This window comes from Salvelinus namaycush, chromosome 29, assembly GCF_016432855.1.
Source record: "Salvelinus namaycush isolate Seneca chromosome 29, SaNama_1.0, whole genome shotgun sequence".
NCBI lineage: Eukaryota > Metazoa > Chordata > Actinopteri > Salmoniformes > Salmonidae > Salvelinus > Salvelinus namaycush.
The window spans coordinates 25,950,780-26,094,958 of NC_052335.1; the positions used below are offsets into that span (position 1 = coordinate 25,950,780).

General features: G+C 42.6%; 9 protein-coding genes, 1 long non-coding RNA gene and 1 pseudogene across 11 annotated transcripts; 3 read left to right on the top strand and 8 right to left on the bottom strand.

Annotated features, from left to right (window-relative positions):
* The first annotated feature begins 3,219 nt into the window (after nucleotides 1-3,219).
* LOC120023889 (cannabinoid receptor type 1A-like) lies at nucleotides 3,220-4,626 on the top strand. Of its 2 annotated transcripts, XM_038967993.1 has the most exons (2): nucleotides 3,220-3,281; nucleotides 3,384-4,626. In XM_038967993.1, exons 1-2 carry the CDS (start codon nucleotides 3,220-3,222, stop codon nucleotides 4,624-4,626), a joined length of 1,305 nt encoding a protein of 434 aa, XP_038823921.1. The 2 variants fall into 2 exon arrangements, with proteins under 2 accessions (XP_038823921.1, XP_038823920.1); XM_038967992.1 differs by having other exon boundaries at nucleotides 3,220-4,626.
* Nucleotides 4,627-24,642: 20,016 nt separating this feature from the next.
* Nucleotides 24,643-27,524, top strand: LOC120024201 (akirin-2-like). Its single transcript, XM_038968387.1, has 5 exons — nucleotides 24,643-25,162; nucleotides 25,857-26,000; nucleotides 26,221-26,370; nucleotides 26,460-26,531; nucleotides 26,663-27,524. The coding sequence occupies exons 1-5, from the start codon at nucleotides 24,985-24,987 to the stop codon at nucleotides 26,671-26,673; spliced, it is 555 nt and encodes a 184-aa protein (XP_038824315.1). The 5' UTR covers nucleotides 24,643-24,984; the 3' UTR covers nucleotides 26,674-27,524.
* Nucleotides 27,299-39,745, bottom strand: LOC120024200 (annotated as a pseudogene).
* Nucleotides 35,123-38,412, bottom strand: LOC120024202. The gene is made up of 6 exons (XR_005472812.1): nucleotides 38,013-38,412; nucleotides 37,013-37,141; nucleotides 36,115-36,363; nucleotides 35,890-36,010; nucleotides 35,698-35,791; nucleotides 35,123-35,587 (listed from the first exon to the last, which is right to left on the bottom strand). It is a non-coding gene; the product is annotated as an uncharacterized LOC120024202 (long non-coding RNA).
* An 8,919-nt stretch (nucleotides 39,746-48,664) lies between the features above and the next one.
* Nucleotides 48,665-52,902, bottom strand: LOC120024223 (cilia- and flagella-associated protein 206-like). The gene is made up of 12 exons (XM_038968417.1): nucleotides 52,795-52,902; nucleotides 52,604-52,687; nucleotides 52,410-52,500; nucleotides 52,072-52,260; nucleotides 51,716-51,874; nucleotides 51,393-51,607; nucleotides 51,142-51,261; nucleotides 50,703-50,898; nucleotides 50,343-50,483; nucleotides 49,980-50,173; nucleotides 49,037-49,180; nucleotides 48,665-48,892 (listed from the first exon to the last, which is right to left on the bottom strand). Exons 1-12 carry the CDS (start codon nucleotides 52,900-52,902, stop codon nucleotides 48,665-48,667), a joined length of 1,869 nt encoding a protein of 622 aa, XP_038824345.1.
* A 2,057-nt stretch (nucleotides 52,903-54,959) lies between these two features.
* Nucleotides 54,960-57,007, bottom strand: LOC120024561 (actin-85C-like). Its single transcript, XM_038968845.1, has 7 exons — nucleotides 56,885-57,007; nucleotides 56,639-56,767; nucleotides 56,310-56,502; nucleotides 55,980-56,104; nucleotides 55,651-55,841; nucleotides 55,276-55,409; nucleotides 54,960-55,192 (listed from the first exon to the last, which is right to left on the bottom strand). The coding sequence occupies exons 1-7, from the start codon at nucleotides 57,005-57,007 to the stop codon at nucleotides 54,960-54,962; spliced, it is 1,128 nt and encodes a 375-aa protein (XP_038824773.1).
* Nucleotides 57,008-66,595: 9,588 nt separating this feature from the next.
* On the bottom strand, nucleotides 66,596-69,288 carry LOC120024495 (uncharacterized protein C6orf163-like). The gene is made up of 2 exons (XM_038968755.1): nucleotides 68,398-69,288; nucleotides 66,596-67,323 (listed from the first exon to the last, which is right to left on the bottom strand). The coding sequence occupies exons 1-2, from the start codon at nucleotides 68,595-68,597 to the stop codon at nucleotides 66,927-66,929; spliced, it is 597 nt and encodes a 198-aa protein (XP_038824683.1). The 5' UTR covers nucleotides 68,598-69,288; the 3' UTR covers nucleotides 66,596-66,926.
* A 62-nt stretch (nucleotides 69,289-69,350) lies between these two features.
* LOC120024536 (small integral membrane protein 8-like) lies at nucleotides 69,351-70,251 on the bottom strand. Its single transcript, XM_038968813.1, has 2 exons — nucleotides 69,999-70,251; nucleotides 69,351-69,885 (listed from the first exon to the last, which is right to left on the bottom strand). Exons 1-2 carry the CDS (start codon nucleotides 70,107-70,109, stop codon nucleotides 69,751-69,753), a joined length of 246 nt encoding a protein of 81 aa, XP_038824741.1. The 5' UTR covers nucleotides 70,110-70,251; the 3' UTR covers nucleotides 69,351-69,750.
* Nucleotides 70,252-72,073: 1,822 nt separating this feature from the next.
* Nucleotides 72,074-75,806, top strand: LOC120024224 (gap junction beta-7 protein-like). Its single transcript, XM_038968419.1, has 2 exons — nucleotides 72,074-72,749; nucleotides 75,604-75,806. The coding sequence occupies exons 1-2, from the start codon at nucleotides 72,074-72,076 to the stop codon at nucleotides 75,804-75,806; spliced, it is 879 nt and encodes a 292-aa protein (XP_038824347.1).
* A 2,376-nt stretch (nucleotides 75,807-78,182) lies between these two features.
* On the bottom strand, nucleotides 78,183-104,855 carry LOC120024225 (zinc finger protein 292-like). Its single transcript, XM_038968420.1, has 9 exons — nucleotides 104,694-104,855; nucleotides 84,423-84,577; nucleotides 83,979-84,057; nucleotides 83,572-83,707; nucleotides 83,193-83,395; nucleotides 82,745-82,881; nucleotides 82,379-82,520; nucleotides 80,545-82,189; nucleotides 78,183-78,232 (listed from the first exon to the last, which is right to left on the bottom strand). Exons 1-9 carry the CDS (start codon nucleotides 104,853-104,855, stop codon nucleotides 78,183-78,185), a joined length of 2,709 nt encoding a protein of 902 aa, XP_038824348.1.
* An 813-nt stretch (nucleotides 104,856-105,668) lies between these two features.
* On the bottom strand, nucleotides 105,669-106,814 carry LOC120024226 (5-hydroxytryptamine receptor 1E-like). Its single transcript, XM_038968421.1, has one exon. It carries the CDS (start codon nucleotides 106,812-106,814, stop codon nucleotides 105,669-105,671), a length of 1,146 nt encoding a protein of 381 aa, XP_038824349.1.
* Between the last annotated feature and the right edge of the window lie 37,365 nt (nucleotides 106,815-144,179).

Here is a 144,179-nt window from a genome sequence, read left to right on the forward strand (position 1 = left end):
TTTAGACAAGGTTTGTCTATGTTGAAACTTGGTTAACATGATGACATAATCCTGTGGTTGATCTTTTTTCAAATCCAATGTATTTTCCATGTAGATTTCACATCACAATACGTTGACAAATTATGTTTAAACAAGGTTGATTCAACCAGTTTGTGCCCAGTGCCCTCTTAGATATCTGCCCTTTGAGGTCAATATCTACAGTAATTGATCATAAGACTGACAATGAGCTATCCCAAAGGCATTGTCCTTTCATCTTCTCTGGCCTATATAATCCTTAATCAATAACATTACAGTGAGGGGAAAAACATACATGTAGCATTCTGGAAAGAAACAGATGCCTAAAGAAAAACACAGGCTAATGATACAAACTGATAATTTGACATAACATACTGTGCTGTTGAGGACTATACAATACATGGTACTTCTGAGGTGATTCATCAAAATAATTAATCCAGAAGATGTCTAGGCTGCTCTTCCTTGCCCCACTCTGCATATGTCACATAATTTACATTCAGTGTGTGCCACTGACAGGAAAACACCTAACAGATCACTCATTGGTGGGATTCAAATGAGCTAGTTTAAAGCAATATTTTAATTGGAAAAATATAGATAAGTAGCCTAATGAACAATAAGTTCAAGCAAGTTAAATTTAAAGAATATTATAGAATGTAATGTTTCATTATAACACATCAACGACATTGAAATCATGAGAAATTGACATATTGCCTTATACAAGCCTATCCGTATGTGAACCAGTTTTAGCCATAATGCACTGAACCTGTTAAAGTACCTGTATGTGCAGCTATCGTTTTGTCCAAGTGCAAAATTCGTTTATTGTGTATGCATGTTCCCTTGTTCTTACACTTGAAGGCTGCTTTGGGGTTGGCTATATAAATCTATGGAGAGCGCGTTTCGCAGCACGTGATGTGGCTTTCTAAAATGATGCTTCATAAATATGCACACACGGAGAGAGACTTCAGACATCGCAGCAGCCGCAACTTAGGTCCACTGCGGGAGGCGCACATGAAAGAGCAGATGCCATTCTGAGCGCCCATCAATAAACCTTATAAACCAATAAATAACTAGATAGTTAGACAAATATATTTTCTATATAATTGTAAATGTTTTTACCGTTCCTTGTTTTAATGATTACATGTATAGTTCTTTTGTCAGGTATTGCGAGTCAAGGTTGGATTAATGGTTGGATACAGTTTGGGTGGAGGGACCTGTGCGAGCAATGTGAAGGTAAAGACTTTTTATTAGGTTATTATAAACTCTTTGTGTCCTAATCAGTGCCTGACTGCGGCAGGAGCCCACTGGAGCTGAGGACTGTGGCACTTCAAATGTTCTACTGCTTGAGTTCATGCACATTTTAGAATATTAGCTCAAAAGTATTTCAGAGTTCCTGCACCTACATATAAACGGTGCCGGCACTCGAAATGAGTTTTTCATTCATTTCACCGTACAAAAACGAGAGGCTATTGTAGGCTATAGCAATGGCATCGAATTGTAGATCTATAATTGAAGAAAAATAACACGTTAATTAATGTAAAAAATAAAGGCGAAACCTAATGAACACATAATACATGCTGGTCTCATAGAATAGACGTAACATAGTGAAAGTAAAACCCGAGAACCTCAAATTAGTATGATATGTTACATTTGGTATGTTTACATAAGACAGAAGGTTACTTAATTCCAAAACGAAAGGAGTGTGGTTGGTCAGGGTGGATGGGTGTCCTATAACACGAACGTCTAGTAACTTGAAGGTTGCGCGTTTGAATATCATCATGAACAACTAACATTTCAGCAACTTTTCTACTACTTACTACTTTTTAGCTACTTTGCAACTACTTAGCATGTTAGCTAACCCTTCCCATATCCTTAACCTTTTAACCTAACTCCTAACCTTAAGATAAATAAATGTTTATTCACTTTTAGATAACAGTATAACACCCCATTAGCTTCGGTATGATTGCACCTGTGCACCATCCTGTGGCTACTGCTAAACATGAGAATGACAGTAAAGGGAATGTAAAGGGAATGTATAACAGGAGCTGCATTTAGTGATCTCCGACAGAGTTAGCTTGGCCAAACGTGAACAAAATAGACTGTCTCTTCTTGCACATGAGTTATCTGATATGAATGGAATTGTTCTCTCTGTGTGACATGCAGGGCAACAGCTAAGTAACAGTGAACTCCCTTTGACCATTCCTAATGGTTAACCTAAAAAAATGGAATAAAAAGCGTTGCCCCTCATGCACCCCAAAACTCTGAGGGGGACCAAGTATGTAAGGATGGCTGGAGGTGGTCCGGGAGTTGGAGAATTTCCTGAAGCAGTTTTCCTGTCATATAGAGCCATAATCATTATGCTTAATTCTATGTAAGAAATATGAACATTTGTACATTTTTTAAACAGGACAAATCTGAGGGTCCATGTGCCACTGCTGATCATCATTAGACAATTCACATTTTATAGAATTAAATATACAGGTAACTGCCAAAATAAAGGAAACACCAACATAAAGCGTCTTAATAGGGCATTGGGCTGCCACGAACCGCCAGAAGAGCTTCAATGCGCCTTGGCATAGATTCTAGTGTCTCGAACTCTATTGGAGGGATGCAACAATTCTTCCATGAGAAATTCCATCTTTTGGTGTTTTGTTAATGGTGGTGGAAAAAGCTGTCTCAAGCGTCGCCACAGAATCTCCCATAAGTGTTCATTGGGTTGAGATCTGGTAAGAGAGACACGCACACTCACACTTCTAGTCATGGTAACTAAAATAATGGGCAACTGGGCATTTTTATACATGACCCTAAGCATGATGGGATGTTAATTGCTTAATTAGCTCAGGAACTACACCTGTGTGGAAGCACCTGCTTTCAGTATACTTTGTTTCACTCATTTACTCATGTTTCCTTTATTTTGGCAGTTACCAGTTAGAAGTTTGTAATTAAAACACCTAGATGATTTTGCTCATGTGAGAAAAAGCCCAATCTAAATTATAGTTTAATTTTGGCAAAAGAATATAGGATTAAATGCCATTTTGAAACGACAGCTCTTTAACAGTTTAACTGTCATAAAAGAGCACAATTCTTGCTGTGCTTTCCAATTTCTCCTGTTCAATGTTAAGGCATAAACACAAACATTTCTCTTATCATTTCATAGGTTAATCAGAGATCATCTTAAACCCCAGTGTTCACCTCTCAGGCCCAGTCATGAAGTCTGTGCTGGATGGTGTGGCAGACACCACCTTCCGGACTATAACCTCTGGACTGCTGTACCTTGGCTCCAATGATGCCAGCTATGATGACGCCACCATCAACACTGACTTCACTAAGGGTGGATTGTCCGTCCAGAAGCCTTTACCCGCTTTCCGCAGTAACTCTTTCCCAGACAAGGTGCCTGGAGATGAAGAACTCATCCTAAAAGGCATTCCATTCTTCCCTACCAATGCCACAGACCTGTTTGGCAACAGTAGCGGCTTTGGTGATGAGGGAACCGGAATCCAGTGTGCGGAAAACTTCGTGGACATGGAATGCTTCATGATCCTGACTCCTAGCCAGCAGTTGGCTGTGACGGTGATGTCCCTCACTCTGGGAACCTTCACCGTGCTTGAGAACCTTATCGTGCTGTGTGTGATCCTCCAATCCCGCACACTGCGCTGCCGCCCCTCCTACCACTTCATAGGAAGCCTGGCTGTAGCCGACCTGCTTGGCAGCGTCATCTTCGTCTACAGCTTCCTGGACTTCCATGTGTTCCACAGAAAGGACAGCCCCAATGTGTTCCTCTTCAAGTTAGGTGGGGTCATCGCTTCATTCACAGCCTCTGTGGGAAGCCTGTTTCTCACTGCTATAGACCGCTACATCTCCATCCACAGACCCCTGGCCTACAGGCGCATCGTCACGCGGACCAAGGCTGTCATCGCCTTCTGCGTGATGTGGACTATCTCCATTGTCTTCGCAGTGCTCCCTCTGCTGGGATGGAACTGCAAGCAGCTCAACTCGGTCTGCTCAGACCTTTTCCCGCTAATCGATGAGAAGTATCTGATCTTCTGGATCGGGGTGACCAGCGTGCTGGTCCTCTTCATCATCTACGCTTACATGTACATCCTGTGGAAGGCCCACCACCACGCTGTGCGCATGCTGAGCCGCACCTCCCAGAAGAGCCTGGTGGTGTACTCAGCAGACGGAACGAAGGTGCAGACCATGCGCCCTGAGCAGACACGCATGGATATCCGGCTCGCCAAGACCCTGGTCCTCATCCTGGTGGTGCTGGTCATCTGCTGGGGCCCTGTGCTGGCCATCATGGTCTATGACCTGTTCTGGAAGATGGATGATGATATTAAGACAGTGTTTGCATTCGCCAGCATGCTCTGTCTGCTCAACTCAACAGTCAACCCAATCATTTACGCCCTGAGGAGCAAGGACCTGCGACACGCCTTCCTCAGCTCATGCCAGGCGTGCCGGGGCAGTGCCCAGCAGCTGGACAATAGCCTGGAGTCTGACTGCCAGAGCAGGCACATCGCTGCCAACAGGGCTGCAGAGAGCTGTGTGAAGACCACTGTGAAAATAGCCAAAGTGACTATGTCTGTCTCCACTGAGACATCTGCAGAAGCTGTTTAGCTGGTCAACATCATGCCACAGCGATATTGTGCAACTCATCTGTTTCAGAGGAAACTTTCTCACAAGGTGGTGGACCTTCCACAGGATGTAATAAATTACACAAATAGCTAAACGGTTCATTACTTCATTGTTTTATGTTTATGAGGTGTGCTAGTATAATGTTCTAGTGCCTAAGTGCCAAACTGATTTTTAAAGGTGATGAAGAGAGTGGATGGACTCAAAATGTGTTTGACCTATCCAAGACTGTCGTAAGTCTACTGCTGATCATAGACTTAATGATGATCAAACTGTAGATAGTACTGATGGTGAATTCATGAAGGCTTAGTATATTTTTGTACTGTGAATTCAGGTTCTGAAACAATGATATCTTAATTCATGGGATAAGGGGCTACTGAAGTTTTAGATTAGAAGTATGTGTTATCAAGATGTCAATATGTGTACCATAAAGAAGACAAATCTTTGAGGCTTTGAGCAGCCAGAAGAGGCATTGACTTTGTCCAGGCATCATGTACAAATATACAGTATGTTTTGTGAATAGTTTACATTTATTTACATATGGGTATAACTTTAATGTGTTTATTTAAGACATGTACGATTCATAAAGCAACAGAGTTGCTCATGTATTTTCTTGTTGTACCTGTCTGAGTTTATTATTTAATACAGAAATAACCGAGGCTTAGGATAAATAAAGCCTGACCTGACTTTGTGTAGACAGCTCTATTGACTGTTGGGAGTCATCTTTCATACAGAAGCTGGATGAATCTGAAAACCACAGTGTTCAATTTTATGACATCTATTTGTCATTTGAAGCCATAATAAGCTAATCTGCAAGATGTGTTTAATAAGCCAAAAATCTACAATGGAATTCTCTGTAATGTAGGTACTGACAGATTGATACGTAACTCCTCCCAACAAAAAAATCATATTTATTCTGCCTTTCACTTCTTCCTCTCTACTCTTGGCTATAGTAGTATTTTTTCAATAAAAATGAATGTACACCAAACAATTGTACAGTGTTACATACAATGCAGTTCCGAAAAGTGGTGGCCACACTACCATAATAATCATGCCATAGATTAAATTCAGATGACTTCTAAGTGGTTTTCATTCAATTCAGTACATTTGTGAATAACCTTACAACTTGATAAAAACAATGTCAACCTGTCAATCTTATCAAATTGTTTCAGTGTTACCGTCAAGAAATATAATTTAGCACTATTGATGCGGATTCTTTTGATATTTGAGGAGACAACAGCTACCCTAGAGCAGGCCTAGAGCTCAGCTTTTGGATTAACTAAAAAATAAGATAACCTGTTAGTTTTTTGGTTTTCTGAGTACATTTTTTATCAAAAGCAAGCCTTTCATTATAACTGACAACATGTTAGAATGGAAGTTATACTGTGTATGCATTGTATGGAAATGAGCCTTTTACAAGTGTTGATGAAAATGTAATTTTCAATTAGATTATATAGGAATTTTAATCTAGAACTATGACTCAGTTAGCACAATTGTTCTTTAGACATTTATCTTGGTGTTAAAATACTACTGACAGCTGTTTACCAGTGTGCTTTGCAGCCTCTTGTATTGTTGAGTGTTGAAGATCAAATGTCAACTGTCAAGTGGCTTCTGTACAGTGGTGGCATCTGAGGATTGTCTGTGGAAAAAAATAATCTGCAGGATTCTTTTTCTTCCGTATTGCAATGTAATGTTTCCAAGCTTTTGAATAAAGTCACAGCTGGTTATGATGTCTGCTGACCATGTTCATTTTTATTTGATGAATAGTTGTAAGTACAGTGTGTTCAGCTTACAAAAGGCAAGAAAATCACAATAGAACAAATGTGATATACTCATAAACTGTAGTAGCGGACACCTAGGTCATGTTTGAATAACATGCTTCCTTCCTCCCTCCCTCCTTTGAAGTAATCTTTGATAACATGGTGTTAAATCTAACACAAAGAAGTGTAAGCAATACACCCATATAGCTTCTACACCAATCAAGTCAGATGTGTTATTACTCCATCTTAAAATGGCTGGAAGGAGACACCAAATCTTTTTTTTCCAGGAATGGAAGGGAAGCAGTGATTCCTGAAGCTGATTCTCGCCCTCTTCTGGACGAAATACAACACTGCCCTCACATTCACACAGGATGGGAATTTCCCAACAATTCTTCATTGTCCACATTATAGGCCTTTTTGGAAGATGGTTTATCAGAACAATCCTGCAGGGTGAATGAATAATGATACTATGGCCAAATCCAAATACAGGGCCTGGGGTTTGTATGTATAATGCATCTCAGATTAAAAGTTCTGATCTAGGATAAGGTCCCACTGTCCATGTAATCTCATTCATTGTGATCTAAAAAGTCAAAACTGATCCTTAATCAGCACTCCTACTCTGAGACTCTTGATATATATAGGGCCCTCTACATGGGACTTTGAACCAGTGCTATTAGCACTGCTATACCTTGTCTGTTTTTAGAACAGTTCAGACTTACAGCTGAACAGAGACATATGACAGAGGCAATGTTATGACTATGATTTAATAGGATGTCAGTTCAGTTATATCTGAACATGGACCCATGGCAAATAACATCTAAGTAGAGAAGGAAGTACACCTCAAACACAATGGGGCCAGTCCTAAACTAAAAAGAAAGTATGTAGCCTACTACTGACATTCATGGGAATGTCCTACATAAGAGAGAAACATTCAAGGAATATTGAACTATTGTCCAATCATTTGAAACGGCTGTGGGATGAGCTGTTGAATGAGCTGTAATAGCCTAATATATCTCCTGGAAACTTCATGATGCTTTTTCCTGCTGGTAAATGAATCACATTGCAGGACAGGGCTTTTTCCTGCTGGTAAATGAATCACATTGCAGGACAGGGCTTTTTTCTGCTGGTAAATGAATCACATTGCAGGACAGGGCCAGGTTTCCCAAAGGCACCTTAAGGCTTAGTTCATCGTTAGACCCTTGGTAGCAACATCGTTAAATATCTGAGCGGTTTCCAAAAACCATCGTTATTAAGGTTGCACTTAATAACGATAAACGCTCGTAATCTAACGCCTGCCTCAGACCAATAGTAGAACAGTTAAGACCGCGAATAACATCAGAACAAAAATTGACTACAAGTCAAATCAAATGTTAATAGTCACGTGCGCCGAAAACAACAGGTGTAGTAGACCTTACAGGTCCTAAACGATATCATAACCACCATCGATAAAAAACAGTACTGTGAAGCCGTCTTCATCGACCTGGCCAAAGATTGACTCTGTCAATCACTGTATTCTTATCGGCAGAGTCAACAGCCTTGGTTTCTCTAATGACTGCCTCGACTGGTTCACTAACTAATTCTCAGATAGAGTTCAGTGTGTCAAATCGGAGGGCCTGTTGTCCGGACCTCTGGCAGTCTCTATGGAGGTGCCACAGGGTTCAATTGTCGGGCCGACTCTGTTCTCTGTATATATCAATGATGTCGCTCTTGCTGCGGGTGATTCCTTGATCCACCTCTACGCAAACGACACCATTCTGTATACATCTGGCCCTTCCTTTGACACTGTGTTAACAACCCTCCAAACGAGCTTCAATGCCATACAACACTCCTTCCGTGGCCTCCAACTGGTCTTAAACACTAGTACAACTAAATGCATATTCTTCAACCGATCGGTGCACGCACCCGCCGGCCCGCCTAGCATCACTACTCTGGACGGGTCTGACTTAGAATATGTGGACAACTATAAATACCTACAGTTGAATTCAAAAGTTTACATACACCTCAGCCAAATACATTTAAATTCAGTTTTGCACAATTCCTGACATTTAATCCTCGTAAAAATTCCCTGTTTTAGGTCAGCTGGATCACCACTTTATTTTAAGAATGTGAAATGTCAGAATAATAGTAGAGAGAATGATTATTTCAGCTTTTAATTCTTTCATCACATTCCCAGTGGGTCAGAAGTTTACATACACTCAATTAGCATTTGGTAGCATTGCCTTTAAATTGTTTAACTTGGGTCAAACGTTTCGGGTAGTCTTCCACAAGCTTCCCACAATAAGTTGGGTGGATTTTGGCCCATTCCTCCTGACAGAGCTGGTGTAACTCAGTCAGGTTTGTAGGCCTCCTTGCTCGCTCACACTTTTTTCGTTCTGCCACAAATTTTCTATGGGATTGAGGTCAGGGCTGGCCACTGTTTCACCGGACCTGTGGACATTTCTCCAAAAAGTACGATCTTTGTCCCCATGTGCAGTTGCAAACCGTAGTATGTCTTTTTTATGGCGGTTTTGGAGCAGTGGCTTCTTCCTTGCTGAGCGGCCTTTCAGGTTATGTCGATATAGGACTCGTTTTACTGTGGATATAGATATTTTTGTACCTGTTTCCTCCAGCATCTTCACAAGGTTCTTTGCTGTTGTTCTGGGATTGATTTGCACTTTTCGCACCAAAGTACGTTCATCTCTAGGAGACAGAACGCGTCTCCTTCCTGAGCGGTATGACGGCTGCGTGGTCTCATGTTTATACTTGCGTACTATTGTTTGTACAGATGAACGTGGTACCTTCAGGCGTTTGGAAATTGCTCCCAAGGATGAACCAGACTTGTGAAGGTCTACAATTGAGTTTGAAGGTAGGCCTTGAAATACATCCACAGGTACACATCCAATTGACTCAGATGATGTCAATTAGCCTATCAGAAGCTTCTAATGCCATGACATCATTTTCTGGAATTTTCCAAGCTGTTTGAAGGCACAGTCAACTTAGTGTATGTAAACTTCTGACCCACTGGAACTGTGATACAGTAAAATATAAGTGAAATAATCTGTCTGTAAACAATTGTTGGAAAAATTACTTGTTTCATGCACAAAGTAGATGTCCTAACCGACTTGCCAAAACTATAGTTAGGTAACAAGATATTTGGGGAGTGGTTGAAAAACAAGTTTTAATGACTCCAACCTAAGTGTATGTAAACTTCCGACTTCAACTGTAGGTGTCTGGCTAGACTGTAAACTCTCCATCCAGACTCATATTAAGTCTCCCCAATGCAAAATTAAATCTAGAATCGGCTTCCTATTTCGCAACAAAGCCTCCTTCACTCATGCTGCCAAACATACCCTCGTAAAACTGACTATCCTACCGATCCTTGACTTTGGCGATGTCATTTACAAAATAGCCTCCATCACCCTACTCAGCAAATTGGATGCAGTCTATCACATTGCCATCCGTTTTGTCACCAAAGCCCCATATACTACCCACCATTGCGACCTGTATGCTCTCGTTGGCTGGTACTCGCTACATATTCGTCGCCAAACCCACTGGCTCCAGGTCATCTATAAATCTTTGCTAGGTAAAGCTCCGCCTTATCTCAGCTCACTGGTCACCATAGCAACACCCACCTGTAGCACATGCTCCAGCAGGTATATTTCACTGGTCATCCCCAAAGCCAATTCCTCTTTGGCTGCTTTTCCTTCCAGTTCTCTGCTGCCAATGACTGGAACGAATTGCAAAAATCACTGAAGTTGGAGACTTACAGTGGGGCAAAAAAGTATTTAGTCAGCCACCAATTGTGCAAGTTCTCCCACTTAAAAAGATGAGAGAGGCCTGTAATTTTCATCATAGGTACACTTCAACTATGACAGACAAAATGAGGAAAAAAATCCAGAAAATCACATTGTAGGATTTTTTATGAATTTATTTGCAAATTTTGGTGGAAAATAAGTATTTGGTCAATAACAAAAGTTTATCTCAATACTTTGTTATATACCCTTTGTTGGCAATGACAGAGGTCAAACGTTTTCTGTAAGTCTTCACAAGGTTTTCACACACTGTTGCTGGTATTTTGGCCCATTCCTCCATGCAGATCTCCTCTAGAGCAGTGATGTTGTGGGGCTGTTGCTGGGCAACACGGACTTTCAACTCCCTCCAAAGATTTTCTATGGGGTTGAGATCTGGAGACTGGCTAGGCCACTCCAGGACCTTGAAATGCTTCTTACGAAGCATTCGTTGCCCGGGCGGTGTGTTTGGGATCATTGTCATGCTGAAAGACCCAGCCACGTTTCATCTTCAATGCCCTTGCTGATGGAAGGAGGTTTTCACTCAAAATCTCACGATACATGGCCCCATTCATTCTTTCCTTTACACAGATCAGTCGTCCTGGTCCCTTTGCAGAAAAACAGCCCCAAAGCATGATGTTTCCACCCCCATGCTTCACAGTAGGTATGGTGTTCTTTGGATGCAACTCAGCATTCTTTGTCCTCCAAACACGACGAGTTGAGTTTTTACCAAAAAGTTATATTTTTGGTTTCATCTGACCATATGACATTCTCCCAATCTTCTTCTGGATCATCCAAATGCTCTCTAGCAAACTTCAGACGGGCCTGGACATGTACTGGCTTAAGCAGGGGGACACATCTGGCACTGCAGGATTTGAGTCCCTGGCGGCGTAGTGTGTTACTGATGGTAGGCTTTGTTACTTTGGTCCCAGCTCTCTGCAGGTCATTCACTAGGTCCCCCCGTGTGGTTCTGGGATTTTTGCTCACCGTTCTTGTGATCATTTTGACCCCACGGGGTGAGATCTTGCGTGGAGCCCCAGATCGAGGGAGATTATCAGTGGTCTTGTATGTCTTCCATTTCCTAATAATTGCTCCCACAGTTGATTTCTTCAAACCAAGCTGCTTACCTATTGCAGATTCAGTCTTCCCAGCCTGGTGCAGGTCTACAATTTTGTTTCTGGTGTCCTTTGACAGCTCTTTGGTCTTGGCCATAGTGGAGTTTGGAGTGTGACTGTTTGAGGTTGTGGACAGGTGTCTTTTATACTGATAACAAGTTCAAACAGGTGCCATTAATACAGGTAACGAGTGGAGGACAGAGGAGCCTCTTAAAGAAGAAGTTACAGGTCTGTGAGAGCCAGAAATCTTGCTTGTTTGTAGGTGACCAAATACTTATTTTCCACCATAATTTGCAAATAAATTCATAAAAAATCCTACAATGTGATTTTCTGGATTTTTTTTTCTCATTTTGTCTGTCATAGTTGAAGTGTACCTATGATGAAAATTACAGGCCTCTCTCATCTTTTTAAGTGGGAGAACTTGCACAATTGGTGGCTGACTAAATACTTTTTTGCCCCACTGTATATTATGATGACATTTTGTGATGTCTTGGTCTTCAGAAGGGAAAAAATTCGGACGTTCGTGCACACATATTTTTTTCTTGAGGCAAGCCGAAATTCGGAGCCGAAGTCCAGTCCCCTTCCTCGGTCATTGGTCAACAGTAGGGATTCTTCAACTTAGTATTTGTTGTCGTTCAAAGATAGATACAGTAAAGAGGTCAATCGAGCCTTTATGCCCCTCAAACTCAACTCTGGACCTCGAAACCAGTTCCGCTGCATTGTTTAATTGTTCCCCTCTAATACGGGACTGATTTAGACCTGGGACACAAGGTGTATGCAATTCATTATCAGGTAAAACAGAAAACCAGCAGGCTCTGGAACTTGTAGAGTAAAGAGTTGAGTACCCCTGCTCTATGCTATGCTAAGCAGATTATACGAATGGGAGTTCTTAAAAATTTATTTGTGGAATATCTTTCCTTCTTAATGCATTTGAGCCAATCAGATGTGTTGTGACAAGGTGGGTGGGTATACAGAAGATAGCGCTATTTGGTAAAAGACCAAGTCCATATTATGGCAAGAACAGCTCAAATAAGCAAAGAGAAACGACAGTCCATCATTACTTTAAGACATGAAGGTCAGTCAAAACGGAAAATTTCAAGAACTTTTAAAGTTTCTTCAAATACAGTTGCAAAAACCATCAAGCGCTACGATAAAACTGGCTCTCATGAGAACCACCACAGGAATGGAAGACCCAGAGTTACCTCTGATGCAGAGGATAGGTTCATTAGAGTTACCAGCCTAAGAATTTGCAGCTCAAATAAATGCTTCACAGAGTTCAAGTAACAGACACATCTCAACATCAACTGTTCAGAGGAGACTGCATGAATCAAGCCTTCATGGTTGAATTGCTGCAAACAAACCACTACTAAAGGACCCAAATAAGAAAAAGAGACTTGCTTGGGCCAAGAAACACGAGCAATGGACAATAGACCGGTGGAAATTTGTCCTTTGGTCTGGAGTCCAAATTGGAGATTTTTGGTTCCAACCGCTGTGTCTTTGTGAGACGCAGGGTGGGTGAACGGATGATCTCGGGATGTGTATTTCCCACCGTAAAGCATGAGGAGGAGGTGTTACAGTGTGGGGGTGCTTTGCTGGTGACACTATCTGTGATTTATTTAGAATTCAAGGCACACTTAACCATCATGGCTACCACAGCATTCAGCAGCGATACGCCATCTGGTTTGGGCTTAGTTGGACTATCATTTGTTTTTCAATAGGACAATGACCCAACACACCTCCAGGCTGTGTAAGGGCTATTTGACCAAGAAGCCTAGTTACTTTACCCTGCCTTCATGTACATACACAATATATACTAAAGTATATGGACACCCATTCAAATTAATGGATTTGGCTATTTCAGCCACATCCATTGCCGACAAGTGTATAAAATTGAGCAGAACCATGCAATCTCCATAGACAAACATTGATAGTAGAATGGCCTGTACTGAAGAGCTCAGTGACTTTCAACGTGGCACCCTCATGGGATGCCACCCTTCCAACAAGTCAGTTTGTTAAATTTCTGCCCTGCTAGAGCTGCCCCAGTCAACTGTAAGGCCTGTAAAGTGGAAACGTCTAGGAGCAACAACGGCTGAGCCGCAAAGTGGTAGGTCACACAAGCTCACAGAACGGGACCGCTGAGTGCTGAAGCACGTAGCGCTTAATAATTGTCTGTACTCAGTTGCAACACTCACTACCGAGTTCCAAACTGCCTCTAGAAGCAACATCAGCACAAGAACTGTTCGTCGGGAGCTTCATGAAATAGGTTTCCATGGCCAAACAGCCGCACACAAGCCTAAGATCACCATTCGCAATGCCAAGCGTCGGCTGGAGTGGTGTAAAGGTTCTCTGGAGTGATGAATCACTCTTCACCATCTGGCAGTCCGACGTCGAATCTGGGTTTGGTGGATGCCAGGAGAACGCTACCTGCCCCAACTCATAGTGCCAAATGTAAAGTTTGGTGGAGGAGGAATAATGGTCTGGGGCTATTTTTCATGGTTTGGGCTAGGCCCCTTAGTTCCAGTGAGGATAAATCTTAACGCTACAGCATACAATGACATTCTAGATGATTCTGTGCTTCCAACTTTGTGACAAGAGTTTGGGGAAGGCCCTTTTCTGTTTCAGCATGACAATGCCCCTGTGCACAAAGTGAGATCAATACAGAAATGGTTTGTCGAGATCGGTGTGGAAGAACTTGACTGGCCTGCACAGAGTCCTGACCTCAACCCCGTCGAACACCTTTGGGATGAATTGGAACGTCGACTGCGAGCCAGGCCTAATTGCTCAACATCAGTGCCCAACCTCACTAATGCTCTTGTGGCTGAATAGAAGCATTTCCCCGCAGCAATGTTCCAAAATCTAGTGGAAAGTCTTCCCAGAAGAGTGAAGGCTGTTGTAGCTGTTTTGCTCATGAAGATGCTTTCTCAGGTGACATGCAATAGTTTCAGAAGTGAGGAAGAAGCAAGCGAGAGGGCTCACTCTCGCCAAACTGTCCAGAATAATCCCAATGCGTCTCTATGGGCATAATATGCAGACCTAAAATTGTCGCCAGCCTTCCCGCTTTTTGGACAAAGACTCCCATTATTAGGGCGGAGACATGAGTATCTCGTCATTATATACAGATCTATGGTTTCAGCCTCTTGCGAATTGGATAGGAAAGTTAGCGGGTGCACAGTGCACTGTTAGAATGCTGGACTCCCCTAAAGTAAATTGATGTTTCGCCAAAATTATATAATTACTCCTGTCTAAATAAAATCCTTCAAAATAATTCACCAGGGATCATTAGCTTTTTTTTTCATAGCTGTGGATTGTTTCAAATCCCAAGTGTGTTGGCCTATGCCTATTTGGGAGCAGTGGTGGAACTAGAGTTTTATACATGGGGTGGCCAAGGCTACTTCAGGGGGTCCATAGACCATGACAGAAAATGAGTGTGTAACCCTAACCTGGCATCTAAGGAGCATGAATGAATCCTATGATTGCTGATTAGAGGTAGAAGTGATAATTGACTTAACCCAGAGTTCTTCAATGTGGCAGATAGTGTGGTCCAAAAAGGTTACTTCACTGGAATTCTTTTTTTTTTTTTTTTTTTTTAAATAAATTTTATCCCATTTTCTCCCCAATTTTCGTGGTATCCAATCGCTAGTAATTACTATCTTGTCTCATCGCTACAACTCCCGTACGGGCTCGGGAGAGACGAAGGTCGAAAGCCATGCGTCCTCCGAAGCACAACCCAACCAAGCTTCTTAACACAGCGCGCCTCCAACCCGGAAGCCAGCCGCACCAATGTGTCGGAGGAAACACCGTGTACCTGGCCCCCTTGGTTAGCGCGCACTGCGCCCGGCCCGCCACAGGAGTCGCTGGAGCGCGATGAGACAAGGATATCCCTGCCGGCCAAACCCTCCCTAACCCGGACGACGCTATGCCAATTGTGCGTCGCCCCACGGACCTCCCGGTCGCGGCCGGCTGCGACAGAGCCTGGGCGCAAACCCAGAGACTCTGGTGGCGCAGTTAGCACTGCGATGCAGTGCTCTAGACCACTGCGCCCTAGACCACTGCGACCACTGCGCCACCTCACTAGAATTCTTTAACATACTATGAATAGTCAGTGTCTCTACCTCAGAACTGCAGCTCAATTTCTTTCTCACACACACACACACACACACACACACACACACACACACACACACACACACACACACACACACACACACACACACACACACACACACACACACACACACACACACACACACACACACACACACACACACACTGTACTCACATACTGGAGAGACTTGGGTCACTGTTTTCATGAATATATAATCTGGGTCTATAAGTGTTGAACATCAAAATATTTTCAGAAAATAAAGCTCAAGCACCAAGGAGATAAGATAGCATTTGTGTGTTACATAAATTCCATAGTTCATTTACAAAAAAAATGTTTTAAAAAAAACACTGCAATTTGACATACCAGGTATCCATCAGAAATGGACTTGAAAATTAAAATAATTTTGGTGCTCATCAATATTGCAAAATTACAGTATCATATTTAATGCTCATATATATTATGTTTACTAATAGCAAATAACCGTTTTGGAATTGGGCTAATCAAGACCAAATTAAATCTGACATGATACCCTTTGGATTTATCATTTTAGAATGTAGGGGGACTAGTTAGTACACAGTGCAGGTTTTAATCATGACCAGAGGGACAAATTATCCTAGGTAGATTTAAAACAGCATAATTCTGCGGTTCTGGTGAGAACTGGCTAAATGTTTCACAAACTTATCCATGTTGAGGGAGCATGCCCTCCTTGACTCAACACTGAGAATTCCGAGGTGACTTAACCTGTCATCAACCATTGTTGTCCTAAGGTAGGTTTTAATCAGTTTTAATGCTGAGAAGCTTCTCTCGCAAGAAGCACTGCTGACTGGTGTAACAACAGAAATCTTACAAAGTCGAAATAGCCCATGGAAGACCTCTTTATAAGGTTCTAGAAACACAACAAAGTCAAGGAGAGTAGACGGTCTGTCCCTTCCACTTTTCTCTCTCCTATCAAGAAGCCGCTTGGTTTGATGAACCTCATGTTTGAGGTCCTCTAAATCTGACTCAAAGGTCTGAGCAAAGGCAAACAGAAGCTCCTCATTCAAGAATTTTATACTCTTTGGGTTGAGAGACTGGACCCCTTGCATTATCTCGCAATTATTCTTTGAAAAACATCTCTGCAGCTCAGCTGTGAGACTGTCAAGCACCTGATAAAAGAGAGCTCATTGGAAGCTCTTACCATCACTTTGGTCACTATTTTTCTGTCCTACAGTGCTCATCATCAATGAGTTGTAAAATCTTAAGCTTGTTTTAGGCTGTATTTTACACACTGTTTGTATACTTATTTTGCAGTGCTTTGCAATCTCTTCAACCTTTTTCCATAGTTCTCCAAAGTAACCCTCACTTCTGTAGTCCTGTAATGTGTCTGTAAGGGCACCTACTAGATCCACAGCCCTTGCTAGGTCAAGAGAGCTTGATTGGAGCATGTCAGAATGACATTTGGCATCATCAAGCACTTTACAAAAGGTAACCAAAAGCCCTATGAAATGTAAATCTATCTGAGAAAGAAGGCCCCTTGCCGCCACTGATCTATCACCACTATTTTCAAGTACGAGCCAGATACAAAGTTATAAAGCTTTTGCAGGAGAGCAGAAAAGTTAACTGCCTCAGACACTGATTTTACAGCATCGACAAGAACCAAAATCAAACAATGTGCATTACAGTGCACATAAAATGAAAATCTTGCACTGTTTTTAATCCGTGCAGACACACCAGAATGCTTTGCGCTCATGACGGATGCACCGTCATAGCCTTGCCCCACAAGATTATTTCTGTAGTCCAGACCATGTTTTTCAAGGCAATCAATTATCATTTTTGTGAGACCTGCTGCATCTAAGCTTTCAGCTGACTGAAAGTGAAAAAAGCTTTCGTGGATGGCCCCGTTGTAATAGTACCTCACAACTAAAGACGTTTGTTCTTTTTTCTTGAAATCTTTGGTTTCATCTGCAATTACACTAAAAACTTCACTTTCTTTTTACTTATCTTATTATTTCACTTTGTAGCATCTCAGCTAAGCCCTCAAGAACTTCGTTCTGGATTTGGTGGCTTGTGTACTTAGCATTGCCACATGCATTCATCCTTTTCTCTATGAGAGGGTCATGCTTTGCTATTTCTTCTAAGATGGTCAAAAAAATGACCCTTGTTGTGAAAGTCGTCAGACTCTCGATGACCTCTCTGCGCTATATTTTGAGTGGCAGTTAATAGGAGCACATCTGCAATTGTTTTAATGTAAGTACAGTTTTCCTCCACTTTCTTTTTCCGGTCCTCATTTATGACATCTAACATTGATGAGTTGCTGTCAATAGCCCTTTTATGCTGATTCCAAGCATACATACATAGCAACCCAGAATCTTTAAACGGCACCTTTTTCCAGTTACAAAAACCTGACTGTGATGTGAAGGCAGATTCAGGTGTACTGGGCAGAGACAAATGCCTACAGGCAAAACAATAAGTCGAATCTTGACTTACAGAATATTCAAGCCATGAATTGTCCTTATACCAGGAGCTGTTGAAAGCCCTTTTCCTAGTACCATGCTGAGTTCTGGGAAATGTTTTCAAACACGACTGTACAGGACCCTCTTCTCTGGTTCTTGAAATGTCTGAAATACACGTTAAATAATGTGTCATATCTCTATGGAAATGTATAATTATGGGATCCACAATATTAGATACTAACAGCTGCTAACTAAAATGTGTAGTTTAAAGTATAGGCCTGGCCTACAATTGGGTCCTTTTGGTACAGCATATCTGGTGCTTGATGCAGTTGCGAGGGGCTCGATGACATCTCCTGGCAGCTCTGGCTCACTGTCTTGCTCAGAGCCAGAGTTGTCTGTGTCATCCCTTGATACATCAATTACATTAAAATAACACAAGAACCATTAGTGTATAATAAAAATGGCACAGCCATCAAAACAAGAACACACATGAATCAACAACCATAATTTTAAAGTGAGGCTTAATCTGACAAAATCACATATTACAAACTGAAGCTAAACTTACATTCTGAACTGGGCATGTGACTGACTGTCTGGTAGATGCTCTGACCTGGTGGTGGTAGACTGGGTCCTTGTGAAGACTGACCACACTCAGGTAGGGAGCTGCTCTGGGGTTCAGTAGTGATGCAAGGGCTGGGGTCTGTTTGCACCTGATTTGCCTGTTTGTGCTTCTTTAAAAATAAGTCTGATATCTCTCACCCTCTTTTCATGTTTAATTGACCCTATGCAAAAATAAGACAGTCTATGGTTACATCTAAGCATCCAATTACCCACATTTTTGTCCAATCTCAATCTTAATTACAAATCACCCTTATCATAAATGGACCTTAAAATCAACTACCAGCCTAAGTTACAAGTCAGATCATAGCTAACGTTAGCCCTACTCTGCAGTAAGTAACTTAGCTAGCTATAATTTCTTACACCTTTACGATAGCAAACATGCTATCTGCAAATTGTGGTAATCTTTTGAGTAACGTTAACAGATTGATAATAACAATTGTTCGTTTTGAGTTCAAGTACGAAAATCTAACTGAGTTAATGGATTTCAAATTGCTGAATGTTAACTTGCTGAACACTGACAGCTGTAGCCTAGTAGTTACCCCCACATTACCTAAACATTGGTATACTGTAACTTACAACACTGCACTATATATGCGTGTATTACTAGCACAGATGTAAACATAATGTTAGGCTAAATTGGGAACCGATCTATTTTATCTGATTAACAGTCTGTTAATGGAGCCAAAGGTCTAACGTTAACTTACACATCGACTCAACTTTCGTAAAAGCTGTTCAGGAAACCCAAACCCGGTGCTAAACCTTAAAACTTACTACAAATATGATGCTTTCGCCAATCGCGAAAAAAGCTCGTGGAGCTATGGAAATATTCTCTATTCTTCTTCTGTATGTTATTCTTATTCTTCTGTATCTCGCAACCAACTAGAGCCGGCTCTTGTAGGTGAACGTTGGGAGCCGGCTCGCATATGAGTAAAGCCGAATCTATTTATAAAAATATTTTAAAAATTATATATAAATAATCAAACGATTTAAATTAATATAATTAACTAATTCAAAGAGCGAAAGAAGAAATAAAATAATATTGTAGCGACCCGCACAGACAGCTGTGTGTTATGTGTTGGGCTATTGGTTGTGTTGTACTTACCAGTACCCAGTGTTCCCGGGGTCCGACAAGTCAATCAACCTGCTATCTGCCAATCACGGGAATGTCTAGAATGTTCTGATGCCGGGCATCCTGGTGGTTGGCGGAGTGGCGTGTTAGGGGGGTTGGGCAGGGGATGGAGCATTGGTTTTAAGACCAGGTTTAGCCATTGTTCTTTCTCTTACGTCTGGGCTTCACAAGAGAAGGTCACGGTTGGTTTGTGGGCTACGGCCAAACAGTAGCCTGTGTAAAGTTGGGTTAATAAACCGTCAATTCGTAAACTCAACCCTCTGTCTGGACAATTGTTCCTTTATGATCTAGTCAGGTCATTACAATATAGCCCTAAATGCTCAAGCGCACACACATTCGTTCTGACTGTCTGCTCAGACTAACAGTGTCACCTGTTCCTGTCAATTAGAAACGCAATGTCAATGCGTGAGGGAGGGCCGAGCCAACTCACTCACAGTCACACACTTAGCAGCCGAGGAGAGTGAGGAAAGACAGCTGTGAAAACAGCTGGAAAATTAGTCGGAAGCACAGTAGCATTTGGATGCATTTCAATAATGTAGACAATGTTAGAGCACAATGTATAATTTGCCAAAACAAAATCTCATATAAAGCCGGTTCTACGCACAACCTACACCGGCAAATGCGAACTGTGCACCCAATTTTGAAGCTAGCTGTAGCGGAGCTTCGAGAAACTAACGGGCCTGCTAGTGATAGTGGTGGAGCCAGCACCTCCACACGTGGAGATGTATCCACTCAGTCAAGTAGGCCTACTCCGCGACCCACAGCAACGCAGTCTTCTATGGACAAGTTTATCCCAAAGTCTATGTCTGTAGCAAACAATGCCAAATTGATATTGCATTGGCTAAAATGATTGCGTGGCAATAGGTCTAGCTGATTGAGTTGCGGCTGTCAGTGATAAGCATCTAAAATATGTGTGAAGATGTGTCAGAAGTAAAACTTAAAAGGTTGCAAAAGAAGAAGGGGAGGGATGTGTGGCGAAGTAATGGGTTTATCTCCAGAATATGTACTCGGCTCTCCAGAATGCGCTCAGATGTCTCCCGCAAATTATTCCACATTCATGGTTTCATTATGTGAATTGTTTGCCCTTTGACCGTTTCTTTTTTAGCAATTACCCATTGCATGTCACCAGTAGGCCTAGTAAATGTACAGTTAACCCCCCGTCATTTGCCAACATTCATTTCTGTTAAACGCACAGAAGTAGGCCTAACTGGCATGCTGAGTTCAAAAGTAGGAAAGTGCCAATTTGGCAATGTCTGATTTTTGATTGTCATAACTCACCACATCCATCACTAATAAGCTTAGTTTCTCAGTAGTTTATTTTTCACCTCACACAGTAAGTCAACGAAGTCTGTTTTGTTTTTACATTCATTGCGAATGATAGTTCCTCAATATTTGAAAAATCTTTCCAACACTCCCAGCCTCGATAATCACCAAACCTCTGGTGTGAAATAACAAAATATCATGATCTGATGATTCCATATATCCAGTGGAAACTTCATAAAAGCAGCAGTCTGTCCTGAGCTCACTGGTGCTGGAAACTCTGAATAGGCTAATTGATACAATGTTGCAAGTTCGCTAGGGACAGCTCAAGTCAAGACAGATAGAAAGGGGTGCAGACAGGCAGAGTAGAGATATATGGGTAGATGGTACAACGAAAGCCTCCGGGATAAAGATCAAGTGCAGCAAGTAAGACGGGACATCGCTGACGGTCTTGAGAACATCAACAAGACCCTACTGCCTGGGAAGCTCAAGCTTTGGTGCCTACAGTTTGGACTTCTCCCCCGGGTAATGTGGCCACTCACCGTCTATGAGGTCCCAATAACAACAGTGGATAAGATGGAGCGAACCATTACCTCATACATGAAGAAATGGCTGGGTGTCCCACGATGCCTGAGTAACATCGGCCTCTATGGCAAAGGGGTCCTTGAACTACCTCTTACAAGTCTAACGGAGGAGTACAAGTGCTCTAAAGTAACACTTAAGATGACATTGAAGGACTCCAAAGACCAGACCATTAGCAAGGCTGCACCTCCCCTACAAACTGGACGGAAATGGACATCATCCAAGGCTGTGCAGCAAGCAACATCAGCCCTGAGACACCAAGACATTGTGGGGAATATCCAGCATGGAAGAGGAGGCTTTGGCCTGGCAGCAAGCAAACCAACGTTCCATAAGGCAACAACATCTGAACGCAGGAAGCTGGTGCGCAGACAGGAGGAGACTGCAAGAAGTGCAAAGGCTGTCTCTCTTGCTAAACAAGGGCAATGGACGCGGTGGGAAGGCCTGGAGAGGAGAAAGATCAACTGGAGTGAGCTTTGGCAAATGGAGGCAAGCAACATCAGCTTCATCATAAGAGCTGTTTATGATGTGCTTCCATCACCAAAAAACCTACATCAATGGTATGGCGAGGACCCGACCTGCCCCCTCTGCCCAGCTCCAGCGACTCTCAGGCATATAGTGACAGGTTGCAAGACCAGCCTCTCACAAGGCCGCTACACCTGGAGGCACAATCAGGTCCTCAAGAGCCTGGCTGCAGCACTTGAGACCAATAGGAATGCAACCAATTCATTACCTCCAAAAACAAGCAATCCCGTCAAAACAACAACATTCATCCGGGAGGGACAGAAAAGGCCCAAGCATCCTCCTACAAAGCCAGAAACTGGACACCTAGGCATGGCCCGGGACTGGAAGATGCTTGTCGATATTGGCCAGCAACTCATTTTTCCACCTGAGATTGCTTCTACCAACCTTAGGCCAGACATGGTACTCTGGTCCCCTTCACGAAAGGCTGTGTACATCATAAAGCTCACAGTCCCGTGGGAAAACTCTGTTGAAGAGGCCTACGAGTGTAAGAAACTGCATTACACAGAGTTGGCAGCAGATGCAACTCAGCGTGGCTGGAATGCAAAAGTCTGGCCAGTTGAAGTGGGATGCAGAGGATTTGTGGCTTCTTCCACCATCAGGTTGCTGAAAGAACTTGGAATCCATGGACAGGCTCTGCGGCAGACCGTCAGAGCAGTTTCTCAAGCAGCTGAAAGAGGCAGCCAGTGGATCTGGATCAAACGGAAGGACCCTTGCTGGGCTATAACTTCATGACCCCCCACCCCCACCTGAGAACCCAATTCAGATCCCTCCAACTTGAGGAGGGCATATGAGGTATGCGGTCAGCTGTAGGGCTGGCTCAGGGAAGAGGACGCCCCTGCCTTGCATAGTCCTGTGGGAAATCTTAATTGGGCATGGGACACAAGCTAAGGCTTGATCACCCTTTAGCTGGCCACCTTTGATGAGGGTGTTTAGTGATTAAAGGCCGAAACACCCACTGATTCGAAGGCACACTACTGAGGATGTGTCCCAAAATTGACATCTTAACCCAGTCTAAGAAATAAACCTCCCATGCCACTCTGTCAACATCACGGCAAATCTCATGTGAGTGCATACCATCTATTGGCACAATGGACAGTTTTAACATCTCGTCCCGTGTTTTATGATTCTATGTGATTGAAAGAACCATCACTTATCAGGATAAACAAAAACGTTATTATTGAAATTAAACTGTTCCACGAAAATGCGCATATAACAACAATCATAATTGACACGTAAAAATGGTAGGATAAATTGTAAGCTTCCACAAACTTGAAACTCACGAGCTGTCTCGTGAAAAAACGTGTCCACCTATGGAAATCAAAGGCCCATCCAACTGATTCGTTCTAGCGGCCCTACTTGATTGTAGTCTAATTGGGTGGCCCAGCCTAACCGAAGCATGCAGAAGCCTTTAGAGACCGTTCATGGTGTTTTGGGATCTTCGGCCGTTGTAGTGAATGTAACAGTATAACTTTAGTACGTCCCCTCGCCCCGACCTCGGGCGCGAACCAGGGACCCTCTGCACACATCAACAACTGTCACCCACGAAGCGTCGTTACCCATCGCTCCACAAAAGCCGCGGCCCTTGCAGAGCAAGGGGCAACACTACTTCTAGGTTTCAGAGCAAGTGACGTAACTGATTGAAACGCTACTAGCGCGTACCCGCTAACTAGCTAGCCATTTCACATCCGTTACACTCACCCCCCTTTCAACCTCCTCCTTTTCCGCAGCAACCAGTGATCCGGGTCAACAGCATCAATGTAACAGTATAACTTTAAACCGTCCCCTCGCCCCGACGCGAACCAGGGACCTTCTGCACACATCAACAACGGTCGCCCACGAAGCATCGTTACCCATCGCGCCACAAAGGCCGCGGCCCTTGCAGAGCAAGGGGCAACACTACTTCTAGGTTTCAGAGCAAGTGACGTAACTGATTGAAACGCTATTAGCGCGTACCTGCTAACTAGCTAGCCATTTCACATCCGTTACACTCACCCCCCTTTCAACCTCCTCCTTTTCCGCAGCAACCAGTGATCCGGGTCTACAGCATCAATGTAACAGTATAACTTTATGGCGTCCCCTTGCCCCGACCCGGGCGCGAACCAGGGACCCTCTGCACCCATCAACAACTGTCACCCACGAAGCGTCGTTACCCATCGCTCCACAAAAGCCGCGGCCCTTGCAGAGCAAGGGGCAACGCTACTTCTAGGTTTCAGAGCAAGTGACGTAACTGATTGAAACGCTACTAGCGCGTACCCGCTAACTAGCTAGCCATTTCACATCCGTTACATGAAGATGCATCTTTAAAACACTTGTAAACCTAAACTACATCACTATCGGGAAACTGGGCCCTGAACAATCGAGAATAGGTCTACCACATAACTGTTATTTACAAGAACAATAAAATTAAATTGAATCCGATTTGCACATTCAGAAATGAGACCATCCTTTACAATGACCGGAGGATACCTTTTCAAACGTTCTGTTCTTGGTTAGTGATTAACTAATAGCTTTATTCAAATTCTTCAAATCGTTTGAACGTACTGGAGAATTTAAATTTGGTTGGTGCTTTTGGTATTCATGGTTTGTGGGGAATGTAGTGCAAACGCCCAACTATTGGATATGAACGAATGAAAACTGTATGGCAAATACACTACATATACCAGCACAACAATCGTTAATTGCGCATGCCCATTGGCTCAGAATTTGACGCCATGTTGGTTGTCATCAAGGAAAGAATTTGTCAACGACACTGGCAGAAGGAAATACGTGTCCGAAATCTACTATCATCTGGTTGTATATAATAATTCACCTAAAAGGATTGACTAAATTCATTTCAACTAACACTCGGCCATTACAGGGTCTGCGATTTGGATGCTATTAAGACTCAAAGAGGCGAAACAACAACGCCATTTGTTTCTAACCTGAATTTTCCTTGAGGTAACGTTAGTCGGAGAAGAACGGCCCAGTCACTGGAACTCTGGTTGTTGTGCCCTCTGATAGCGAAAACCACAGCTTTCTCGTTTTTATAGCGAGAAGATATTGTAGACGGAATGGCTTGTGGGGCTACTTTGAAAAGGACTATGGATTTCGATCCATTGATTAACCAGGCGTCCCCCAAAAGGAGGAGATGCGCCCCAATGTCTCCAGCCGCTTACACCTCATCACCCCAGAAATATCTGCGTATGGAGCCCTCGCCATTTGGAGAAGTGTCGTCCAGACTCACAACCGGTTAGCAACATTTCATAGCTACTAGATTTGAGGCATGCATGGGAATTTATTCATGAAATGTGTTAGGGTACCTTCGTGGGAAGTTAACTGACAAATCGTTAGCTGGCTTGGAAAACTCAATTGGCTTAACGTTACAACTAGTAACTTACCTACTGATAAGCTTGTAAACACTTTGTATGTGTTGTTGGCTAGCTTGTGGTAGCGACAGACATACTAACTGTCCATAACTGTTGTTTGCTAGCTGGCCACCTAGCATGGCAGCTAGGTCGGTCATAAACCTTCAACCAACAAACTAAGCTAACTACTGTAGCTAACGTTAGCCTAGTTAGATATTTTAAATGAGCATCATTTTACATTTAGCTGAAACACTTTACCAGCAACATAGGATGATGCCATGTTACCATATTTTGTCATTATAATACTGTAACATGGCTAGGATTGGCACACCCCTTGTTTCAAATGGCTGTGCACAGGAACTGCCTCGGGAGGGCTTGGGATGGGGTTCTCATTTGCTAGGGAAGTGGCTAACTAAAGTTTTATTGCTTCTCTTCTCAAATTAAGGTCATATTGTGGTTAGTTACTTGAAGTATAACTACACTAACAATGTATATTACTAGAGTATGTTGTGCAAATGATATTTGGAATAATTGTTTAACTTGCCCTAACCAAATCTTGCCCTTGTTCTCCAATCCAGAGCAAATCCTGCACAATATCAAACAAGAGTACAAACGGATGCAGAAGCGAAGGCACCTGGAGAACAGCATTCAGCAGACAGAGGTCTGTTGTCCCCTGGAGTCACAACCGCATAGCTCCATCCTTAGTGGATCCAGTCTGCCAGGTATGTCCAGTCTGCTTTTACTCAGGAAGGACATCAGTAAGAATGAAGACATGTCTTAGGGTCTTCATCAACTGGATACCATTGGTTGTCCCACAACAATTTCTATCCCTTTTGTAAGCTTGCAGTTGTATGCCTCTTGGCTTCATTTAATGTCAGAATTATTTTAGGGTAAGTGGTTTAGAGAACGCTCCCTGATAATATACACTCATTCTCCATACAGGTACGTCCTCTGGTGCTGTCTCCCCACCTAGAAAAGAGCAGCCTCTGTTTACCTTGAGACAGGTTGGGATGATCTGTGAACGACTGCTTAAAGAACGAGAGGAGAAGATAAGGGAAGATTATGATGAGATATTGACAACAAAACTAGCAGGTATGTCAGAGAAACTGTTTCTGTGACTTGTTTTCTGCAGAAGAATGTATTGCGCAATCCATTTGTCTGACCTTTTGCTCTTTTTGCAGAGCAATATGATGCTTTCGTTAAGTTCACTCACGATCAGCTAATGCGGCGATTTGGAGAGCAACCTGCTAGCTGTGAGTAACAAACGTATTTTATCAGCGACATGCCTCCCCCTTGATAAACACCCCTGTCAATTCTGTACCGTGCTGAATGTTGACCTTTGTTTCCATTAATCTGTATTTATAGCTGCTCTCTCTCCCTCCAGATGTTTCCTGAGTGAAACCCCATGTTTGATGGAATACCAGTTTCCCCATTTTATTATTGCTGAAAACTCCCCAGCTGATTCTCTGCCAACTGTATTCTCCAGAGACTCAGTGGGTCTAGTTGAACTTGTAGCAGTGCCATATCTCCCCTGTGGCCACAGGCTGCCTCAAACTTCTGTCAGTGGCAACTACGTTCTCTTCGTCTGGAATTTGGAATGTGTCCCAGATGGCACCCTATTTCCTGTATAGTGCACTACTTTTGATTAGTGCCCATATGGCTCTCGTCAAAATTAGTGCACTATAGAGGGAATAGGGTGCAATTTTGGATGAAGCCTTGGCCTGCTCCTGGCAACGCATATATGGACCTCTGCTACCTATTACTCTACTAGTGGCCTCTGTTGTTTTCATTGCTGTATTGATATTTATTCAGGGTTTTTTCTGATGCCTTTGTTAGTGACCTGCCATTCCCAGCTCTGCTAGCCTTGTCAAGCACAGACAATGAATAACAAGTTGGCATTATAGCCCAAACAGACTGGCACAGGCTATGACTTTTCTGCCACAGTTTTTGTTCCATAAATATGTTTGTTGCAAAGATGCCACATTTTTTTAGCAAATCAACATGCATCTTTGCAGGGGGTGGTGGTCACTACAAAATAGTGGATAAACTAAGGAAGCTTCTGGCCTAGACTCCAGAAGAGGACATCCTGGCCTTTTATCAGTTGTGGTTAGATTGTACTGGTAAATGACCTATGTACATTATGTAGTTTTGCTTGACTTTTGTTCCATTTACTTATCTTTTAATTCGCTATGTAGATTAATGGGGTTGGGAAAAGCAAAATAATAAAAGCTATACATTAAAGGGTGTTCTGGTTTGACATTGTGGTATTTTTCATAAGAAAAAAATGTAGTTGACATCTGGCAATGCATAATAGTTCAGTAACAATGCCATTAAAACATTGAGGGTCAACAAATGTATTTTGAATGTTCATTATAGATAATGAGTTACAACAATGACTTTCAAATAACATGAGATTGTCAGCTGTGTATATACATTTAGTACTGTGACAAGTGGAATGACTGACAAAGATTCATAACTATTGTCCATGACTAACAGCAGTAACAGTCAACAAAAACAGGTATTTATTTTCTATGCCTCAGCTCCACAAAATATTGAAGTATAAGTGTATTTTTAAATCCCTTCCCTTATGCTCCAGCATTAATGATAAATTATTAAAGTTCCTTGCCTCGGGCAGGTCCAGCTCAGTGGTCAGGAAAGGCCATAAACCTTTAAGTTCTTCCAGGCCTCAAACAGTGATCAGTTTCTGCTTGGTATCCTTGTCTGCTCTTGGAAGCTTGGTGGTGTCTTGTTTTGGGAGTCCATACAGGTATATGGAGATGCACACCAGCATTGCTCCACTGGCAAAGTTAACAGCTGAAAGAAAAGATGGTTACTGAAAACCTGCAATGGACTATAAATTCACTCACAGCCAAAATATGTTGGTCAGATTCTATTTTTATACGATATATTAACACAGTGTCAAAGCCCAGTGTCTGAACAGTAACTCATGATAGTCCCTGCCCACAGAGATCAACTCACTTATCTGTAGCCCAAACAGAGCGACAGATGCCACAGTAGAGAGAACGATGGCGGCTGCAGCAGAGAAGCCTTTCATGATATTGTCTGTGTACTTCACCACCACTGATGTGTACAAACCACCCACACTGGCCAGAACTGGAAGGATAAAATAACAAATGTAACTTAAATGTACAAGACAAATTCAGGTTAGGAAAATAAAAAACGAATTATAATAAACATCCCCAGGCATGGTAGAAAAGCAAGAAAACCTTAATTGCATAAAAATCTGCCTTGCTTGCTCTTTGGGGTTTTAGGATGGGTATCTATATAGCACTTTGTGAAAACTGCTGAAAAAAACAAAACATGATTGTGTTTATGTATCAAGCTTGAAATTTGACTCACAAACTACAAAGCACACCTAAGGCGTGTAACCGTAGAAGAAGCCTTTCTGTATAACCTGAGTACCCTCAGTCATGTAAACACCAGCGAGGGTGACCACGATGCCAGACAGGTACATCTGGATGTTCCGCACCCATAGAGATGTGTCTGAGCTCTTCAGGACTTTCTCAAAGTACACACCTGCTCAAACAGAAAGTGACACCATTAAATATAACCTGCCATTACCGTCATAAATGATGTTATGGATTATTAAAGGTATGAAGATAAAAATGAAGATACATTACCTGCAAATCCGGAGCAGAATACAGCGACAGCAATGGCCATGAACCCCCAAAAAGGGTTCTGCTCAACCTAATAAGATTAGAACATGTGTAACACCCTTATCAAATCCTTGGATTCTAAACAAGCCATTATGAACCCTGAATGCTGATTGGCTTATATCAAATCATATACCACAGGTATGACAAAACAAATATTTTTACTGTTCTAATTATGTTGGTAACCAGTTTATAATAGCAATAAGGCACCTCAGGGGTTTGTGGTATATGGCCAATATACTATGGCTAAGGGTTGTATCTAGGCCTTCCGCGTTGCATCATGCATAAGAAAAGCCCTTAGCCATGGTATAACTGCCATACAGCGTATTCAGAAAGTATTCAGATCCCTTCACTCTTTCCACATTGTTAGGTTACAGCCTTATTCTAAAATATATATTTAAAACAAATTATCCACATCAATCTACACACAATACCCCATAATGACAAAGCGAAAACAGATTTTTTGAAATTCTTGCAAATGTATCTAAAATAAAAACGTATTCAGACTAGAGGTCGACCGATTAATCGAAATGGCCGATTAATCGGGCCGATTTCAAGTTTTCATAACAATCGGAAATCGGTATTTTTGGGCGCCGATTTGCCAATTAAAAAAAAAAAATGTACACCTTTATTTAATCTTTAACTAGGCAAGTCAGTTAAGAACACATTCCTATTTTCAATGACGGCCTAGGAACGAGGCAGAACGACAGATTTTTAACCGTGTCAGCTCGGGGGATCCAATCTTGCATTGATTACATTGCACTCCACGAGGAGCCTGCCTGTTAGCGAATGCAGTAAGCTAAGGTAAGTTGCTAGCTAGCATTAAACTTATCTTATAAAAAACAATCAATCAATGACTGTCATTGCTCCAATGTGTACTTAACCATAAACATCAATGCCTTTCTTAAAATCAATACACAAGTATATATTTTTAAACCTGCATATTTAACTAAAAGAAATCCAGGTTAGCAGGCAATATTAACCAGGTGAAATTGTGTCATTTCTCTTGCGTTCATTGCACGCAGAGTCAGGGTATATGCAACAGTTTGGGCTCTTTGCGAACTAATTTGCCAGAACTTTACGTAATTATGACAACATTGAAGGTTGTGCAATGTAACAGGAATATTTAGACTCGTGGATGCCACCCGTTAGATAAAATACGGAACGGAATAAACGTTTTGTTTTCGAGGTGATAGTTTCCAGATTAGTCAAAGGTATATGGTTTAGAGAGAAATAGTCGACGCGTTATAATTCCTGTAATAACTTGCGGCTGAATTTGAAAGGGGTTCCTTCGTTATTTTACCGTTCATGTCTTCCATAGAGAATGTCTTGATCTACTTCAAATAAGGTTTGTGTTTCGTGCAGGCTTAAACCGCCTCGACGATTTGATACCCGTGTAAATCTCACTAGGATAAGGTAACGTTTGTCAACATATTTTCATAAATCCACTCTACAATTTGTTTTATTTTCGCTTATATTTAGCCAATATTGATCAGAGTTACCTTGTCCTATGGATATCTACACAGTTATAAAATTGGCACGGTGATGTAAGCCTACACGAAACACAGACCTTATTTTAAGTGAATCTAAAAATATCCTATGGAATAAATGAAGGAACCGCTTTTCAGATTTTGCTAGGTGTCATGGGAATTATGACTCGCACTTTGGTTGTCAATTCTTACCATGCCCATTATTAAAATAGGATTTCCTGCATATAGAAATTAAAGTTTGTTTTCAACATTCATCACAAGTAACTTAAACTCTATTTTTATTCAAACAGTTGAGAGTATTTGTCTCCTAAGCAGACTCTTCAGTATCATTGTCACTTCAGAGCTGTGTGTGTATTTATGTATTATATTAAGTTAAAATAAAAGTGTTCATTGTTCATTCAGTATTGTTGCAATTGTCATTATTACAAAAATGTGTGTATGATATATATATATATATATATATATATCTATATATAAATAAATAAAATCTAAATTAATCGGTATCGGCATTGAAAAATCATAATCGGTCGACCTCTAATTCAGACCCTTTGCTATACTGTTTCCATTGATCATCCTTGAGATGTTTCTACAACTTGGAGTCCACCTGTGGTAAATTCAATTGATTGGACATGATTTGGAAAGTCTATCTGTATAAGGTCCCACAGTTGACAGTGCATGTCAGAGAAAAAACCAAGCCATGAGGTCGAACGAATTGAGCTCCAAGACAGGATTGTGTTGAGGCACAGATCTGGGGAAGGGTACCACTAAATGTCTGCAGCATTGAAGGTCCCCTAAAACACAGTGGGCTCGACCATTCTTAAAATGGAAGCCGTTTGGAACCACCAAGACTCTTCCTAGAGCTGGCACCCAGCCAAACTGAGCAATCGGGGGAGAAGGGCCTTGGTCAGGGAGGTGACCAAGAACCTGATGGTCACTCTGACAAAGCTCCAGACTTCCTCTGTGGAGATGGGAGAACCTTCCAGAAGGACAACCATCTCTGCAGCACTCCACCAATCAGGCCTTTATGGTAGAGTAGCCAGACGGAAGCCACTCCTCAGTGAAAGGCACATGACAGCCCGCTTGGAGTTTGCCAAAAGGCACATAAAGGACTCTTAAACCATGTGGAACAAGATTCTCTGGTCTGATGAAACCAAGATTGAACTCTTTGTCCTGAATGCCAAGCGTCACATCTGGAGGAAACTTGGCACCATCCCTGCGGTGAAGCATGGTGGTGGCAGCATCATGCTGTGGGAATATTTTTCAGCGGCAGGGACTGGGAGTCTAGTCAGGATCGAGGGAAAGATGAACGGAACAAAGTACAGAGAGATCCTTGATGAAAACCTGCTCCAGAGCGCTCAGGACCTCAGACTGGGGCGAAGGTTCACCTTCCAACAGGACAACGACCCTAAGCACACAGCCAAGACAACGCAGGAGTGTCAATGTCTCAATGTCTCAATGTCCTTGAGTGGCCCAGTCAGAGCTGGACTTGAACCCAATCTAACATCTCTGGAGAGACCTGAAAATAGCTGTGCAGCGACGCTCCCCATCCAACCTGACAGAGCTTGAGAGGATCTGCAGAGAAGAATGGGAGAAACTCCCCAAATACAGGTGTGCCAAGCATGTAGCGTCATACCAAAGAAGACTCGAGGGTGTAATCACTGCCAAAGGCGCTTCAACAAAGTACTGAGTAAAGGGTCAGCTTTTCTTTATTTTTATCAACTTGCAAACATTTCTAAAAACCTGTTTTTGCTTTGTCATTATGGGGTATTGTGTAGACTGAGAAAAAACAAACAATTTAATACATTTTTGAATAAGGCTGTAACGTAACAAAATATGGAAAAAGTGAAGGGGTCTGAATACTTTCCAAAAGCACTGTATACCACACCCCCTCGTGCCTTATTGTTTAATTAGAACATCATCAATGAACCAGTATACACTTGACATGCCCATTGGCTAGGTCTCCCTTGTACAATAAGTCTTCTGACCTCAAATGGGTGTTTTTAGATAAATGCAGGTTAAAAAAAATGAAAAAAAAGAATGCTAGACAAATACCAAGGGTACCTGGACTTTAGTGGCCTCTGCAGGTTTCCACTGGACCAAAGCAACACCCCCACACAGCATGCAGACAGACAACCACTGCAGCCTGCTGAGAGAGCGATTCAGCATTAGGACCATGCATAGGGCTGTGCACGGGATCTTCAACTGATAGGTCACCTTGGTAGGGAGATGCAGTGGAACAGTGAGCATATGTACCAGGAAGGAAGTATACAAGTCAATTATTAATGTGCAGTTTTCTGAAGAAATCATTTAATTTCAAGTTAATACCTGATACACAGCTGCATCAAGATTGCTCAGGGCAATGAAGGCCATGTTATTCTGAATCGCATAGACCACAGAGGGAACACTCAGTTTCAGCAGCTCTTTTGGACTCTGAAACACATGTTCAACTATGGATGCTTTTAACCTGCCAAAGCTGCCAGCTTCTCTGCAAGGTGAAAATTAAGACAAACATATACAAAAGTTGAGCAACTGGGGCATTAATTCTTTCAACAAAATACTCAATACAAGGCAGGGATTGACATTTAAGGTCTGAAAGGCACTCGCCTATCGGGCAAGTCAGGAGTATTCTTTGTTTGCTCAAAGATTATGATCAGTTTAATTAACGTAGCTATTTTCACCTACACACAGGAGGAACAACAAATACGACTACTGGAATTCTTTGCATGTTGGTAATCAGTGAAAAAAATATATATATATATATAATCTGCCTAATGGGGCTACCAGAGGGTAGGCTCAACTTGCAACTGCTCAGGTCACTTGCCCGGGCAATATGGCAAACCATAATGTCAATCCCTTCAAGGGTATTCTATATATTTATTCAAGGCTGAGACCACTTGGATAGCAATCACTTGTTTAGTTTACACATGGATTAGGAACATTATTTGGTCTGTCATGAAAACACAGGATATAGAATAGATGGCAAAGCTGGGCCCTAGATAAAGCCTACTTACTTGGTCAACATCCCAAGGCTCAAGAACAATTTAATAACCTCTGTGACGCATACTGCTGTTGTAGAGAAGTACATAGCTGTTGATGATATTGTCCTTGTGTATCGTAACACCACAGTGTAAGTTGCTGCCACCATTGTCATCACTGACAGACAGTACACCTTGAACACCACACTCACTGGCTCTGTGGAGAGAGGACAGAGAGTCTTGACAGCAGAAAGTGTAAAGTTGACAGCAAGTAGGTCAGTGAGGCAAGAAACCAGAAATCACACATACTAGGCATGTTCACACTGCACCTTAGCCCAGGGCTAAGAGCCTGCTTAGTCCTGGGCTAAGGGAGATTTTAGCCTGGGGCTAAGTGAGTGTTCACACTTGAACATTCTAAAATGGGCTAGCTGGCCCTGCTCAGGAGCAAGGTTAGCACTGACTTTTCGGGGCTAGCCCCAGAAACATGATGCGAAAATAGCCAGTGTGACAAGGGGTCAGAACAACTCATTTTCATTGTCCAATCAGAAAAGCTGCACTTAATTTGCATATGCTTGTGATGCGTTCTGTAGCTATTTTGATAAGTAAATGTATACCCTTTCATCCTTCCATCTGAGGACAAAAACCTGACAAAAAAAAACAATACTTTCATCTGTGAAAATACATTGGTTGCTATGGCCAACAAAAACAGGTGTTATGCAGGCTGGCTAACATCTCACATAGGCAGCTAGCCAACTGAAGCAGCAAACTCCCAAGTATGGGTAGCAGGCGAGTGGGTGTGTCAAGTCTCCCAACTCTACAGCTGGAAGGGCAGCAAATGCTCAATTTCACCTGTGTGAAGCTAGCCACAATAAGGAAGTCACAATAGTGGAATTTGGGTTTTGCATTCAAAATGAAAGTCCCCCATTGAAAGTGATGCACACCTTTATTTAACTAGGGAAGTCAGTTAAGAACAAATTCTTATTTACAATGACAGCCTACCCCGGCCAAACCTGGACGACGCTGGGCCAATTGTGCGCCGCCCTATGGGACTCCAATCACGGCCGGATGTGATACAGCCTGGATACGAACCAGGGACTGTAGTGACGCCTCTTGCACTGAGATGCAGTGCCTTAAACCGCTGCACCACACAGGAGCCTTCCAAACAATAGAATCAAGCCATATTTGGACTAGATGTGGCTAAAAAATCAAAAATGAAATACAATTGTTAACAGATAAAAACTTCAAATCCCCACATCTGCATTGGGGGCATACTATACAGCTTATACTAGAGATTGTGCACCCATGAAATGGAGTATCAGCCTACTCGGTGACACCCACAGAACACAACTATGTAGAGGTTACACAAATATTAGCATCTTAGCTCTTACAGTGCAACTCTAGTGCGAAATTAACCACATTAAGCCTATAATACGTGTCGACTGTTGAACTCATATTGGACAGTAGAGCCTAAGCTAGAGATTTTTCACCCATGAAATGGGGTATCGGTCTATATAAGTGACACCCACAGGACATAACTGTGAAGAGTTTTCACAAATATTAGCGTCAATGCACTTATTGGGGGGACTTTGAAACCGGTGTGAAACTAGCCACATTAAGTTCACCACTCAACCAACAGTGTATTGAACATTCATCTTGCAATGTACAGCCTTACCTATGGATCTTAGGTCCACGGTTATCAGCCTACTCAGTGACAGTATTTAAGATACCCAATAATAACAAATTGCAACAGAAATGTTTTATTCAGTATTTATTTAAAGAAACAACTTTCCAGAGGGAAGTCAAACGCAGTAACCAATTTGAGCCAATATAGGAGAAACTGACAAATTCTTCCCTGATCTCTTTTTAACAAGACAACCGAGCAAGCTCCTGGAAAATACACAAATCAACATACACCCATGAAATGTAGAATAAAGTAAATTGAAGAATAACAGTTCACCCATCAGGGCTGCCCCCACCTGCTCTTTACGAGCTGCAGGCTGTTCGAGATTTTGTTCTGACCAGATTCTAATACTCTTGGTAATGTTGAGCAGTTGATTAGTGAAAAAATCAGTGTGGTAGAATGGTGACTGAACAGGACATCCACCTCCCTGTCACACTGACCCTCAAGGGTGATCCTGGGGCTGCAGATAACAGCACTGTTCACTTCCCCCTGTAACCATATGGATATTTTAGGTTTCGCATTGATTACTAAATACTTTCACACATGCACACTTAAACATATATTGATGACATTTCTACCAATAACAATACATAACATACCCTGTGGGTTGCCTGAAAGTACTTATTTGCCTCCACACGGCTGAACTGATGGAGTGACAGCCACTGGGCGTCCAACCTTGCCTCTGCCCCCATGCTGAAATAATTGAGGTATTAGACACCTATAATTTGTGGTCTGGATAGTGCACATGCAGAGAAAATAAGGAACAATCACATTAAAATCTAACATCTTACACTGTGGATCACAAGGCCAGCCATTGGAGGAGCAGGTGGGGCTGCAAGAGGGGGTCCTGATGGGGGTGCACTAGAAGTAGTTGTCCTGGAGATCTGGCCAAATCTTGCCTCCACCCCCATCCTGAAATGAATGCATTAGACACTTCATTTGACTGGACTATGCATAAATGCAGATTTTTTGTTATTGAAAAAAGTGATGATTAAAATGAGAAGTTATCTTCTTACACTTTAAATCCCAGCAGAAGTAGACCTAGTAGCAGCCATGCACCGCAGTCCCTCAAACGAAGTGTCTGATCAGCGTGGCCAAAATTGCAATCCCATAATCATCACTCAGGTGTACTTTATTGTGGGACCAGGGGAACCAGTGGGAAGGCACAAGTCACACCTAGCTCCCATGCTTGGTCTTCATACTCCAATGCCAGCTACTACTGGTACTTTGGTTCCTTTACGACGTGGGAAGTAATGTACAAAGACCTGCAAATAATTACAAGTAACATTCCAGGGTTTTAGTCCTTTGCAAAACATGGTCGTGGAAATTGTGATTTTCACTTACGTCATGCCTTTATGCTACTAGTAATGGTAATTAAGGATTTACTCAGTCCACTTCAACAGAGCCGCATGGAGGAGTTCTTTAAACCTTTTCCCTGCCTGATCGATGGATGGATTGTCTGTAAAGTTGTTTACCAGGAGCTAAGAGACAGACAATGGCAGGGACAAGGCCTTGTGGTAACACAATCCCACAAACATCTACCTCCAGATGTGGAGCTCTGGCTCCAGGAGAGTGGACATGAAGCCAAAAGTCAGGTCAGCATGACCTGTGCTACCAGCTCGGTTTGACATGGGCACAATATCATCCACTAAGGCACAAAGATTAGAATTACCGACCACCAGGACAAACTAAGGAAAGAAAGTTTTTGTAACAATAAACATTTTAGAAATACATATCCTCAAACTAAATTAAGATTGTGGACTGTAGGTGATGCTGTGAAATACAAATAATAAGGGGGGAATAAAACTCAACTATTAAACCAAGGAACATGCAATACAAAAGAGAAATCCTTATTTCTAGTATGTCCATTTTTTTAAGCATTTAAACAGTTATGCAAATTAAACCAATTCTTACCTCTTTACCCAAGATCTCTCAGCCGCGGCAAGTGGGACTTGTGGCACTTGGGGTGTGGGTTGTGTGGTGATTGGGGCCTATTGTTAGCTCTATGGCGGGAACCATATGCATACATGAAGTCTTGCATGACTGAAAAATGAAATGTCATTAAACATGATTTTGGGCCACATATCACTGACTACATGTCATAATCAAGCTTTACCGCTTGCCCTATAATAAGAGCAGTATTTTGATTTCAGTAACAATTTTCTTACATGAATAAAAATAAATATTTTGAATGGGAATGTTACAATATATTGTTGAACATACTCTACAGGCATATCAAAGTTCCAGAGTTGGATCTCTGCTAGTTTTAAAGTAATGCCAATTTCTCTCTATAAAATGGACCATAGTAGGCAATCACAGCCCTCCTTTTACGTGTATCATTGCACATCCTGCAAATCACCAACAGAGGGTGCCAAATACTGTAGGCCTGTACATTTTGAATGACTAATAACAAAGAAACAAACTATTGATAACTGTCTACTTGAACAGAGTAAAACTGTAAATGAAGGTGAATTGGAGAGCCTATGGAACCGTAATGCATGTAACGCAGTGAGATCCTCATCTCATTTAAATATTGAATTTAGGCCTCAGTGTTGGGGTCAATTTGAGAAATTATATTCCAATGCAATAATTTAAGAGGTAGGCTTATCTATTTCCATTTACTTCTAAATAAGCGGACAAGGAGAAGCTATTTATGTCAAGTTCTCTCCATTTTGTAAATTCAAATCACTTCCTGAATTGACTGACTTCAATTCACATTGACCCCAACATGTCACTGTTGGAGCTACAAACATAAGCATTTCGCTACACCCGCAATAACATCTGCTAAATGTGTATGTGACCAATAAAATTTGATGTAGGCCTATTAAATTAACAACATAGGCAAACATACAAAGAGTACTAGTAACAACAAAATTGACCAATAACAAAAGCACTGTATTGACACCCTTCATACCTGATAAAGCAATGAGGCCTCTCTCCAATAATTGAGATCAAGCTGAAAGTTGAATCGCCAAGCTGAGTCAACCAAAGTGTGTGTAAATGTTGTCCCATTTCTCTGGTTAAGGGGATATGACACCCCTCCCATTTTACAGGTAGGCCTATCAAATTAGAGATTGGAAGGGAGGTTGTGTAACTGGAGGAGCAAAAATTAAAGTCCTACTTCAGTCTCCTTTTCACTTGATTTACTTAAAAAGGCACATCTCAATCGGTGGTCCAGGTATCCTCATGACATGGCCCAAATGGGGGACGCTTCCTCTTTTGTTCCTCAAGCAAAGGGTGAGGTCGATGACATTAGCAGGCACCATCAGACCAACTCTGTGAATGCCCTGGCCAATTCTTTGAAGTCTGCAGTTGTGCCTAAAAAAATGTAAACACTATTTTGCTTACATGTTTTTTTACTCTTTAGTGTGTACTTTACTGTATTTATACTTATATCAGGCCAAGCGATTGACTTTATGCATTTTTGGCACATGTCAAGGCGGGCGTTGGGCTGATTTAAATGTGTAAAGCTGCATCACCATTAGGATAATATAGGTAATGAACAACTATGCCAGTCCATCATGGATTACATTGTCTTTGAAGCAGTTCGTCTTTCAAATAAAATTAGCTAAGACGCTAATATTTGTTTACAAACTCTAGTTGTGTTCTGTGAGTGTCACCGAGTAGCATACCTTGTCCCGGACCTGCTGTTTTTCGACTAACGCAAATTCCACTATTGTGGCTAGCTTCACACAGGTCTCAATTTCCGTCGATTTTCATTAATTTATTCTGTTGACATTTATCTAGATATTACCATCCATGATAATATTGTTACATGCTTTTGCCTGGATCAGAAAAGTTGATGTCTCGTCCGTGAACAGCATTCTCTGTGCAGGGGCAAGATCACATTTCTAAAGTGAAACCTTGTTTCCGAGGTCAGAGAAAGGCAGCAATGTCCACAAACATTCACAAAATGCTATGCTAACAGCAAGGGGACCTAATATGCTAATAAATGCCTTACATGTAACAAATGGTCTCGTGGCTGAGAGATTGTTGGTCGCATCAGCAAGTTGTGTTTGTCCGGTTGCCCAGGGCTTTGGAATACAAGTGTGAATCCAGGGATAAAGCTTAACAATGCAGTTTGAAAAGGGCTAATGTGGACGGCCACTTATTGACGTGATTCTTTATTTTCTGAATTCGTTTACAAAAACAATCTATGCAGCCGGGCGATTTTGGTTTAGCAAGAACCACCTTGTTAAATCTGCACCTGGCTAACTAGCTACATAGCATTTGCGCTTCCACGATTCAGACGATGACTCTTTTCCGTCCGCAACATAAAACACACTTTAACTTGCTAGCAAATAAATTCATACCCAATAATATTACTTATTTAAACGCTAGCTTGCTGCGTTTAGTTTCGAAACATTAGAGACTAGCTAGCTATCTAACGTTAGCATTGCAAGTAGCTAAGAATTGCAAATTTCACTTACCGTTAGCCATGGTTAGCTAACTTGATTGTTATGGTGCGTTGTAAAATGAATGGGTATTTAACGTTGAATAACAAACGAACCAGACTTCAAACCATTGTCATCTGTCTGCATCTAAGATGCATCCAGCTGCAGTCCCGGAGCCGAGCCGCCTGTCAGTAAACCAGCCTGTCACCAAACGTATCACAAATAGAACAATGAGACTGATTTTTCACCGGATGTATAAATGTCAAGCATTCGCTTGATGTTCGTCAATGATATAATGGCAGTCCGCAAACCAACGTTACATGTGCATGCCGACAACTTTTTTTTTTTTTAATCTTTATTTAACTAGGCAAGTCAGTTAAGAACGAATTCTTATTTACAATGACGGCCTAACCCCGACAACGCTGGTCCAATTGTGCACCGCCCTATGTGACTGCACATCAAATTCAGGAACTTAAACACCTGCTCCCGTGTGCCCACTAACTGGGTCCTTGGATCCATCTGTGAAATGTAGCAATGAGATGCTCAACCTAACAGCCTTTCAACCTTACCCAAAATGCTAATGACAATTTTTACGGCATATATCCAAAGGCATCTCACCTGCCTCCACTAGCAAGGCACATACAGATGTTGATTTAAACGCACCAATACATATCCTTAAAGCTATTTACTGGATTCTGTCCAGTTTCTGAAGCCAAGTCTTCGCCACTGTTCCATAAACTATACACCTGCAATCAATTGTCGTCCTGATCAGAGCTCTATAAATATCCATTAACGATTGTCTATCAGCACCCCATTCGTAACCAGAGACCAAGCGCATAAGATTCACCACCTTCTTACACTTTGTTTCAACATGTATGACATGACTTTTCCATATATATATCACTCATTGAACCATAGACCCAACTATTTGTACTTAGAAATCCTCCCCCATAGGCTGTCCATACAGAAACACCTGTATATTATCAGCAACTTTCTTCTTCGAGAAGAACATACAATTGTCACCACTGACAATTTAAAATCCCAGTCAATCGACAATCTTTCAACATCCACTGTAGCTTGTTGAATAGATTTGATCACGAGAGACATTCCTTCCCCTCTTCCAAATAGCTCCATCATCAGCATATAGGGAAGCCCCAATACCCCTACCTACATTCGAAAACACATCGTTAATCATAATGTTGAACAAAATAGGACTGATATTACTGCCTTGAGGAATACCATTGTCAACTCTAGGCATCAGATAAAATTGATCCTATTTTAACTTGAAGAGCAATTAAATAAGGCGGCCAAAACCCAGTTATATAATCTCCCTACCAATACCAAGTCTTTCCATATTAAATCAGTAGGCCTTCTCTCCACATAGCGTCATAAGCCTTTTCAATGTCAAAAAAGACAGTAGACATTACTTCTTTCATGACCAGAGTTTTTTTCAACTTCATTTCTCACCTTTACTAATGCATTCAAAGTAGATCTACCTTTACAGAATCCAATTTGACATTGACTCAATAAACCTCTATGTTTCAGGAAATATGACAATCTATTGACTATCATCTTTTCCATCAGTTCACACAAGTTAGAGGTCAGTGCTATTGGTCTATAACTATCAGCACATGAAGGGTCCTGACCAGGCTTTACAAAAGGTAATATTACTCAATTTTTCCAACCAGAAGGTCTAAGGCCCTCACTCCAAATCTTATTAAATAAGCCCAGGAAAACCTATTTGACCTCATCAGGTAGATGCTTAATCACAGCACAAATGATCATGACCTGGGGCTGTATATCCACAGCCTATTAAGGCTGAACGCATCTCATGTATGGTAAAAACAGCATCCAAGGAAGAGTCAACAGTATCCCTTTTCTTATACACATTAACATGAGCATTTAAAATCTCCCACCTGCGTTGCTTATATACTTCAGCCAAATTAACCCCACTATGTACCCTAGCAAATGTCTTTGCCAACAAGTCAGCTTTTTCTTTATCAGTTACGGACAATTTTTGACCCACAATCAAAACTGGAACTCGAGTGGGCTTGCTTCTTCCAGTCATCTTCTTCAACATAGACCATACATCCCCCAGTTCAGTACCCCTGACGATTGTAGAGCAGAACTGTCTCCATGCATTTATCTTGACAGACTTAATGATCCTGCATTCTAAAGCGCTCTTCCTTTGGAAATCAACTAGATTCTCAGGAGTCATATTCCTACACAACACTCTGTAAGCCCTATTTCTTTATTGAATAGTCGCAGTGCACTCTTGTTAGGAATTTTATGAATAATGACTAAACAATTTCTACATTTAGATAAAACTATAACTAATTTAAACTCTAATCCTGTATTATTATATCTGATTAATAATGTTAATTCATAAGGAAGGGATTATGTAGTATGAACAAGGAGTAATTAAAACATAATAAACACCATTCCAACTTAGTTAGAGAGGTTTGTGCTGTGGGTTATAAAGTAAACAAAAAGGATGGTTAAACTATGGTTGAACTGACCCAACTTAGCCCTGAGATGTTTAGATAAGGCAGTGAGTAACTTTTTAGGTCTTACATTATCTTGAGTTGTTTGCTAAAGTGGTAATAAATATAGTGAGCCTTCAGGAGAATAAATGATATTGTGTGTCATGTGAGTGTCTGGTGTCTGGTGAGTTGGAATGAACTTTCGAACCCGTTTTATCTTGGTCAAGAGGAGGAGCTTTATTCTGTAACCAATGACGTCATATTTTGTATATAAACTGTTGTTTATGGTTAAATGGGAGCGTGCTCTGAGAATAAATACTATTATCTAATTTTAATAAGACTGTACTCTGTCTATTTTATGTTAATAAGTATCTTACAAATTCTTAGAAATAGACAGATTGATTTTAATTAATGAGTACATAAAGGAATTATGAAATTCCTCTAACAACTCTTCAGTCCACAAAGGAACCACCTTCCCTTTCTCACCCACTTCACACATTGGTACATATAAATTTGCAGCACTCAAACTCAGAGGTCACAGAGGCAGCACATACAGCAACCGGCCTCTCTAAAGACAACTGTCCAACAGACTTTAAGCAATGATCACCAAACTTGTCCCAGCCTGCTTTATGAAAGCCCCATCTTCTGAATGGTACTCTATCTGGAATAGTACATCACAGTTCATGGTACACGAAATCAAGAAATGATCACTTCCAACAGTAGAATCATTCATTACATTCCATTCACACATAGATGTAATAGTTAGAAGCCATTGTGAGGTCCAGGCAGTATGTAACCCCTCTAACATCCCATCGTTAAGACATATTAATGCTCTTGTTTCCATCATATCTTCAACAATAGTACCATTAGCATCTACAGTGCCTTGCAAAAGTATTCGTCCCCTTTCGCATTTTTCCTATTTTGTTACGTTACAACCTGTAATTTAAATGGATTTTGATTTGTATTTCATGTAATGGATATAGACAAAATAGTCCAAATTGGTGAAGTGAAAAAAATTAAATAAACTTGTTTCAAAACATTCTGAAAAAACCCACCCAGGAAAAGTGGTGGGTGCATATGTATTCACCTCCTAAATAAAATCTGGTGCAACCAATTACCTTCAGAAGTCACATAATTAGTTAAATAAAGTCCACCTGTGTGCAATCTTTTTTTAATTTGACCTTTATTTAACTAGGCAAGTCAGTTAAGAACAAATTCTTATTTTCAATGACGGCCTTGGAACAGTGGGTTAACTGCCTGTTCAGGGGCAAAACGACAGATTTGTACCTTGTCAGCTCGGGGATTTGAACTTGCAACCTTTCGGTTACTAGTCCAACGCTCTAACCACTAGGCTACCCTGCCGCCCCAATCTAAGTGTCACATGATCTGTCACATGATCTCATATATATATATATATATATATATATATTTATTTATTATGTGTATATATACATAAACACACCTGTTCTGAAAGGCCCCAGAGTCTGCAACACCATGAAGACCAAGGAGCTCTCCAAACAGGTCAGGGACAAAGTTGTGGAGAAGTACAGATCAGGGTTGGGTTATAAAATCATATCTGAAGCTTTGAACATCCCACGGAGCACCATTAAATCCATTATTAAAAAATGGAAAGAATATGGCACCACAACAAACCTGCCAAGAGAGGGCCACCCACCAAAACTCACGGACCAGGCAAGGAGGGCATTAATCAGAGGCAACAAAGAGACCAAATATAACCCTGAAGGAGCTGCAAAGCTCCACAGCGGAGATTGGAGTATCTGTCCATAGGACCACTTTAAGCCATACACTCCACGGAGCTGGGTTGGGCTTTACGGAAGTGGCCAGAAAAAAGCCATTGCTTAAAGAAAAAAATAAGCAAACACGTTTGGTGTTCGTCAAAAAGGCATGTGGGAGACACTGGTCAGATGAGACTAAACTGTAGCTTTTTGGCCATCAAGGATAACGCTATGTCTGGCGCAAACCCAACACCTCATCACCCCAAGAACACCATCCCCACAGTGAAGCATGGTGGTGGTGGCAGCATCATGTTGTGGGGATGTTTTTCATCGGAAGGGACTGGAAAACTTGTCAGAATTGAAGGAATGATGGATGGCGCTAAATACAGGAAAATTCTTGAAGGAAACCCGTTTCAGTCTTCCAGAGATTTGAGACTGGGACAGTCTCCCTAAGCATACTGCTAAAGCAACACTTGAGTGGTTTAAGGGGAAACATGTAAATGTCTTGGAATGGCCTAGTCAAATCCCAGACCTCAATCCAATTGAGAATTTGTACACCAGCAAAACACAGTTTTGCCTTGAAGAATGGGCAAAAATCCCAGTGGCAAGATGTGCCAAGCTTATAGAGACATACCCCAAGAGACTTGCAGCTGTAATTGCTGCGAAAGGTGGCTCTACAAAGTATTGACTTTGGGGGGGTGAATAGTTATGCATGTTCAAGTTCTGTTATTTGTCTTATTTGTTTGTTTCACCCCAAAGAAATTGCATCTTCAAAGTGATAAGCATGTTTTGTGTAAATCAAATGATACAAACCCCCCCAAAAATCTTACAACCTGAAATTTTAATTCCAGGTTGTAAGGCAACAAAATAGGAAAAATGCCAAGAGGGGTGAAGACTTTCGCAAGCCACTATGTGTGCTTCCCCATAAAATATTATGTGCATTAAAGTCGCCGCACCATATCCCTCTAGAGCCCAATTTCATCAACATCAAACATCGCTACAGATAATTTTTACAACCCATGTCAAATAACTTTATATTACTACCTGCACTGTAGATTTCCACCATCACACATTCATATGGGACAGTAATATTACGATATACAAGACCTTCCCTTATGTACGTAGCACACCCGCCACCCTGTCCAGTTGATCTAGCAGATCTGATTGAACAATAACCCGGAATAATAAAATCAAGATGTGGTCTAAGCCATGTTTCTTGAACACATATCACATCAGGTTTGATCTCTAAATCTATTACATATTTGTTAAACTCCTGACCGTTAGCAATAAAACTTCTGGTATTCCACTGAAGGATAACAAAAACAATAATTCTATGGGCTCCTGAGTGGTGCATCAGTCTAAGGCACTGCATCTCAGTGCTAGAGGCGTCACTACAGACCCTGGTTCGATTCCAGGCTGTATCATAACCGACCGTGATTGGGAGTCCCATAGGGCGGCGCACGATTGGCCCAGCATTATCCGGGGTAGGCCGTCATTGTAATTAAGAATTTGTTCTTAACTGACTTGCCAGGTTAAATAAAAATGATCATACTTAGACATTCCATCATTAGTATTATTAGGAGTCAACATATCTACAATCATGGTGACAGTTACTTCTAAAAACTCTGTTGCTGCTTCCACAAAGATCTTCAACCAGGCAGTTGATCTTTCCACAAACGCAGTCAGGTTGATAACCTTTAAAATGAAGGCTATAAAGTCAATTTTATTAACTATTAAGGTGTCCTTTGAAACAACACATTTGTGAAAGCAAGATTTCTGAACAGGTCTCGTATCCGTGTCTGGACCAACATAGGCAACATTTCCTACAGTAGGTACACTTATTCCAGGACTGACCCTATCATCTCCATCATTTTGCCTGGTTTAGATCTTATCCGTCGGAAAGATATCAGTTTGTCTCTGTGAATGGTTTGTCCTCTGACAAATCAACTGTAGATTTCGGTGTTCCTCAAGGTTCCGTTTTAGGACCACTATTGTTTTCACTATATATTTTACCTCTTGGGGATGTCATTCGAAAACATAATGTTAACTTTCACTGCTATGCGGATGACACACAGCTGTACATTTCAATGAAACATGGTGAAGCCCCAAAATTGCCCTCGCTGGAAGCCTGTGTTTCAGACATAAGGAAGTGGATGGCTGCAAACTTTCTACTTTTAAACTCGGCAAAACAGAGATGCTTGTTCTAGGTCCCAAGAAACAAAGAGATCTTCTGTTGAATCTGACAATTAATCTTGATGGCTGTACAGTCGTCTCAAATAAAACTGTGAAGGACCTTGGCGTTACTCTGGACCCTGATCTCTCTTTTGACAAACATATCAAGACTATTTCAAGGACAGCTTTTTTCCATTTACGTAACATTGCAAAAATCTGAAATGTTCTGTCCAAAAATTATGCAGAAAAATGTATCCATGCTTTTGTTACTTCTAGGTTAGATTACTGCAATGCTCTACTTTCCGGCTAAAGCACTAAATAAACTTCAGTTAGTGCTAAATACAGCTGCTAGAATCCTGACTAGAACCATAAAATTTGACCATATTACTCCAGTGCTAGCCTCTCTACACTGGATTCCTGTTAAGGCAAGGGCTGATTTCAAGGTTTTACTGCTAACCTACAAAGCATTACATGGGCTTGCTCCGATTTGGTCCTGCCGTACATACCTACACGTACGCGCTACGGTCACAAGACGCAGGCCTCCTAATTGTCCCTAGAATTTCTAAGCAAAACAGCTGGAGGCAGGGCTTTCTCCTATAGAGCTCCATTTTTATGGAATGGTCTGCCTACCCATGTGAGAGACACAGACTCAGTCTCAACCTTTAAGTCTTTATTGAAGACTCATCTCTTCAGTAGGTCCTATGATTGAGTGTAGTCTGGCCCAGGAGTGTGAAGGTGAACTGAAAGGCACTGGAGCAACGAACCGCCCTTGCTGTCTCTGCCTGGCCGGTTCCCCTCTCTCCACTGGGATTCTCTGCCTCTAACCCTATTACAGGGGCTGAGTCACTGGCTTACTGGTGCTTTTCCATGCCGTCCCTAGGAGGGGTGCGTCACTTGAGTGGGTTGAGTCACTGACGTGGTCTTCCTGTCTGGGTTGGCGCCCCCCTTGGGTTGTGCCGTGGCGGAGATCTTTGTGGGCTATACTCAGCCTTGTCTCAGGATGGTAAATTGGTGGTTGAAGATATTCCTCTAGTGGTGTGTGGGCTGTGCTTTGGCAAAGTGGGTGGGGTTATATCCTGCCTGTTTGGCCCTGTCCGGGGGCATCATCGGATGGGGCCACAGTGTCTCCTGACCCCTCCTGTCTCAGCCTCCAGTATTTATGCTGCAGTAGTTTGTGTCTCGGGGTGCTAGGGTCAATCTGTTATATCTGGAGTACTTCTCCTGTCTTATCCGGTGTCCTGTGTGAATTTAAGTATGCTCTCTCTAATTCTCTCCTTCTCTCTCTCTTTCTTTCTCTCTTTCGGAGGACCTGAGCTGTAGGACCATGCCTCAGGACTACCTGGCATGATGACTCCTTGTTGTCCCCAGTCCACCTGGCCGTGCTGCTGCTCCAGTTTCAACTGTTCTGCCTGCGGCTATGGAACCCTGACCTGTTCACTGTGATTACTATTATTTGACCATGCTGGTCATTTATGAACATTTGAACATCTTGGCCATGTTCCGTTATAATCTCCACCCGGCACAGCCAGAAGAGGACTGGCCACCCCTCATAGCCTGGTTCCTCTCTAGGTTTCTTCCTAGGTTTTGGCCTTTCTAGGAAGTTTTTCCTAGCCACCGTGCTTCTACATCTGCATTGCTTGCTGTTTGGGGTTTTAGGCTGGGTTTCTTTGAGATATCAGCTGATGTAAGAAGGGCTTTATAAATACATTTGATTTGAATTTGATTTGAATCCAATCTGCCCTACAGCCTCTGCATAAGATACATTATGAGTGATTTTATATCTTTGGGCCTCTCTCTGCACCCAGCATCCATCCATCCATCCACCCCCTCCCCCATAATCTTGTTCCCCTCCACACTTGGCACATATTTTCTTCCCTTTGCAGAGCCGCTACAAGTCCCATTCTTTGGCATTTAAAACACCTTAATGGAGGTCTGACAAACTCTCCAACAGGCAGAAATGACTCTAGATTGTTGTTTAACTACTATACACATCATACATAATTTGTTCTTAGCATTTGTATGGTTGAAATCAAGTAGGATAATGTACGTCCTAAAATTCGTATTATAATGTACGACTGCTATTCCATTGATAGGCTATCAATAGAATAAGGCTAATGTAATGCAACCTAACGTAATATATATCATACTAAAGCATTCAACCATAATATATAATACTAAACGGGTCAAATCCTACTGGTGCAAACATTATGTAAGATACTGTACGTCCTATAATTCATATTGAACGACCACTATTCCATTGGCAGCCTAATGTAATCAAACATGACATACAATACTGAAACATTCAACCGTAATATATAATACTGAACGGGTCAAAGCATACTGATGGAATTAAGACATCCAGAGCTGCAGCTGGATACTATAGTTTTCGTCACTGTGAATGTGCTAGCTAATGACAGCTCCTGCAACATTCTCCCAGGATGTAATGAGGAGCGGGGTGTTTTGGGTGTACTTGTTTTCAAGTCGGAGTACGCCGTGCCACCGGAGGTCATACCCCTCGAACTTTGCCTATGACAGGCTGTGTCTTGTGCACATGCCTGCTCCTACAGTCGGTTATGTGGACAGTTTTGGCAGACACTGTTTTGACCAAGTGTAACTCTGTTATCCTTCCTCAGTCCAAACAATATGACCCGTTTCTTTTACTGGCATACAACAATTTTCTGTGGGCAGTAACCCCCCCAGGCCAATGAGCCCAACAATTTTTAAAAACAAATAGACTGGCACTTCCATCAAAGTTATCTTTATTGCTTGAAGATATAACAGTTATTCACTTACTGATCTGGTCAAGTTTGTTTTTATCATATGTGTAGTCTCGGTTTTCCCTCCTCGAAGACCAGCCAGGTACACCTGAGGCTTGGGGACATTGCTATTGCCATCCCTCTTGCTCTGGCATGCAACATCTTCGAGGAGGTAGGTTTGGGTGACGTTATCCCTCCTCATGTGACTTAGATTAGTCTGCATTGAGTGGGTCACTTTACTACGAAGATTGGCCTGAAAAAACAACATGCCCATTACCAAAGGCAGAACATAAAATGTAACCTTCTTGAATAAAAAATATCCATGCAAGAAGACCATGGTAAACCTACCACTGATAAAATGAAACAGTACACTCAAGAGTCAATTAAAATCACATACCAATTTGATTGCTTTTCTCCTCAGCTCCCACTCATTCCACTCGTATGACTTCACAATGTTGGTCTCCAACAAATGAGTGTCTGTCTGAGTGCTGCTGTCACACTTTGTAATGGGTTTTACCAACAGTCTCTCCCCTGACTGCATCTACAGAGACAAAATTGAAGTGAACTGTGGGTAAAAAAATATTACTGCAAGTTCTGAAGATGCTATGGAAGAATTATGACTTAGTGAACATAGTGCCTTCGGAAAGTATTCAGACCCCTAGACTTCTTCCAGAGGAAGTCTGGAGCTCTGTCAGAGTGACCATCGGGTTCTTGGTCACCTCCCTGACCAAGGCCCTTCTCCCCCGATTGGTCAGTTTGGCTGGGCGGCCAGCTCTAGGAAGAGTCTTGGTGGTTCCAAACTTCTTCCATTTAAGAATGATGGAGGCCACTGTGTTCTTGGGGACCTTCAATGCTACAGAAATGTTTTGGTACCCCTCCCCAGATCTGTGCCTCGACACAATCCTGTCTCGGAGCTCTACGGACAATTCCTTCAACCCCATGGCTTGGTTTTTGCTCTGACATACACTGTCAACTGTGGGGCCTTACATAGACAGGTGTTTGCCTTTCCAAATCATGTCCAATCAATTGAATTTACCACAGGTGGACTCAAATCAAGTTGTAGAAACATCTCAAGGATGACCAATGGAAACAGCATGCACCTGAACTCAATTTTGAGTCTCAAAGCAAAGTGTCTGAATACTTACGTATAAGGTATTTCTGTTTTCTATTTTTTTTATAGATTTGCTAACTTTTCTAAAAACCTGTTTTTGCTTTGTCAATATGTGGTAGTGTGTGTAGATTGCTAAGGGTTTTTATTTAATCAATTTTAGAATAAGGCTGTAACGTAACAAAATGTTGAAAAAGTCAGGGGGTCTGAATACTTCCCAAAGGCACTGTACCTCAGGATATGGAGTGACACAGGCAAACTGTTGGTGGAGTTGGAGGAGCTGGATAAGCTCAGGGGACTGCTTTGCTTTCTCTGCCACATGGGCAATGTACTCATCTGGCTTGGATCCAAATCTTAAAGCTGCCTCCTTGGAGCTGAAAACATAGTATTTCTCCCTATGTTTCAGGACTCCTATGCTTGGGTTGCCTGAAACAACAGTCTATTTTACATGCAGCATTGGGATGTTCAGTTAGAAAAAGACAAGTTGGCATAATACATCAGTTCTGGTGAATATTTTCAATAAGGGGGGAAATGAACGTTAGTTGTACAACAACGTAACAACGTATACAATTGCCACGTTCAAAACTCCACATACCTGGCAGTAAAAGCCCATCCTTCTTCACAAGTGTGTAACCACAAATTCCATTGTACTGCAGTGGTAATTTGTCAAAGTTGGCTGTTGTCTCAGGCAAGAGCCACTCTTGTGTTTTGATCTCATAGGGGTCAATACGGTTTTCTGACAAGGTGAATAACAAACAAAACAATTTATCTACTACAAATTAAACATGTAAAACCATTAGCCAATGATAGAGATGTAGGAAATGCAGTGCTTTACTGTGGCGGTATAAACACAGACTACGTCCCAAATAGCACCCTATTCCCTAAGTAGTGCACTACTTTATACCAGGCCCCATAGGAAATAGTATACCATTTCGGATGCACCCAGAGTACTTACCTGAAGACTCCTTCATTCTCTGCTCGTACTTCTTGATCTCCGACCCCAGTATGTCCTCCAACTGACCATCAGGGAAGAGCTGAGACTGAGCAGCCAGAAAGGGCTGCAGGTTCTCCATTATGTTACTGAGGATGCTCAACAGCACCATCTCATCTTGAAGACCTGACCAGAACTTTGCCAGAGCTGTGAAATGGGGCTGGAAGGATACATAGTACATGAGTTGAGGCTTAGACATTGAAAGGCCCTTTTTCTAGACACAGGTTAAGCCTAGTCCTGGACTAAAAAGCACTTTCTAATTGGAGATTCTCCATCGAGTTAGCTTTTGAGTCTAGGACTAGGTTTAATCTGTGTCCGGGAAACCGCCCCATAACAAAACAACTCAAATACATATACATATATATATATATATATATATATATACACAAGATACTGTACTTACAAAAACCTGTGCAGTGGGTACTGCAGTCTTTGAATGTACGGTGACCCTCAAAAGCTTCATACGTGTCGCTAGTTCAGTCTGTAGGGTTTCAACTTGCTTTGCACATAGAATGACATCTGCCTGGTGAGGAATTTAATCAGAATAATGGGTAAAATTATTATGCAACACAATACTCTTGAAGAACTGCTCATTGCGACAATTTCATGTACTGACTTGAAGTCATGACGCCCATCACCTTCTAGCTAACTCACCAAAATAACTTTGAGAAAGGCTTCATGTTGTCGTACATTATAGAGAGCCTGTTTAAGCATATCCAGAGGAACAATACATTCTCTGGTCTCAACCTCAGGGTCCAGGAGCCTCTCCAGCCAGGATGTGTACTGCCAGGCCAAACTCTGAGAAAGCTCCAGCTCCCATTCAATGTCTTTACTGGTGGATGGAATGGCTTCATTCAGAATAGCTGGCACTAAATGGAAGTTGAGGACAAAATTGAAATACACATTTGGAGCTCTGAGAAATTGTTTCAGTTATCAAGGTCTATCAAAAAATATAAATGTGATGTTTTGGAACTTACAGTCGTCTATGCCCTCTCCTCCTTTCCTGCTGTCTTTGTTGAAGAGACGGATGCCAGTCACAATCATGCTGAGGTCGTTGAGCTGTTGCTCCTTGTCCTTCTTGATGAGGGACATGAAGGTCCCCAGCTCTGACTGGGGAAAGACGCTCTGTAAGGCAGCTGCAAAACACCACACAGTCAGTTGTGAGCAAAATAGGAACAAACTGATCAATGCTGGAAAACGTGATGATTCCCACATTTTAAAAACTCACTTCGATGGACAGTGTAATTACAATTGACCATTTCCTTTCCCATCTTTGTGAATAGTGATTCTTAACAGGTGGTACAAATTACAATAAAATAGTCCTTATGATTACCTGTAGCCTCTCGCACTGTGGTGATGTCTGTGGAAGAACCCAGGCCCGAGCGCAGCAGAACATAGCTGACAATCTTATGGTAAAGGCCCTCCAGATCCTCACGTGTTTTCACTCGGCTGTCAGTGATTTCTCGACTCACTGGGACTAGCCTTGACTGTAGTACCCGCTGGTGCTCCTCAATGAACTCACCTGGGACACAAAACAAGACCTTTGAGGCAAGACCAGTATCCCATGCCCTTAGATGTTACACATATCCCAACAGCTAGGGTTTAGTTAGTACGCCTTATACATCATAAATTGTTAATGCATTCTTTGAGCATTTTAAAGCACCCACTTACGTCGAGATGTGTAATTCATGTCGAAGTAGACTTGCATCTTGATTGTGTCAAGGGCAGGGCTCCCCTGGTCCATGAGTTTGTCCACACACAACTGCAAAGGAATAACACGGACGTTGAGCCCAATGCGCAAAGATCTCAGGCATGCTACCAGCCAAACCGGGGACAGGGTCTTGGTTATAATTAAATGCACTTACTTCCACAAGTTTTCTAACATCTTGCTTGGTAAGAGTCCGATCAACGTTAAATAGATTTCGTGAGTCCAACACAACAGCTTTTACCTAATAGGAAAATCATTGATTAGACAACGTTAAACACCGACACATTACCACACACGGCTAGTTACCGAACGCTTGCCACGTTACTAATTAGTAAACCAGGTACCTACCATGAAAGCCACTAATGTTTCGGACACAGCATGCCCTTTTCCGTCACATTCTTGGGCGATTTCTCGAATTATGTTTTTTATCACACTTTCTGCTTGAGCACGAGACATGTTTTAGCTTGCAAGCTACGGAGATCATGCAAATTCTCCACTGCTGCACAGCGTCCTGGTTCCCCGTCGGTTGCCATGGTAACCAATGAAACACTGCCACAGGATGTAACAGTAGTATGCCTAGTTTGTAATGCACATCTGACTGGTGAATCTTCATTTACTCAGTGTTATTACTTTGCAGATAATTTTTTATGGAGTATGTAATGGAAACATGCAACAGTCAGATACATAAAAATATTTATTCTAATAAACAGACCTGACATACAACTTTGTTTAAGTAAATCATAGCAAGACTCGAGCATGGCTTATACAATCAAAACCAAGAGGCTGGGACTTATTCAACCTCTGACCACCAAGACCTAACATAAAATGAGCTGACTATTCATCAGTCTCCATATTTCAGCACTCATAAGGCCTTTCCATTTCCCACAGGGAACGCTTCAGACATCCATTTAAAAAGACCTGTGATTAAGATCACATGGCAACCCCACTTCTTTAGAGTAGAAAAACATGGCAGTTCTAAAAACACATTGAGAAAAAGCAAAAATCGTGCCAAAATCAAAGAGCGGCTATGTAATAAGTGAATCACACTAGATACTAGTAAGTCTACTGTAAATACAATGGGGTTGATCAAAATACTGCAAGTTATTTAAACTAATAAGGCCAATTGCTTGTCCAAAGTATCCATAGGCAGTCAAAGAAAACAATAAAATGCTAAGGGCATAGCCAACATGGCTATCAGGTAGCGTCAATGAAACAAAATTCAACATTCTCATCAAGTTCAGGTATTTGCTGTCAAAATACTTAGAAAAACCATGCATTTAAGTCAGATATGACCCATTCATAAAATCTGAAAGATCACTCAATATTCATAAGTCAAAAGTCAATATATTGTGAACAAACATGTAAAGTCAAATATGAAAATAAATACAATGTGAACCAACAAATCATACCAGTCAAGAATAGAGGTTGTCAGTACATTGAATCAAGGGCCCAATCAAACAAATGCATGTTAAGGATCAATGCACAATATAAACAGTGATTGTATACAGCTGAGTAATGACACTAAATTCAGGACTTGCGCAATATAGGCCTTATATTTGGGACATGAAACGTACCCTAAATCAGCACCAAGTGCAGACTCAAGACAGAAGGAAAACTCAAATGGATAAGTAAAATGAACAGTCAGTCTACCATTCAGGCATGGTGGCATCAACAGACAGTACACACTAAACGCTTCACCTGCATTGATTTAGCTACAAGTCTTGGAGGGAAAACTACAGTATCTCACCAAGTGGACACAGAAAATATAACGGACATTTTAGGTTAAGTTATTTAAAGACAACTTTAGAAAGCCAATTTAAAACAGAAATATTTGCGGACAATTTCAATATTAACTTTAGAAAGCTCATCTTAAAATAGGAAAATGAACCGACAAACTATATTCAAATTTGGGGCACTACGTACAGTTCTGGGCATTGTCATAGTAGCTCCTCAGAAACTGAGAAGATTACTCAAAATGGGCCCTTAAAACAGACACGTTTCCCTACCATCACCAAAATACCCGGTTCAAGTGCCTTTTGTCATATTCCTAAAAAAAATTAATAAGTGGAGAAAAGGGTAGAAAAACAACCTAATATTTCAAGAGGCACACCCATCCCAGTTACTTTTTTTTGTTGTCATTCAGAGGAGAATCAGTCTCCTTTCTTTACATAAGGCCAGATCCTGATCAGGGGATTCATGACAAGCACTAAAGCTAGCATGTAAATTAATCTTCCTTTGACAGGATTTCTGCCACAGTAAGCATAAAACGGAACATTCAAGTATTGTCTGATCCAACAACAGTAGAAACATTTTATATCACACCCAAAGTACCAGATCGTTGGAAGTGTCAGTGCTGAACATCAATAATGAAAGACGTAGTACATGTACAACACCATTGAAAACGATAAAAAAGGTTTAAAAAGCACAGACGTAGAAACTAGGCACTATTGGAGAGCTATACTCTATTGCACATGTGTAAGAACTTGAACCCATACATTTCAGGTGAGTACAGCTCAGAAGCACTTCCTGAAAACAATCTGGGGGCCATATTCCTCATATTCCTCTTGGCTGATCCAGGCCGAGGCAAAGGAAGACAAGTTGGCCAGCACTGCACCTCCGCTCCATACAGAGCAATCTCTGTCCTTAGGGCTTGTCACCCGAACACACTCCCCCAAATCTGTAGGCACCATGGTTCTAATTTCACTCTGAAGCCGCTCAGGCAGGCCAGCCAACAGGGTATTTCCACCTTCACAGGGGAAATAAATACATTCAGACATGGGCAGATGAGTGGACAAGTATTCAGCAACTAATAAACCAAAAACTATGTACCTGATAGGACAATGTTCCCCAAAAAACTCCGCCGGAGGTCAATGTCTGAATTAAGGATAGACTTGAAAATACTCTCATGCATCCCGTAATGGTCTCGTCCAATCAGCTCTGGCTTAAACAGAATCTCAGGAGCCCTGTGGGTGGAAGACGCCACCGATTAACAGATCTTAGCCAACCCTTGATGGCTATCCAAAGGCTTACTTGGTATCACCATATTCAAAACTGAACAATAAATGGCACCGTTTGCAAAGGGAAACACTTACAGTTCTTAGTCTCAATTTTCTCAGACAAAGCAGAACACATAATTATCCATACTCATTAGGGTGAGTGTTTAGTCTTCAGAGTGAGGATACAGGGGCCCTGTTAGATGGTTACCTGAACCGCTCTGTGCCGAGGTGGACGACTTGTCCATCAGGCATGGTGTAATACATCGCACTGCTGGCCGACCCTCCACAGGTTAGCTCAGATTCATAGTCCTGGGACACCCGGCAGCATTTCTCCTTCATCTCCCTCACAATCTCCATCTCGGCAGAAGTGCGCATGCAGAACCCCTGCTCCTGCAGAAGCTGGTACACAGGACAGCAACACACAATACAGACAATGGACATTGTTTTCAAGTGATCATCATTTTGAACTAATTGTTTTAGACCAAATCCCTGTCCCTGTCATAAATACATACAGAATTATGCGTTAATATCAAGTACCTTTTTAAGGTGCATTGTAACATCATGGCCAGCCAAGGTGCAGCGCTGCACTGCGTGTGGTAGACAGTATCCCTCAAACACTGGCACACTATGGCTCACTCCATCCCCAGAGTCAAACACTACACCTAGTAGGAGAAACAGATACTCTAAATGATTATCCTCCATCTTCAAAATTATTAAACCAAATAGTAGATGTATAGTAACCAGTCTTAGATTCTAGCTTTAAACAGGTCTTTGAAAGCATACTGTCCTCTTCTCTGGGACACAACTGACTTAAATATGTTAACCGACTAGACACATTTGTAGAGTATATAATCGTGCTCGTTTTACCTGTGGTTCTCCCTGCTGCGTAAAGTGCCAGCACCGCCTGCATGGCCACGTAGGTGAGTGGAACATTGAAGCGCTCAAACATGAGTTCCACCATGCGCTGACGGTTCTCCAGTGGGTTCATGGCTGCCTCGGTCAATAGGACAGGGTGATCGTCTGGTTCCACATGCAACTGCTGGAATGTGTGGTGCCAAATCTGAAACCAGACAATTGAGCAGTCAATGATCAAAACCACCACAGCCTGATACTATGGCTTCATCAGTACTCCCAAATGCACCACTAAAGTGCATACAGAATATTGGATAAAATTAAGTCAACAATATATCACCAACCTTTTCCATTTCATCCCAGTTGCGTATAATTCCGTTCTTCATGGGATACTTCAGTGCCAGGACTCCTCTCATATGTTGAGCCTCATGTCCAATATAGTTCTCCCGTTCCAAGTAGCCATTCATTATTTCCTGATGGCAAATTAGAAAGTCCGCACATAGGGAAAGCTATGGTTGCCAATACGACCTTAACTTAATGAAAAACACAGCCCAAGAGTATAGATGCCACATACTTGGCTGTTGCCTTACCTCGTATTTTGGCAGCCCAATGATATTTGGGAATATAGTAGTCGGGAGGTCCTGATCAGCAAACCCCGCTTTCATCAAACCAGACCCTGTGTCCAGCACAACAGGGGTCTTGAAATTGGTCATCTAAAAAATAAATAAAGCCTATTTTACTGAAAGAAAAATATAATAATCAAGTCTATGGTGAATAATGTGGACGTCTAACTAAAGCCTTACGTCTCTGGTGGGGATGTGGTGATTGGGTTGATTGACAGGTGATCTCCTGGCAGTACCACACCTCTGAAACCCATCAGAGACCTCTACTTCTCTCCACTCATCAGCTCCGCTTGGTTCACATGATCCAGATGTTACTTCAGCAGACATACGAGATGGCTCTTCAGAATTAGACCCCAAATGTGTTAATAACACATCCTCAGATTTCTGGGAGCAGTGGATTTCTATCTGAACACAGTCAGACTCAACAAGCGTTAATGTTGATCCTATAGAGCAGCCACCTAGCGTTGACTGTTCATGGAACTCCAAAGGGTTATTACATAAGGATGCCTGTTGATCGGCGAAGGGGTTGTCATCGTTGTCACTTCTGTGTTTATTCACATCTTGACTCAGAACAGGATTAGGATAACTGTTTGTAGGTTTGAGGTTTCGCTCTTTAGGCTTCGGATGAGTATTGAGCGCAACTTGCGGTGTGAGCCTAGGGTTAGGGTCTGCATTACTATCAGGGCAGTGAGTTCTATACATGGGTTCAGTTGGAATTTTGAGTTCTTGACCTTTATCATTCACAGGAACGGATGCCTTTCTTGGTTTAGGCACAGGGGGGTTGTTGGCATTAGCACCTGGGTCAAATGGTCCATGTTCAGGGCACATTTCACATATAAAGGAGGTAGTCTCTGGTGTGCAACTTTGAAAAGCTTCCCCAGATCTTAAATCTTTCTCTTTACCCTCATGGCTTTGGATTCCAACCTCTTCAATAGATTCATTGGGATCAGAAGTGATTTGTGGTAGAGTTAAATCTTGTGGTGAATTGTGCTCAGTAAGATCACAGTAGCTGGGGGTGTCGACTTCTACCATGGCATCACTACAGCCGGATATATTAGCGTCACCATGTGGGGACTGACCATTTACACTTTGAACACATGTTTGTGATAGAGGGGTTTTGGCATAATCTGGACATGGGGTTGCAGTAATACTGAGGGATTCATTAGGATCCAGGTTTATGGAGTCTTGGGGTAAGGATGGCAAGTGCTTTACGTTGTGGTGTTGGCTCCTATTGTCTGATATAAGATTATCACAGAGTGCACGGTCCTCCAAGTTAAGTTTAGAAGTCCTTTCCATTACTGAGCATTTCACTACTTTCCTGGTTCTGCTCATCCTCTTGAGTTGACATTCTTTGGTCATCTCTTTGTCTAGGCTATTTTCCATCCCCTCCACTTCCCTTTTCTCCCTCTCTAGTTCTAATAGAAACTCCTGCCTCTCCTTGCTCGTACTTCGGGAAACCACTGATTGAGTGGGCTTTTCATCAAGGCACTGCTTCTCAGCCCGTCGAAGCTGGTGGATCTTGAGGCTCTCCTCCATGATGAGCTCATCCAGAACGTGCAGTCCTCTCAGCTCCTTCAGTAACTCTCCCCTGCTGCTTTGAGGGCACATCAGTCCAGTCAACCCAGTCTCCGTCAGCCGTCCATTGTGGCCCATGCTGTGTTCTGAGGCCACAGTTTCACTGGTTGCCTCTGGTGACCTGCATTCACTCTGGTTGTCAGTGTCTGCAGAGGCAAGACTGTCATCAAGGCTCAGGACACCATGTGCCTTTAGGTCACTGGAGGACATCTGGAAAACAAAAACATTGTTATTAATAATAACAGAAAAATAAAAAGTGGAGATTCCCATCAGCTGATTATCTATTACAATTTTAAAGTCCGCCAAACAAAATAAACTTAGCTTGTATTAAATTAAATCTATTTTCAATCTTGTAAAAACAATACTTTCTTACAAATCTCCAGGGGGGGGGGGAAATAATTTATTGACAAGTTCATATTGTTATTGCGAAAAAATTAAATAATCTAATTTATAGAATCCAATTTGTAATGTATGGACAGTTGTCTACTTTGTTCATAGTTCACCAGCTTAAGTGGTTCCATGATCCACATTGACCTAGAGGTACACATTTATATCATGACCTACCACACTTACCTGCGCCTCACTGCCCCATGATTCCCACGGTTTGCTCGTGCTCTCAGTCTTCAGAAGGACAGCCAACATCTGCTCCTGTACCATCACATTCTCTTCCTCCTGTAAAAAACAAAGTTAGAGAAGTGTTAACAAATGCAAACTATTGGCCTACGCCATGGTTTAGGGAGGGCTGCAAAATTACAGGAACTCAAATTCCCTGGATTTCAAGAAATCCTGGTTGAGAATTCTGATTTCCTGCTTATTCCCTCCTGATTCTGGGAATCCTCCATCCGGGATTTCTGGAACACCAGGGAATTTATTGAACGTTCCCGGAATTTCACAACCCTAGGTTAAGGTCACTTAACAATCTCAGTCATGTGCTAATCTGAGGAGCCAAACCATTTACTGCTTCAGCATGAAGACAATCCATTGAATATTTGTACCAACATGCCTCTAGTATTCCAGCTGCACGGTCCAAGATCTCCTCTACCTTCCTGAGACCCTCCTGCTCCTTCAGGTCCCAGTCATTTAACGAGACTTCAGTCATGGAGCTGGTTATCCTGCAAACACAAACAGCAACAAGATGAGTGCTTTGGCTTTCATAGTTTACTAGGCACAATGGGCACCTATGAGGACCATGTCAGGAGACAAGAGCATAATGTGTCATTACCTTTCACAGCGGTCCTGTTTGGGGTCGTGAAAGTCATACGTATCCCAGAGTAGAGTGGGGCTGCTCTCTGCAGTGTAGTTGGGCCCATCTCTTGCATCTGTGATGGTGCTGGAAAGGGGATCCCGAATGGCACTCAGTTCCGAGTCATCAAAGCTGTCCTGTGCCTGTAGGATACTGTTGCTGGGCTGTGCTCCTCTGCTCTGAGGGTTGGTTTGTACCTCCGTCTGTGTGGGCTGGTCTCTGGACCAGTTGGATAATTGGTCGCTGTGGTGGGAGCACTCTGAAGGGTTTGGGCTCTTGACGTCCCGCAGCTGTGGTGACTGTGATGGGTTCTGAGTGATGGTGACCGTGTAGGAGTTCTCAAGGTCTTCCACAGGCAGACTGAGCCATGGATTATGGGGCAGGGTAGCCAAACGCTTCAGCTTGATCTCAAAATGCATCGAGTCCACAGTTATCTTTGGGATGATCTGAATGTTGGCCCTTGAGGTGCTGCCCACAGATCCAAAGTCAAACTCCTCCCTGCAGTCCTCAACGTCAGACACGCTGGAGATGTTCTCCTCGTGGATCTGGGGCTGCCTGGTGATGGGCCTGAAGGAGTCCCTGGTGCCTGGTACCCTGGACAGCCCCTCCCATCCCTCTCGCACAGCTCCAGTCTCCATGTGGCCGCTTCCTGCTCCATCAAAGCCAGAGTCAAAGGAGCTGAGGGAGGGAGGCTTCCCCACAGCAGTCACAGCCCCAGAGACGGCACTGGAGGGAGACGTACCCAGAGGGGCCTGATGGTGCTTGAGGTTGGAGAGAGAGCCGTGGCTGTGCATGTTGTCCTTAGTGTGGCAGTCGGATCTGGAACAAGAGGTTCTACTGTGACTAAACGTCACATCTGGAATGTTGAGACTGGCTGTAGGCAGAGTACCTGAGGCCAGGTTAGTGTGTGGCACAGGTCCTTCCCTGTGGCTGGCTCTCAGAAACTCATACTGCCACTGCAGCGCCGACTGGAGGTCGTTGATAGGTACTACACCTGGACAGGTCAGAAGTTTACACAGATTCATGCATCTGAAAGAAAGAAAGTGCCAGGGTCAATGCAAAAACTATGATAAAAGTCACCAGATCAAATAACTACGGAAGTCTGTAGTTAATACCCTCCTAAAGCATTTCAAATCGCACTGTGATATAAAACAGTATTATGCAACAGTAGTTTCTCACCTTTGTGACAGCTGTTTGCCAGTCTGCTGTAGCTGGGCGTCAGGGATGACGTTGGCCAGGTGAGCAAGCTGGACCAGGTCCTCCATGTCCGGGGAGGGGTTGTTTGTCAGGAAGTCACAGACTGCCTGCCTCCACACAGGGACAGGGCAATGCATCTCCAGCGGGTGGCGCCGCCTGGGGAGGCGGTCATAGTTCACACCCCACAGAAGGTCTTGGAGAAAGTTCTCACACAGGACTATGTTGTACCAACTATTGGCCTGTTGAGATGAAAGAAATTGAGTACATGACATCAGATTAAATTGACAATGTCTAACCACAACACAAACCACATGCACATCACAGGAGATAAACATGTAAAATGTAATGTCATTTCAAGAATTTCTAATTGTAGTCTATTTCAATTACATCACCACTTCAGTATAATATAAAAAGTTGGCATGCACAATCAGGAATCATAAAACATTAGTGCAAGTGGACAACTACTTTTTTGTAGTAGTGGTAGAAGTCAGAGACTGCTCGGAGGGTCTGATGAGGGAGCTCTACAGCAGCGTGGAAGTTCTCCTTCAGTCTGTCCAGATCCTGCACCCACTCTTCCCTGGTCTGGACATCACCAGGAGGCAGAATCTCAGCTAATGTGTGGATCACATCTTCAGAACAGCGAACCAGGGCCTGACAAGAGGGAGGACAAACCACCGCTGTGTCATTTAGGATCCATACAGCAGCTCGAATATGGCAATGCACCAATCTTAGGAGGAAAAAAATCAGATTAGCCTATATTTACCATGGCAGGGGTATAGATCGATGCCTCAAATTCTGACGTTAACATCTCAGCCCTTCTGGCATCTTTAGAGATCTCTATTCTGTAAGGCTGGAGCTTCTCGTTCTGAAGGCTTTTAATCTGTTCTGTTATCTGCAAGTGGAGGTAAATAAAGCAAAATAATTAAACATTTAAATAAGCCTTTGAAAATGGAAAAAGGCAAGACAACTGGGTCATGTTCATTAGGCACCAAATAGAAGAACTGACAAACAGGAAAGGACTGGACTAACGACCAATTTTTGTTTTCAGTTGCAAAGCCTCTTAAAATGTTTTTTGTTTTGTGCCCAAATTAACAACATTTTAGAGTAATTGTTATGTATTATAACAAACCTGCTGTGCCTCATTACACAGCTGGAAGACCTGTAGCTGGAGGTGGGCCTTGGAAAAGGCCTGTTGCCACAGCAACTCAATTTTTTCCACAGCCACAGTTATCCTGTCAACAAAGACAACAATAAGATACCTTCAACCCGGGGAAAAGACTCAATGTAGCAGAATACTATGATGAACCTTGAAATAGAACCGTTAGATATACATTACTAACATAATATCTATCCATTGACAGCTTTGTCTATATAGCAAGTCATTGTGTCAAATATGCAAGTCTTCCCTTCAAAAACAAATAAAATGCACACCTTACTCCTAAGGAAAACGCTAAATGTCAGCTTGCCTACATGTACTTTGTCAGCAGTGTCAGTGCCTACCACACAGTACAGTACCTGCTGTAGTTCTGCAGCATGTCGAAGGCTGTGTTGGTGAAGAGGGCTGTCCCGGCCATGGCGTGATAGCACGAGTTCTTCTCAGGGTAGCGCATCTTCTCCACCACACACTCACAGTGCCTCAGCAGCTCATCCAACCCCAGCTCCCTACACACCACAAGGATAGTAGAGTTCAACATGTCCTCTGTACATAATATGTACATACGCAGTCACTCAGCCTTTGCAGGGGCACAAGAGTCCATAGATTCAAGGAAATATTCAAGGAAATCCTTCAAAAGGCGTTGCAACTTGAGGCAGGTAACTTAAGCCATTATAAGCACTTATAAAGCTGCTGTACATATGCTCACTTTCTGTGTAGATCAACTCGGCTTACACATGTACTACCCAAAGTAGGCATTTGTTATGTTCAACTGAATGAGAGCCCAATGGTGAAAACAGAGTCTCTTACCGCCGAAGCATTTGGAACTTGGACTCGTTGGTGTAACAGAAGGCCTTCAACTCAGTGAAGGCAGAGGGGACAGGCTGTCTGGAGAGGGTCTGCAGAGTGGAGATGGAGGACGGGAGCCTCTGAACCACCGAGAGAAACTCCTGGACAAAGCCATCTATCTCCTACATAAACAGTCCAAGAAGCTAGTTAGAAGGATGATGAGGGTGAGATGAAGTAGAAAAAAAATACAAAGTAAATCCTGTTGCATCAAAAAAGCATTATTCACATGCTTGTCAAAGTTGTACAGCCACCAACCAATAGGCAAAAGACAACAAATGTACAACAAAGTTGGCTCACCTACTCAACCTACCAAGAATCCATTTAGTTACTGTAACAGCACAACATTGTAACCGAAAACATTAATTATAGCATCTCAAAACAGACTGCCCTCAGCAGTACTAATGAATAGTCAACATGGGTGAATACCCAGTCAAACATGAGTGAATATGATCAAATGGCGAGAGGAGAGGGGGCCGCCTTTCACTTGGTAATGAGGTCCACTGATTGCACTCTGCAATTGCGCAAGCTTCACCAAGGTAACAATGGGTCAGGGGCCACATCACTGAAACTCATGAATGGATTCACAAATGAAAAATCTCCCCACAAATAACAGTTGAATCACTAACTGCACACTCATCTCTCCAGATAGATTCAGTTAATGAATCTACCACAGATGTTTACTAGTGGAAGAAATAAGAATAAAGCTTTGATTGGAAGCAGAGTTCTCCCGCTCTCTTAGTCATTTCATCCTCAAGACAGGCAGCAAATCAAAAGCAGAGGATAGGAGGCAGTGAGGTCGTCCTTTGACCCCTGACGGGGAAAGGAGGACAATGCTGCCGTGTGTTAAACCTATTAGTGGAGTTATGACTGATCCTAAGATAATCTACTGCCAAAGCTAGCTGTGGCAAACAAGACTGTCCTTTTAAGAAGATCACATTACACGCACGACAAGACAAGTCATGTATTGCCTAAGATTTATCATGAGAAAAGTCCAGTGTGCTTATTTAACAGAACGAGTAGTGACGCTAGTAGTCAATGGAATTCTTTGAAAGAAAACTGTCATGAGAATTCTGTTGAGATTATATGCCAATGAATGGGCACAAGCATTTTACAACTGGCATAACTTTCCACTTGACCAATAAGCAAAATACCACAGGATGAAATGACAACAGTCCATGTAAATGATTGTAAGAGACAAACCTTGATAAAGGTAACCCAACTCCGATGACAGTAAACCAGGTAGCCTCCTAAAGATGCAGTCAACTGGCTTCTATCAATGTAGTTGGAAAGGTCAAAGACCCCTTTCAGCAGAACTCTCTGTTGGTATTAAAAGGATGTTTAGACACACCCCACACACAATATGAAAGGTGAAGACAGTGAACCCATCTTACCTTAAAGGGAGCAACATAAGACTTTGATGGTACCAGCAGTTTCAACAATAGTTTCAGAACATCTTTCTTTTTCGGTTGAATTATGTATACAGTGTGCACTGTCCTCCTATGACGCTAGATGGGACGAGAAATTAATGTTACACTTTTATTGATATTAATGACAACAAGTCAAAATCACACACCTAGTAGTACAACTTGGGTGGGGCACACAAATATCTTCCCCCATTTGGAATTGTAATGAGCACCACGGTTCTGTCAATGGCCATGACAAATGAGGACAAACTGACATGAAGACTCACTGCACCATTATCAAAAATGACTAAATCAAATGTACACATTAGTATGTTTGTGGACATTAAGAGTCTACCATTTGATTGTCAAAATTATATGTAATCAGACAAAAAAAGCCACAGACAACTGAATTGTATGGCAGATTTCCAAACACCTTAACCAATTTAGCTCAGATAATGCAATTCCTCATACAATTCCACTAGAGCTTATTAAATAACTGAAGGCATATGATCCAGCATGTGATCTCCCTCCCCGTCACCACTTCAGTATTATAGCCCATAACCATCATCCAAGCAGGAAGTGACGCACTTCGCATTGTGCCCTAAAGAGCAACATCAGACAAGAACACTTAATGAGCTAGGAGTACCAGAAAGGCCAATCTGAGGTGGAGCTATGAAGTGCTGAACAACATCATTGTGGCTGAACTGGACACAGCAATACAAAAAACTGAGACTCACGGTCAACACTTCCCAGACAAAACCAACTTATTATTATTTTTAATTGTGCAAAAGTGGATTGAGGTGTACTAAATAACATTACTTTAAGAACCAACTATGACCATTACTGTAAAGCAATGCCTACAAGCCATCTAAAACATTAAATCTTTGTACAAAATATTAAATGTTACCTCAAATTATTCAAAAGATGGATGTTTTTTTGCAAAATGATAGAATAGATACCTCAAGGAGAAGAAGAGTTTCAGCAATGAACCTTGTTGTATTAAGAGTGGCTTGTCTCAAATCAGCCACAACTGAACCCAAGCTCTCCTTCTCCTGTTTCTTACTAAAAAACAAAGCGGCATCAGTAAGGCTTAACATGACTTCCAGTTTTGAGCAATCATCTTAAATGGACATCCGTAAAAAGAATACACATTACATTGTAGGTACATACTTGTACAAACAGAGAAAGTAGTGTATGAAGTCAACCACTTCAGATTTGCTTAGATCTGAAAGACTGCCATGAGAATCCACAGGGAACATGACCAGAGGACAGCCATGCCGATCAAAGGCACCTGTTGACAGAAATCCAATCACTTCATGCGCACATTGTTACAGTTCATGATTTGCGATTGTTTTGTTACATTTTGCACATTGTAACATACAAATAATGAATCGAGTGTTTATTATAGCCTACCAGGGAAAACTACTGCTCCCGAGTTCAACACATGATCTGGAGGCAGCGGTAGGGAGGGGGAGGCCCCTTGGAATTCTGAAAGTATTTGTGCGAAACGAATATTTACATTAGAAACATGTCTGGGTACAATTTCTTCGGTGTTTTTCCACTAACCGTAGAAACCAGCGCGTCCAGCGCCTTCCAATCCCCCTCCACATCCAACCCAACTGCAGCCAATAAGTAACAAAACTACCCTCACTACAATACATCAGAACAGAGCTTATTTGCAGGCACATTTTACACACTTACAATTTCCCACAAACTCAAAGCGCTACCATCACACGTGATATTAGATTGCAACATCATAATAACTTCGTAAATTTGTAACAAATTCTCACGCTACAGCGTGCACTTGACTCGATTCTTACCTGTTGCGTGGCGGCGGCTCATTGTTGGGTTCTCACAGTCCTTTACAAATGTTGAAGCTTTCGTTATTTTTCCTGCCGGAATGCCAAAAAAATATTTAGAATCGATCCTCTCATATTTCCTAACTAAGCATTCTAAAAGACAGCATTATATTTGAGTGTCGGTTGGACAAGAGACTTGGGATCTAGTCCACTTGTTTCCGCCATATTGAGTTCATTCCGAACAGGGTATCATGCGGTTGAGCAATTCCATTGAGTGGATGCTGCAAGCCCTCATTTATAACTTCAAATATCGGAGGGCGGGGAAAGATAACGAGAACGTGACTTGCATGGAGAGACGCCTAGCTGTTAACATTCTGTGAACTGATGGCAATCAATGCAATGCTGTATTTATATTTATTATTTTGAGATTCATGATCATGCAATGCTAATAAAATAAACCATTGAACAATAAATGGCACGCACAGATTATTTCAAAGTGATGTAACACAGTTCATCCTAATGAGAACGTAAATCATTCCTGGCATTACAGATTATGAAATAAACTTTTACCTACCAAAGTTTTGTTGTTGAAATCAACATGTGACCTGCCTATATGACAAGTACTTGTGATGCCTGGCATAATCACACGATCAGATATCAAACAGACAAAATGACTGCAACTATTACATAAACAAATAGCATGTGGATAATCAGATTTATTACAGTTGACCAATTGTGATAAGCCAAAGAGACGCATGCTTTTCTGGGCTTCTATTCGTTCACTTGTCATTCAACCTGTACATTTCTTTGATGGTAGGATAAAGTCAGCTTGATCAGGCTTCAATTCTTTAAACTGCTGATTGATGAAATGTTGAAATGCTGCCCTTGTTTCTTCCAGGTCATCCATATATACTTGCTTATCGGCTACAGCTGTACGGAGGTCCCTGATGGTCTTGTCCAGCAGAGTCTCCAGCGCTTGTGTTGACTCCTTCAAGGTAGTTAGTTCTGCCTTGTACCGCCCCTCCGCCTCGTCTATGTTGCGTTGGGCAATATCCATCTCCTCCCTTCGGGTTCTCTCGATATTGCCAGTGATGCTGGATATCATCACTGCCCTCACTTCCACCAGTATCTCATCTTTTTTCTTGCTGGCCACCGCCTTCGCATCCTCCGGTTGCAGCATGAAGTCCCTGTTGTAAACATATCACATAATGTGTTTGTGAACCACAATAGGAAAATCATTAGCCGGTCACAGATCTATTTGAGATTTTGCGTACTCCTCCGTTGTCATCATTTTCAAGCCAAGCATGTTTGCCACGACAATTCCAAGATGGCAAAAACAGACAGGCAACCAAGCTAGAAAATTATGACTATAAAAAGCACACAAATCTCACTCATTACCCCAATTTACAGCCATGAGCTGCTTTTGAAATACTGTAGCTATCACTCTGATCACACATGTCTACCAACATCTCCAAGATAGTGGCAGCGTGTGCAGTAGTTTGTTCCTCTTCTCTTCGGGTTCTCACAACACTCTTAGCATGCCGCTGGGCTATCTTCTCTATGGCCCTTCGGATCTCCTGTGAGGCCCTCTCTTCGTTTCGTTTGCGCAGTTTCTCAATGTCGGACCTGACCTTGCGCTTTGTTTTGATATCATACTCAACCAAAGTCTCCTGAGGATGTCATGAGGCAATTCAATTGATTACATAGGCGTACACATACCCTACACTCTATTAAAATATCTGAGCATCATGGCAATTGTAGGTCTACAGCTTTTTATGAAACAATTGATATAGTAGGCTACTCTATCAATTACAAGTGTTTTCCTTTGATAAGTGTCCTCATACCTGCAAATAAGAGTTTGCATTTTCTACTTTCCTCCTCAAGAGCTCTCTCTCCTTTCTGGCCCACTGAAGTGTCTCTAACACTATTTTCTCAATTTCCATATCAGCCTGAAAGCAAGACTTATCATTAGCAAAACCTCTTGCAATGTATTGCAGTCCAGACCTAACGCAATGTTCAACAAAAAAAAGCAGCATATTTTTGTACCTTGCCCCACGCCTTCTCAGTAGCAGCTCTAATACACTCCTCCTTCTCTTTTTGAAACTCTGTCATGTAATACTGGTGTATGTTTTCTCCTATATCTGCAATTCAATGTGATACAGTCACTTAAACATCTGTTACAGGCTGCTACCATTGATACACGGAGTGGATGTAGTAAAGGAGGAGGGGGCATACCAATGATGTTTGAGTGAGTACTCAACTGCTTCAGCTCTTTCATTGGGTCTCCATACAAAGCTGTGAGAGCACGGCTTGTGGGCTCTCGCTTTCTTGCAGTGCATCTATGACCTCCTTTAGATAGAGTGGAAGGATGCTGTGAAGCTTTGAGGGTTCCCACGTTGGGTTTCCATTGCTCTTTGAGTGTGTCCATTTTAGCTTTTACAGTGGACCTCACAAAGCACATAATTATTGTAGCTTTGACTCACCCCATGGGGCGGGATATCTTGCTTTAATCAAATCTAGTTACAGAGATCTGTTGGAAGTACTAAAAAGGTTTCCTTGCTGAAGAAAACAACTAAGAATGTATGACTCCAAATGCATGTGCCGGGAAAAATAATAATCCATTGTGATGCTATTTAGAACGCACATGGCTCATTGAGAGACATTCCAATTACTGTCTTTTTTCTCGGGAGAGCTCTGGCGCTGTTTTCCCACTGGTCAGCTCCTAGCCCAATAATGGTGCCTAAAGTAACTCCATCTAACATAAATCGATTCTCAATTGCGGTACTCTACTTTCATATCAAAATAATTCCACAAATGCAAAATACACACTTACTGCACACTGTTTTAACCTGTTATAACACAGTTGCAGCCGACCGTATTTTTCAGTGACAACACGTTTGTGGCGTCCATCTGCCTTTTACACAGTGTTAGGAGACGCATATAGATAATTAGCAAAGGTTCGTTTTCCGTTAAAAAAAAGCCCTGTAACATGGAAATGTGGTCGTGTGGGAACCCTAACCCTACAAAGGTGTGTACTCATGTAAACTTTTGTTTATAAATGTTTTTTATGCTGCTAATATGAAATATACATTCCTTGTTTCCATTACCGCACCGCAAGAGATGAGTGTTAACGTTTAAAGCGAAGTGTCTGCGGAGGCTCTTAACAACCCCCCCCCCCCCCCTCTTCAGAAGATACTGTAATGAAACAGCAGGGAGCAGAACCTTCGACTTTCTAGCTCGAAGTCCAGTGCGCCATCGACCGTGCCGCAAAAGCATGCTCATGCGGCAGAGTCGATATCAGCGCATATAAACCCAGGGTTGTTACAATACTATCGTCAGTTTTCAGTAGCGCGTCTATGACTTGGGTATTCAGCTCCTTGCTTGATGATGATTGCTAATTGCTCAATATGCTTTTATGAGTTTTACATTCTTACCCTTACTCTATGGTAAATTGTTATTTCAATAGTTTCAGAAATTAATCCAAGAGCTATTGCCTAATTGTAACAATATATAATAACCATCGTCATTACATAGATCCAGTGCTTTCAGGCCAAGCCATTTTTTACTACAATAATGTTCAGGATATATTGCACATCTGATTTGATCAGTCCCATTTAGACGTTTTCCTCCCCTTCACTGTCAATAACTTCATACAGCTTCTGGTCGTTCTCTTTGGTGGCATGATGGTATCCCAGGTAGCCCACACACAAGGTGATTGTCACAAGTCCAAATGCCATCACTGGCTTGTTCTGTAAAGGAAACACAATTTGCATCGACAATAGAACAGACGATACTGATGAACAAACAGACTCATTGTCCGTAATACAATTGTGACCAGTGAGTTAGGCTTTACGGGTCTAACCGTGAGCTCAGGGTTGACAGCTCGGAAAAGCGTGGTGGTCTTCGCTCCTCTAAGGCCAGGCATCCTGAAGTCCCCTTCTTTCGGAGCCTCCTTACCGCTTCCAGATGCCATTGTGCAATTACTTGAGGAGATGGATAAGGTTTACATTTATTGTATAAAGAAGTGCAACGCGTTTGAGGAAACGCTATTAATGATTGAAAACATTTGGAACGACCAATAGCGCATCCACAACAACACGTCCACTTGTTTTGGAAGTCATGGCTAACAGTCAACGAACTCCAAGAAAAAACACATTGTTTGCATGTTATAATAGTAACGTCTTTATAATAGTAGAGCGCCACCTTGTGGATGGAGTAGGCTACACTATGGTTTCTGCAGTATTTGTTTTTATTTAACCTTTATTTAACAAGGCAAGTCAGTAGCATTTGTGTCACAGTTAGTCAGACCCTTGGTTTGGCATTTTGCTTACAGTATACAAGACACCCATCATAAACGATTTTATATGAACGTTGTTTCCCCGAATTCAGAAAAAAAGTGTAATAGCTTGTTAGCCTTGAACAGGGGGAAAGGTGAGCCTATCCATTACTACCACTCAAGTCATAGGACACCTGAAATACCTATAAAAAATGCATGGCACAAGTTGTCATTCATGACCAATATAGCTACAAAGAAGTCAACATTTGCAAGGAACATTCAAATAATCATTGAACTTAGATACAATTGTATACCTTTTTATTCTTTCAGCAACGTAACATGAACTCATGGACTGATATATCCTACCACGGGTGACAGGTTCAGTGTTTAATGTGACCATGGTGATGCTGTCTGTCCCAGAACAAACTGTAGGATTGACGACAGATGAATCAATGCACATAGTGACTCATGAATGGTAGCTACAGGCTTTAAAGCATATTGAAAATAGACATACTGTAGTGTTAAATACAGGATGCTTTCACTTTCTTTCATTTTTTAAAACCTTTCAGAAACAGTCTTTCATCTTAAACCTACCCAACAATCTAATAAAAACAATTATAGGACATAGGCTAATATTAAAAAATACACATAGCCTACAGGGTATATTTAACTATACTTATGGTATTTGTATAGTGCTGCTCGTCCACAATAGACTATCCAAACAAGCCCTCTGGGTACAAAATAGGTGTGGCCTCTCAGACAGGTGTGTTCGACGTGCAAATCGACTGCAGTAGCCAGCATCGGAAAATTAGCCCCCAAACACATAACACAAACAGAAAAAACTGGCATAGCCTGTTTATAATCGGTGAGTTAATTATTGTATTTTCTTTCAATATTGTATTTGTCTGAACATAATAGTGTTCTTAAAATAGGTTTAGCCTATTCTATTGGAAAATGCGCACCTTCACAGTTTTGATAGCCTAGGCTACTTGAAATAGATTAGTTAATCAATTGCATTTATTCACTGGAGAGCAATTGTAAAAATAGAAGCTTTCTTTTTTTGTAAAATACGAATGAATTTATACATGATGTGATGCTACTGTACTGCTACTCAGGAAATACAGAACCAGCAGATGTTGTCATTGTAAAAGCCTATTAAAGAAGATATTCCTTCCTCAGTAATTATAGCCTACACAGATTTGTTATCAACATGATATTTGCCCTTTACATTAATTTGCTATCAAAATAAATGTTAATTTGATAACACTGCATTACATTGTCCTTATTACACTGTCATATTTACAAGTAGCCCACAGTGTAACAAGTATAAACAATAATACCTGTTACTATTTATAGTGGAGAGAATGGTGAATATAGAAATGTAGCCTAGCCTCCTATGGGCAATGTATGATTGGAATATATTTATATTGTCAGATGATGCCCTATTTATCATAACAGGCAGAATTGAGTATTGGCCTTGTATCTACAGGGTTGTGTCCTTGTGTCCCAAATGGCACCCTATTCTTTACAACATAGTGCATTTCTTTTGAACAGCCTGTTCAAAAGTAGTGCACTATGTAGGGAATAATATTGGTTCCATTTGGGACAGAGCCCCATATCTACAGTTTCTCCCTTCTCCACAGGCTCATGTAATCAGAGAGATGTCAAACTGGGGGTTTCTGGAGAACGTCCTGAGTGGGGTGAACAAGTACTCCACAGTCATCGGCCGCATCTGGCTCTCCATCGTCTTCATCTTCCGCATCCTGGTGTACGTGGCGGCTGCTGAGCAGGTCTGGAAGGATGAGCACAATGACTTTGTCTGCAACACCCAGCAGCCTGGCTGTGAGAACGTGTGCTTCGACCACTTCTTCCCCATCTCCCAGATCCGCCTGTGGGCCCTCCAGCTCATCATGGTGTCCACTCCATCCCTGTTGGTGGCTCTACACGTGGCCTACCGCGAGAACAGGGAGAGCAGGCATGGCAAGAAGCTGTATGAGGACAAAGGTAGGATTGATGGAGGTCTGCTCTGCACCTATATCCTCAGCCTCGTCTTCAAGACTACCTTCGAGGTGGGCTCCCTCCTGGCCTTCTACTTTCTCTACAGTGGCTTTGACGTTCCCAGACTGCTTCGCTGCAGCCTGGACCCTTGCCCTAACACCGTAGACTGCTACATCTCCAAAGCCACTGAGAAGATGGTCTTCCTCTACATCATGGGCTGCACGTCCATATTGTGTATTGTACTGAATGTCTCGGAGATGGTATACATCCTATCTAAACAGTGCTGGAAGTGTTTTAGCAAGCGGTATATCCCCATTGAAGAGAGAGCTCACTGGCATTGTAATCACACTGTCCCAATCAGCAACAGTACCTCAACCCTTCATCCCACACCTAACAAAGATACAATGGGCTCACAAGATCCAGCTACAAAGGGAAACCAACCCTTTCCCTCTTAAATTGCATTCAATTACCTAATAATTTATTGTGATCAGAATTCAGGACTTCTTTTAACTTAAATGATTTCAGAAACTATGTAGAACTTGTAGTTATTCACCTTTAACCTTTTTGTTGTTGTACTTTATTCATAGATTTTCAGATATGAGAACAGAAAAACAGTACAACCCCATCCCCTCATCCATCCGCCCCTCCACACCTCCCTCCCTCCACCCACAAAGCACCTTTAACCTTTTAACAGATACTGTTACTTTTAGCATTAGGGTCGTATTTAAGGCCTTTATGTCTCAAAATGGTCTGCTAATTGAATCTAGTATAATTTATATAATCACCTTTGGTATTACGATTCATTCCCCAACAATCTAATAAAAATGGTTGGCCCTATATGCTTATAGAAAATAAACATGTAGGCTATTCTTAACTTTATTTAGGCTATTTGTATAGTGCTGCTCGTCGGCAATCTACTCTCCAAATAATCCATCGGGATAGGCTACATAATAGGTGGCCTCTGACAGGTGTTTGACATGCAAATCGACTGCAGTAGGATCATTTCATAAAATGACTTCCTTTTGCATCCCTTTGATGTTTTTAGTAGAAATTGTGCACACATATTGACATTTAAAAGCCTATTATATCAAATGAAGTCCTCTTTAATATAGACATTATGGAAAATACAATCAATTGGATTTTTAATATGAAAAACACTTTTGTCATGTCCCTCTGTGCACCCTCTGCAACTTCTAGGAAAATTAACCCACTTAGCCAACATTTCTCAAATATCTCACCATTATTGTAAAGCCCTAGTCATTGCATTACTTTGACAGTCATTTCAGACTTTGGTATTATGATTAACAAAGAATTTAAAAAAATTCAAGCTTAACATTTCTACTTTCAGTGCTGGATGGCCTTCATACATAGACCATGCCTTTTTCCTTACTGACATCACAGCATTCATTTTGTGTTCATGTCATGGTCCCCAGTGGAGCCCATTTATGTAAATATGACCATCAGTGTAATTCTAATCTATAAATTGGCAGATTCATTCCATTGCTTTCATCTTTCAAGGGAGAGATAATATAAAATGTTGAATTTCAGGTAATGCAGAACTCTGATCTTTCTAGATTAATGATGAAGAGAAATCCATACAACTTGTTTTCAACAATTGAGAGTTGTTTAGTGATCATGTTATATCACAAATCTGTTAAAAGGCATCTCTTTTTTACAACAAGCACTTAACTGACCCTTTTCTGATTGTAGGAGCTACAGCATTCTTCCATGTGTAATGTATCTCTTGTACTTAAAAAAAAATGTTATATGGACGATTCTACCAATTTCTCTCAACCATTTTTCCTCTGGGGGAATATAAATTGGGGCAGCAGGTAGCCTAGTGGTTAGAGCATTGGGCCAGTAACCGAAAGGTTGCTAGATCGAATCCCAGAGCTGACAAGGTAAACATCTGTTGTTCTGCCCCTGAACAAGGCAGTTATAACCCATGCCGTCATTGTAAATATGAATTTGTTCTTAACTGACTTGCCTAGTTAAATAAAAATAAGCTCTCTACTAGCCTTGTAATATAAACAAAATGACAAATCTGAACACGTGAAAGAAACACCAGTGAGAAATGCAATCTGTAACAAAACTGTTTATCTCAATTAAGTTAGACTGCTGGTGGCAGTAGTTCATTGAAAAAAACAAAAACAATATTTACACACAACATTGTCTACGTACAAATGAACATTTACAAGGCATAATGAAACAACAACATTCACAAACTATACACATCACATTCCGTTTGTTTAAAAGGACCATTTGTCTCATGGGGATGTTAATCGCCTTCAATTTTAAATTTAGTTTGCAAAGGCAATGTGCTGGGAAGATAAATACAAACATGCTTAAATTTATCCTACCAATAATACATAATATAAAATGAGCTCAATATATAATAGAGACAAAAGATTTTTACAGACTCAAGGTTACAGTAAATAATGTATCATTTTAAAACAACTTCCACATAGTCAACTGAAAAACCGTGGATTTATATTTTGCGGTGAAAAAACAAAATCAAAAGTATTATTGTTTTGGGCAACATTCTGCAGCAGGTTGAAAACCGTTCTAATCCTGAGTTACGGTGTTTTGACAAGAAAAACATTTAGCCAGTCACTTAAATACTACATAGGAATCTATTTTTCTAATATTACTGTGGGTCGCATTTCCTGGAGCTGCTTCAGCAGAGTATCAGCTACGTCCGAAAAGGCTTTGTCCACTACAATTTTTACATTTTGAAGTGACGTCAGCTTCTGAGGGTTCCTGAACTCAAGGGTATCAAAGCCTTTTGGGTAGTGCAAGTATGTGTCTGACCTTTTGCACAACACTGTAGCGTTTCTCAGTCGAATCCTCTTCTTCAGAGCGTTTTTAGATGGGCTTGATTGCTCCAAGAACTTTAAGAAAGATACCTCGAATCCCATGGGCTTAAAGGAGGTCAACGTTTCACTTTGATCGTTCATTTCATCCTGGGTAAGGGCAGTGCTAGAGGAGTCGTAGTCCGATCCATTTTCTCCACAGTAAACCGCATTACTCCTTGTCAGCCTCTTGCGTTTTACAATTTTTTCAAAAACACTTTTCCGTGGACTTCCTCTCTTGCGTTTCACCACCACAGAACCATCAGATGCAGTTTCTGAACTTTCATCGTACGAAGGTTTGGCATCACACAGTTCGCCCTTCCCCTTTCTCCGTAACACAGGTTTTGAATACTCGTCAAACTCACTTCCTTCTAGGCCCGTGTCTGCTGTGTCCTCGCTGTCGGATATCTCTGAGGAGGTCTCAGACTTAGAGTCATCGCTCCTGGCAGCGCGGAGGTTTCTACGTCTTGGGTATTTCTTGCAGAATATGAAGTGGCTTCTCTGCTCTTCTAAGTATCGCTCGGACAGTCCGTGCCCCATGTAGTGCTTCATGATACTCCGTTCAGACTTCAACACTGAATCACAGCCCTTTATCATGCAGGGGTATTGCAACTTGCATTTCTTAATGCACATTGCAGACGCTTCATCCTTAGTTTTCAAGGAGGGTTTTCCATATTTCGTCCAACTATTTTTTTCTGTCTTGTCAGTTTTTTTGTCACCTCCTTTCTGTGTAATCTTTTTGTTGCCCTCTATGTTTTCTTTCCCATCGCTTGATTTAGTTATTTGGTAATGTGAATTCTTGGAGTCAGATTTCTCACAATCTTCACTTTTCCGTTGGTTCATCAGTTGGAGTTTGTAAAGGTCATGATGCTTTTTCATGGTGTGCCTCAGCAGGTTTGACTTTGTAGCGTAAGCACGGTCACAGCCTTCGACATCACATTGGAACATCCCATCCACAGGTTCCATTTTGGCAAGTTTTGCCTTGTCATGTTCTTTTTCAATATGTCCGATGTACTTCCAGAAAGCAATGAAGGATGCTGTGCACCCTTGCTGATCACATCGGAATCTGCCTAGGTTGATGTTTGACATAAGAGATCCTGCTTGATCCAGGCTGAACTTGTGAAGCTGGAGGTAATGCTGCAACATGTTCGGAACGTCTTGGAATACTCTTGAGCAGTCGCTCACTTGACATCTGAGTTCTGTTACCTGGGTTACTTCAACCTCTGGTTCCTCCTCCATAACCCCCTCCTGCTTGATGCCTTTTTTCTCATCATGTTCCTCATTTTGATCATTTTCATTGTTCATTTCACATGTAGATAGAGCAGACTGATGGACAGCCCTGTAATGGAGGATTAAATTATGCTGAATTGTAAAGGCTGCTGCACATCCTTGATGAACACAGCGATATGGCCTGTATGGACTGAAAGAATCATTTGCCTCAGACTTCTTCTCTTTCGTCTTCTTGGGAATTTCTACTTTAGGCTTTTCTACTTTAGGCTTTGGACCTCTCTGCAGCTTGATTTTGGATGTATTTTCTAACAAGGGAGCACAAACCTGAAGGGGATCTGATGGAGCAGGTGTCATTGAGCCAGCTCTTTCTGCCAGGTAGCCTCCAGATTGTTGACTGTAATGAGTAGGCATAGGCCTAGATGGAGCTGGTATGTGTTGTCCATTTGACCATTGATCTGCATCAGGAGGGGTCATTAAAGGCTGTTGGGGTATTGTTGAGTAGTGTGCGTTAATTTGATATTCAGACATTAGCATTAATGGTGTCTGATCATGCATGGGCATCCTTTGCATTGGCTGCATTCCCATGGAGAGGCTATTATCATGATATCTCGGGTCAGCTATGCCTTGAGAAGTCTGCTGTTTGAAAGGATGTGGGTGGTAGTCTTGTTTTATACTTTCTCCTGAAGCAAACACGTTTTTTACAGTCACATCTTGATTTTGGCTCACATCCGGGAGTGAATGTTGACGTCTAATATTCTCCATTATTGAGTGGGGCGCTGTGGCAATCTGACCAGACAAAGGAGGCTCTGAATGCACAAGTGGTTTGTCTTCGTTATTAGCAAATCCAACCGTGTTGCTTGACTTGCGCTTCATGATTAGTTCTGCAATCTCCTGCTGTGTCAATCTGTGAGCTGTCTGACAGTGTGCCTTAAGGTTTGAATTTCGAGTAAAAGTCTTATCACACATTTGACAAGAAAATGGGGCAAATTTCCCATGTTTTTTCTTAATCGAATTGATCATCTCATTGGTGTAATTGTGAGTCTTGATGAGGTGTTTTAAAATGGCATCTTTTGTCATGGCCCTGTATGTGCAGTTGTCACTCTCACAGGCAAACCGCTTTCTACAGCCATCAGGAATCTGTGTATCCTTCTCTGTTGAGACATTAGGCTGGAATGATTTAGTATCATTGCAAATATCAGTGCAGCTAGGTTTTGTGGAGGAATATGTTGGAGTAGAATCACACACCTGTTGTTTGTCTAAGTCTAGCCTCTCTAATGCAGTCTGAATGTCCATTATCCAATGCTGTTGGTTTGCAGGTGTTAGATTAGGACCAAGATCAACGTCATTCGCAACAATGCAGGTAGGTGCAGGTACCTCGTGGTGTTGAGAGGAAGCCTCTCTGAAATTAGTAAAGCTCTTCATGGGTGCTGCTCCGTTCATTTGGGCAGATGATACAGAGGGGATTTCGTGATCAATCATCTTGGAAGGCTGAGGACTTTGACGTACTCCAAAATGTTGTACATCATTGGTTGTTGGATTGGATGACACCAGATTCAAACTGGCATGTGTGTCAGTGCTGCTTGTCCGAGATAAAATGCTTCTTCTTTGGAAGTCTCCAGCTAAAATCTGTTCACGCAATCTTTTCTTGACATTATGTTCCGCACTCTTCCTCCGTGTCTCCACCGGTTTGCTACTTGTTGCTGCTGGACTGTGTTGAGGCTGAGGGTCTGGTGAGGTGATCTGCAACATGGGGTTTGTCATAAGGTTTTCCGCCAAACTAGCCATTGCAGCCAGAAGTCCATCATTAGACAGCCCTCCTGAATTGGAGGCAGAATCAGAATTCCCCTTCACTTCTTTCATCTTCATCAGTGTTTCTGCTCTGAGTAAATTATCAATATGGTCTGTGGGAAGTCTGTGAAGTGAGACGGTGGGGTTGTTTTCTGCAAGCACCTGAGTGAGAAGTGGCTCATATAATGCACTACTGCCAAACCCAGGGTCACATGACTGCTGAAGATAACCATCTGTATACGATTCATTTTCTGTCTTCACTTGGACATTTCCTGTGTGCTGTATGACTGTGCTTTCTGGCAAGCGTCCAGCAGGTCCGTAGGGGCCATAAGGATTTTGGAACGTTGGCTGTGGAATCGCTGAGGTCTCAAACATATTGGGAATATTTGGAGTAACCATAATTTGTTTAAGAATCTCATCGGGTTGTTCGCCATCATTTGCATACGGTGCAGCAGGGTTATACTGTGAAGATGGTGGGGGCTGAGTATTGAGAAGTTGCTCTGAATTGAGAAGATCAAGAAATGATGAAGGCAAGTCTGCTGTCAGGAGCTCAGTGTCATAGGCTTTGCAGTGTAAACGTTTGGACAAATGGCCTCCAAGTGATTTGGGATTTGTAAATTCTCTACCACACCTAGAGCAAATGAACTTTCCATCTTTAACAATGGCAGGCCACTTTGTTCTTTTGTTGCGCTTGACTTTTTTGCCCATCTGATTTTTTTCAGCAGCGTTTTTGGTGCCGTCTTGAGATGCACTGTTTCTTGCTAGCAATTGGTTTCCTGCAAGGACATGTGATTCCATGTTGGTTTTCTGCATTCTTCGACTCCTTTCAGGGGGATTGAAATTAGAACGCAAATTACTTTGAGTCTGCGGTGTGTAGGGAAGTGCAGCATTTCCCAGCTGATTTGAGAGACTTGAGTCTTTCAGAATGTCCACATAAGAGGGGAAAACAGGCTGAAGAACATTATCCATAGTTGTTGGTAGCAGTGACTCTGCTGGTCTTTCCACATTAGGTCGCATCATATGACTGGATGGAATAACATGAACATCCATTCCTCCACCATCCATTTGTGGCATCCCTTGCAGGTTTGAGGAGGGATATACTTGTGAATGATAATTCTGGATTTGGTTGTTTCCTGGTGTTTGTTGCCATGGCATACTAGGTGGGGCATATTGATTGGGGTTGTTTCCTAGCTGGGAGAGTACAATGGGATCTAAGATATTGTCCATTTGGTTGGGGAAAGCCTGGCTTTGGACAGCAGCTGAATGGGAAGCGTAAGAGTGGTTTGAGTTTGAGTACAGGGGCGGGGTTGGCTGAATGACGTTGTGGCTGTGAACTGGGACACCATTAGCCTGTTGATGTTGTTTTGGAGCAACAGAGTTATGGTTCCCGATCAGAGGCAGACTCGACGGGGCAGCTTTTCTTGCTTTTTCATGTTCCCTTGTTTTTCTCTTAACAAGTTTCCATTCTGTATAAAACTCTGGGTGAGCTGCTTTCATATGCTTGGTAACACTTCTGTAGGAGCTGTAGTTGCGATCGCATGTCTCCAAAGCACAGTGGTGTCTCTCTCCTTGGGGTAGGGCAGGAGTAGTTGGTAATGGGTGTTGCTGTGGAGCAGGAGTAGCTGGTAATGGGTGTTGCTGTGGGGCAGGAGTAGCTGGTAATGGGTGTTGCAGTGGGGCAGGAGTAGTTGGTAATGGGTGTTGCTGTGGGGCAGGAGTAGTTGGTAATGGGTGTTGCTGTGGGGCAGGAGTAGTTGGTAATTGGTGGTGCTGTGGGGCAGGAGTGCTTGCTAACGGGCACTGTGTATTCTCTGTTCTGCAACCAGTGGCTGGCAAACGAGTTACTAGTGGAAGAAGTGTGTGAGAGACCGATGGAAGAATTTGAGGCATTGGAGTTGACATGTAATGGGAGGTCTGGCTTGATGCTGACATGTTAACAGACATGTGTGGATGTTGTTGTTCTTGAACTGGTACTCGGTAGTCAGAATTGTAGTTCCTGGATTCATAATTTCCACCTTTGCGAAAACTCTGGACCTGACCTTGAAACACACTTGGTTGTTGGGCATGATGCAAATCCCCAGGATATTGGTATGAAGCTAATGGAGGATTATGTGGTTTGGGTCTCATATAGTCATATGCAGCAGTCTCTGAGGGGTCTTGGTGTCTATGTCTCAGCTGATTTGGGTCATGTGTTTGTGCATTTGTGGTAGACCGAATAACAGATCTTTCTGAATATGGGTACAGTTCTTTTACTGGTGGCTCACTTTGAATCATGTATCGTCGATCATTCTCAACAGGACCTTGAGAAGCATTCAGCAGGTTGTCAATCGAGTGCTTCACCTCAACAGATGCTGATGGATGAGAAGCCTCAACAACATCCTCTGAGAAGGAAGCCTGATCAGAAAGCATCCTCTGGTCCAGAAAATGAGAAAGGTCAGTGTCTGTAGCTGGGTATTCCACCTCTTTTGTGACATGTTCCTCCTGGTGCAGATCCAACTGTGACTGAGAATGGAACACTTTTCCACAGTTAGGGACTTTGCAGGTGAAAGTTTTGTAATGCTGTGACTCATGGTCGTAAAGCTTATACGCTTCATTGAAAATCTTCCCACATCTAGGAAACATGCATCTGGCTTTAAATACGACATGTTCTTTTCTGTGTACAAGCAGCTCTGTGTTGGAGAGAAAGCTGGCCTTGCAGTTCAACTGTATGCAAATGTAGGGTCGGACACCACAGTGCACTTGCAAATGATCGTTAAGGTGGGTGACATTAACAAATTGGCGACGACAATACTGACAAATCACCTTTTTGTTCTGCATTTCAAGGAAGCGCTTTGCTTCATCGTTATCTCTATGTGCTTTCACATGAACAAGAAGATTTCGGAAATACTTGAATCCTTTTTTGCAGTTTGCAACAGGGCATGTGTTTTCCTCAGTGCTGCTTTCGGTCTTAAGTCCATAGACTTTGGTCTGAACTGATTCTGTCTGAAGCGACTCCCCATTGTGTTCTTGGGAATCGCTGTTTGCATCTTTTTTCCGAAGTAGATTTTCAGTCTTAGCTTTCAGAGCCGCAATAACAGGAGCAGCCGTTTTGGGATTAGCTAATTTTTTATTTGTTTTAATTGCAGCTAGTCTTTCCTTGCATGATAGCTTTACGTGTGATGCCACGTGTGGTTCCAATATGTCTTTTGAGGTAAAGGTCTCCGCGCATATCGGGCAGCTATAAAGTCCATCTTTGTAGTGAGTCTGTGCATGACGTACAATCCTGTGCCCCAGAAACTCCTTGTCACACAGAACACAGTACTGCATGTATGCCTGCCAGTTTCGAAACCTGGCCGAGATGAACCCTTTCTCTCTCAGTTTCTTTGTCTCTCGGATTTTCTGTCTTTTATCGGTTATTTCATTCAGTTCATGTGTGGTGTCCACGAAGTAGTCCGTGACGTCTCTGAACACTTCCTCACCCTGGGTTGTGTCCTCCTCCTCCTCCTCAGGGGCCTCTGGGATCTCATTGTCATTCAGCAAGTCAATGGAGGACACAATGGAGGCCTCCTCACCCATAAGGGTCAGGCAGTGACGCTTCAGTGTCTTCCAGTCCCAGAACTCAGGGTCAAAAGGCCACTGGGTCTTGAACACCAGCAAGAGCTCACAGCGGAGCGAGTTGGGCACAGGAAGATTCTCCTCCTCCAGCTTCTGGTCTGGCTCGTTGTACAGAGTCTCCACGGCGTAGTAGGAGTCCACTGTGGGTTCCAGGAGGAACTCTGTCAGCTGGCAGGCCCGCTTTACCTCCAGATCAGTGGGCAGCAAACATGAGATGGTTTTGCAAATGGTGGCCTTGTTGTTTGCGTCACTTGATTCCAACTGTAGAGCCTGTATGCACATGTCAACACACACTGGCAGTCCAACCTTACCCACCTGTAAAAAAAATAAAATAAAAGGGTTTTAGAGTGAAACGCACTAAATATTAATTGACTATCAATGAAACAAGAGAGCACATAGAACAAAAGGGGTGGAGTGCTGACTATACAATGCAAAAATTACAGTGTGCCATGTTCAGTCTATATACACCCAGAAAAAAATAAATGTATCAGGGCAGAAGCTTACCTCTGATTGAATGACTTTGATGAAGAAGAGGATGTGGAAGACCGTTGTGGACAGCAAAGACATCTGACGACATCTGTCCAGGAACGTCTCTTCAGATGACTCCATCCGCTTCAGCAGTTTGCTCCAAAACAGTGTCAGCTCCCTGGAGAGAAAATAAATAAACCAAATAGCTTAATAATTAGTCATAATATATTCTATAATACCTGAATTATCTGAAGAACTAAACAAGATTGCACAGCGCATTTTATTTTGTTTTACAACTACTGTAAGTTGAAACAGGTAATAACACAATAGAAATACATTTTATATGTCAAACCGATAGGAGGGGTGGGATTTAATGCAAGAAACGTAGCGCCATGATCTTACCAGGCACAATAAGTGTCTCCTTGGAGAAGCTGACGTGTTAGAAAGGCTGAGCATAAGCTGAAGGCTCCCCTCTCATCCCCTTCCGACTCCAGGTTACAGATCATTTCTAGTGCATCACGGCAATCAACCTCGGAGAGCTGTCGATAAAAATGAAGAGCTGCATTGCATTCAAATGATATTTCAATGTGGTATGCAACAGGTCTGCCTCAAGCCACAATTACACCTTTTCCATTGAACGGCCTGCCCTTTTGTTGATGAAAGTCTCAATTTCATACACTAGAAAACAATAGCGAGGACAGAGCCATTCTGATTGGTGCAATGAATCCACGGAGGCCTGACAGTTAAATAATTAAAGTATATATGGGCCCTGTTCAAAAGTAGCAGACTATATAGGGAATAGGCTGCCATTTGGGACTCAACCTGTTTCTAGCAGACTGTCCCAACCTACCTCCTCCATTAGTGGTTCCTGTGCTGAGGCAGAGCACAGGCAGACCAGGTACATCTGCTTAAAGTGCCCTTTTCCTTCAAACTCGGGACACTCTGCACAAACCCTTGCCAGCAGTGCAGCCCTCTCCATGTGGTTCTCCTTGATAAGGTGCTTTACTCTCATCTCCAGCAGAATGGGTCCCTCAAGTTGAAGGAACTTGTGAACTAAAGAAGAGGATATTGAGATTCATACAGAGACAATACAAATAGAGTACTGATAAAAAATGCTGGTTCAAATGTACAAGACTTGAATAACAACTAGTATCAAAAGTTGTTCCTGGATCTAGACGCAGTGTTGTGCACAGGTTTTTCTTCCTTTATTGTAGTAAAAGAACACTCACCCTCCTCTGTTTGTGGAGACTCATTAGAGAGGAGACTATGCAGGGTGCTGTTTGTCCACACACCAGTCTCCTGAGCCACAGCAGACAGGAGGGCCAGCTGTGTGATGCCATTCTCCTGCAGCTGGGAGTGTGCTGACTGCAACACACACAATTCACTCAGTGACAGTATTCTTAAAGCCGTAGGTACTTTTAGAAGCAATTACGCATTAAAATAAATGGTGCATCCTTGCAACATATATAGTATTATGTAGTACATTTCAGAAACAGACTAAATGGAATCTTATCTTAAAATACTATCCTGAATAGATAAAGAAACTCAAATCAGGAATACAGTAACCTACAAGGGTAGTTTACAAGACCTCATTGAATATAAAAAGGACATGCGTGACATGACTAAGCATTTTTACCTGAACAGATGACTTGAACTCTTCCCACAAGGCATCTGGGAAGTGTTCTGGCAGGGAGAGCAGCAGCTCTACACAGCTCCTGCACAACCAATAGGAAATCAAATGAGCTACCCAAACATGATGACTAAAGCCTTTGTATTTTGTGCAGTGATTTAAACATGATCATCTGAAGAATAAAGGCAAGTCTGGTAATGATCAATAATGTTAACAAAGCACTGTAAAACAAATAGCTGGAGATGGTGTTAGGTAACTTCATCCAATGTTTTATTCTACATGTAGGGTGTATCATACAATTCTACATCTGAGATAATGTATAGTACAGTAATTCATCTGATGTGCATTTCAAATTATGTTCTTCTAAAATCTCATGGGTACTAATCTTGCAGGCACATGGAGAATTACAAGCAGGCTAAACCCCTCCACCAATTATACAGGCGTACTCACAGTGAGAGACGTTCAAGTACGAGGGGGACGTTTTCACACTGAGAGGAGAGGCAGGAGGAGGCCTGGGCATAGCTCAGCAGGGCCACTGTATACACCTCCACCAGGGGCAGGGGCTCCTCCTCCATCCTCCATCGACCAGCATACTCCACCAGAGTCTAGAGAGAGAGAAATAGGGGGGAAGTTACTCACTTTTCTCTTATGCACCAATGAAGTCATCCACAGAGAGCTACAAAGGCAGATGTTTGATATCTTTAGATGCAATATAGTGCCTACCACTACTACGGCTGAAATTAATTTGCAACAGGAGGGGGGGGCGAAATTTCTATAATTAGCCTAAATGTTTAGATGTGAAATGACAAGCAGTTGTAATGCATCCCGTTTAGACCAGTAGAATAAAATAAAAAAAGCTACCAACCACTTCATTCATGTTGGATATGGTTTAACAAAACTTGAGGCTACATTTCTCCAACGTCCTACAGAATAGATGTGTAGCCCCTTTCCATCAAAGCAGAGGGGGCTGGGCAGATGCCCACACACAGAGAGCAGTGAGACTCTGGAGAGTGCAGACAGATGAGCCTGGAGGAGAAGCCCGGTTCTGAGCAGCATCAAAAGACAAGTATTTCTGACAGCTTCTCTCAGTCAGGCAACTCCTCAGAGAGAATTAAGTTATAAAAAAGTTCTTGAGAACTGTGCAATGACGAATAAATCTGATGTAAGTGAGAAACCATACAACTTCATTCTGCTCATGATGGTGAGAGAACATTTAATGGCCTATGCTACATGTGTGTTATTAGCTACCTCAGTATTGTTGAATTATTCACAATCTCAGTGTACCTTGGCATAGAAACAACAGTCTACATTACTGTTAACGTCACTGCATGGATGGTTGGCTTCACTTTGTCTCAGACGGCTCAGTAATAAAAGCCTACTAGTGGAAAAAGCCTTTGCAGGTTGGTGAGGTTATGGAGACTTATCTCCAGTAACAGCTTCCTCTTCTGCTCTTCAGGAAATAAATGCTAGCTGGAGACAGGGCTGAGGCTAGTTGGATGCTAGAACATTGGGCTGGGCGACGTGGCCTAAAAATTATATCTAGATCGCTTTCAAATTTATGGGTGATTCACAATATATAGAGATTATTTAAACGTAAAAAGTCAACACACTGCATTTCAAACAGTCAGGAATAATGTAAAGAATTAAGGGCTTGTAAAATGATTAATAGGCTAAATATACAATGCTTCAGAAAGTATTCACACACCTTGACTTTGTTACAGCCTGAATTTCAAATGGATTTAATTGAGTTTGTGTCAATGGCCTACACAAAATATCCCATAATGTGAAAGTGGAATTATGTTTAGATATTTTTACAAATTCATTAAAAGTGAAAAGCTGAAATGTCTTGAGTAAGTATTCAACCCCTTTGTTATGGCAAGCCTAAATAAGTTCAGGAGTAAAAATGTGCTTATGTCATATAATAAGTTGCATGGACTCACTCTGTGTGCAATAGTGTGTAACATTTTTAATGACTACCTCATCTCTTTACCCCACACATTCAATTATCGGCAAGGTCCCTCAGTCGAGCAGTGAATTTCAAACAGACTCAACCAAAGACAAGGGAGGTTTTCCAATGACTCACAATTGGTTGACGGGTAAAATTTAAAAAGCAGACAGTGAATATCCCTTTGAGCATGTGAAGTTATTTATTACACTTTGGATGGTGCATTAAAACGGCTAAAGAGTTTAATGACTGTGATAGGAGAAAACTGAGGATGGATCAACAACATTGTAGTTACTCCACAAAACTAACCTACATCACCGGGGCCAAGCTTCCTGCCATCCAGGACCTCTACACCAGGTGGTGTCAGAGGAAGGCCCTAAAAATTGTCAAAAACTCCAGCCACCCTAGTCATAGACTGTTCTCTCTGCTACTGCACGGCAAGCGGTACCGGAGCGCCAAGTCTAGATCCAAGAGACTTCTAATCAGCTTCTATCCGCAAGCCATATTACTCCTGAACAGCTAATCAAATGGCTTCCACACTATTTGCATTGCCCCCCCACCCCCACGCTGCTGCTACTCTGTTATTATCTAATTATAGATACTTTAATAAATCTAACTACATGTACATAATTACCTCAATACCGGTGTCCCCCGAACATTGACACATTGACTCTGTGGCGGTACCCCCTGTATATAGCCCCGCTATTGTTATTTACTGCTGCTCTTTAATTATTTGTTATTCTTACTTTTTTTTAAAGGGATTTTCTTAAAACTGCATTGTTGGTTAAGGGCTTGTAAGTAAGCATTTCACTGTATTCGGCGCATGTGACAAATACAATTTGATTTAATTGACAGAGTGAAAAGAAAGAAGCCTGTACAGAATACAAATATTCCAAAACATGCTTCCTGTTTGGAATAAGCCACTAAAGTAAAACTGCGAAAAGAAAAAAAATGGCAAAGAGACGTACTTTATGTCCTGAATACAAAGCGTTATGTTTGGGGCAAATCCAACAACATATCACTAAGTACCACTTCATATTTTCAAGCATGGTGGTGGCTGCTTCATGTTATATTTATGCTAGTCATCGGCAAGGACTAGGGAGTTTACTTTTATTAATAAAAATAAACGGAATAGAGCTCAGCACAGGCAAAATCCTAGAGCAGGGGTCGGGAACCTTTTTGACTAAGAGAGCCATGAAAGCAAAAAAGTTGGAAATTTATTTCAGTGAGAGCCATATATTTTAAAAGTGAATTCAACTAAATGTCAGTATAATAAGCCTCTGAATTTATTCTTAAATAATGTTGTTATAATACTCACCATTAATGCGACTTCTGGTGCTGCATGGATTTGCTGATGTCTTTGTAGTCTGGTTGGTACTTGGTGAGGTTAAGCTTCATGCAAGCGTTGAGGCTTTCATCCGTTAAACGTGATCGTAGGTTGGACTTGATGTTTTTAAGATGTGAGAATGACTGCTCACATGCATACGTAGATCCAAACATGGTCAATACAGCAATACTCACATGCTGCAGTGTGTGGTATGTGACAGGAAGCGCGTTCCAAGTTTTGAGAATCAGCTGGTCTTCGGGTTGAAGTTTTCATTTCTGTCCACATGTGCTTGCTCGCCAACTCCGCTTTCTGTCGTGTGATTCTTTCCAAATCTTCATTCAGTGACTTGAACTTATTCACCCACATGTCTGAGGCCTTCAGGTCAGCCACTTCTGCTTCAAAATCTCTGACGGAGACACCAGGAATGTAACTCAGGTCGGCTGTGTTCAGTGAACACTCGTTTGGAAGGGTGATGAACTTAAAAAGACGAGTGTGCTCACGAAATTCTCCAAAGCGTGCTTTGAAGGACTGTAGGAGACTGGATGTGCAGCGAGCTAGCTGGTGGAGATCAAAGTTTTGAATAGGCTCACTTGCTGTGCATGCATCTTTAAATTGGCTCAGTTTTTCAAAATGTAGTAAACGACCTGTTTCAAGATCCATGATGAAAAGTTCTAGCTTGTTTTCAAAAGCGCAAACAGCTTGTTGAAGGGATAACACTGTATTTCCAATGCCTTGCATTTTCACGTTGAGCTGGTTCAGATGTTCAGTCATATCTACGAGATAGTAAAACTTGAGGAGCCACTCAGTTTCGGCTAGCTCAGGATGCTCGATGCCTTTCATTTCAAGGAAAGTCCGGATTTCTTTCAGGCAAGCCGCAAAACGGCTAAGCACCTTCCCTCTTGACAACCAACGCACATTGCTGTGCAAAAGCAGACCAGGATAGTTATTTCCAACTTCATCCAGCAGTGTTTTAAACTGGCGATCATTTAAGGCTCGAGCAACAATAAAGTTGATCACACGAATGACCAGCGACATCACTTCCCCAAACTGCCTGTCACACGTCTGAGCACAAAGTGCCTCCTGGTGTAGAATGCAATGGAAACTTAGGATGGGTCTATTTTCATGTTCACGGAGAAGCGCCACAAATCCTTTTTTATTCCCCACCATACACGGAGCACCATCAGTACACACTGAGAGAAGTTTATCCATAGGTAGATTTTTTTCTTGAGCAAACTCCATGAAAGACTTAAATAAATCCTCACCTCTTGTGGACCCTTTTAATGGCAGAACTGCAAGACTTTCTTCGCGCAGTGTGTCACCAACAGCATATCTTGCAATCACGCTGAACTGCGACAAATGGCTCACGTCTGTTGACTCATCCAAAGCCAGGGAAAAGAACGGCGCTGCATTTATGTCCTTCACTTGCGTTTCCTCCACTTTGTTTGCCATCACGATGGTACGATCATGAACAGTTCTTGCCGACAGAGGCATGTCTTGTATCCGTTTAATTATCTTGTCTTTGTTCGGAAGATCATCAAAAAGTTCATTGGCTACATCCAGCATGAACGTTTTAGCATACTCGCCATCTGTGAATGGTTTTCCGTTCCTCACTATTGCTAAAGATCCAGCAAAGCTAGCGGAATTATAGTCACCTTGCCTGGTCCATACGCGGAGTTGCTGCTGGCTAGCTTGCACCCTGCTCAGTAGCTCTTGGCACGCTGTCTCCCGCGGGGTATTTTGATGCAAAGGTAGCATGGCGCGTGTCGAAGTGCCGCTTTACATTCGACCGTTTCATCGATGTAATTTTGTCATTGCAAATTAGACACACCGCAGAACCTGCTCTCTCCACAAAGGCGAATTCTTCGGTCCATTCGTCCTGAAATGTACGATACTCGTCATCTTTTTTTCTTTTCGCCATCTTCTTCGTCGAAGGGTTAGCTTTGAGCTAATGACCGAGCAGACTGATTCAAAAGGAGGCGTTTCCCTGTTTTACCTAGCAACGGCCAACGTAGGCCAGTATCATTTAATTAAAATAATGGATAATTGCTCCTGCAGCCCTGAACAGGACATGAGCAGTGAAAAATCGATGGATGGATTAAAACAAGGAGTTGTAGCGATGAGACAAGATAGTAATTACTAGCGATTGGATACCACGAAAATTGGGGAGAAAAGGGGATAAAATGTATTAAAAAATAAAGTGAGAATATTTTGTTTTATCTGCGAGCCAGATGCAATCATCAAAAGAGCCACACCTGGCTCGGGAGCCATAGGTTCCCGACCCCTGTCCTAGAGTAAAACCTGGTTCAGTCTGCTTTCCAACAGGGAGACAAATTCACCTTTCAGTAGGTCAATAACTTAAAATACAAGGCCAAATATACACTGGAGTTGCTTACCAAGACAACATTGAATGTTCCTGAGTGAACTGGTTACAGTTTTGACTTAAATCAGCTTGAAAATCTATGGCAAAACTTGAAAATCGCTGCCTAGCAATGATCAATAACCAACTTGACAGAGCTTGAAGTTAAAATTAAAATTAAAAAAAGTGCATATATTGTACAATCCAGGTGTGCACAGCTCTTCGAGACGTACCCAGAAAGACTCAGTTGTAATCGCTGCCAAAAGTGATGCAAACATGCATTGACTCAGAGGTGTGAACACTTATGTAAATAAGATATATTTCTGCATTTAATTTTTCAATAAATGTGCAACCTTTTCTAAAAACTTTGTGTGTCACTATGGGGTAGTGTGTGTATATGGTTGAAAACACATTTATTACATTTTTAATTCAGGCTGTAATGTAACAAAATGCGGAATAAGTCAAGGGGTAAGAATAGAGTATTCAGACCCCTTGACTTTTTCCACATTTTGTTACGTTACAGCCTTATTCTAACATGTCCTTAAATCTACACACAATACCTCATAATGACAAGCAAAAAAGGTTGACATTTTTGCAAATGTATCTATATACAGTGGGGCAAAAAAGTATTTAGTCAGCCACCAATTGTGCAAGTTCTCCCACTTAAAAAGATGAGAGGCCTGTAATTTTCATCATAGGTACACTTCAACTATGACAGACAAAATGAGAAAAAATAATCCAGAAAATCACATTGTAGGATTTTTTATGAATTTATTTGCAAATTATGGTGGAAAATAAGTATTTGGTCACCTACAAACAAGCAAGATTTCTGTCTCTCACAGACCTGTAACTTCTTCTTTAAGAGGCTCCTCTGTCCTCCACTCGTTACCTGTATTAATGGCACCTGTTTGAACTTGTTATCAGTATAAAAGACACCTGTCCACAACCTCAAACAGTCACACTCCAAACTCCACTATGGCCAAGACCAAAGAGCTGTCAAAGGACACCAGAAACAAAATTGTAGACCTGCACCAGGCTGGGAAGACTGAATCTGCAATAGGTAAGCAGCTTGGTTTGAAGAAATCAACTGTGGGAGCAATTATTAGGAAATAGAAGACATACAAGACCACTGATAATCTCCCTCGATCTGGGGCTCCACGCAAGATCTCACCCCGTGGGGTCAAAATGATCACAAGAACGGTGAGCAAAAATCCCAGAACCACACGGGGGGACCTAGTTAATGACCTGCAGAGAGCTGGGACCAAAGTAACAAAGCCTACCATCAGTAACACACTACGCCGCCAGGGACTCAAATCCTGCAGTGCCAGACGTGTCCCCCTGCTTAAGCCAGTACATGTCCAGGCCCATCTGAAGTTTGCTAGAGAGCATTTGGATGATCCAGAAGAAGATTGGGAGAATGTCATATGGTCAGATGAAACCAAAATAGAACTTTTTGGTAAAAACTCAACTCGTCGTGTTTGGAGGACTAAGAATGCTGAGTTACATCCAAAGAACACCATACCTACTGTGAAGCATGGGGGTGGAAACATCATGCTTTGGGGCTGTTTTTCTGCAAAGGGACCAGGACGACTGATCCGTGTAAAGGAAAGAATGAATGGGGCCATGTATCGTGAGATTTTGAGTGAAAACCTCCTTCCATCAGCAAGGGCATTGAAGATGAAACGTGGCTGGGTCTTTCAGCATGACAATGATCCCAAACACACTGCCCGGGCAACGAAGGAGTGGCTTCATAAGAAGCATTTCAAGGTCCTGGAGTGGCCTAGCCAGTCTCCAGATCTCAACCCCATAGAAAATCTTTGGAGGGAGTTGAAAGTCCGTGTTGCCCAGCAACAGCCCCAAAACATCACTGCTCTAGAGGAGATCTGCATGGAGGAATGGGCCAAAATACCAGCAACAGTGTGTGAAAACCTTGTGAAGACTTACAGAAAACGTTTTACCTCTGTCATTGCCAACAAAGGGTATATAACAAAGTATTGAGATAAACTTTTGTTATTGACCAAATACTTATTTTCCACCATAATTTGCAAATAAATTCATAAAAATCCTACAATGTGATTTTCTGGATTTTTTTCCTCATTTTGTCTGTCATAGTTGAAGTGTACCTATGATGAAAATTACAGGCCTCTCTCATCTTTTTAAGTGGGAGAACTTGCACAATTGGTGGCTGACTAAATACTTTTTTGCCCCACTGTATATATTTTTTTTAAACTGCAATTTCACATTTACATAAGTATTCAGACCCTTTTCTCAGTACTTTGTTGAAGTAGCTTTGGCAGCGAATACAGCCGCAAGTCTTCTTGGGTATGACGTTACGAGCTTGGCACACCTATATTTGGGGAGTTTCTCTCATTCTTCTCTGCAGAATCTTTCAAGCTCTGTCAGGTTTGATGGGGAGCGTCGCTGCACAGCTATTTTCAGGTCTCTCCAGAGATGTTCGATCAGGTTCAGGTCCGGGCTCTGGCTGGGCCACTCAAGGACATTTGTTGTCCTATTGGAAGGTGAACCCCCCCAGTCAGGTCCTGAGCGCTCTGGAGCAGGTTTTCATCAAGGATCGCTGTACTTTGCTCCGTTCAGCGGTCCCTCGATCCTGACCAGTCTCTGCCGCTGAAAATCATCCCCACAGTATGATGCTGCCACCGTCATGCTTCACCGTAAGGATTGGTGCCAGGTTTCCTCCAGACGTGACGCTTGGCATTCAGGCCAAAGAGTTCAATCAGAGTGTTTCATCAGACCAGGCAATCTTTCTTCTCATGGTCTGAGTCCTTAAGGTGCCTTTTGGCAAACTCCAAGCGGGCTGTCATGTGCTTTTTACTGATGAGTGGCTTCCATCTCACCACTAGCATAAAGGCATGATTGATAGAGGGCTGCAAAGATGGGAGAACCTTCCAGAAGGACAACCATCTCCCTCAGAGGAACTCTGGAGCTCTGTCAGAGCGACCATTGGGTTCTTGGTCACCTCCCTGACCAAGGACCTTATCCCCGATTCCTAAAGCTGGCCGCAGTTTGGCTATGCGGCCAGCTTTAGGAAGAGTCTTGGTGGTTCTAAACTTCTTCCATTTAAGAATGATGGAGATCACTGTGTTCTTTGGGACTTTCAATGCTGCAGAAATGTTTTGGACCCTTCCCCAGATCTGTGCCTCAACACAATCCTGTCTCAGAGCTCTACAGACAATTCCTTCGACCTCATGGCCTGGTTTTTGCTCTGACATGCACAGGCAACTGTGGGACCGTATATAGACGGGTGTGTGCCTTTCCAAATCATGTCCAATCAATTGAATTTACCCCAGTTGGAATCCAATCAAGTTGTAGAAATCTCTCAAGGATGATCAATGGAAACAGGATGCACCTGAGCTCAATTTCGAGTCTCATAGAAAAGGGTCTGAATACTTGTAATTTTTTAAAATGTATTTGTAATACATTTGTCATTATGGGGTATTGTGTGTAGATTGATGAGGAAAACGTTTCTCAGAGGTTTGAATACTTTCTGAATGCACTGTACTTTCTGAAGGCACTGTAAGCCTTCCACAACCATAAGACCCACTAATAATTGCATTTTATCAAAATAGTTTAACTTGCCAAAGGCAGTAAGGATCGTGCCTTACTGCCTTTCGACAGTAGAAGAACAAATGTTGGTTTCAATGGCATATCAGGAAATCTTAAAGAATTCGCATTTTTCCTATGGTCGGATTTTGGCTGTAGGCGGTTAAAAGCAAGGTAAGATATGCAAATGTAAAATATCCAGGTTTCAAACAATAATATGGCTGGCTAGGCATCGCATATGTAATTATTTAGGTTTTGGAAATGTATAGTATTAGAAAATCATTCCATTGTTGGGCAAATAGGCCTATTAGAATGCACGTCTGTAGGCTATGGCTAGCTACTATGGTAATCTAGAGAATACGGTTGTATCTCCCTGGCCTGAACCGATTGTACACTAAGATACAGTCCCTATACAAATCTAAGGTTTCTACCCAAGCCAGCTGGTCGTTCGTGCTATCGGTTGGGTTGCCAGAGACGCAACCCAGTCGTTAAGTCTTTTTGTTCTGTATCTATGGACGCGACCCTGGAATAGAAAATGTGCTCTCATCAGGACACTGTTGTTCAGAGGAGCTAGCCAACACAGTTAACACTTCAAACTGAAGCTGGAAAGACTGCAAACTAGCTGCATCTCATTTCGTTTTCTGCTGACATTTCTTTGTACAGTATATATCCATTAAAATGATGCCAGTTGATTCATGATTTTGACCTGCCGATGAAAGCCGTCTGCCTCATCCCGACAAGCAGGAGATTGTTTCAATATTGAAATTCATTGTTGCAAATGTCAGCGAAAGAGACTGCAAGGTTTATACAAAGCTCTGCTGCTGAAAATCAAATGCTAGTTCAAAAGAAAAATGGGAGATAATGTCTCGATTTTTATAATGGAGATCAAGTTTATAAATTGCCTTGCTGGGATGGTGAGACAGTGGATTGCACAGTGAGATGGAACAGTAAATAGGCATTTCAACATCATAGCTTAAGCCGGTGGCAACTTGTGGAATAGACACCGGCTGGAATGCCTTTTTAACCAATCAGCTTCCAGGATTAGACTCAGCCGTTGTATAAGGCTTGTTACTACAGGGTGAATGTGTTACCTTGTCGGGCAATGATGAATGCCCCAAAATGTCAAGCCCCAACTTGGGCATCATCTTGACGTGTCTCTGAGATCAGAGATCCCCAGGACCAAGAATCCAACAGTTCCTGGAAGATGTTGGACCAGAGAAGACGGCCTTCAGAAATGTGCCACTGCAGAAAAGAAAATGACGACACTGCCTTCTGGGAAGTGAGAGAAGCTTGTGGATGACTGTCATTTTGTGTCTAAGCATTTTGGAAACCTGGAAATGGGAATCTTGAAAGCAGTCTCCACTCTTTGACCACTCCAGCCAGCCAGATTACCTCAATGTACTCGCTACTTTTGGCCTGGAGGAGCTGAAGTTGTTCACAGACCGCTTTAGCCACATCCTGGAGGAATGTCAGGACTTCAAGTCCTCCACACATGCAACGCATGAGCGGCTGGAGCTCAAGGTAAATGTCCACCACTTCAGACACCTTCAGCCACAGGTGCTGTGGCAGCGCTTGCTGCAAGCTACTGTTGGGAGGCCAGACCAGTTCTCCCACATCAGGGTAACGGTAAAGATAATGCTGGTCTTTCCCATGAGCTCATACAGCTGTGAGAGAGGGTTCTCAGCCATGAAGTGCATCAAGTCAGACTGGAGGTCCAGCCTGTCTACCAGCATGATGAACAGTCTGCTGCTGATCTCTGTCCATGGCCCGGAGACTGAGACTACATGGCAGAGAGGGCCGGTAGCAAGTGGTGAAACTCAAAAAGGTCAAGACTAATAAATTGCCTATTTGATCAAATCTGGCAACCTCTCCTCTCTTATTTTGACCATTCGGCTCTCTGAATTTGTACATTTCAATGCACTCTCACTTGTGATCTTTTAATCTACCCTTGGGTGGCATGTGCTTGCCCCATCACCCGTGCTTTCCCCTGTCTGCTCTTATGTTTATATAAGAATTGCATACCGGTCTTTTCTACAAAGTACCTATACACCATTCTTGTGTGTGTTCAGAAAAACTAAGGTCAAGATGACCATTCAGTGACTGAAGAGGGAGGGTGAAGCAAAGTAAGTGAAGGCTGGGAAAGACACACGTATTTTATTGTATATTGTTGTGTTATGTTTTTTAATGGGGCAGCTGGTAGTGGAACGTAATCTCTAACTTAAGTTGATTCAGTAACCAGTTCTCAATAACATTGTTCTGTCTCAGATATATTGTATACATGTGGTTAACATGTTCAATTAATACATAATGTAATGATGTTTGTCTGTTTTCATTAAGATGCAAAAAGTTTTTTTATCTTAAATCAAGGTCATGTAATATGGATTTGTGTATTTCTGAGACTGATACAGACAATTACTTTAAAAACACTGCAAATTACCTAGACCCAGGTTGGCATATGAAAACATAAAAAAACAAGTATTTCATTTTGGGAGGGTTCAAGTTGACTGGCCATGCCTGGCAGGCCAGTCAACTGCAGGAGAAAAGTGCCTCCCCAACAGAGCTATGGATGCAAGGACTGACCATCCATGATATCAAAACTATAGCTGTAACCATGTTGAGGCTATATTGTGTTTCTATACATTTACTTTGTTTACAAACTTTGGCTTAAAAAAAGCTTATGGGATAGGACAGTTGAACTAAGCTCATGAGGCATTTATAAATTATATTTTTCAAGAATCAACGGGTTCGTACCATTCATTTAAAAGTAAAAAATACATACAATTGTTGCAACTACAGATTGCCCCTTTACAGAGCACTCTCTCCTCCAACAACAAATTGGCAACACTGCCGCAGATTGACTGATCCCAACTCATGCTTCTAGTCATTACCTTCATCAACACGCTGACAAAAGACAACACCCTGCTTGATGCCACCTATAAAACTAATAGGATTCAAACATGTATGCAGTGTACTCTACACAGCCTACAGTAACTGCCTAAAAAGCCATCTGTCTGACTTTCTCCATAGTCTCCCTCTCTCTACAGGTGTTTATGACAGTTGCTTTTTAATTCAACTGGGCTCTCGTTGGCTCTGAAGTGGATCACAAACAATAACAACAATAAGCAGCATTCATAATCATACAGCAGGTCCTCATCTGAACCAGAATCTAGGATTACAGTAGATGTTGAATATGGCTATTCTCCTTTATGACCAGGAAGCAAACATTTAACTTCCCATGATTAATAATTTCTAACATTCTTTCGGTACATACCAAAGAATGGAGTTTGCTACCGTTACGACCAGTATGTACTTCCAGAAAAGGTCTATTGCAACTGAAAAAATGCCTGGAAGAATGTAAGTATTGTTTTTGACTAAGTGCGCATGTGCCAAATCCACCTCTTCTACACCTCCTGTAACATTAGTAACGAAATTAAAATACGGTAAATAAAGCCTATCCAGAATTATAAGCTGGTTGGTTCGAGCCCTGAATGCTAATTGGCTGACAGCCGTGATATATCAGACCCTATACCATGGTTATGACAAAACATTTATTTATACTGCTCTAATTACGTTGGTAAACAGTTTATAATAGCAATAAGGCACGTCATGGGGTTTGTGGTATATTCTATTCGCTAATGATGCTAGTGAAGAATATCCTAGCCTATACATTGATGATCGGCCCTGCTTTATTGAAGTTGCGAAACTTTGCAAGCCAAGAAATTGCAAAATGTCATTGCGGGAAATTTAGAAATGGGGTGAGCAAAATGATTAGATGCAAAATGGTCACAGTCCTATTAAACCCAACAATCCAAAGAAACGTTGGCACTCTCAAACTGCAAGGCTAGAGCATAAGGCTCAAAACCAAAGCAAGTAACGTCAGTCTGAGCAAAAATCTGGAGATTTCTCTGACAGGACATGCAATATTCTAAAGCAACTGGTCTGGACAATATGCCTGCTAGGTTTGTAAAAGACACTGAACATATTTCACCCTGCTTCACCTATATATCTCAATAGAACAAGGGAGGGTTCCAAATTACCTGAAACTTGCTAGGGTTATCCCACTACACAAGGTAGAAAGGTAGAAACCAAAGTAACTACAGGTCTCTATTCTGGGAGTCCTGGAGAAGATGATCTATGAGTAAATTGACATGTACATATCCAAGAATGCACTGATGTATGATTTGCAGTCCGGCTTTACAAAGTCACATTAAACTAATTAATGTTTACTGTATTTAACCGACCGTATCAGGAAAGAGATGGATGGAACATTTTGTGGGATGGTTTTACTGGACCTTCAGAAAGCCTTTGATACAGTAGCCCACCAGATACTACTCCACAAGTTAAGGGCCCTAGTTGGGTTGTAAAATTCCTGGAACTTTCAATACATTTTCCAGAAATCTCATTTGAATGTTTCCCGGAATCAGGGGGGAATAAAGCAGGTAATCCGGAATGCTCCAAACAGGATTTCGGGAAAACCAGATAATTGATGAAAAGTTCCTGGAATTTTGTAACTCTAGGCCCAAGGTTTTAGCAGCATGGTATCAGATGGTTGATATCAATGGCACCTTATCAGATGTAAGATTAATCAGCTGTGGAGTGCCACAAGGAAGTGTTTTAGGGACACTACTCTTCCTTTTTATATAGTGCATTCGGACAGTATTCAGACCCCTTCCCTTTTTCATTTTGTTACATTTCAGCCTTAATCTGAAATGGATTAAATAAAAATCCTCAATCTACACACACAATACCCCATAATAACAAAGCAAAAACATGTACTTTACTATTGACCCTTTGCTATGAGACTCGAAATTGAGCTCAGGTGCATCCTGTTTCCATTGATCATGCTTCAGATGTTTCTACAACTTGGAGTCCACCTGTGGTAAATTGAATTGATTGAACATGAAAAGCACACACCTGTGAAAGATGGAAGGTGTTTGTGTTCTCGGAAGTACGGCAACTAATCAGTCTCCTCCATTCCAAAAATACTGAATCTTAGGAGTCGATCCCTAGCCGGAGATGTTTTTTTCTAGTCTAGAGGTCTTGGTAAGTCACAGTACTTAATGAACTTTAAACTACTTTATTTTTTATGAGAGTGGTCTGCCCGCAGGCAGCTTCAGATGCAGCATTCCTTTACAGACAAATAAAATGCCTGTTCAGTGGCGAGTCGAAAGAGTCAGAAAGAAACATGCCGTAGCCAAGGTGCTTTCACGGATATATGACCGCGGTATCATTTTATCTCTGAACAGAATCCTTATTTTTTCCCTCCGTTCCACTATTCTGACCAGCAAAATACAATTTCTGAACTGATTCAAACCCCCAAAAAGTAACGGTATATATCGTTCCTTTCGGTTCCTTTTTAAACCTCTGAAAATTACATTATTTTCTTTACATTTAGCTCAACATTAAATGACTTGCTATGGAGCAGGTAAGCTATTTACATGCATTGGACAGACAAGTGTAGGGCTTCAGAGCGTTGGCTTAACATTGGACTTGAGCTATCTAGCTAACAAGCTTGTGTGTGCACCAGAATTGAAATAAAAACACGTTTTACCTTTTTGTAGTTAATAAATCCAATGCATGGCTCTACAGTAGAGGTCAACCGATTAATCGTAATGGCCGCTTTCAAGTTTATAACAATCGGAAATCGGTATTTTGGGGCGCCGATTTGCAGTTTAGTTTTTTTTTTATACCTTTATTTAACTAGGCAAGTCAGTTAAGAACACATTCTTATTTTCAAGGACGGCCTAGGAACGGTGGGTTAACTGCCTCGTTCAATGGCAGAACGACAGATTTTCACCTTGTCAGATCGGGGGATTCAATCTTGCAACCTTACAGTTAACTAGTCCAACGCAATAACGACCTGCCTCTCTCTCGTTGCACCCCACAAGGAGACTGCCTGTTACGCGAATGCAGTAAGCCAAGGTAAGTTGCTAGCTAGCATTAAACTTATCTTATAAAAAACAATCAATCATAATCACTAGTTAACTACACATGGTTGCTGATATTACTAGATATTATCTAGCGTGTCCTGTGTTGCATATAATCTGACTGAGCATACAAGCATATACTGAGCGGTGGTAGGCAGAAGCAGGCACGTAAACATTTATTCAAACAGCACTTTCGTGCGTTTTGCCAGCAGCTCTTCATTGTGCGTCAAGCATTGCGCTCTTTATGACTTCAAGCCTATCAACTCTCGAGATGAGGCTGGTGTAACCGAAGTGAAATGGCTAGCTAGTTAGCGCGCGCTAATAGCGTTTCAAACGTCACTCGCTCTGAGCCTTCTAGTAGTTGTTCCCCTTGCTCTGCATGGGTAACGCTGCTTCGATGGTGGCTGTTGTCGTTGTGTTGCTGTTTCGAGCCCAGGGAGGAGCGAGGAGAGGGACGGAAGCTACACTGCTACACTGGCAATACTAAAGTGCCTATAAGAACATCTAATAGTCAAAGGTTAATAAAATACAAATGGTATAGAGGGAAATAGTCCTATAATTCCTATAATAACTACAACATAAAACTTCTTACCTGGGAATATTGAAGACTCATGTTAAAAGGAACCACCAGCTTTCATATGTTCTCATGTTCTGAGCAAGGAACTGAAACGTTAGCACATATTGCACTTTTACTTTCTTCTCCAACACTTTGTTTTTGCATTATTTAAACCAAATTGAACATGTTTCATTATTTACTTAGTTACTTTTTACTTACTTAATTGATTTTATTGACGTATTATATTAAGTTAAAATAAGTGTTCATTCAGTATTGTTGCTTTTTTGGTCCTCCAATAATCGGTATCGGCGTTAAAATCATAATCGGTCGACCTCTACTCTACCGTGCAAACTTTTTATTCGCATATACAACGAAATATTTTGCTGTGAGACTGGAATTGTCTATTTAGGCGCACCAGTACGTCTAGAAAAATTAAGGATTCTAGCTTTATTACCTGAAATATTTTTTCATAGTCCTTGTAAAAAAGGTCAGCGTAGAGCCCTGCATTGTGAAACGTGATAAGGATACTATAGTTAACTATCATTGAAAAAGTTAATCCATTCTTCTGTAATAAAAAAATCTCACTCCCTAATTTCTGAATAACACTAACGTCAGTAGGCAACAGTAGACTATGCTTCGGAGGGGGAGGTAGCCTGCACACACACACACACACACACACACAGGCACACTGGCAGGCTGACACTGAAAAAAGTTGTGACACAGTGAGGGCTTTATAGGCACTTTTTTTTTGTGGGACTAGGAGAAAGAAAAGAAAATGCCCGGAGTGTAAAATAACAGTATTAACCGGTTCACATGCTGTTAATGGTTATGTTCCTGAAACAGTATAGATTACTTTCGTTCCCAGTTCTGATTCTGTTCCTCAAAAAACAAAAACGATTCCAACCCCTGGCGGTAGCCATAACTTCATTGACCGGCCCTAGAATTTATACATACGCAACAGGACCATTGTTCTTCAATGTGAATAGACTGGGAATTTTATGTCATCTTAACATTTTAATGGAAAACTACCCCCCCCCCCCAAAAAGTGCTTAAACATTAAGCAAAATTGTCCATTTGTCACATCCCTAACATATCCTATATTGTTTACTTAATCTACTTACATTAAATATTAATGTATTCCGTGTTGCGCTGGTGAAAGAGATATGATATTCAAATCAAAATCAATGACCTTTCCTGCTGCTGGATCAGCCGACCTGTGCCCGGCAGTAATAATGGATTTTATTGGAAGTGCATGAGAGGTGAATTTGGCAAATGCACTCTTGGTCAAAAACAATACTTAAGATTCTTTCCAGACAAGGCATTTTTTCAGTTGCATGTAACTTTTTACTTAGACTTTTTTTGGAAGTACATACCGGATGTAACGGCAGTAATGACGATAGTTACTCAGCAAAACTCTATTCTTTAATAAGTACCGTACGCATTTTGAAATTATTAAGCTTAAAAAGCTGGTGAATGGCTTCTTCCTGGACATAAAGGAGAAACGCAATATTCAATGTCTCTTGTAAATCTAGATTCTGGTTCAGTCCTCATCCTGTCAGCTTAGAGTAGCCATATTACTTGATAACAAAAACAAGGTTCCACATCGAAGATCAGATCCACAGATAAGTTGTAAACACAACACACACATGCTGATAAAATGTTATATTTTCAGTGTGTCAGCACAGGGATATAATCCATCAACATCCATCAAACCCTCAGAGCGAAAGACATAGCACAGCTGTCAGACACGGAAGGAATCCCAAATGGCACCCTATTCCCTATATAGCGCACTACTTTTGACATGAGCCCTATGGGCCTTGGTCAGAAGCAGTGCAATATAAAGGGAATAGGGTGCCATTTGGGGTGCACACACATACAGCTGAGGTCAGAGGTCATGTGTAGTATTTGATTTCATTGTAAGCTGCGACTGGGATGTGTAGGAGGATCTGCTGTTCTCCCGGCTCTCTCCACAACCTCTACACCTTGGTAGATATCACAGTAGGCCTTTAACAAATGCACTGGCCAACATAATCCAAACAACCAGTTATCATTTATCACAACTATCTTTAAACTGGAATCTAAAGAAAAAGTAGCCTTAGAATTGCAAATAAATTAAACCATCAAGTGTTTTTCTTAGCTAAGCTAAATAACCCATCTAGAGTATATAATGTAATACAGTCTAATAATGTATTGTGATTGTATTTATGTAACAATGCCTCAAGAGACTTTCCTCATGAGAGGCGCTAACTAAATACATAGAATCCCATTCACCCCTCCATTTTGATCTGGTCCTAATTAGAGAGAAGGGAGGCGGGAGGGGGACCTGGGCTGCCTGGTAGACATCTGGTAGAAAGCACACTGCCAGTCCAGCCAGACTAACACCAACAGTAGAGTAGGATCATCCATATTCATCACCATCCATGCTGTGACCAGGGGCAGTGGCTTGTCTCACATGTCTTCAATCTCCAGACAACACATGGCATCCTAAGACCGAGCCGGGGTCGGGTGGGAGGAGGCGATTTACAACACTCGGCAGCGCTGCTGGTAGTCTAATAACACCACCATACACTCACTCTGCTAGATGAGCAGAGTAGAGGCAGGGGAGCCATGCATATCTAGGAACCCAGCTGTGCACCTGGGGATAGTGCTCTTTCAAGCATCATGCAGCTGAGTGTGGAGGGCAGAAAACAAGCAGTTCTTCCACACAGACAGACAGAAAAGGAAAATGTATGCTGTTTGAAAAAGAACGCTGGATTGTCATGAATAGCCAACAGATACTTTTTTTAAAGGGTGTTATTTTGTAAACACGCTGTGCTGAATTCAAATGTACATGTTGCAAGATGAATGACAATTTAAGTGTGAAGATGAAGAACCGTGCCTACTGCAGTGGCACTCATCCGTTCTCTGTGTCCTTCCATCCTCCCACACAGCGCAAGGACAGTCGTTGCCTCTAGCCACAGATATTCACACATGCTTGATATTCTACTGCAACAATGACTGCCACATCAAAGTCCAAAAACTCTTTATGCAACAAGATTCAACAGAATGATTAACAGCATGCTAATGAGGCCTGCTACTGTTCATTTAGACCTCTGTTCATGTGTTACAATGCAAATCATTATTGTTACAGCAATTCAAGCTGGTTTAGCCAAGGCTGGCTCCAGGCATAAGCAGTCACTTAGGGCCCCAGGCCGCCAGGGGCCCCCAAACCCCAAAAAATAGACGCGTTTTTGGAGGCGGGAACTCAGTCAGGGTCTCAACTTACTGTTGAGAGTTATAATGGCATAACACACAAGGTGCAAGTTAGAAATTTGGTTGTGCATGAGCAATTTTTGTCTTATGTCAGTCACTCAATTAGCCATGTCAGCTAACAATTTTTTGATTGGCAAGTCTGTCTAACCAGCTATCGAAAGTTGTGGTAATCATGGACGAATACCCAGGGGCCCTGTACTACAGGGGGCCCCTATTGATTTTGTTAGTCACTCTCACTCAGATATCCGTAACATAGGGCAACATACACATATGGCATAAGTCATGGCAAAAGTATTTTCACCACATGGCAAAATTAGTAGAATTGCATGAAATGAGCTATAAAACAGATTTGCTCCATGGCAAAATTAGTAGAATTTCATTTAATGTGTTGCAAAATTCCCAAATTCTCTCCACCTCTTGGCAAAATGTGTACTATCCCAGAACCTGCTTTAAAATGGCAACATTTTCACCACACCCCATAACCAAATGTGTAGGATTCCAGGAAATTTACTTAAACGTATGTTTCTCTCTGCCGTCAAGAGGGGGGCCATGTTTTGTCCTCGAGGACTCTGGAGGACTTATAAAGTAATTTTACTATCACCGCCTCAGTCATGAATGGAACAAGCCCTTGACTATGAGCAAAACAATTTTTTTAAACATGAAAACCAGGTGTATGGTGAAGTAACAGTTCATTGTTCTTCTTCATCTGACACTACCCAGTCGACTGAAAACTTGGCCAGATTAAATATGGGTCAGTAAACCAATAGCTACATGAAAGGCACAAGAAAGTAAAAGTGGAGCAGCCTCAGTAGTGCATCAAACTTGATGGGAAAACGTGTTCAGCGATTTCAAAAGGAGTTCACACTGTGACAGAATAGCCTAACTCAGATGTTTCAAACCTTTCCTCCGGGACCCCCAACAGTCCATGTAGTTTACCTAGCCTATACCACAGCTATGACACACCTGATTCAAACTTGTCAACTAATTTTAAACCCTTTGAATAGGTGTATCTGAGGGCCACAAAAACAATTGTGAAATGTCTGGGGGTCCACGAGAAGAGGTTTGAAAACTACTGTCCTAGTTAACTCAATAATTTGTTTTATAACCCACATTTAGGAACAATGGCTAAATGGGTACAGTTTCAGTTTAACAATCCGAGACCATGCATGGACACAAACACCCCACATTTATTTGAGACCTGTCAGCAAAAGATGCAGTGTAGTGTGTGCGAGGCCTGTCCCATTGCAGTGAAGGCAGAACAAAGCCATTTGTTCGCTAGTTAGCTACTAGCTAACTAGCTACTTCATTATCGTTAGCATAGTAAATTAGTTGCTAGCCAACTACAACGCTGAGACAGTCAACGCTGAGACAGTCAACGCTGAAACAGTTAACGTTAACTTTATCAACGGCCGTAAAGTCAGCGTCTCTGCGTAAACTAGACATGACAAAGCAAGGCTGATGATGGACCGCCTCATTGCGCCTATGATAATTCAATAAGCTAGCTATGTCAGCACACAGTATCAAAAGGGTAGCTAAGCTACAGAGAGTGTCAACATCAAATCAGTTAGCTATCTAACGTTACCACAACGTGCGAAAGTCAGTCACATAACACAATAGCACCAGCTAGTGTTACAACAAGTATACGTATGCTTATTTTACATAAATAATTAAACCATTTCCACATTGACAATGGCAACATTATCCAGGATTGTAAACTAGCTTTAGCTAGCTATGCTAATGCAAGGCTCGAGGATTATTTTGGAATCGCCAGCGCGCACAGCGAAAGAAAGAACTAACCTGGCAAAAGTGTTGACAATACTGAGTAGACGACTGAGTCGGCGAGTCCGTACTGTTCTTCAGTGCAATTGCTAATTTTAGCAATTTCTCTCGGAGTGCCACAATCGTTGCACTGGTATCGGTCTGTGCGCTGAGGTTTTGTTCGGCCTCTTCGTCCGCCATCTTCACACCCAACTCGGTCGCGTACCACTGCCGCGTACGCAGACAGCATGTGACCAGAATAATTAACGCACGCAGAATCAAATGCCACTGTACTCCACCGAGGGGCGTAGCAGTTTTGAACTCTGTGGAAGGTAGCAGGCTGCGCGTATGTTTTTTTTTGCGTGCAGGCACTTAACTATTATAAATCAACTAAACTTGAAGACATCAAGAGGCCAATAAATAATGAACATTAGGTTATCAGTTCAAAACGTCATTTTAGTGATTGTATTCGTCATCACAATCAGGTAAGGTAATCATCTATCAGTCTTACCAGGCCCTTTAAAAAATGTATGGGTGCAGAAGTCAGTTTCTCATCCAGGTCTTTGGTTACTCACATACCGTCTATTTCAGCCTAGTATGGAGGGATAGATACCTACAGTGAAATCAGTGAGGGGGAGGACGCCTCATAATAATGTCTGTAACGGAGCAAATGGAATGTGATTTAGAATTCTATTTTGCAGGTGTGCCTGGTGTAGTAAAACCAATTGAGACAAAAACATTGAATATTTACTTAAACCCCACATTGGTAAAAATGTATTTAATTCACAAAGCCATAAAAAATGTTTGTCTTTGTGTATGCATGTGCATTTATAAGCCATGATTATTCATGGTCAAAGTTTGTGTTTACGCAAAGAGCAAGAAGCATTACTTTAAAAAAAAAATGTTTATTTTGAAAAGCATAACATCACATAGCCAATGGACACACTGCATGTAACTTTCCTTCATACTTTCCCTGATGGGACTATTCTGTACGTTCAACCTGGGCCTGCAAATCTATGCATGCTCCTTTCGTCTGAGCAGTTTCTTAAAGGCCAACTTAAAATCCTCATTGAAGCTGGTGTAAAGTAGAGGATTAATAAGTGAGTTGATGTAGCCCAGCCAGGTTAGGAAGTCTGACACCTGGGGTGAGGCAGTTATGACCTGTAGGCCCACAAGGAGCTCCTTCAGAAAGAAAGGCAGCCAGCAGAGGATAAAAGCCCCGAGGATGAGGCCCAGGATACGTGCTGCCTTCCTCTCCCTGGAGGTACAGATCTGGCTCCTCTCATCTGACCCGTCCATATCTGTCTCAAATGAGGGGATACGGATGGTGGCATTGAGCCTGTCAAACTCTAGAGTGGGGTCTGAGGTGGATAGGTCCGATACGCAGAAGGTGTGTGCCATACGGCAGTGGTTCAGAGAGTTCTGGCTATCAGTCTTCGTCTGGCTTCGGCTGCTCAAGTGCCGCGATGAGCCCCGTTTCTGATAGAGCGTCTTAGCAGCATTGTAAATCCTATAGTACAAGATGAGAATAAGGGTCATGGGGATGTAAAAGGCCCCGAAGGTGGAGTAAATAGTGTAGCCCACGTGGTCATGCTCTATGATGCACTGTTTTGGGCCGTGGCTACCGGGCCTGTGTCTCCAGAAGAGGGGTGGAATGGATATGAAGACTGAGATGACCCAGATGATGCCCACCATGACAGCTGCCCGGCGGGCCGACCTCTTACGGGCGTACTCGATGGCCTTGGTGATAGCCCAGTAGCGGTCCAGCGCTATGACACACAGGTGCAGGATTGAGCATGTGCAGCAGGTCATGTCCACACTCAGCCAGGCCTCACACACCACCTGGCCCAACGACCAGTACTCTGTGGCAATGTATAGGATGCTGATTGGCATGACCAGGATAGCTACCAGGAAGTCGGTGAACGCCAGGGAGCAGATGAGGTAGTTAGCGGGAAGGTGGAGCTTCTTGGTGGTGCAGATGGCTGTGATGACAGCACTGTTGGCGAGCACAGTGAGGAGGGTGAGTAGCGCCAGGATAACCACCAGCACCATCATCCTGTCTGTGAACACCACCACAGGGAGAGCGCTGTCTGGAGCTCCTGTGCTGTTGGTGATATTGGGCCCTGTGGAGCTGTCCCCAAGGTCCCTCTCCATCTCCATCTTCCCCAGACAGGGCCAGTTCTCCCCCACTGATGGGCACACTCTGTCCCAGTAACAGGATCCACACTATAGGTCAGTGGTCACACTGTAACACACAAAACAGACATATACGGTACATTAGAAGGTGCATAAAGATTAATATTTCATAATAGAACATTTACACACGACTGTCACAGTGACCTTGGTGAAAACTTGTTTTCAGTAGGATACTTTCATTAGAATTCAAACAAGTACACTAGATGTAATTTTATGTCATATCTCTTGTGTAATAAGCACTTAACACTGGAGGGCACAGTGTTTCTTTGCTCTAGCAAACTTTAAATTAGTCTTTGTATTTTTCACCTGCCTTTTAATCAACAGAGCTGCCCTTGACAATTGGAGGTTGTTATACAATAGAAGAAAGATAGACAATAAAGCTAAAATAGTGCAGCCCATGGCAGTAATTGAGCTTCTGAAAGGTGAGGGATTTGGATTTATAGTGGAGACTTTATAATCCAATGTTATTTGGGAGATGAAAAGCCACTTAACACAGGGGTCCTAAAGTCCTAAAGTGGAGGACACACTGATAATTGTCACTGATATATTTTTTGTTTTGTCTACAATTAAACACATATAAAGATATATTACTGTACCAATAAGCGGGAAACTGTTAAAACACTCTGGAAGAGAATACCGAGGAAAATATACAGAGCAGTGAGTGAATATAATAAAAATAACAAGATCGGTGATCTTGATGCTCCCAACAATTTAATAGATCATTTTGACCAAGGATTCAGTCTAAATCAACCTTCATCAGGGTGAGTGAACGTAGCATGCGGCAAGTGTAAATGAGGCCTAATGATGTAAAAAGGTTTATTTATCTCATACAATGTCTCTCGTCCACTCTGAAAGGCAGAAATATAAGCCTTTATATCTGCATGCAGGCTTGAGAGACTGCTGAAGGACACTGCTTGAGGAGGCAAATTCATTTAGCTAGACTCGGTAGATAGAACATTTCAATGTCAGCTGTCAGCATTGAGATGGTTCACTACTGTCCCTAGTGCACCTCTTAGCACAGGCCTCGCTTGAGTCAATAAAATTACTGACAGATGGTCCATGCCAGGGTGCCCAGGCTGGTAATGATTTGCATTAGTCAATAAAGCAGAATGAAATTACTAAAACCATCTACTTGGTGAGAGTACAGGAAAACACAGCAAGGATAGCTGAGAAAAAAAGTGTTGGAATTTATAATACAACTCATTCAAGATTATCAAATTTTAGAGGTCAATCTAAATGTCACACAAAAACATTCCTGGTAAATGAGAAAGATTCATTTTTCTCCATAGTTGTATTTCAGTGGAGTTTTTTAAAGCTACCAAAATGTAATGATAAAGAGATAAACATTTTATTTTATTTGTCACATGCGCCGAATACAACAGGTGTAGACCTTACTTACAAACCCTTATTACTTACAAACCCTTAACCAACAATGCCGTTTTAATAAAAAATTAAATAAAATTAAAAAATTAAAGATCAGCAGTAAAATACCAGCGGGGGCACAGGTTAGTCAAGGTAATTGAGGTAATATGTACATGTAGGTAGAGTTAAACTGACTATGCATAGATACTAAACAGAGACTAGCAGCAGGGTAAAAGAGGGGGGGGGGGGGGGGGGGGGGAAGCAGCCAGGGTAGCCATTTGACTAGCTGTTCAGGAGTCTTATGGCTTGGGGGTAGAAGCTGTTAAGAATTAATGGACTACACCTATTTAAAAAATGTAATCTAAATTACCAGTAAGATATGTCTACCTCTGTATTACTCAGCCTGAAGCAATGGTTTCAGACAATTTAGTCAACACTGGAGGTGTCCAGAGGCTTGAAACCAGTTTCTTTTCAAAGAATTCTCCCCTCGACCACGCCCACAAATTGGGGAAAACAAATATTTTTCCCATTGACCACCATTGTAAAAGAGACAACTTCGTCGTCGTTGTTTACTTATACAGAAATAAACAAAATATGCCGAAAAGCTGCTGTGTTGTTTAATTTACATGTAACCAGGTCATAAATCCCAACCTACAGTTTGCAATGCTCCCACGTAGGGAAAGAGCCCTATGGGAGAAGAGCCCCTGCGAGAAGAGCCCTATGGCTCCAGGTTACTCGGCGTGGTAAATGTGGGGACCCTGGTGTCCAAGTAGGTGTCACGACTCCCACCGAAGGTGGCTCCCCTGCCTGTTCGCTCGGCGGTCGTCGTCGCCGGTCTACTAGCTGCCACTGATCCCCTTTTCCTTTTCTGTTTGTTATGTCTTATTGGTTGCACCTGTCTCTTGTTTAGTTTTGATTCAGGACTATTTAAGCCTGTTAGGCCCGCCTGTTTTTGTGCGGGCTTGTTTTCTGTTAGTCGAGGTTGTTGCATGTGGTGTTCCTGTCTGTTTGTGCCCTGTGTTGGGTTGGACATTTTTTGATATTCGCCTGTTGTTTTGGGCGTTAGTGTTGGATGCCGCAATAAAGTCCGGTTTCCCCCCATTATCCTCTGCTCTCTGCGCTTGACTCCGCACCCACCACTCCAGGCTCTGTGACAGAAGCCCGCACCCATCACTATGGAGTCAGCAGGCGCAGCTGCACCCCCTCTCCCATCCATGGAGGAGCGAGTCCTCCATCATACGGCCATTCTCCACCGAATCGGGTCAGCAATGGACCAAATGATGGAGAGAATGGACCGATGGGAGAGGAGTGGCCTCCCTACCTCACCCCCAGCTCCTCCTCCGCCAGCACCACCTACCCCTCCTACGGCATCCGGATCCAGTGCTCTGCGTCTGGTGCTCCCCAGGGAGTACGATGGAACGGCGGCTGGGTGCCAGGGGTTCTTACTACAGCTTGAGCTGTACCTGGCTACCGTTCGTCCGACTCCCTCGGGGGAGGAGAGCGTGAGCATCCTCGTCTCCTGTCTGACGGGTCGAGCACTGGAGTGGGCCAACGCAGTGTGGAATGGCCCAGACTCGGCGAGGGACTACTACCCCGAGTTTACGGCTGTGAACGGCTGCGACAGGTAACGAGGAGCGCGCAGGATTTGCGCTGGAGTTCCGGACCTTGGCCGCTGGAGCGGGGTGGAATGACAGGGCCCTGATGGACCACTATCATTGTAGCCTCCAGGAGGACGTCCGCAGTGAGCTAGCTTGTCGGGACCCCACCCTCTCCCTCGACGAACTCATTGACATGTCGATCCGACTGGACAACCTGCTGGCTGCCTGCGGGCGTCCAGAACGGGCCCTGTTAGTTCCACCTCCTGGCCCTCCCGCTCCAATCCCTATGGAGTTAGGGGGGGGGGGCGCATCGAGGGGGACCGGAGGAGGAGGCTCCTCCTGCACCAGGTGTGGTCGGAGAGGACACACTGCCGATCGGTGCTGGGGGAGCTTGTCTGGGAGTCGTGAGGGCAGGCAGAGCACTCCTCGTTCACCCCAGGTGAGTCTGCACCAGACTCACCCAGAGCTCCCTGTTGGTCACATGTTCTTTCTCTGAGTTTTCTCCCTCTCTCCAGCGTAAGGCGCTAGTCGATTCAGGCGCAGCTGGGAACTTTATGGATCGTGGACTCGCGTTAAGGCTAGGGATTCCACTGGTGCCGCTAGACCAACCCTTCCCCGTGCACTCCTTAGATAGCCGACCATTAGTGTCAGGGCTGGTCAGGGAGGCCACGGTTCCACTGGACATGGTAACGCAGGGGGATCATAAGGAGCGGATTAGTCTCTTTTAATTGATTCACCTGCGTTTCCAGTGGTGCTGGGGATTCCCTGGCTGGCTAATCACAATCCTGAGATTTCATGGAAACAGGGGGCTCTCCGAGGGTGGTCAGAGGAGTGTTCAGGTAGGTGCAGAGGAGTTTCCATCGGTGCGACGACGGTGGAGAGTCCGGACCAGGTTTCCACTGTGTGCATTTCCTCTGAATATGCCGATTTGGCTATCGCTTTCTGTAAAAAGAAGGCGACCCAATTACCACCTCATCGACGAGGGGATTGCGCGATAAACCTCCTGGTAAACGCTGCACTTCCCAGGAGTCACGTGTACCCTTTGTCCCAGGAGGAGACAGTGGCTATGGAGACATATGTCACTGAATCTCTGGGACAGGGGTACATTCGGCCCTCCACGTCACCCGTCTCCTCAAGTTTCTTTTTTGTGAAGAAAAAGGAGGGAGGTCTGCGTCCATGCATTGATTATAGAGGTCTAAATTCCATCACAGTGGGGTTTAGTTACCCGCTACCTCTCATCGCCACGGCGGTGGAATCATTTCACGGGGCGCGTTTTTTCACAAAACTGGACCTTAGGAGTGCGTATAATTTGGTGCGTATCCAGGAGGGAGATGAGTGGAAGACCGAGTTTAGTACCACATCTGGCCATTATGAGTACCTCGTCATGCCGTATGGGTTGAAGAATGCTCCAGCCGTTTTTCAATCTTTCGTAGACGAGATTCTCAGAGACCTGCACGGGCAGGGTGTGGTGGTGTATATCGATGTTATACTGATCTATTCTGCCACACGCGCCGCGCATGTGTCTCTGGTGCGTAAGGTACTTGAGCGACTGCTGGAGCATGACCTGTACGTCAAGGCTGAGAAATGTGTGTTCTCCAAACAAGCCATTTCCTTCCTGGGTTATCGCATTTCTACCTCTGGGGTGGTGATGGAGTGTGACCGCGTTACAGCTGTGCGTAATTGGCCGACTCCGACCACGGTAAAGGAGGTGCAGTGGTTTTTAGGGTTTGCCAATTACTACCGGAGGTTTATCCGGGGTTTTGGTTAGGTGGCTGCTCCCATTACCTCACTGCTGAAGAGGGGGCCGGTGCGCTTGCAGTGGTCAGCGGAGGCGGGCAGAGCCTTCAGTCGTCTGAAGGAGCTGTTCACCGACGCTCCCGTGCTGGCTCATCCGGACCCCTCTTTGGCGTTCATAGTGGAGGTGGACGCGTCCGAGGCTGGGGTTGGAGCCGTGCTGTCACAGCGCTCGGGCACGCCACCGAAGCTCCGCCCCCGCCTCTTCTCGAGGAAGCTCGGTCCGGTGGAGCGGAACTATGACGTGGGGGACCGGGAGTTGTTAGCTATGGTCAAGGCTCTGAAGGTGTGGAGACATTGGCTTGAGGGGGCAAAGCACCCTTTCTTCATCTGGACTGACCATCGTAATCTCGAGTATATCCGGACAGCGAGGAGATTGAATCCGCGTCAGGCCAGGTGGGCCATGTTTTTTTACCAGATTTCGGTTCACGATCTCCTATAGGCCAGGCTCCCTTGATACTAAGGCTGACGCGCTGTCCCGTCTCTATGACACCGAGGAGCGGTCCATCGATCCTACTCCCATCCTTCCAGCTTCATGTCTGGTAGCACCGGTGGTATGGGAGGTGGACGCGGAAATCGAGCGGGCATTACGGTTGGAACCTGCACCCCCTCAGTGTCCAGCGAGTGTCCAGCGGGTGTTCAGTACGTGCCGCTTGGTGTTCGTGATCGTTTGATTCGATGGGCCCATACACTACCCTCTTCGGGTCATCCTGGTATTGAGAGGACAGTGCAGAGTCTTAGGGGGAGGTACTGGTGGCCCTCTTTGGCCAAGGACGTGAGGTTTTATGTCTCCTCCTGCTCGGTGTGTGCTCAGAGCAAGGCTCCTCGACACCTGCCTAGAGGGAAGTTACAGCCCCTCCCCGTTCCACAACGGCCGTGGTCGCATTTGTCGGTGGATTTTCTCACCGACCTTCCCCCGTCTCAGGGAAACACCACGATCCTGGTCGTTGTGGATCGGTTTTCTAAGTCCTGCCGTCTCATCCCGTTGCCCGGTCTCCCTACAGCCCTACAGACTGCGGAGGCCCTGTTTACCCACGTCTTCCGGCACTACGGGGTGCCTGAGGACATAGTTTCTGATCGGGGTCCCCAGTTCACGTCCAGAGTTTGGAGGGCGTTCATGGAACGTCTGGGGGTTTCGATCAGCCTGACCTCGGGTTTTCACCCCGAGAGTAATGGGCAGGTGGAGAGAGTGAACCAGGATGTGGGTAGGTTTCTGCTGTCGTATTGCCAAGACCGGCCTGGTGAATGGGCGAGGTACGTCCCATGGGCGGAGGTGGCTGAGAATTCCCTCCGCCACTCCTCCACTACCATGTCACCGTTCCAGTGCGTGTTGGGCTACCAGCCGGTCCTGGCCCCATGGCATCAGAGCCAGACCGAAGCTCCTGCAGTGGAGGAGTGGGTGCAGCGCTCGAAGGAGACCTGGAGAGCCGTCCAGGAATCACTGAAACAAGCTGGTGGACGGCAGAAGAGGAGCGCTGACCGTCACCGCAGTGAGGCCCCCCTGGCTCTCGACCCGGAACCTGCCCCTCCGCCTGCCCTGCCGGAAGCTGGGGCCGCAGTGTGTGGGGCCATTTAAAGTCCTGAGGAGGATAAACGAGGCGTGTTATAGGTTACAGCTTCCTTCTTACTATCGTATTAACCCCTCGTTTCATGTGTCTCTCCTCAGGCCGGTGGTGGCTGGTCCCCTGCAGAAAAGTGAGGTGCCGGAGGTCCATCCGCCCCCTCTGGACATCGAGGTGTCCCCGGCGTACACTGTACGTTCCATTCTGGACTAGACGCCGGGTGAGGGGCCCATAGTACCTCGTGGACTGGGAGGGGTACGGTCCGGAGGAGAGGTGCTGGGTACCGGTGGGGGACATCTTGGATCCATCACTACTGAGGGAGTTCCACCGCCTCCATCCGGATCGCCCTGCGCCTCGCTCCCCGGGTCGCCCTCGAGGCGGGTACTGTCACGACTCCCACCAAAGGTGGCTCCCCTGCCTGTTTGGGCGGTCGCTCGGTGGTCGTCGTCGCCGGTCTACTAACTGCCACTGATCCTCTTTTCCTTTTCTGTTTGTTATGTCTTATTGGTTGCACCTGTCTCTTGTTTAGTTTTGATTCAGGACTATTTAAGCCTGTTAGGCCCGTCTGTTTTTGTGCGGGCTTGTTGTCTGTTAGTCGAGGTTGTTGCATGTGGTGTTCCTCTCTGTTTGTGCCCTGTGTTGAGTTGGACATTTTTTTAAATTCGCCTGTTGTTTTGGGCGTTAGTGTTGGATGCCGCAATAAAGTCTGGTTTCCCCCATTATCCTCTGCTCTCTGCGCTTGACTCCGCACCCACCACTCCAGGCTCTGTGACAGTAGGCTACACGTAGCTATGTGTGTGGGAAAACATTTAATCACAGGTAATATATTTAACTTGTTTAGTATGCTGTAGTCTGTTTGTAACTCCACTGACAACTTGTAGCTGTATAGTTTGATTGTGTTGTTGGTCTTGGCTAGCTGGTCGGTAGCTAGCTAGCTAGCACTCACGTGGCTGCTTGCACTGTCATCAAAAGGGGCACGAGGGAAGCCGTACAATGTTACTTCTTTCTAAGTAATGAGAACTCGGTTGCAGGCAATGTTGAAAAGTAATCTTTAGACATGTTATACTTTTCCTAAATGTTGTTTTGTATTTGAATAAAACAAGCAGACAAAAAATTTGACACACAAATCAACTGTAAAAGTTGTTCAGGCTCTGGTTTGTCCCATTTTGATTACTGTCCGGTAGTATGGTCATGTGCAGCAAAGAAATACCTAGCAAAACTGCAGCTAGCTCAAAACAGAGCAGCACGCCTTGTCCTTAACTGCACATACAGAACTAACATCAACAACATGCATGCCAGTCTTTCCTGGTTGCGGGTTGACAAGAGATGAACTGCTTCTCTTCTAGTTTTTACGAGAAGTATTACTGTAATGAAATTTACAGATTGTCTGCATAATAAAATAACATTCAGCTCAGACACCCATACCCCACGAGAAATGTCACCAGAGGTTTCTTCACAGTTCACGGCAACACACAGTATTATATAGAGCCATGATCACACGGAACTCCCTTCCATCGCCAATTACTCAAGCAAACAGCAAAATTACCTTCAAAAAATATTAAACATCATCTCATTGAACAGCGGGGACTATGAGGACACACACACACACACACACACACACATCATTTGTTTCAGTTGTATATCGTTGTATTAACATTTTTTGTGACTGTGCTTGTCTATCAGTGTACCAGTGTTTTGTTACTTGTCATGTTTTGTGTTTTTTGTGGACCCCAAAAATAGTAGCTACTGCCTCTGCAAAAGCTAATGGGGATCCAAATAAACAAATTGACAACAAGAAAATGTAGGTTTGAAAAAAAGGTCAGGTTTTTGCTGTGAGCCAATGGGGTAACCTAGGTAACCACATGTTGTTTTCCCCAAAGGCGGGCGGGGCCGCGACTTTCTATCTAATACCGACTGGGACTATGCCTTTCAAAGAAGCTTTCCCCTCATCACTGGCTTCACCTCTCCAGCACTCTCTGAGAGAATACAGAGCTGTGTGTGCAATGCATCCTAGTGCCTACCCCTCAGAGCCGACGAGAGCTCCCTTCATGTAACCACTCAGTCTGGCATCTGAAAGGCAATTTTCACTGAGGAATAGGGTCAGCACACCACTGTCACAGCATTTATGGTAGAGGAGAGCCAAGAGCTAGCACATTTTGATTTTATCCATGGCTCTGATGACATTCCTTTGTTGCTGATATTTCGTTAAAGTATTTTAGATAGAACTTGGTTCAGTGCTACTGTTTGTTACTTAGTTCAACTGTCATAACCCATCAGAACCTAAAAATATATGCTTGTTTAACTCCAATGTTTGTAAACAAAGTAAATGTAAACAAACACTATATACTATGGTTAAAACTATAATGTTGATATCATGAATGCTCAATCCTTGTATCCATAGCTCTATCTATGAATTTGAAAGTGGTTACATTTCTCCAGCTCCATTCCTCAGCTTTTTACAGAAACAGGGGCAGGGAAAACCCTTTGTTATTGTTTAAACTGCTGATTTCTGCTTTCAATGAGAAATAGAAGGTGTTCATGTTCTCCACGGCAGTTGGCATTATAAAGTGTTGTTGTGAATGTTACCATGGTCATGTGTGATACAATGCAGTGTCCTGTTGAATTATTAATTTAGCTCACAGGCTTTTCAAGACTTGGCTGTGTTACAGCAATTACTTTTGCACAGCTCTCGTGAAAAATAGCAATCTTTATTAGGCTGATTAGTTGCTCTCAAAAGGTGCTTTAAATGATTTATGTGGTCCAATTTATACGCTACTGTCAGTATTATTACACTACAGTAATGTATCAGTTTGTGATTAAAATGTGATGACAAATAGATGACAACGATGGCATATTTATTCCCTATGATTCTTGACTCTGACTACATAAAAAAGTAATAGCAAATTAGGACTATGCCCCAATGCATCATAGGCCTACTCTGTCTGTCACTTCATCTGAAACTGCCAAATTGTGGGATTTGTGCCCATTTCTTGAAAGATCAACAACAGCATTACATCGGGTATGTGATGCTGAAGCTGACCTCAGTAATGGGTTGTCCCAGATTCTGTTTTAGGCTAGTAGGCAGGTCATGGACATGGGTTAGCATATGGCATGCGGAAGAGATTTGTGGCTTTGGAGTTTTTTTTAAAAACTTCCTTCCCAGTGGAAACTAATGGGGCATCCGAGTCCAAGGCAGAGTTATTTCAGTCTCTAAAACAGAGTTTGTGCATTACATTTGAGAGGGACTTGTTATTCTTCAGGACGACTAAATGCTTCTTTAATTCCCATTCTAATTCTAATTTAATGACAGCCTTGTGGGTTTTGTTATATTTCAGTCTTCTGTGATGTATATAAAGTGTAATATTGGGATGCAAACTCAAAATGGAATACATTTCAAGTCTGTATCTGGCATGGTACAAGTGCCTCCTTTTTTTAAGCCCATAACCATGTGTGTGAGGTGTATACTTTCAAAGTACAGTTGTTTAAGAGTACCAAGCAACACTCTGTGTGACCCTGATTTAGCCCACTGCAGTAAAAGGTTATTAATGACAGCCTTGCAGCATCGTTGCTCGAATCAGAGAGGGCAATACTCCAAAAGGAAAAAAATATTATTTAGTGTGTGACAATCTCAAAGCCACTGACTGATTCTATGTAATACAATGTGATGGGAGTGTTTGAGATGTGTTCATTCCCCAGGGAGGTAGAGTATAGTTAAGCAACAGGTGTTCAAATGGCATTATATCATAACTGTCTCAATGAGAGGAAATGGGTCTCTATTCCCTGCCTAAAGAATGATTAATACACACTACACACAACTACACACAGAGTAAAGGAGTGTAATGTTCAATGAGTCTGAGTGATATCTTTATTGAGCCAATATGCAATTATTCATTCTCAAGAAACATGAAAAGTATTTTGAGGAAGTGGTTGCTGGTTGTTGTCTACATACTAAGATTAAAGATGAATATTCATATGAATTGAGTCAAGGCTTATTGATTAAGGATCGGATTCTATTTTTTTTAAAGGACCTAAAATGACCCAAATCTAACTGCCTGTAGCTCAGGACCTGAAGCAAGGAAATGCATATTCTTGATACCATTTGAAAGGAAACACCTTGAAGTTTGTGGAAATGTTAAATTAGTGTAGGAGAATATAACACATTAGATCTGGTAAAAGATAATACAAAGAAAAAAACATGTGTCTTTGTAATACAAGAGAAAGGCCATAATGTACTATTCCAGGTTAGCGCAATTTAGATTTTGGCCACTAGATGGCAGCAGTGTATGTGCAAAGTTTTATACTGATTCAATGAACTATTTAATTTCTGTTCAAAATGTTGTATCAAGACTGCCCAAATGTGCCTAATTGGTTTATTAATACATTTAAGTTCATAACTGTGCACTCTCCTCAAACAATGGCATGGTATTATTTCACTGTAATAGCTACTGTAAATTGGACAGTGCAGTTAGATTAACAATAATTTAAGCTTTCTGCCCATATCAAATATGTCTCTGTCCTGGGAAATGTTCATGTTACCTACAACCTCATGCTCATCATTTTAGCCTGCGTTAGCTTAACCGTCCCATGGGGGGGACACCGATCCCATAGAGGTTTTAACCTCATGAGGCATTTATAAATTATATTCTTCAAGCATCAATGTTCTCTACAGAACTTGGCATTATAAAGGGTTGTTGTGAATGTTACCCTGGTAATGTGTGATACAAAACAGTAGACTGATGAATAATTAATTAAGTGGTAAGCAAGTAAGGTCTAAAAAAACAGATTTTCATCAAGTCAAATTCATTTTTTGTGTTAGAGGATTCATGATGCTTGTATCTAAACCAAGGCAATTCATTTTAAGATTGTTCTATACATCAGTTGGGGTCTCTGTAAGTTTCAGGTCCTTGATCTGGCATGAAAGTGCATCCTTGTAGCTGTGTGTGTTAATATAGTCAAAATGCTTGCCTTGGGGTAAGTTGAGCCAATGGCCTTGGGGTAAGTTGAGCCAATGGTTGAGCCAATGGCAAGTTGAGCAAGTTTAAGTGTTTTCTTTCTAGGCATAATGCAAGGCATTATAGCTGGGATATGAGGTAACAAGGGCCTATTTTAAAAGTGTGTGTTTGTTAGGTGTTAAGCCTGTGTTAATTAAAAGATGCTTAAAATTATTAAAAGACAAAAAGTGATTGTGTTGAATTGTGTTTGGGAAATAAAGATAGACATGGTTTTAAAAAGGTAGTGGTAATATTTCATTCAGTACAGAAATGTGTAGGCCGGCTTAACTTACCCTGTCCCGTGGCTCAACTTACCTAATACCTGGGGTAAACTGTCAAGAGACCACTTTGTTTGGACAAGATATGTTTTTAAAACAAATGTTTACATTAATTCAGATTTTTTTCAGGGATACACAACATCCTGAAAATATGTAGATATCTTTGATAGAAAGAATACTATACTTCCTCTTGACAGAGTGATGCTGAATGTAAAAAATCCCTCAACGTACCCCACTCTCCCCTACATATTATTCATTTATAAGTACAAAAAATGGTTAGAGCAACTGTAGATTTCCCCTTTAATACTGTTCTACAAACACAGAGTCAGAACTCAGAACTGTGCTGTGTAACATACAATAATTTATAGTAGGGAAATTCAGAGCCATGATAAAACACACTTCTGTGACCCAATGGCACCCTATTCCCGATTTAGTGCACTACATGGGCCCTGGTCAAAAGTAGTGCACATTATAAGGTATAGGGTGCCATTTGGGACATAACCAACTGGCTTTTACAGCTTTGGTACATTTCAGGTAGAAGACTGAAGGATGACATCTAAATCATTCACTGACTATGCTGACTGGACTTGATTTTGTAGGGAGCCAGGCAAGTCACACTCAGGAAGTCGGCAAACGATGCTGTTACTCAGCCATCATCTCACCAGAGAAATGGATGGCTTTTCAGGAGTGGAGATTGCAATGGTGATCTTGCATTATCATAAAACTGCCTGTATCACAAGTTGTGGGGGAACAATCCATCATCAACACACACTGGAAACCCATCATAGCCAAAAATGGTCTGATTATATTATTCAAACCTGTTAATGACCTCTTTGATAAGCCCATTGCTAGAGATAGGGGGACATGAATGCAAAATTGATAAGGAAAATTAAGATAGACAGGCGTATGTGTTATCTGAAGAAAAGAGCCTGGAGTAAAGAGATGAGGGGAAATATAAATGGAAAGATAACTATGATAGGTCAGGGGAAAGGTCAATGTATCTCCATTTCCAATTCATATCCAATTAGATATGTTATCACATCCAGGCATATTATTGGCACCTCCACTAGCATCCTGCTCTGGAATGCATTCTTCCTATTAGTGAGCTTAGACACATTGTGCATCCCAAATGGTACCCTAATCCCTATGCAGTGCACACCTTTGACCAGAGCACTACATAGGGATTAGGGTGACATTTCAGACACAGGAAGAGGATCTGAGTATGATGGATCATAAAGAGGGAACAACTGTTCATGACAGGTAGAGGGCTTTATTTTCGGCTGGCGCTAAGGAGGCGCAAGTGTCAAACGCATGTTCGTTTGCAATTTTGTCATGTACAAACTGGGTCAATGGCATTTTCAAGCCCTAACGCCAGGTTCGGAAATATACCTGTCTAATATCAGCTAGCTTGCACTGAGGTAGGAGGAAAGGCACTATCTGAGGTGTGTCCTTAAACAGGAGTGCAAAAGTGACAATTTCATGCAGTGCTAATGGGAAGTTTTAAGAATCACAAAAAGCAAGTCTTAACGGTAACACAGTTGATAATGCCATGGATTGTGAGAGCGGAAGCGCAGCCTATCCAGCCATGACGCACAGTGCCCATGGAATGAGGGATGTGCCTTTTGTGCCGATGAATCTCGTATTGAGAAACATACGATTGGTTTCACCCCATTTCGTTTAATTTGATTAAAAACAAAGTATAGCCTACCCTCTTAATCCAGGCCTGGTTTAGCAGCTTCGCATATGCACATATGTTTTAAATGGTCTACTGAGAGTACTCTGAAATATTTTGGAGGTTTTTGCCCTCATGCTTTTTCATTCACATAGCTGCATTTTGCTTGTTCAAGTAGGGTATCCATCCCCATTTTCAAAAGAGCGCCCCTCGTCCGATTACCAAAGACAGGCTCCTCCAAACTATTCAGTCCTCCTATAATACCACATCAATCTGCCTTGTACATAGGCAACGATACAATAGACAGGAGCCTAGTATTTTGTATAGACCTGCAAATGTTTTGCATTAAGACATTTAGGTCTACGTGTTCTGTGCACACACTGCCATGGAATGAGAGAAGCGATTCATGATATCATGCTTCTGACCTGATCCTATTTAGAAATATTGTTGTTGGTTTGAAAATCAGATTGATTGTCTTTCGTTTAATTTGATTAAAAAACAAACTTATTAGAATGATTCACCTTCCATGGGTTTATGGTGAGAACGTACATGGCTCGAATGCAATGCAATTTCATCTGCTATTTCAGGAGAAGTGCAAATAGGATCTGTAAGATGGTTCCATGATGTTAACAATAAAAATAAATGTACATATTGAAGCAATGCAATTAGAACAATGTGGACTGCAAACATGTTCAACATATTTAGTAAATATGGGGCAGGCTATTTAACTAACTAAGCTAGAACAGACTAACATTCGAATTGGAGTTGATGACAACGCAATGCATAAAAGCAACCACATACTGTATTTAGCCATAGAGCACATTTTGATTGAAAACCTGGCTCATTCGCGCCACCCCCAGCTACTGCACCCATAATTCCCATTGTGAAAATAGAAAAAATATTCCTGACAAACTCATGAACCTATAACACTACCGCCAGCGCTAAGATTGCACATTGTTGCATTGTGTGTGTTAAAATAGAGCCCAGAGAGATGCTGTATGCAGGAGAGCTCATACATTATGGGCCAAACTGGTGGAGGTAGAATAGGGTGTATTCCCTTTGGGACCCTTCATGTTTCTGCAAGACAGGCTGTGTAAGGAGGGTTGACACCTCTATTGGTCAAGAACACAATTCCTGTCCAGTATAAAAGCAACTTATGTACCCATCCAGAGAAGCAATAAATCAAATGTGACCGCCTTGAGCACCATTTTTCACCTTGTCTGACATAAACACTTGGCCTATTACTCACCCCTGAACCATGAGACGGTGAACTGAAACATAATGTTCTCAATGTAGTAAGAACAGCTAGGTAGAATAACAACCAGCTGTGACCCTTCACGATGGAACATCAGCAACAATATATTACTGTGTAGGAAGGAGAAGGACATTGAAGGATGTTCCAAGGCAGGGGCCTATGCCCCCACAATCACCCAATCTGTCACATAGACATTGACTGACAGCTGCTTTCAGGATGCAATTATTTGTGTGATTGAGACGACAGACAACTGTTCACCAGGAAGGGTATATGGGGTTCTGTCAAAGGTCCTGAAACCACTATGATGCCAATGCCATGTTTCTACTTTAAACATATCCAAGATCACAATCTTCAAATGCTTTGGTTTTAACTCCTGTTTTTGATCATAACGGTTTCGCTTGTCATCAGAACATCAGGTAGTAATGTCACCATATGAACGCACTGTCAAAGTTGTGGCAAACAGTATCACATGCTGTCCTCCTAAAAGTCCACAGTGCCATGTCTCTGCTCAGCTTTAAACACACCTCTGCCAGATTACAATCCTCAGAATGGTTTGATTTAAACGTTTTTGTTTAAAACATTGTTAATGTCACCATCTAACTGCACTGTGAAAGTTGTGATGTAAATCTTGCTGTGATGGAGGAGTGGACAGACAACCGTCTACCACGAAAGGGTGCTTTCCAAGGTCCTCAAATCCCATCTGGCACTGCCATGACTCTGATTAGCTTTAAACCCAGCCAGATAACAATCTTTTAAATGCTTTGGTATAAACTCCTGTTTCGCTTGTCTTCCAAACGCCAGGCAGTAATGTCACCATATAAATCCACTGCCAAAGTTGTGATGAACAATGTTTGTGAGATTATACTTTTTATTAATTGCCTCCAATGTCTGTTAAAGGAATAATGTCCCTCCCGGGGAGAGAATGAATATTTCTCAAAATAACTTTCTGCTTGCATCCCAAATGGCACACTATTCCTTACTGTAGTGCACTACTTTTGACCACGGACCATAGGGTTCCGGTCAAAAGCAGTGCACTATGTAGGGAATAGGGTGCCATTTGGTAAACATCCTCTCGTTCCTGCTGTCCTAAACCCTTGCTTATCTGTTGTTCTATACATCTGGCTGGTGGTGAGACTTCACGCTCCTAAAATATAATAACATTTGATCATAATGGGAAGTCAGCCACACAGCAGCACTAAGACATGATCTAATACTGATGCCACTGATCTGTCCTTGTTATTGTCTCGTTCTCTGTCAACCTAAAAAATGCACAGGATAAGAATTACAGACTTGAATACATAATCAAGCTCTGTTTCTTTATGTGGATGTCAATAGTTTAATTGGATTTGCTGTGATACAGGAACCTTGCTGTGTACGCCCTTTGTGTTTCTCCAGCTCTTGACAGCACTTGAATTGTTTCCTTTGCAAGTTACCCTTTCCACTCTGGCTTCAATTAATTACTGTTACTTTCTCTCAAGACTACACCTGAAGAATCCCAAACAATAGAGACCACCCTTGAGATCACCCTGGCCTGTGGTCGTCAGAGACGATAAAGGAGAGTGGCAGAGTGAGGTTTTAGTGAGTAAACACAGAGCTTGAGTTTATGTGGTGGTTGAGAATGACGACCGACAGAATGCAAGGCCATGAGTCGTTTGTCTGGACTGCTGTAATAAAGGGTGCCTTGGGAGGGATAAAAGTAGGAGACTATTGATTTTCGCCTGAGGGCTCAACCGAGCTGCTATAGTGGTCTTCCTCAGGTAGTACTAGGAATGAGGCACAACATCAGTAACTTATTTAGATTGAACAAAGTGTGGGCACACAGTGACAGACAAAGCCTCGACTTTCAAACAAACTTTGGTCTCAGGCAACAGATATTTTAACACAAATTAACATATACCTTTTTTCAACAACAAGTTTACTGTTGAGTCAAACAATGTCCAACACGCTGTCCTAGAAAAAAGGCTTCCAAAAGTGTTCTTCAGCTGTCACAATAGGAGAACCCTTTTTGGTTCCAGGTAAAAAACCTTTTGGGATCCAGGTAGAAACCTCTCAGGAAAGGGTTCTACATGGAACCAAAAAGGTTCTACCTTGAAGCAAAAAGGGTTCTTCAAAGGGTTCTCCTATGGGGACAACCGAAGAACCCTTTTAGGATCTAGAGTGTTCTAAGAGTGTACTAAATGGCTCAGAATTTGAAAAAGAGAAGTGAGACAAGTGGAATCAATTAGGATCCTCTCAGATTCAGCGTTAAATATCGCACTACTTTCACCTCTATCCACACTCATAACAGTTGATGATTGAGGCTATTTATCTTCAGCTGTCTGGCAGAATCTCAAATATTAAAAGGTCTAATCACTGCACTAGCAGAAAGATTAAATATGACTTGGGCCCTAAGCCATTCCAATCCTTAATGACTAAATTGTATCTCTGTTATGATTCACAGCAAAGGCTATGGAGTTGGCAAATGTTGCAGGCGTAATAAATTATGAGAACATGACATCTTAACTCGAAATGATATTATAAAAACATTTATCAAATTAAACAGTTATACTGTTTTCATAGACAGACTATTTTTAAGGGAGATAGACCATGTATTATCTAGCACCTTGTTTGAATTGGACATTCTCAGTGCATTTAAATGAAGAGATATGATGTGCATCCCAAAAGGCACCCTATTACCTACACTGTGCACTACGTTTGACCAGAGCCCTAGAGCCCTGGTCAAACGCACCGCACTATACAGGGAATAGAGTGCCAATTGGCACGCAGCTATAATCACAAACATCTGCCTCCATTCTTTAATGTCATTAGCTGGGCCTTGTGAGCTGTTTCATTACTCCTGGAGAGGGATAAGTACACATTACAGGTGTGCTAGCTGGTAGGTGCTAACACACACACACACACACACACACACACACACACACACACACACACACACACACACACACACTCAGATAGGCTGGGGATAATCTGTGTCCCAAATGGCACCCTATTAACTATATAGTGCACTACATTTGACCTGAACCAAATGGGCCCTGGTCAAAAGTAGTGCACTATGTAAGGTATAGGGTGCCATTTTGGATGAATTCATACTGTACAGTAGCTCAACAGAGTACAGCTGTCGGACATTGCAAAGAGGCATGTGAGACCTAGGTGCGACTAATGCTGATCCCGATCATCCGGACATTAAATACAACATTATGTGATTTGTGTGAGAAGCTTCCCTATCATTCATGTGAGGCTAAGCACAAGGTAGGATGATTTATGGAAAGAGATTATGCTGTTCCAGTGCCAGGATGCACTCATCTCAGAGTTCATCTGTGTTAATCTAGTAAACATTGGTGGTTTGTGAGGGGGGTTTGACTAGGCTGAAGCCCCCTCAAGAATAGGTCTAGCACCCCCAACAAAATATTTTATTAGTACCACAATTTTATTAGCTATCCCAGTGGAAATTTCCTGGTCCCGCTAGTGTTAGCAAAGTTGAATTATTGGGGCCAGAGCCATATGCCTATTCTAAGATCTTCACACTTGTGTTCTCTTTCCTGTCACATGCAGCCTTTGTTTAGATCATTAACAGAACAGGAGTGCAAACACACTTGATGGTGACTGATCTCCAAAGAAGGAGAGAAGAGGTTATACGCTACCAGCCCCACCCCAACCTCACTCCTAGCTTTGGGTTCACAGATACTAGTAGACTACAGTCGTGGCCAAAAGTTTTGAGAATGACACAAATATTAATTTTCACGAAGTCTGCTGCCTCAGTTTGTATGATGGCAATTTGCATATACTCCAGAATGTTATGAAGAGTGATCAGATGAATTGCAATTAATTGCAAAGTCCCTCTTTGCCATGCAAATCAACTGAATCCCACAAAAAACATTTCCACTGCATTTCAGCCCTGCCACAAAAGGACCAGCTGACATCATGTAAGTGATTCTCTCGTTAACCAAGGTGTGAGTGTTGACGAGGACAAGGCTGGAGATCACTCTGTCATGCTGATTGAGTTTGAATAACAGACTGGAAGCTTCAAAAGGAGGGTGGTGCTTGGAATCATTGTTCTTCCTCTGTCAACCATGGTTACCTACAAGGAAACACATGCCGTCATCATTGCTTTGCACAAAAAGGGCTTCACAGGCAAGGATATTGCTGCCAGTAAGATTGCACCTAAATCAACCATTTATCGGATCATCAAGAACTTCAAGGAGAGCAGTTCAATTGTTGTGAAGAAGGCTTCAGGGCGCCCAAGAAAGTCCAGCAAGCGCCAGGACCGTCTCCTAAAGTTGATTAAGCTGCGGGATCGGGGCACCACCAGTACAGAGCTTGCTCAGGTATGGCAGCAGGCAGGTGTGAGTGCATCTGCACGCACAGTGAGGCGAAGACTATTGGAGGATGGCCTGCTGTCAAGAAGGGCAGCAAAGAAGCCACTTCTCTCCAGGAAAAACATCAGGGACAGACTGATATTCTGCAAAAGGTACAAGTATTGGACTGCTGAGGACTGGGGTAAAGTCATTTTCTCTGATGAACCCCCTTTCCGATTGTTTGGGGCATCCGGAAAAAAGCTTGTCCGGAGAAGACAAGGTGAGCGCTACCATCAGTCCTGTGTCATGCCAACAGTAAAGTATCCTGAGACCATTCATGTGTGGGGTTGCTTCTCAGCCAAGGGAGTGGGCTCACTCACAATTTTGCCTAAGAACACAGCCATGAATAAAGAATGGTACCAACACTTCCTCTGAGAGCAACTTCTCCCAACCATCCAGGAACAGTTTGGTGATGAACAATGCCTTTTCCAGCATGATGGAGCACCTTGCCATAAGGCAAAAGTGATAACTAAGTGGCTCGGGGAACAAAATATAGATATTTTGGGTCCATGGCCAGGAAACTCCCCAGACCTTAATCGAATTGAGAACTTGTGGTCAATCCTCAAGAGGCGGGTGAAAAAACAAAAACCCACAAATTCTGACAAACTCCAAGCATTGATTATGCAAGAATGGGCTGCCATCAGTCAGGATGTGACCCAGAAGTTAATTGACAGCATGCCAGGGCGGATTGCAGAGGTCTTGAAAAATAAGGGTCAACACTGCAAATATTGACTCTTTGCATCAACTTCATGTAATTGTCAATAAAAGCCTTTGACACTTATGAAATGCTTGTAATTATACTTCAGTATTCCATAGTAACATCTGACAAAAATATCTAAAGACACTGAGGCAGCAGACTTTGTGAAAATTAATATTTGTGTCATTCTCAAAACTTTTGGCCACGACTGTATGTGCACATACTCCATAATCTCCATTATGCACTCCGAACTTCAGAAAACTATGCAGCAGTCCATGGGTGGCACGGTCTCTGTACAACTCCCCACGGTGTAATTTAGTCCCAAATACACCACATTGCAATTCCATTTACTTTCCACACTCACTTTTCCAGATTGGAGGTCCAATTGCAGGAAGCTCTTAATGTTCAAAATTGACATTTTATTCATGAACTCTCATTGACAAAGTATGTGATGGAGATTTTATGTTAAACATATGGTTGAATCAGTTGATTTCTATTGAATTATCAGAATATATCATAAGGTCACATAAGATTCAATAAGGAAGCTCTGTTTTGCTAGCACAGACTGGAATATGCTCCATGATTCTTCTGATGGCATTGAAGAGTACTACACATCAGTCACTGGCTTCATCAATAAGTGCATCGGTGACGTCATCCCCACAGTGACTGTACGTACATACCCCAACCAGAAGCCATGGATTACAGGCAAAATCCGCACTGAGTTAAAGGGTAGAGCTGCCTCGTTCAAGGAGCGGGACTCAAACCTGGAAGCTTATAAGAAATCCCGCTATGCCCTCTGACGAACCATCAAACAGGCAAAGTGTCAATACAGGACTAAGATCGAATCGTACTACACCAGCTCCGACGCTCGTCGGATGTGGCAGGGCTTGCAAACAATTACAGACTACCAAGGGTAGCACAGCCGAGAGCTGCCCAGTGACACGAGCCTACCAGACGAGCTAACTAACTTCTATGCTTGCTTCGAGGCAAGTAACACTGAAACATGCATGAGAGCATCAGCTGTTCCCGGACAACTGTGCGATCACAATCTCCGCAGCCGATGTGAGTAGGACCTTTAAACAGGTCAACATTCACAAGGCCGCAGGGCCAGATGAATTACCAGGACGTGTATTCCGAGCATGCAATGACCAACTGGCAAATGTCTTCACTGACATTTTCAACCTCTCCCTGTCTGAGTCTGTAATACCAACATGTTTCAAGCAGACCACCATAATCCCTGTGCCCAAGAACACTAAGGTAACCTGCCTAAATAACTACCGACCCGTAGCACTCACGTCTGTAGTCATGAAGTGCTTTGAAAGGCTGGTCATGGCTCACATCAACTCCACTATCCCAGAAATCCTAGACCCACTCCAATTTGCAAACCGCCCTAACATCCACAGAGGATGCAATCTCTATTGCACTCCACACTGCCCATTCCCACCTGGACAACAGGAACACGTATGTGAGAATGCTATTCATTGACTACAGCTTAGCATTCAACACCATAGTGCGCTCAAAGTTCATCACTAAGCTTAGGACCCTGGGACTAAACACCTCCCTTCGCAACTGGATCCTGGACTTACTGACTGGCCTCCCCCAGGTGGTAAGGGTAGGCAACAACACATCCGCCACACTGATCCTCAACACAGGGGCCCCTCAGGGCTGCGTGCTCAATCCCCTCCTGTACTCCCTGTTCACTCACAACTGCACGGCCAGGCACGACTCCAACACCATCATTAAGTTTGCCGATGACAAAATCGAATCGTACTACACCGGCTCCGACGCTCAGACTCCGACGTGGTAGGCCTGATCACCGACAACAACAAGGCAGCCTATAGGGAGGAGGTCAGAGACCTGGCAGTGTGGTGCCAGGACAACAACCTCTCCCTCAACGTGATCAAGACAAAGGAGATGATTGTGGACTACAGGAAAAGGAGCACCGAGGACGCCCCCATTCTCATCAACGGGGCTGTAGTGGAGCAGGTTGAGAGCTTCAAGTTCCTTGGTGTCCACATCACCAAGAAACTAATATGGTCCAAGCACACCAAGACAGTCGTGAAGAGGGCACAACAAAACCTACTCCCTCTCAGAGACTGAAAAGATTTGTCATGGGTCTTCAGATCCTCAAAAGGTTCTACAGCTGCACCATCGAGAGCATCCTGACTGGTTGCATCACTGCCTGGTATGGCAACTGCTCGGCCTCCAACCACAAGGCACTGCAGAGGGTAGTGTGTACGGCTCAGTACATCACAGGGGCCAAGCTTCCTGCCATCCAGGACCTCTATACCAGGCGGTGTCAGAGAAAGGCCCTAAAAATTGTCAAAGACACCAGCCACCCTAGTCATAGACTGTTCTCTCTGCTATATCACGGCAAGCGGTACCAGAGCACCAAATCTAGGTCCAAAAGGCTTCTTAACAGCTTCTACTCCCAAGCCATAAGACTCCTGAACAGCTAATGAAATGGCTACCCAGACCCCTCTTTTACGCTGCTGCTACTCTCTGTTTATTATCTATGCATTGTCACTTTAACTCTACCTACATGTACATATTACCTCAATTACCTCATACCGGTACCCTCTGTGTATAGCCTCTCTATTGTAATTTTACTACTGCCGTTTAATTATTTGTTACTTTAATTTTAAAATGTTTACTTATCTATTTTTTACTCAAAACGTATTTTTCTTATAACTTCTTAAAGGATTGTTGGTTAAGGGCTTATAAGTAAGCATTTCACTGTAAGATCTACATCTGTTGTATTCCGGCATGTGACAAATAACATTTGATTTGATTTGAATAGGAAAGTATTTATTTTTTAATTGCAGGCAGCCTATAGACTACCTTTTCAAAGGGATTGGCAATAGGCCTATGCATCAATGAAAGGGAATCATGCATTATTCAATTTAAACACATTTACCTTAGATGCTTGCTTTTCTGGAAAAATACACCCTTGATCCCTTTTATTATATATAAGATATGGTAATGATCGACATATTCATATATCTGTTCAATAACATCTCATTCTAAAACAGTGAGACATATCATATCTTAAGAATGAATAAAATATAGCTTGGCTTATTTGTGAAAAGTGTTATTTGGATCATAGACAAGTCATTTCCACTGATAATTTCAATACAATTTAAAGAAATCAAGACGCAGCTATTCTAAATGTAATCGAGCAGTGGATAAGCAAAAAGGCAATATTTACCTGCAGAAAACCGTGACTGATCAGAAGACAGCCTAATACAAAGGCATCCCTCATTAAGAAGTGCTTGTACGTTTTGTGCGCAGCGCATCACTTACCGTGGATTGTTTTTCCAAAGTCTTTTGGACTGTCATCATTTCCAATTTTTCACGGAAATGGATAAAGCGAAAACATCTATATTTTTTATTCTCTGTGGTTGTCCTTAGGCGGTGGAATGTAGAGCGCAATTTCCCGCAGCTAAGGTGCACGCGCTGAACCGTTCATCAGGTGTCCTCACATTGCCCACCGAAGACTTTCCACTGAGGCTCGGTAGAACCTTGGATTAATCCGCGCCATTAGCCCTGGACATAGAAGTGCACTGATGTCATTGTTCTAAAATTGTCAAGTTTATCGGGATAACCCATTAAAGTAATTCTGACGGTTTCTACAGACACTTGGTTGCCTTTGGTTTTTGTCTCCCTCCAAATATCAAGGTTGTCAGTGAGTCGCACTGAAATAAAACCACTGTAACACTAGGGGGCACATTTTGCTGGAAGCAGTTGCACATCACCAGGCAACATAACAATAATATGATAAAAAAGGCTACTTACTGCATGATGTCCATCTACTTTACTAATGTTTCCAACTCAATAGGTTTTCACTGATCAAATAAATAGGCCTATGGAAAGTACTGTAGGGGTTGAGGTCTGGTGATAAGGACCAAAGGCCCCTTTAAAGGTCACCAGAACATCAGTAAGCCTATTGGTGAGGATTGGAACATCTGACATAGCAGTATCAGTAAGATCTATGTAAATCATAGGCCTACTACTAATCAGATGGACTATAGGCCAAGTTGCTCTGTGTGACTGATTCTGTTTCTGTGTGTAGGCCTATGAGTATCAAATTGTTGCATATAAATTAATTATGATATCTGATAAGGGCACACAATCAATATAGAAGTCTGGGGGGGGACTGATGTAAATAATTTGTTACTTACACACAAATGCACACAGTCATTTTTTACAACCAAAAATATATATTTCACAGGCATGACAGGGTAAGCGATAAAGCAATTAATAATAATAATAAAAACTAATTGCTACTTTGGAGCCACACACCCTCCCCTGAAGCACCTCATTAGAATATGAATAATGATATAAACTAACAGCTGTTCAGTGTGTGGACTCAGAAAGGCTGAGATGGGGGGACCTGCTCTTACCATAGGGTTTATGGCATATCCTTTATCGGGAACCTTTTCACAGTCAGAGATACTTGCTCAATCGATTCAAAATTCTAAATGAATACTTCCTCCTTAATTCCCTTAATTCCTCTACCACACAATAATAAATACACAATGAGTAATGATAACTTGGCTACATACATGGTGTACCAGTACTGAGTCAATGTGCAGGGGTACAAGGTAATTGAGGTAGATGTGTACATATGACTAGGAATAAAGTGACAGCTAATAAACAGTAGCAGCAGCATATGTGATGAGTCAAAAAAGTTAAATGAAGATAGTAGCTTTTTGGTTAACTATTTTACTAACTATTTAGCAGTCTTATGGCTTGGGGGTAGAAGCTGTTCAGGGTCCTGTTGGTTCCAGACTGCATCAGTACCGTTTGCCATGAGATAGCAGAGAGAACAGTCTATGGCTGGAGTCTTTGACAATTTTAGGTTGGCAGCAACCATAGCAACCACAGGAGGTCGGTGGCACCTTAATTGGGGAGGATGGGCTCCTGGTAATGACTGGAGCGGTATCAGTGGAATGGTATCAAATACATGAAATACATGGAAACCATGTGTTTGATGCCATTCCATTTGCTCTGTTCGACATTATTATGAGCTGTCCTCCCCTCAGCAGCCACCACTGGCAGCAACACATGACAACACAGTATGGTAGCAACACAACAAATCAAATCAAATCAAATCACATTTTATTTGTCACATACACATGGTTAGCAGATGTTAATGCGAGTGTAGCGAAATGCTTGTGCTTCTAGTTCCGACAATGCAGTAATAACCAACAAGTAATCTAACCTAACAATTCCACAACTACTACCTTATACACACAAGTGTAAAGGGATAAAGAATATGTACATAAAGAAATATGAATGAGTGATGGTACAGAACGGCATAGGCAAGATGCAGTAGATGGTATAGAGTACAGTATATACATATGAGATGAGTAATGTAGCGTATATAAACATAAAGTGGCATAGTTTAAAGTGGCTAGTGATACATGTATTACATAAAGATGGCAAGATGCAGAAGATGATATAGAGTACAGTATATACATATACATATGAGATGAGTAATGTAGGGTATGTAAACATTATATTAAGTGGCATTGTTTAAAGTGGCTAGTGATACATTTTTACATAATTTCCATCAATTCCCATTATTAAAGTGGGGTTGAGTCAGTATGTTGGCAGCGGCCACTAAATGTTAGTGGTGGCTGTTTAACAGTCTGATGGCCTTGAGATAGAAGCTGTTTTTCAGTCTCTCGGTCCCTGCTTTGATGCACCTGTACTGACCTCGCCTTCTGGATGATAGCAGGCAGTGGCTCGGGTGGTTGTTGTCCTTGATGATCTTTATGGCCTTCCTGTGACATCGGGTGGTGTAGGTGTCCTGGAGGGCAGGTAGTTTGCCCCCGGTGATGAGTTGTGCAGACCTCACTACCCTCTGGAGAGCCTTACGGTTGTGGGCGGAGCAGTTGTCGTACCAGGCGGTGATACAGCCCGACAGGATGCTCTCGATTGTGCATCTGTAGAAGTTTGTGAGTGCTTTTGGTGACAAGCCGAATTTCTTCAGCCTCCTGAGTTTGATGAGGCGCTTCTGCGCCTTCTTCACAACGCTGTCTGTGTGGGTGGACCAATTCAGTTTGTCCGTGATGTGTACACCGAGGAACTTAAAACTTTCCACCTTCTCCACTACTGTCCCGTCGATGTGGATAGGGGGGTGCTCCCTCTGCTGTTTCCTGAAGTCCACAATCATCTCCTTTGTTTTGTTGACGTTGAGTGTGAGGTTATTTTCCTGACACCACACTCCGAGGGCCCTCACCTCCTCCCTGTAGGCCGTCTCGTCGTTGTTGGTAATCAAGCCTACCACTGTAGTGTCGTCCGCAAACTTGATGATTGAGTTGGAGGCGTGCATGGCCACGCAGTTGCGGGTGAACAGGGAGTACAGGAGAGGGCTCAGAACGCACCCTTGTGGGGCCCCAGTGTTGAGGATCAGCGGGGTGGAGATGTTGTTACCTACCCTCACCACCTGGGGGTGGCCCGTCAGGAAGTCCAGGACCCAGTTGCACAGGGCGGGGTCGAGACCCAGGGTCTCGAGCTTGATGACGAGTTTGGAGGGTACTATGGTGTTAAATGCTGAGCTGTAGTCGATGAACAGCATTCTCACATAGGTATTCCTCTTGTCCAGATGGGTTAGGGCAGTGTGCAGTGTGGTTGCGATTGCGTCGTCTGTGGACCTATTGGGTCGGTAAGCAAATTGGAGTGGGTCTAGGGTGTCAGGTAGGGTGGAGGTGATATGGTCCTTGACTAGTCTCTCAAAGCACTTCATGATGACGGAAGTGAGTGCTACGGGGCGGTAGTCGTTTAGCTCAGTTACCTTAGCTTTCTTGGGAACAGGAACAATGGTGGCCCTCTTGAAGCATGTGGGAACAGCAGACTGGGATGAGGATTGATTGAATATGTCCTTAAACACACCAGCCAGCTGGTCTGCGCATGCTCTGAGGACGCGGCTGGGAATGCCGTCTGGGCCTGCAGCCTTGCGAGGGTTAACACGTTTAAATGTTTTACTCACCTCGGCTGCAGTGAAGGAGAGCCCGCAGGTTTTGGTAGCGGGCCGTGTCAGTGGCACTGTATTGTCCTCAAAGCGAGCAAAAAAGTTATTTAGTCTGTCTAGGAGCAAGACATCCTGGTCCGCGACGGGGCTGGGTTCCTGTTTGTAATCCAACATGACAACAACACAGTAGCAACACAACATGGCAGCAGAACAACATGTTAGCAGCATGGTACAATCATGGTACAATCATTGTCAGGCACAGACAACAGCACAAAGGGCAAAAAGGTAGAGACAACAATACATCACACAAAGCAGCTACAAGTGTCGTCGGCAAACTTAATGATGGTGTTGAAGTCGTGTGCGACCACGCTGTCGTGCGTGAACAAGGAGTACTGGAGGGGACTAAGCACGCACCCGTGAGGGGCCTTCGTGTTGAGGATCAGCATGGCGGATGTGTATTGGCTTACCCTCACCACGTGTGGGCGGCCCATCAGGAAGTCCAGGATACAGTTTCAGAGGGAGGTGTTCTGTCTCACGGTCCTTAGCTTAGTGTTGAGCTTGGAGGGCACTATGGTGTTGAAAGCTGAGCTGTAGTCAATGAACAACATTCTCCCATACACTATATATACAAAAGTGTGTGGACACCCCTTCAAATTAGTGGGTTTAGCGATTTCAACCACACTCGTTGCTGACACGTCTATAAAACCGAGCACACAGCAATGCAATCTCCATAGACAAACATTGGCAGTAGAATGGCCTTACTTAAGAGCTCAGTGACTTTCAACATGGCACCGTCATAGGCTGCCACCTTTCCAATAAGTCAGTTCGTGAAATTTCTGCCATGCTAGAGCTTCCCCGGTCAACTGTAAGTACTGTTATTGTGAAGTGAAAACATCTAGGAGCAACAGCGGCCCAGAGTGAAGTGGTAGGCTACACAAGCTGACCAGGCGGGACCGTGGAGTGCTGAAGCGCATAGCGCGTAGAACTCGTCTGTCCTCGGTTGCATCACTCACTACCGGGTTCCAAACTGCCCCTGGAAGCAACATCAGCACAAGAACTGTACATCAAGAGCTTCATGTAATGGGTTCTCATGGCCGCGGAGCCGCAAACAAGCCTAATATCACCATGCGTACTGCCAAGCGCCGGCTGGAGTGGTGTAAAGCGCGCCGCCATTAACCTCTGCAGTGATGAATCACGCTTCACCATCTGGCAGTCCAACGGCCGAATCTGGGTTTGGCGGGTGCCAGGAGAACGCTACCTGCCCCAAAGTTTGGTGTAGGAGGAATAATGGTCTGGGGCTGTTTTTCATGGTTTGGGCTAGGCCCCTTTGTTCCAGTGAAGGGAAATCTTAATGCTACAGCATACAATGACATTCTAGACGATTCTGTGCTTCCAACTTTGTGGCAACAGTTTGGGGAAGGCCCTTTCCTGTTTCAGGGGGAATGCCCCCATGCACAAAGTGAGGTCTATACAGAAATGGTTTGTCAAGGTTGGTGTTGAAGAACTTGATTGGCCTGCACAGAGCCCTGAACTCAAACTCATCAAACACCTTTGGGATGAATTGGAATGCCGACTGCGAGCCAGGCCTAATCGCCCAATATCACTGCCCAACCTCTCTTGTGGCTGAATGGAAGCAAGTCCCCACAGCAATGTTCCAACATCTAGTCGAAAGCCTTCAGAGAAGAGTGGAGGCTGTTATAGCAGCAAAGGGGGGACCAACTCCATATTAATGCCCATAATTTTGGAATGAGATGTTCGACGAGCAGGTGTCCACATACTTTTGGTCATGTAGTGTAGGTGTTCCTCTTGTCTAGGTGGGAAAGGGCAGTGTGGAGTGCAATCGAGATTGCGTCATCTGTGGATCCACTCAGGTTTCCCCTTTAATTTGTTGAAGTACTTTATAAACACTGTACATGTACAGTGACACACATTGAAAAACTGATAGAATGATGACTCACTTGCATACTTTAAATTCGCAGAAGTTCTTTATCACAGTGGTGTAGGCATTGTGGAGTGAAGGTGGAAAAACATTACTGATGTTCAATGGACTAGACTGAGTAGATTCTGTCTACACAACATTTTCTATCAAGCAACGATTCTCCGGCTGTAGAGATTTCAATCTAACACAATCACTCTACCTACTATGCCATCCCTTCCTCCGGAACAGCCTTGCCATTATACTTCCTGCTCCAGGTGGTATTTGCACTGCGTAAGTTATTGGTGCTCGAAACTGACATTGTACTACTACACGACTTTGATGAATGCTGTTACAGCGATGACGTCACATAAAGATGGAGGTCTGAAAGGGAGATGTACCTTGAGGTCTGAAAGGGAGGGAGCTGAGGGCGACAAGTTGTGAGTGCGTTCCAGCAGGTCGTTAAAAGCATAGGCTTGCGTCTCAAATGGCACTCTATTCCCCCTGGGCCCTGGTCAAAAGTAGTACACTATGTAGGGAATAGGGTGCCATTTGGGACGTAGACCAGGGCCATGGATCAGATCAGAACCCATTAATCCTACCTTGGTGACCCAACCCGGTGGCATAGCGGCTGTGTGCTGAGTGCTCCAAACAGGAAACATCCCCTTGGGAGTGCCAGGGGAGTAGGGGACTTGTCAGCATTAATTGATGTTGTGTGACATTGGATGATATGATGCTATCCAGGGCAGTGTGTTTGGTGTAGTAGGATATTCATTTCAGGCTGCTACAGGTTGGAATGTGGACTGAGCTATTGTAACTCTTCACAGATTATGAAATAAGGTTAGAAGGACCCAAACGATTTGACACTGCACTAGATCCAACTCAGAATAGAATAACTTTCCTCCAGTATCTGTATTTTTCAGTTCCAATTCAGAGAGGAGATAGAAGATTACTTTATTGTCCGTTGTCCAGGAAAGTAAATGTTCCTCTCTGCAGTATACCATCTCCACCGAGACACACACACATACACCAGCCCCACAAATAGGTTGGAGCACAAGGTCAACCACAGTGCAGCACCCCTGTAGCAGCTTACTGAATACCAAACGATTCTTGGAAGCAAACATGTCACCATTGAAGGGTAACATATCTGATGTGAGGAGACTCCATTTAATAGGTTACCCAAGGTCAAAGACACACAGCAGCAAGAGAGAGAGATGCTACAACCAAACCACTGTGGGAATGTAGAGATGAGACAGAGCTGCTGTGCAGTGCGAAGAGGAACAATTTCTAACACAATGCCTGGAGGGTGTTCAGTCATCAGAACCTCTACTCAGCACTGTTAGCAGACTACTGAGTCATCTTTAGGTGTCTGGCAGCGAGCCATCCCCCATCCAACTTAATGAAGCCATCTGGCATGTCGCCGGAGTGTGAAACAGTGAAACGGCACCCTGCACAGAGGGATAATTGGACAAAGAAAGATCTGTCTTCTGCCAGCCTTTTGCCCATCAGTCCTGGGTAGACTCTATGCCAGGCTAGCTGAGAAGATGTGTACTGTATGTCACATCACGGCCCTGTACATACCACAACAACAACACTAAAACAGTTTCAATCATTAGCAGAGCAGTAAAGCTGTGTACCGGAGACATGGATTTTGGCATTAAATAATCTGGTTTTCTTAGAGACCGTTAGTTGGCTGTAGCTTCTGTAGTGCACCCCCCTCCTGTACTAAGACAAAGCTAGCTAGGTTACTTGAGGCTGTGGAGTTGTTTCAGCAAATTGGTGTCTGTGAAGCAATTTAGCTTCCCCTGAAAAAACCTGAGTGAGGAATCTGTCATTACAGAGAGCCCTCTCTCTTCTCCCTGTTTCAGGATAAGGGCTTTTATGCTGATTGCTCTACCCTCACTGCAGACAGATGGTCAAATTGGCTATGAGAAGATGAGACCCCCGTCAGCCTCATGGTAACAAATACTTTTGCACACATCTTCAGTGACTGGGCTGGGTCACAGTGTTGGAGACAGGGGCATGTCAGGTTGATTGGATCAGTTGTGACTGGTATAAGGGGGATATTTCCGCTGGGTGGTGTATGTGTGTGTGTGTGTGTGTGTGGCTCTCTCTGCCTCATACTGAGTAAAGATTCCTCCAGCTGGTAGAGTTGTAATCTGTTATGTCTCTCTTTGCTCTGCAATAAAAATGTATGTCTAAAGCTTAGCAAACAGCCATGAGGCAGGTTCAGAGTCAGATGTTCAGAATGAGACTAATGTATGTCTAAAGCTTAGCAAACAGCCATGAGGCAGGTTCAGAGTCAGATGTTCAGAATGAGACTAATGTATGTCTAAAGCTTAGCAAACAGCCATGAGGCAGGTTCAGAGTCAGATGTTCAGAATGAGACTAATGTATACTACCAGAACGTATCTCAATTCATACACTGCCTGCTACTGTGATTCAGCACTCTATAAATATAGGACTTTTGGTATGAATTCAGATTTTCACAATGTCCTTTTATATGACCATTGCCTTTAGTCTAGTGCTGCAGGCTGGGCGTTAACAACCAATCCCCGTTCACTAGCTGATAATGTGATGAAGTGTGACACTTTCGAGGTGGTCCATTCATAGGCATTCAATATTGCCCTGTCACTGGAGGACCTTTGATAACACTTTCCTCTTTAACGTGTTAATTAGACTGTCCAGGATTTATTTATTTGGCACTAGGGAACAAAAATAACACATACTGTATGTTGATTTACTGAGAAGCAAAGCTCTAGACCAAGTCTTTGAAATGAATGAATCTAGAAACACAGTAGGTATATAGAAAATGTTAATCCGACAACAGCCCAGTAGTTAACCAACAGCTGGTGGGAGATAATATTGGAGCAAAGCAAGAAGACCATTATTAATGTCATGGCATCATCTCATTATTGAAAAATAATCTTAAAACAGGTCTTCACATGAGTGGGTGTTAACAGTGTGAAAATGAAATAGCTTGAGATTGTGTGAAGTGGCTAAGCAAAGCTCATGTTTCCTTATTTACCAACCAGACAGTGAGTTAAAGTGTATCTGTAATGCATTGTGTTCTTCCCACAGAACTAGAATGAGTTGTATTTCTGTGGTACTTCCTCTACCTACAGTATTACCATTACAGTTTTTCTCAATTGCTAAAACACAATTTCTGAAACCTTGCTCCATTTCCTGAAAACATTAAACACAAAACCTCATCTTCAAGCACTATTTACATAACCTCTGACTCCTCTTGCAAAATGAAACATTTGCCTCAAAACAGTTTTACCTGTGTTCAAAATCAAACACTGCTCTCAAATCATAAACAAAGTGATCAAAATGATATACACTCTCAAGCAGTCAGTAAACAATACACCGAAAAATAGAAAACACATTGTTCAAAACATACAATTCTCAGGGAGAAATAAACTTTTAATCTAAAAAAATATTCATATTTTTCCATCATTGTCTTTTGATGAACGAAAACATGTTCTATCATAGTAGCTCAAAATGGATCAGAAATTACTACTCTGCTTTGCTCTTTGCAATTTTGTTTTTTGTTCTTCCTCCTCCTTGTACCCCTATTTTTACAGTACTGTACCCTGCATCTCACAAACTTGTCCTTTGTCTCTGTGATACTGTAATTCTTGTTCTTTGTCTCTGTGATACTGTAATTCTTGTTCTTTGTTGATATGAACCTGCAACCAGTCAAAATCTATTGAGCAGTCAGTACTGTTAATAAATGGAAAGCACAATGTTCAGGGCCATACAATTTGTCCATTGTACAGTATACAGCCTACAATGCACTGTACTACAGTATACAATACTAAAAGGGACAAAAATCAAAGGAGTAAACGTGATCAATGTGCTTCTTCTTGTCTTTGGGCTTCTTGTCTTTGGGCTGGACTTCGTCGACATCACAAGCAATATTGTCCCTCCTGAGGCAACGGGGGAAGAAGCCTCTTGTGTGCCGTATCCAGCCCTGACATGATTCCTCACCTATATCACCACAGGCTAAATCCATGGCTTGCAGCAGATTTACTCTGGTGTAGGGTTGTCTATCGTACACTTTCCATCTCCAAGAGGAGAAAAACTCCTCAATCGGATTCAGGAAAGGCGAGTATGGAGGGAGGTACAAGTTCATAAACTGCCCATTGATGTTAAACCATTCCCTTACCTGAGCAGCTCGTGGAAACTGACATTGTCCCACCCTATCACATAGGTGGGAATGGGATTCTCATTTAGTTCTTGACCCTGCTGCTCTTGAACCTGCTGCTCAAATAAAATATCTCTTAGATTGGCAATAAATCTTAGAAGGTGCTGGGTGTTATATGGCCCGAGTGTAACATGGTGATGTAGAACACAATGGTTGCTGATAGCAGCACAGATTGTGACATTACCACCTCGTTGACCATGGACTTCAACAATGGCCCGCTGTCCAATCATGTTTCGGCCTCTCCTTCTCCTCTTTGTTAGATTGAAGCCTGCTTCATCGACAAAGATGAACTCATGGGGTCTGTCCAAGGATTCCAAGTCAAATATTGTCTGTGTAGAAATACAATATACTGTATGTAGGATTTTGTAAGTCTTACAGAGACAGTGCTATACTGTAGAGTACAATTAGGCTTCTGATTCACATACATTGTATGTACTGAAGAGTAATGTCATTCACATAGTATGTGTTAGTACTGTAGACAATCTGGATTACAGTAAATGTTTCTGAATGTACACTTACTTGCACATACTGAGCTCGCAGTTCTTTCACCCTTGGTGAGTTGCGCTCAAAAGGTACTCTGTATACTTGTTTCATTCGCATCCTGTTACGATGGAGGACACGGTCAATTGTGGAAATGCTCACACTGTCGATTCCCTGGAAGTGTGTGTTGTCTTGTATCACTCGTTCCTGGATTTCTCTGAGTCGTATTGCATTATCTTGAAGGACCATGCCTACTATAACGGCCTCTTGCTCCCGAGTGAATATAGCTGTCCTTCCACCTGCATGTGGCAGCCTTGCAATTCTACAAAAAGTAGTTGTGCAGTTACAAAACATATTCATGCAGTACAATACATACAGTGATTAACTTTACAAATGTCTATTGAAACAGCTGCATATAGTGTAGTACAGTAAATTTGCAATGACAAAAATACAGTAGTATACTGTACCTGTTCTCTTCTCTGAATGTCCTTACTATGGTGGACACAGAAAATCGGCTCAAATTGGGTTGCACTCTAAGTCCTGCTTCCCTCATTGTCAGTCCATGGACAAGAACATGGTCTATAACTGTTGCTCAAATTTCATCAGATATTTACACTCTTTGTCTTCCTCTTCCTCTTCGTCCTCCTCTTCCTCTTTCTTGCCCTCCTCCTCTTCCTCCTCGTCGCCCACCTCACATACGCACTCGTCCTCATCCTCTCACATTGTTTCTTCTATCCATTCTCAGACTTTCTCCTTCCCACCTTCAACAACCTGTTTGCTCTCTGAACTGGCTTATATTGGTTGTGTCGCATCATTTGAAACAGGTTAAATCAATTTTGAGTGGTTGTGTTCAATCAATGACTTGTGTTCTCTATTTGTATTTGATTTTTGCCACTTGTGTTTACCAGTATGGATGACGTGTGCATTAGAGTGCAGAATGTGTTTTGAGAATGAGAATGTGTTTAGAGTTTTGCTGAAAAGTCTAAGTGAGATCTGCAAATTGTGTTTTACCATGTGAAATGGTTTAAGGTATTGACAACAGACTGCATAATTAGCTAAATGAGTCCAGGCAACTGAGAACTTTGTTCATCCAATGGGTTTTAGTGTTTTAGCAATTGAGAAAAACTGTAAGATGCACCCCATGTCTGGGCAGAGGATGGAGGAAAATATTCAAGCCGCAAAAAGACGAGACAGTGGGAAATGTTGGTTGAAATACTAAACAGTAAACTTTTTGATCATCTGATTACAATTGCAAATGAGGATTTAAAGGTATTTTCAAGTGAATAAAAGAAAATGCAGCTTCCCCCTGTAATATTGAAAATCAATGGAAGAGGAGAGGAGAGGAGAGGAGAGGAGAGGAGAGGAGAGGAGAGGAGAGGAGAGGAGAGGAGAGGAGAGGAGAGGAGAGGAGAGGAGAGGAGAGGAGAGGAGAGGAGAGACAGAAAGCCCTCTTAATCCATCTCTCATATGAGATTATCATGATCATGTCTTGGTCATTATCTGAAGCAAGATGGCTTTTGCTAATGAAAAGTGCTATATTATGTCCCAATATTTCACATATTACGCAATCCAGTCAAAGAAAAACAAGTTAATGGTGTTATGAATATCTTGGTTTAAAAACTCTTAAAAGCATCAAAGTGATCCAGCTGGCTCGATCCAGAAAATTGCTTCAGCCCCATCCAATTAAGCTTATTGAAGCACATCTTGGAGGGACTCCAGGAAATCCTATTTCCAAGTAAAACAATATCAGAGGGATGAAAAATCTGGGTTTGCATACATTACCCATGGGGCCATGTGTGTTATGTGCCACCAGCATGTGCATGGTTGAATTACCTTGGTGATAAGATCCCTTGGAGGATACTTTCATTGGAAAGCCGTATCAGGAAGTACATTTATGGCATCTTAATTCTCTCACAGTAATATGTATATTAACTTCCCTTTCAAAACTGGATATTAAAATTGGAACACAATATGCTGCAAAGTATTCAATAACAGTCGTCTAGGAAGCCACTGTCCATCTTGAAATAGTTCACATGGGACAGAGTAGGCGAGGAGTTAGTTGTCCACATTGGTACTGGACTGCAGTGATGCCTATGATCCCTTATTAAATAATATACACCAGTGAGCAGACACTTTATCCAAAGCAACTTACAGCCATAAGTGCAAGCATTTTACATATGGATGGTCGCGGGAATTGAACCCACTGCCCTGATGTGAGCAACATGTTCTACCAACTGAGCTACAAAGGACTAATCATAGCATGTCCTAGTTGACGTGGACCAGATGGAATGGAGAGATATTGCAGTGGAGCAGACAGTCACCCTTTACTGCTCCATCTGGTCTAGTGGGAGTATGACGAGCTTGGGCTTGGAATGGGCTTGTGCTTCATAGCGATAGCTTTGACAAAGAGCGAGTCTGACATTAAGTAGACCCTCATCCATCCCTATCAAGTTAATTGATATATTTTTTTTATTTTTATGGTTCATTAGGTCAGCGACAGGTTTCCTTGCGTCTAATTGGGTGCCTTGGGACAGGAGGGCCATGTAGGGATAAATGCCACCTGTAGACAGCAGGTTTCTATTAGTTATCCATGGGTCAACAATCGCAAGGATTCCACAGAACCATAAACCTCTGGGAGGGCAATCGGACCACACTCTGTGCATGAGTGATTGCGTGATCTAAACCCATTTCTGGGTCCCAAAATGCACCCTATTCCCTATGCATTCCCTATAACGTATGCCCTAGGCCGTGGTCAAAAGTAGTGTACTATGTAGGGAATAGGGTGCCATTTGGGATATAGATCTTAACTCCACATTGGGGATGGCATGCTGAAGAGAGCTCATTACATCGATTAGATTGTTTCTATGCTTACCTTTAATTTGTCTGGTTTTATTATGATGTATGATGTAATGGCCATACTTTACATTGATGTGATGTAAGAGAAGAGGAACATACTTATGGCATAGACATAGAATGAGTAGAAAAGGCTTGAAACCTCTGACCATTATGGTATAGTTGACCTGAATGGGGACACCTGTTCTATTTACTCTAATTTTATGTCTTTAGTAACCCTCCTCTGCTGAGGATTAATCAAAAGAAGTCACAGCTGTGTCATCATTGGTGCTGCCATGCATCATGTTTCCATGGAGATTGAATGAAAATATATTTCGAAGTTGAAACAGTAATACTGTCTGACAACATCACCAGCATTTGATGCAAATAAACTTGGGGTTTTACAAAAAGTCCACCGCTAACTGAGTCATTCCAAAGCAAAGGTCTCTTATCAAGCTTATTTTTATTGGTTTTAGTCATTTTGTGCATGAAGAGCCCTTACCTAACCTTTAATTATTATGTAAGTTATTCAAACATGTCTTTTCTTCATCTTTAAAAACCTCAGTTGAATTGATCCTAGAATAACATTTTAATCTGATCTGCTGTTCTCTTGTTCTCTACTCTCCCTCCTCCTGTATCCTTGTTTCACCCAAATCTACGACGATCTCATTACATAGAACAGGACGTCCAGTGTAGGATGATCGATTAAGAATGACCAGGCTAAAACAAAACCACAATAATGGTAACATTAACTAAACACAACCATGCTAAACAAAACAGCCCATTGTCTACTGCACAAGTATTGCCTTGATTATCTCTCAGGAACTAGACTAGAGCTGCTCTACTAGACTAGAGCTGCTCAACTAGACTAGAGCTGCTCTACTAGACTAGAGCTGCTCAACTAGACTAGAGCTGCTCTACTAGACTAGAGCTGCTCTACTAGACTAGAGCTGCTCAACTAGACTAGAGCTGCTCAACTAGACTAGAGCTGCTCTACCAGACTAGAGCTGCTCTACTAGACTAGAGCTGCTCTACTAGACTAGAGCTGCTCTACTAGACTAGAGCTGCTCAACTAGACTAGAGCTACTCTACTAGACTAGAGCCCTTGAGTGCCAGGACTGCTCCACCCAGCTCCCTTAGAACTCCAACTTTGTTTTGAACAGTAGGGGTCTTTAATATAAATCATGCATTTAGATATTTTGAGTTAATTTATCTTCTGTCTTGTGGTGACACTAAACTAGGGTATAGGGCCATCACTAATACGCTTCTGGCTCCCCAGTGAGAATATGTCATTAGGCTACAGGTCTGTCACAGGTCTGACAGTCCCCCTTTTTCTGTCGTTACCAACA

Coding starts and splice junctions, on each gene's coding strand:
- LOC120024561 (XM_038968845.1), bottom strand. CDS start 57,007: ATGACCAATTTCAAGACCCCTGTTGTGCTGGACACAGGGTCTGGTTTG. Junction 56,503..56,638: donor ACTGGGATGAAATGGAAAAG/GTTGGTGATATA, acceptor GTCTGGTTTCAG/ATTTGGCACCACACATTCCA. Junction 55,842..55,979: donor TTACAATGCACCTTAAAAAG/GTACTTGATATT, acceptor CCTGTGTACCAG/CTTCTGCAGGAGCAGGGGTT.
- LOC120024495 (XM_038968755.1), bottom strand. CDS start 68,597: ATGTGCTTTGTGAGGTCCACTGTAAAAGCTAAAATGGACACACTCAAA. Junction 67,324..68,397: donor CCAATGAAAGAGCTGAAGCA/GTTGAGTACTCA, acceptor TGTTTACAACAG/GGACTTCATGCTGCAACCGG.
- LOC120024226 (XM_038968421.1), bottom strand. CDS start 106,814: ATGGAGATGGAGAGGGACCTTGGGGACAGCTCCACAGGGCCCAATATC.
- LOC120024223 (XM_038968417.1), bottom strand. CDS start 52,902: ATGTCTCGTGCTCAAGCAGAAAGTGTGATAAAAAACATAATTCGAGAA. Junction 50,484..50,702: donor GAGAATGAAGGAGTCTTCAG/GTAAGTACTCTG, acceptor TCACCTTGTCAG/AAAACCGTATTGACCCCTAT. Junction 49,181..49,979: donor GTGTCACTCCATATCCTGAG/GTACAGTGCCTT, acceptor TTGTCTCTGTAG/ATGCAGTCAGGGGAGAGACT.
- LOC120024536 (XM_038968813.1), bottom strand. CDS start 70,109: ATGGCATCTGGAAGCGGTAAGGAGGCTCCGAAAGAAGGGGACTTCAGG. Junction 69,886..69,998: donor CTGTCAACCCTGAGCTCACG/GTTAGACCCGTA, acceptor TTTCCTTTACAG/AACAAGCCAGTGATGGCATT.
- LOC120023889 (XM_038967992.1), top strand. CDS start 3,220: ATGAAGTCTGTGCTGGATGGTGTGGCAGACACCACCTTCCGGACTATA.
- LOC120024201 (XM_038968387.1), top strand. CDS start 24,985: ATGGCTTGTGGGGCTACTTTGAAAAGGACTATGGATTTCGATCCATTG. Junction 25,163..25,856: donor GTCGTCCAGACTCACAACCG/GTTAGCAACATT, acceptor TCTCCAATCCAG/AGCAAATCCTGCACAATATC. Junction 26,001..26,220: donor TAGTGGATCCAGTCTGCCAG/GTATGTCCAGTC, acceptor TTCTCCATACAG/GTACGTCCTCTGGTGCTGTC.
- LOC120024225 (XM_038968420.1), bottom strand. CDS start 104,855: ATGGCGGACGAAGAGGCCGAACAAAACCTCAGCGCACAGACCGATACC. Junction 83,708..83,978: donor AGTTCAAGTCATCTGTTCAG/GTAAAAATGCTT, acceptor TGTGTGTTGCAG/TCAGCACACTCCCAGCTGCA. Junction 82,521..82,744: donor GGAGACACTTATTGTGCCTG/GTAAGATCATGG, acceptor TTTTCTCTCCAG/GGAGCTGACACTGTTTTGGA.
- LOC120024224 (XM_038968419.1), top strand. CDS start 72,074: ATGTCAAACTGGGGGTTTCTGGAGAACGTCCTGAGTGGGGTGAACAAG. Junction 72,750..75,603: donor AGAGAGAGCTCACTGGCATT/GTAATCACACTG, acceptor TCCGTAACACAG/GTTTTGAATACTCGTCAAAC.